At 37.4% G+C, this 102,479-nt stretch overlaps 5 protein-coding genes, 1 long non-coding RNA gene and 1 other non-coding gene across 15 annotated transcripts; 1 reads left to right on the top strand and 6 right to left on the bottom strand.

Moving 5' to 3' along the window:
- Positions 1 to 13,741: 13,741 nt before the first annotated feature.
- LOC132142024 (uncharacterized) lies at positions 13,742 to 15,087 on the bottom strand. Its single transcript, XM_059551664.1, has one exon. It carries the CDS (start codon positions 15,013 to 15,015, stop codon positions 13,960 to 13,962), a length of 1,056 nt encoding a protein of 351 aa, XP_059407647.1. The 5' UTR covers positions 15,016 to 15,087; the 3' UTR covers positions 13,742 to 13,959.
- Positions 15,088 to 21,486: 6,399 nt separating this feature from the next.
- On the bottom strand, positions 21,487 to 22,388 carry LOC132142771 (uncharacterized). The gene is made up of 2 exons (XR_009434110.1): positions 22,298 to 22,388; positions 21,487 to 22,235 (listed from the first exon to the last, which is right to left on the bottom strand). It is a non-coding gene; the product is annotated as an uncharacterized LOC132142771 (long non-coding RNA).
- Positions 22,389 to 22,719: 331 nt separating this feature from the next.
- Positions 22,720 to 38,763, bottom strand: LOC132142770 (oxysterol-binding protein 1-like). 4 transcript variants are annotated; one of them, XM_059552877.1, is made up of 21 exons: positions 38,695 to 38,763; positions 38,426 to 38,595; positions 34,553 to 34,761; positions 34,294 to 34,450; positions 33,630 to 33,741; positions 33,304 to 33,502; positions 32,162 to 32,276; positions 31,926 to 31,989; positions 31,248 to 31,415; positions 30,919 to 31,164; positions 30,721 to 30,841; positions 29,818 to 29,921; positions 29,335 to 29,430; positions 28,990 to 29,177; positions 27,705 to 27,955; positions 27,560 to 27,598; positions 26,766 to 26,813; positions 26,633 to 26,671; positions 26,005 to 26,043; positions 25,614 to 25,643; positions 22,720 to 24,462 (listed from the first exon to the last, which is right to left on the bottom strand). In XM_059552877.1, the coding sequence occupies exons 1-21, from the start codon at positions 38,746 to 38,748 to the stop codon at positions 24,320 to 24,322; spliced, it is 2,592 nt and encodes an 863-aa protein (XP_059408860.1). In that variant the 5' UTR covers positions 38,749 to 38,763; the 3' UTR covers positions 22,720 to 24,319. The 4 variants fall into 4 exon arrangements, with proteins under 4 accessions (XP_059408860.1, XP_059408861.1, XP_059408862.1 ...); XM_059552878.1 differs by having other exon boundaries at positions 27,726 to 27,955; XM_059552879.1 differs by lacking the exon at positions 27,560 to 27,598 and having other exon boundaries at positions 31,926 to 31,986.
- A 2,339-nt stretch (positions 38,764 to 41,102) lies between these two features.
- On the top strand, positions 41,103 to 44,842 carry aptx (aprataxin). 2 transcript variants are annotated; one of them, XM_059552875.1, is made up of 9 exons: positions 41,103 to 41,260; positions 41,358 to 41,491; positions 41,579 to 41,625; positions 41,747 to 41,800; positions 42,267 to 42,530; positions 43,606 to 43,665; positions 43,952 to 44,178; positions 44,270 to 44,373; positions 44,584 to 44,842. In XM_059552875.1, exons 2-9 carry the CDS (start codon positions 41,362 to 41,364, stop codon positions 44,736 to 44,738), a joined length of 1,041 nt encoding a protein of 346 aa, XP_059408858.1. In that variant the 5' UTR covers positions 41,103 to 41,260; positions 41,358 to 41,361; the 3' UTR covers positions 44,739 to 44,842. The 2 variants fall into 2 exon arrangements, with proteins under 2 accessions (XP_059408858.1, XP_059408859.1); XM_059552876.1 differs by lacking the exon at positions 41,103 to 41,260 and having other exon boundaries at positions 41,398 to 41,491; positions 42,215 to 42,530.
- Positions 44,843 to 45,099: 257 nt separating this feature from the next.
- On the bottom strand, positions 45,100 to 55,930 carry LOC132142768 (choline transporter-like protein 1). 3 transcript variants are annotated; one of them, XM_059552873.1, is made up of 16 exons: positions 55,489 to 55,683; positions 54,026 to 54,112; positions 53,527 to 53,669; positions 53,277 to 53,413; positions 53,107 to 53,200; positions 52,276 to 52,445; positions 51,284 to 51,373; positions 51,031 to 51,170; positions 50,765 to 50,951; positions 49,840 to 50,008; positions 49,599 to 49,755; positions 47,578 to 47,661; positions 47,353 to 47,504; positions 46,535 to 46,757; positions 46,346 to 46,423; positions 45,100 to 45,852 (listed from the first exon to the last, which is right to left on the bottom strand). In XM_059552873.1, exons 1-16 carry the CDS (start codon positions 55,510 to 55,512, stop codon positions 45,832 to 45,834), a joined length of 1,956 nt encoding a protein of 651 aa, XP_059408856.1. In that variant the 5' UTR covers positions 55,513 to 55,683; the 3' UTR covers positions 45,100 to 45,831. The 3 variants fall into 3 exon arrangements, with proteins under 3 accessions (XP_059408856.1, XP_059408855.1, XP_059408854.1); XM_059552872.1 differs by lacking the exons at positions 45,100 to 45,852; positions 46,346 to 46,423; positions 46,535 to 46,757 and adding exons at positions 55,690 to 55,816; positions 55,910 to 55,930 and having other exon boundaries at positions 47,232 to 47,504; positions 55,489 to 55,522; XM_059552871.1 differs by lacking the exons at positions 45,100 to 45,852; positions 46,346 to 46,423; positions 46,535 to 46,757 and adding exons at positions 55,690 to 55,816; positions 55,910 to 55,929 and having other exon boundaries at positions 47,232 to 47,504; positions 55,489 to 55,585.
- Positions 55,931 to 56,643: 713 nt separating this feature from the next.
- Positions 56,644 to 56,715, bottom strand: trnaa-ugc (transfer RNA alanine (anticodon UGC)). The gene has a single exon. It is a non-coding gene; the product is annotated as a tRNA-Ala (tRNA).
- Positions 56,716 to 57,165: 450 nt separating this feature from the next.
- On the bottom strand, positions 57,166 to 90,754 carry abca1a (ATP-binding cassette, sub-family A (ABC1), member 1A). Of its 3 annotated transcripts, none has more exons than XM_059552868.1 (50): positions 90,591 to 90,748; positions 88,615 to 88,721; positions 87,788 to 87,881; positions 86,874 to 87,015; positions 86,657 to 86,775; positions 83,232 to 83,353; positions 82,093 to 82,284; positions 80,814 to 80,903; positions 77,257 to 77,500; positions 77,025 to 77,164; positions 76,712 to 76,828; positions 75,468 to 75,662; positions 74,804 to 75,009; positions 74,519 to 74,695; positions 73,380 to 73,602; positions 73,078 to 73,299; positions 72,232 to 72,436; positions 72,037 to 72,150; positions 71,708 to 71,879; positions 71,491 to 71,622; positions 71,268 to 71,407; positions 70,731 to 70,868; positions 70,418 to 70,650; positions 70,231 to 70,303; positions 69,215 to 69,417; positions 69,075 to 69,123; positions 68,883 to 68,996; positions 67,989 to 68,137; positions 67,779 to 67,903; positions 67,596 to 67,694; positions 67,188 to 67,377; positions 66,976 to 67,070; positions 66,838 to 66,870; positions 66,634 to 66,739; positions 66,451 to 66,525; positions 65,299 to 65,468; positions 65,034 to 65,211; positions 64,833 to 64,948; positions 64,111 to 64,255; positions 63,885 to 64,008; positions 63,280 to 63,409; positions 63,060 to 63,180; positions 62,900 to 62,962; positions 62,685 to 62,791; positions 62,364 to 62,505; positions 62,140 to 62,274; positions 60,243 to 60,346; positions 60,074 to 60,166; positions 59,739 to 59,982; positions 57,166 to 58,714 (listed from the first exon to the last, which is right to left on the bottom strand). In XM_059552868.1, the coding sequence occupies exons 2-50, from the start codon at positions 88,678 to 88,680 to the stop codon at positions 58,574 to 58,576; spliced, it is 6,807 nt and encodes a 2,268-aa protein (XP_059408851.1). In that variant the 5' UTR covers positions 88,681 to 88,721; positions 90,591 to 90,748; the 3' UTR covers positions 57,166 to 58,573. The 3 variants fall into 3 exon arrangements, with proteins under 3 accessions (XP_059408851.1, XP_059408852.1, XP_059408853.1); XM_059552869.1 differs by having other exon boundaries at positions 68,892 to 68,996; XM_059552870.1 differs by lacking the exons at positions 57,166 to 58,714; positions 59,739 to 59,982; positions 60,074 to 60,166; ... (5 more) ...; positions 63,060 to 63,180; positions 63,280 to 63,409 and adding an exon at positions 63,572 to 63,626 and having other exon boundaries at positions 63,818 to 64,008; positions 90,591 to 90,754.
- Between the last annotated feature and the right edge of the window lie 11,725 nt (positions 90,755 to 102,479).

The raw sequence follows: 102,479 nt of genomic DNA, 5'->3' as shown, positions 1-102,479 counted from the left end.
ATCCTATGGTATATATTCCACACATGACAAATGAGGTAATAATCAATATTTCAGAATAATTCAAACTCAGATATTGGTGTGTGATATCTGAGTTTTAATTATTTGACTACAAATCTCACCTCATAATTCTTCCCAGTGATTATTTCCAGGATAAACTGACTAAATATTTAAAAGAGCCAAAAGAGCCGTTCTTTTGAACGGCTCTTTGAAAGGAACGGATCGCGAAGATCCGGATCCCCTCAAAGAGCCATAAATCCCATCACTACTCGAGGACGCCAAGCCTCATGCATTTTCTTCTTAACATTTCTTCTTGACAACAGCTGAACAATTATTTCTGAATAATTTAAACTTATTTCATTAGGGAAATAAAAAAAATCTAAATATTACTATTGTACCGATTGTTATAAATAGAGGTTTTTTTTATTAAATTAATGAGTCATATTTAGTTAAATAATATTTTTTAATGTTTTCTTTAAAGTTTCAAGGTAAACTATCCACCTTCAAATGATTTAACATTTAGCCTATTTCAATAAAACAATTTTTAGTTATTGCAGTATTTAATTTTAAGTCTGGAGGAAATTAATAAATAATAACAACAAACATGGTGTGGCCACTGGATGCCTGTTTGCTTGTATATATTCCCTATTGCTGAGAACAGTGTTTCAACATTTTAGTTGGATTTTCTGGCTGTTTAGAAGATTTTTCTATGTGCTTTTGTTATTTTGTTTATTTATGTTTTGACAGAACAAGTGTGAAGATTTGCATAACCATTTTTTTTCTTCACATGGAAAGTGCCACAAAACTCATTGTTCCATCACATTCCTAAAAAGTAAATAATAATAATAATAATAATAAGTCAAATTTCATTTTTGTCACTTCTCTGGGTTCTTCCAGGTGCTGGCTTTTACAAGTGAGATCTTCCAGGAACCACTTTAATGTTAACAGAGCTTACAGTAACACTTTTTTTTAAATGTGAGTTCCTCCAGGAACCTCTGGAGCACTTTGAGGGCTCAGTGTAACGAAAGGGTGACTCCAGAACCTCAGAACTGGGAACAAAGTGCTTCAAGGATCCTATGAGTTCCTGCACGAATTGCAAAGACTATAATGGTTCTTCCAGGAACCCTATTTTGAGAAAAAGAGCTTTGAGGCACTTAAAATACATTTTAAGGTTCCTGGAATACTCAAAAGGATACCTGAGGCACATTTAGTTTTTACAGTGTACCGTGCATAATATCATCCAAAGATTCAAAGAATCTGGAACAATCTCTGTGAGCAGGAGCAGATCGAGAAAAATATTGATGGGGTGGCGAGAAGGGGGCAGGAATTTTTGAGGGGTGGCAACATATGGCAGACGTATATATACTGAATTTAGTCACAGTTTTCACAGTTTGATGATAAATAGTATATGTGCACAATACAAAAGGGCACAGGCTATCATTTACAAACTTAATCTCATGCAATCAATGACTTGCATTTGAAACCGTTCATATAAGGAATAAGTGACCATACCCCATAAGCACCACCACACTCACTAATGCATACAGTATGCATCGACATGTAATTAAGAGCATTATAAAAGGTTCAGTGTTATCAATATGTCAATTTATTATAAGAAACACAAGACTTTAATAGCCAATAACATTTTGTGACGCTAACAATGGAGGACAGGAGGCAGATGCAAGTAAAGATAGTTTATTGACAGGAGGTGTGATGGATGAATGTTGGCGAGTGACGCAGGAACCACGATGGCAGCACAGACAGGTGAGTAGGTGATTTGAGTGCGTTGGTAGCGATGACGGTGGTGGTAGATCGGTGATCGGCGGTGATAATCCGTGAGTGACTGTGATAATCTAATGGAGACCGAAACATTAAACAAGGCAAGGACAGGAACACAGGAGCACGAACAGACATCAACACGAGGACCTCAAACAACGATCTGACAAACAGGAGACGAAAGACAGGGCGTTAAATAGGCGGTTGGAATGAGATGCACCTGCCGCTGATCAGGTGATCAGTGGCAACACCCACATGAACCAATCAACATGACATAACATGGCTACAGCTGGAGACGGTGCATTCACGAACCGTGACAGTACCCCTCCTCCTAAGGATGCCTCCTGGCGTCCCCAGAATCTCTTACCTGTCGATTGTAATCATCGATAAGGGAGTGATCCAGGATGTCCCTAGCAGGTACCCAACTTCTCTCCTCCGGACCGTAACCCCCCCCAGTCCACCAAGTACTGAAATCCGCGTCCCCTCCTTCTAGAGTCCAGAATGCGATTTACCAAATAGGAGGTCTCCCCATCTACGAAACACGGCGGGGGAGGGACCGGAGTAGGCGGATTAATGGGAGAATGAAATACGGGCTTAATCTTGGACACATGAAAGGCGGGATGAATTCTCCTGTACGTAGGAGGGAGTTTAAGGCTGACTGCCACCGGACTAATGATTTTGGTGACAGTAAACGGGCCAATAAATTTGGGAGCCAATTTATTAGATACGGAACGTAGAGGAATATTCTTGGTAGAAAGCCACACCTTTTGACCCACGACGTATACGGGAGGCCTAGACCGTTGGCGATCGGCCTTGGCCTTGGTGCGCGCCCCCACTTGGAGTAGAGTCTCACGGGCTCTGGTCCAAGTGCGGTGGCACCTCTGGACGAAGGCGTGAGCGGAGGGGACCGCAACTTCGGATTCCATACTGGGAAAAATAGGTGGCTGGTAACCTACACTACACTCAAAAGGAGATAGGCCCGTAGCTGATACTGGTAAGGTATTGTGGGCGTACTCCACCATAGACAATTGTTGGCTCCAGGAGGAAGGATTCTTGGAGACCAAACATCGCAACACCCTTTCCAAATCTTGGTTGGCTCTCTCGGTTTGACCATTGCTCTGGGGGTGAAACCCTGAGGACAGACTTACAGTCGCTCCCAGTAGTCTACAGAATTCTCGCCAAAATTTAGACACAAATTGGGGTCCCCTGTCGGAAACCACGTCTATCGGGAGGCCATGTAAACGAAAGACGTGGTCTACGACGGTCAACGCTGTCTCCTTGGCTGAGGGTAATTTGGGCAAAGGAATAAAGTGGGCCGCCTTCGAGAACCGGTCCACCACGGTTAAAACTACCGTGTTGCCCTGGGAGGGCGGTAATAAAATCTAGAGCGATGTGGGACCAGGGTCTCGAAGGGACCGGCAGCGGTTGGAGTAACCCATCAGGGGGCCGATTGGAAGTCTTACCAGTGGCACAAACCGAGCAAGCCAAAACAAAACTGTGAATGTCACGAACCATAAGTGGCTACATTCGAGCAATGTCCCCACTGGATGACGTTGGACCTTAATCCCTACGGCACAAATAAACGGTTCGGTGGGCACCCGGGCGGAGGCGTTACCCTTTCTAAGGCCATTCTGACCTTCGATTCGATCTCCCATGTGAGAGTGGAGACCACTAATGTCTCAGGAAAAATACACTCGGGAGTGGACGGGCGTTCGGAATGGTCAAAAATACGCGACAAAGAATCGGGTTTGATATTTTTGGAACCCGGGCGGTACGAGATAGTAAAGTCAAAACGTCCAAAAAAAAGTGCCCACCGAGCCTGCCTGGAGTTCAACCTCTTGGCGGTGCTAATGTACTCTAAATTCTTGTGGTCAGTCCATACTATAAAAGGAACCCCCGATCCCTCTAACCAGTGTCGCCATTCCTCCAATGCCATCTTAACTGCCAACAATTCTCGGTTACCAATATCGTAATTTCGTTCTGTCGGAGATAAACGATATGAAAAATACACGCAAGGGTGGACCTTGTCGTCTAAGGGAGAACGTTGAGATAACACTGCTCCTACCCCCAACTCTGATGCGTCGACCTCCACCACGAACTGACGTGAAGGGTCAGGGGTAATCAGAATAGGGGCTGAAATGAAACGGCTCTTCAGTTTGGCAAACACAGCCTCAGCTGTGTCTGACCACCTGAACGCAGTCTTGGCGGAGGTCAAGGCGGTCAGAGGTGCGGCTAGTTGGCTGAAGTTGCGAATGAAACGCCGGTAGAAGTTAGCGAACCCCAGAAACCTCTGTAGGGCCTTACGGGAATCTGGGCTTGGCCATTCTACCACAGCCTTAACTTTCTCGGGATCCATGCGTATTCCCTCAGTCGACACGATATACCCCAAAAATGGAATTGACTGTGCATGAAATTCGCATTTCTCCGCCTTGACAAAAAGCCCATTCTCTAGCAACCTCTGAAGCACTCGTTGGACGTGCTGCACATGTTCCTGGAGAGAAGAAGAAAAAATCAATATGTCGTCCAGGTAGACATAAATGAACTGATCGATCATATCTCGCAGCACGTCGTTGACGAGTGCCTGGAAGACCGCTGGGGAGTTGGAGAGCCCAAAGGGCATAACCAAATATTCAAAGTGCCCTCTGGGGGTGTTAAAAGCGGTCTTCCATTCATCCCCCTCCCTGATCCGAACCAAATGATATGCATTGCGTAAGTCCAGTTTTGTGAAAATTGACGCTCCCTGCAACCTCTCGAAGGCCGAAGACATCAACAGCAAAGGATAAGTATTCTTTACCGTGATGTTGTTCAGTCCCCGGTAATCAATGCAAGGTCGCAGTGATCCGTCCTTCTTTCCCACAAAAAAGAACCCCGCCCCCGCAGGAGAAGAGGAAGGGCGGAAGAATTTAGAAGCTAGAGAATCAGAAATATATTTCTCCATAGCCTCCCTCTCTGGAACAGAAAGTGAATAGAGTTTGCCCTTAGGCGGAGACTTACCTGATAGTAAATCTATGGCACAGTCGTAAGGACGATGCGGAGGAAGAGAAGCAGCCCGAGACTTACTGAACACTTCCTTCAGATGGAGGTACTCAGCAGGCACGTTAGACAAATCCACCGCCTCCTCATGCAACACAGACACAGACACAGACGGACAGGCAGACACTAGACAAGACTCATGAAACCCTTTACACCAAGACAAAACGGAGTTAGAGAGCCAGTCAATGCTAGGGTTGTGGAGGAGGAGCCAAGGGTGTCCGAGGACAATGGGTGCCAGGAGAGAGTCAAGGATGTGAAAAGAGATGGTCTCGGAGTGATTGCCAGAGGTGATGAGTGTGATGTCTTCAGTAATGTATGATATGGTGGGAAGTTGCTGACCAGTGAGGGCGTGAACCGTGATGTGGTGCGGAAGGGGTCTGAGGGGAATGTGGAGCTTGTGGGCTAATGTGCTGTCCATGAAGTTACCTTCTGCCCCAGAGTCCAGTAGTGCCTGACAGTGATGTGTCTGTGCTGACCACCGCAGCCATACCGGGAGGAGCGTAGAAGATGATGGTGATGATGATGAGGTCTTCTCGGCGGAGATCCCACCCGATAGTAGCCTCATACGTACTACCGGGCCTGGCCTTTTACCGGACAGGCATGGGCTTGATGTCCGGCTCCCCCGCAGTAAAGGCATAGGCCCAGGGACCTCCGCCTCTCCTTCTCCTCCCCGGAAAGCCGAGCTCGCCCTACCTGCATGGGCTCGTGATCGTAGACGGGGCTGGCCACGTCCCCGCCCCTGAACCGCACGTCTGCCGGTCCCCTGGATGGGGTGTTGAGTAGCCCCCTCCTCTCCATCCGTGACAGACGTGCATCGACCCGAAGGGCCAGCTCAATAAGTCCATTGAGTGACGGGGGAAGGTCCAGGGCGTAGATCTCCCTCTGGACGCGGTCAGCCAGCCCATGCAGGAACATGTCCCACTGCGCCTCCTCGTTCCAATGGCACTCCACCGCCAGGGTCCGGAACTTGATGGAATAGTCCGAGACGGATCTCTCGTGCTGGCGTAACTCCGCCAGCTTCCTGGCCGCCTCCCGTCCTGCGGCGACCCGATCAAAGACTTGTCTCATCTCGGCGGAGAGCGCCTGGAACGAGGCGCAGCATGGGTCCTGGTTCTCCCACACCGCTGTTCCCCACAATGCCGCCCTCCCAGAAAGCAGGGTCAGAACAAAGGCCACCTTGGCCCTCTCACTGGCAAAAGTTCTAGGCTGGAGGGCAAAGTGCATATCACAACGGTTAAGGAAAGCTCTACAATAGTCGGGCTCACCCGAGTACGCCTCCGGAATCGGGAGGCGTGGTTCCGGCTGGGAGGGGGCCTCAGATGGTGCTGGTGGAACAGGCGGTGTGAGTGGCGCAGTGGTAGCTCGTAATAGCTGGAACTGTTGGGTGAGCTCGGACACCTGCATCACTAAAGCCTGAACCGCGCGACCAGTGTCGTTAAGAGTCCTCTCCTGGGAGTCCATCCTCCGAACACTGGCGCTGAGGAAATCTTCGAGGGAGGAAGGTTGATTACTCGCTGCCTCCATGTTGGTCAGATCGTTCTGTGACGCTAACAATGGAGGACAGGAGGCAGATGCAAGTAAAGATAGTTTATTGACAGGAGGTGTGATGGATGAATGCTGGCGAGTGACGCGGGAACCACGATGGCAGCACAGACAGGTGAGTAGGTGATTTGAGTGCGTTGGTAGCGATGACGGTGGTGGTAGATCGGTGATCGGCGGTGATAATCCGTGAGTGACTGTGATAATCCAATGGAGACCGAAACAGGAAACAAGGCAAGGACAGGAACACCGGAGCACGAACAGACATCAGCACGAGGACCTCAAACAACGATCTGACAAACTGGAGACGAAAGACAGGGCGTTGAATAGGCGGTTGGAATGAGATGCACCTGCCGCTGATCAGGCGATCAGTGGCAACACCCACATGAACCAATCAACATGACATAACATGGCTACAGCTGGAGACCGTGCATTCACAAATACAAATGTACTTTTAGAAATTGTTTTTGAAAAATTTGGTGTTATTGTTTTGCCAAGTTCACTTGTGTGATATTCCTTCAAAATAACGTTTTAGTATATCTTTTTTTAAGTATATTTTACTGTGCAATTTCTTACATAATTTCTTTGAGTTAGACCAAACTTTTACTTTGGTGAGTTGTAGACCGAGTTCCTGTGTTTTTTTTTAATAAACTATTATTATTAGCTAATAGGCCTACTTGACATATAGCATACTCTACTGTGCAATAGTACTATATTTCTATTTGAATTTCTTCTAAGTTATACCGAAATTTTATTTTGATATGTTGTCATAAAGACATTGCCATTTCTGTCAGTCTGTGTATACGATACGAATGAATGACGATAGTTTAATCAAATGAAATGGTGAAATCCTCTCATAGCGCGCTTGCATGCACATGTGTAGCCTACATCATGTGTCAATAGAGCTGAAAACACCATGCATGCTTCAGTGTGTGTGTGTGTGTGTAGAGCACACATTCCCAGAGATGTGTATAACAACGCCTTCAGGGCCGCTGCTGGCCAAATGGGTGCCCTAAGCAGGATTGTATTGTTGTGCCCCCCTTCCTCAAATATGATGATGAAAAAAACACCTACTATAGGGGTGAAAAAAGAACTTTAATCAAATAAAAAACTAAATGAATAAATTGTATTATTTACAAATTACAATTGTAGCTCTCGACATTTACCTATGGCTATAACTTTATTATGACTCTAATTTATTCTATAGTCTCAAGTATAAAGAAATCATGCAAAAGGAAATTAAGCAGTTTTACTATGATAAAACCATGGTTTATTTTTGTAAGGGTTGTGATATGCACGTTTTTTGTTGAAGAAATTATAAAGGCTGTGTCATCTATAGCAAAAAATTGGCCAAAAATGAAAGATTAAGTGAATATTTGAATTAAATGTTTGGTCAGTAGCCTAAACAAGGATTTGATTGTCCTGTAAATGTAACAGCAGCAATTACATGGCATTTGGCTCCCTTTGCAGGCATTTGTAATAACGTACATAAATTGATTATTTTGTATTTGCCTAGATTATGTATTTTAACAGTGTTATTATTAACCAATAATTATTGCCTCATTGTTTTTATATAATGCATTTTAAGTCATTTTAAAAGCTATTGATGGCTTAGGTCTGTTTTTATAGCAACAACAACATCAAAAAAATATTAAGGATGATTTGTGGTGTTATTGTTAAAACCATGGGTAATTTTCGTAAGGGAACGTGAAAAAAAAAGACCTTTCACAGGAATGTGCCTGAAAGTGATAAACAGACCTTGTTTTTGCCTAAATTATTTATAATTTATTTTAATATATATTAAAAATGTATAACATGAGCATTGTAGCTGACACATTACAATTGTTTTATGACTGCAAGTCTTTCTCCTCAAATGCTATTGAACTTCAAATTTGCATTTGAGCCCATGTGGAAAAAGTAGCATAATTTACATATGATTTACAGTTTATTTTAATAAATATCAAACATTCAATTCAATTGTGCATTATAGCTGACACCCAAATGAACAATTAGCTATAGTTGTTTTTATGACTGTAAGTCACTCTCCTCAAATGCTACTGACGTTAGAAAAGTGTATACCAATATCGCAAGTAACTTTAGAGACGGTCCCTAAATTTGAGACTCTCGAACGTCCAACGTCAAGCCAACTTTATGCCTGTTTTTTATTTTATTTTTATCTTTTATTTTATTTTTTACTTTCTTTAGTTTTTCTTTTCTCTGCGCCGGATTGCTGATGTCCTTTACCCGGGCATAGATGTTCATCCTTCAATTATGAACATTCAGCCGAAAACATGAGGTGCGAGCGGTCGCGATCGCGGATGGGAGAATGGCGGATGTTTTTTTTTTTTTTTTTTGAGCAACTGGGATGGTGCCCATAGACAGTAGATGGTGCCCCCTCTGGGAGTAGGTGCCCTACGCAGACTGCGTACTCTGCGTGTAAGGAGCGACGGTACTGAACACCTTTAATATTCACAGACACTAGTCCATATCGAGATTTGATTAAATGTATAGCTCTACTTTTGATTTATTCATTCAAAAATGGCCGAATTCCGTGACGTTCTGCTTTATACAGCAAGTTCCATTTGTGACTGAATTCCGCGATTCAATCCCTGTCGCTTTGCAAACACAGACGGGGTGAATTTATGAATGAAAGTGTGAAAGTTCTGACACAAAACGAAGTTGTTACGTATCCTAACACTTTTTAAAAGTGGGTAACGTATTAGGTAGTAGACTACACCGTTAGTTAATTTATCATCTCATAGTCTGTGCTTTCCTTAAAGCTTAATTTCTTGATTGATAGATAATCCATTTTTACCTTTTTCCTCCGGTGTCTCATGGTTCCATCGCTTCCCGCGCACTGAGAAAGTTTTCCAAACAAATCAATCTCTTGCATACTGTCTCTTGGCTCTGGCGTCCTCTCGTTCTGCTGCGTTCACTGCAGTCGGACATTGGAGATTCGCGCTCGTAAATTTTCAAATTGCCCATAACTTTTAATTCGTTGCTGCCAAATGGGGTGGCAGCAGGGGTGGCAAGACTTTCTTTTAGGGTGGCATTTGCCAACCCGGTAGATCCGCCCCTGTCTGTGCGTAAGGGTCAAGGCCGGAAAACCATACTGGATGCCTGCGATCCTCGGGCCCTTAGATGGCACTGCATCACATACAGGAATGCTACTGTAATGGAAATCACAACATGGGCTCAGGAATACTTCCAGAAAACATTGTCGTTGAACACAATCCACCGTGTCATTAGCCATTGCCAGCTAAATCTCTATAGGTCAAAAAAGAAGCCATATCTAAACATGATTCAGAAGCACAGGCATTTTCTCTGGGCCAAGGCACATTTATAATGGACTGTGGCAAAGTGGAAAACTGTTCTGTGGTCAGACGAATCAAAATTTGAAGTTCTTTTTGGAAAACTGGGAAGCCATGTCATCCGGACTAAAGATGACAAGGACAACCCAAGTTGTTATCAGCGCTCAGTTCAGAAGCCTGCATCTCTGATGGTATGGGGTTGCATGAGCGCATGTGGCATGGACAGCTTACACATCTGGAAAGGCACCATCCATGCTGAAAGGTATATCCAAGTTCTAGAACAACATATGCTCCCATCCAGACGTCGTCTCTTTCAGGGATTTTCCAACATGAAAATGCCAGACCACATACTGCATCAATCATCATGGCTGTGTAGAAGAAGGATCCGGGTACTGAAATGGCCAGCCTGTAATCCAGATCTTTCACCCATAGAAAACATTTGGCGCATCATAATGAGGAAGATGCAACAAAGTAGACCTAAGACAGTTGAACAACTAGAAGCCTTTATTAGACAAGAATGGGACAACATTCCTATTCCTAAACTTGAGGAAATTGTCTCCTCAGTCCCCAGACGTTTGCAGACTGTTATAAAAAGAAGAGGGGATGCCACACAGTGATAAACATGGCCTTGTCCCAACTTTGTTGAGATGTGTTGATGCCATGAAATTTAAAATCAACTTATTTTCCCCTTAAAATAATACATTTACTCCGTTTAAACATTTGATATGTGAAAGGTGGGACATTGGCCAAGTATATGGTAACCCATACTCAGAATTGGCGCTCTGCATTTAACCCACACCATGAACACACACCCAGAGCAGTGTGCAGCTATAGATCCAGCACCCGGGGATCAACTGGGTTCAGTGCCTTGCTCAAGGGCACTTCAGCCATGGGTATTGAGGATGGAAAAGAGCACTGTTCATTCACTCCTCCCCACCTACAACTCCTGCCATCACTGAGTCTCGAACCAGGGCCACAGCTGCCCTTGTCATCTATGTTGTATTCTAAATAAAATATTGAAATTTTAAACTTCCACATCATTGCATTCTGTTTTTATACACAATTTGTACAGTGTCCCAACTTTTTGGGAATCAGGCTTGTATTTAAAAAAAACATTTTCTCTTTTTTAGTTGGAATAGTAACTCAAAGCAAGAGTGTGATTACAAATGAACTAGAGAGATAAGTTTATCAGTTTAGTGTGATGACATTCAACCCATTTTAGTAAGCATATATAGGTATATAGTTTGGTATAGGTATAATTAGTTTGGCTCTACAAAATGTATCATCTCTCCTCTATAAGCATGGGATGATCAACATGAACGTGCATGTGACCCAGCTGGTATAACTATTTATAAACCTTAGTTTACTTTTCACAAGGTCATACAATTTAATCTTATTATGTAATATAAAATACTATTTTATTATTAACTATCAATTTAAATCACTCTTTTTACTGCAGTGAAAATTTTCTGGGTTGGCTTGGTTTTGAAAGTCTGTAAATAATGACAGAATTTTCCTTTCTGGGTGAACAGTTCCTTTTTTATTCATTGAAATCAGACAATTAATTAAACGATAAACGATGAAGTAAACAGACAGAACACACAAATCATTTATTATACATGAAGAATCATAAAGCTTCTCATCTGGAGCAAAATGATCACACAAATTAGTCATTTATGGCCCAAGCCAATTTACAATTCAAACAGAGGAATTTGTTATGAAAAGTCCATAAATGCATCTATTCTGGATGGACAGGAATGTTTGATTTAAACTCTGAGTGTCTGTGGATCCAGACCACACAGATGAACGTGTACACACAACACGAGCTCAGCGGCGACCACGCCGGTTACGCCGCTGCTGGATCTTCATCTCCCCGATGAAATCTGACCAGTCCATCCTCTGAATGATCTCAATGAGGCCTTTGCTGATGCGGAAGGTGGAGTTCTCATCGAAACGCCCCTGACCTAATGTGATGTGTCACATAAATCCTGTCAAAATATTTCTCATTCCAGTCTGAATCGACCAGAACAACAATGCGATCCGCGTTGCTTTCACGTACATCACTGTCATAATTCTTAGTAACATAATGAGGCAGCGTGCCCGGATGGCGCAGGTTGCCCATTTCATAGTACGGAAGGTCATTATCAGGAAGAATTCCTTCAGAATTATGGAATGGATGGAAACCGAAATCTCTGTGTTCTGGGTCATATCGTGCAATCATATTGCCGTCGTCATCAATCTCAACACAGTCATCAGCAAACCACCACAGCAGACTGAGACCATGTCTGGGATACGGCTGACCAAACCCGGTCTCTCTCAGATGGGCCAGTTCATTCAGTGTTCTCGGTCGGACCATTCTGTGCCTAGAAAACAGACGGAGGAAAGTAAACAAACAAACAGGACTGGATTGAAGGATAGGAAAAATGGGTTGCACAAAATTCCAGAACTTGTTCAGAAAGAATGAATATCACAAGCATGATTGTGTAATAGGCTATGTAAATTTAACTTATTAACATTTATTAAATAATATAACCTAAAAAATATTATTTATGTATTATGTATTACATGTATAATATAATATATTTTTTTTGTTATTAAATTCCGAAGGGATCATAATAGAGCACTGAAATGATCAGCCATCGTTAATTTCCTCAATAATTCTCCTGTGTGTTACCAAAGAGACACTTCAGTTTCTTTAAGACTGAAACAGTAATGTTTCTTACATATTTGCCTTCAGCTTGGCATATATATAAAAAAAAAAAAAAAAAAAAAAAAAAAAATATATATATATATATATATATATATATATATATATATATATATATATATATATATATATATATATATATATATATATATATATATATATAGTCTGATTTTGAGTTTACATAAATCGATTTCTTTTTTTCAGTTAGTCATTTAGTTAGCCTATTAGTTTTACAGTCATTTTCAGTCTAGTCTCAAATCCAAACTAGTCTTGACAAACAAGTTGGACGCAGTTTCGTTTCTCTGTAAACGCGTCCACAGTTCAGCAGCTGACTACAGACTGCAGGCAGAATATCAGCGCAAAATATTCCCGCCACGGCTGTCTGTCGCTGTTTAAGGCACATTTAAACAGCAACATAATTATAATGTAATTACAGTTGATCTTAGTAACAAAAAGCATGGCAAAAAAGAAAGAAAGAAGAAGAACACAGAATAGGATAATGTACCTTAGTCGTGCGCTGTGGAGGATCTGCGTGTAGCGCACGCGCTCCGTTTACTATATTTCATATCTTGGTCAGTGGGCGGTGACCAGCACAAACACGGGCCTAACATTTCAAAAAGGCTAAACCTCATGAATTAAACTAATAATAATAAAGTCTACTATCTTAAATTACTTATTAAATAAAAAGAATATGTGCAATTATTATAGCTATATTTCGGAGATAACCTAGTTGTTTTTTTTACAGAAGGAGTGTTTACTTTTTACAGCTGCGGAAAAGGGGAATAACCAGAGAAGTGAAACTAAAGAGACGACGAAAACATAAAAAAAAAAAAAAAAACCCACAGACATTAGTATATTTATTATATGGACCTTTGGCGCTGACCGCCTCATTTTTGTGACATTGATAATGCATATTTGCTGATGTCATCAAACTCATGACAAGGACATCTCTATAGTGATAAACAACAAAGCTGTAGTGACACACATTAGTATGTGTGTGTCGTGATGAACAGAAGCTCATCGTTGAGGAAAGAGAAACACATTACAGCAGGACAGTTAATGAATTATATGTCTTCAAATTTCACATTGAATATTTAATAATAGCCTAGTATATATTATTCATATTAAAATGTATTAGAATTTATTCAGATTTATAATGAATGCCATTGAATGAATGTATTGTTAAAACTTATGGCAAAGTTAATAGACAAGTCTGTAGACTACATTGTTAAATTAAAAAAAAAATCACAAAAACACTTTTTTGGATTGTTTTTTTTATTCTACACAAAGTAATGCAAAGAGTATATTTCAAAGAATAAGCACAAAAAGTATGATCACAGAAATGACTATAAATAAAGACAATGATTGGGATGTGGTCATCTTAAAAAATCCTAAAATCCCAAATCTTAAAATGTATTTACATCATTGCAATGAACCATTAAAAAGAATGCTGTGATAAACGTGCAACCCTCAACATTGTATATTATTGCACATAATAAATGTTACATTTAATTTATATAAGCAACTGACTCAAAAGACAAACTGCAATATGCAGTTTTGAAATTAGCTAGAATAACAAACAGCAGCTGATGAAATCTATATAATTTTAAAGAAAACATAGACTGCAGCAGCGAGCAGCATTAGCACAATGAAGCAAATCAGCACAGGGCAGGATATACTCTGACAGGAGTTTGTCTGGTTGTCTTGCACTGACTGAGGTACGTCTGGTACTGATTGAGGTCTGCTTATGGATACACGTCCAGAATCATTGGTGGGTTCTCTGTGGAAGTGTATACGACTTGACTCTTGAATGTTCTTCATGAGTTCATTGCTAGTAGGCCTACTCTGAAAGGTGTTAGTCTGCACTGACTTAGGTATGCTTATGGATACATGTCCAGAACCATTGGTGGGTTCTCTGTGGAAGTGTATACGAGTCGACTCTTGAATGTTCTTCATATGTTCATTGCTAGTAGGCCTACTCTGAAAGGTGTTAGTCTGCACTGACTTAGGTATGCTTATGGATACATGTCCAGAAGCATTGAGTTCTCTGTGGAAGTGTATACGAGTCGACTCTTGAATGTTCTTCATGAGTTTATTGCCAGTAGGCCTACTCTGAAAGGTGTAAGTCTGCACTGACTTAGGTATGCTTATGGATACAGGTCCAGAACCATTGGTGGGTTCTCTGTAGAAGTTTTGGAGGCTCAATGCTTGGATGTTCCTCAGAAGATCAATGCTAATACAGTAAGTGTGATTCTGGTCAAAGCGCACCTGATTTGAGTGCTGTGTCACATAAATCTTCTTAAATCTTTTCCATATTGAGTCAAAGGAAACAATTATGCGATCTTTGTTGCTGCTGTCCAACTGTCCTGTGTAATGTCTTGTGACATAAAGAGGCAGTGATCCAGGGGTGCTCAGGTTGCCCACCTCATAGTATGGCAGATCAATTTCAGGAAGAAGTCTTTCATTATTATAGAATCGATGAAAGCCAAATGCTCCATTTGCAGGGTCACACTTTGCAGTCATGCGATGGTTGGAGTCAATCTGAACACAATCATGAGCAAACCACCACAACAAGTTCAGACCGTGTCTGGGACGGGGCTGACCAAACCTGGTCTCTTTCAGATCAAACACATTATTCAGGATTCTCACCATGTTCCTGACAACCCTGTTGGGGGAAAAGTGCAACTTTAATGCAATAAATGTTATAATATTGTAATTTATATGTACAATTTACAATAAAAAAAATGCAAAATGTAAATCCAAGAAAGGACAAATATATCAGTTCTTCATCAGAGTTTCTCATCTTAGATCTTAACTTAAATTAGGATTTTTCAGAAATTCGTATTACAGAAGCAAATCCTAACTTAATTTTGGGATTCTTATCCAATCTTACAAAATCGTATCTTATCTCTGGAAAAGACTACTATAGAATACCCAAGACCTGTCACTCGTATAGTTTTGAATGGGGAAAAATGCAACACTCAATATGGCCGCTCAATGGCAGGAAGCCCCGCCTTCTGAATGAAAAAAGCCAATAGCCAATCAGTAAATGCAATACCATTGTTGGACAGCGAAGTAAGGTTGAAGTAAGTTGAAGTTGAATTGTTGAAGTAAGGACAGCTGTGGGGGTGTCATAAAGTTAAGGCAGTTTTTAGGATTTTTTTTTTTTTTTGTCAAGTTAGGAGGTTTCTGTAAAACCCACTTCCTATAATTAAGGATTAATGTAAAACCCACTTCCAAATTATTTTGGTCCTAAATGTGGTCCTAACTGGAATTTCCATGGTTACCAAACAGATAAGATTAGGTTTTAGAGTAATACGCCCCCAGGATTTTGTTAAAATCTGTTAATTTTTATCATTAGTTAAGTCTGCAGAATTGGAACACCTGTTATTCATAAAGTTCTAGAAATCCCCTGCTGTATATATACGGTCATTGGTATGAAAAAGGCTAATTTGATGGGGGGTTTCCTCAAAAGCAGCATTTTAAAGTCTGTTTCATCCTTGACTGACCAAAACCAAACAGCAGGCTAAAAATAAATGAGACAAAATACATTTAAAGTATAAACAGAGTTCTGAATCAATAAAAAGCTTATGTTAGTGTGTTTGTGTGTGTGTGTGTGTATGTGTGTGTGTACAGTATATAGAGAAAAATGATACATCTTACCTCGTAGAAGCCAAACAATGTCTGGCACTGACTGCTTCATTAATATGACATGACAGCATGGCATGTTTGCTGATGTCACTACAGTAACTACATTATATAACACACCCTAGTTGTCCTACAAGTTGTAGGTGTGTGTGTGTGTGTGTGTGTGTGTGTATATCTGTTGTTGTTTAGATGAATAGAAACTCATACTATGGAAAATGAAACTTGCAGAAACACATTAGAGCAGGTGAGACAAATATTGAGGAGATATACATCAAAGCTACTTTATCTTAAACTATAATGACTCACTCATATTTACATATGATTTTCATATTAAATATGTATTTTATTATAACTGGGAACAACATGGGATACAATTGATTTTTTATTATATATTAAACAGCTTATGTCTGTTTTTTAAATGACGGAGTCTCAAAGTTTTATCTTCTGTCTCCCTCGGTCGGAAATATTGATCTACATTATTGTACTAAGTCGTTAATAGTTTCTAGAGACAATCAGCTAAGCTCAACATCACATCTTAGACTTACAGATAAACATACATTTATATGTACATCGTAGCTTATACAGTTATTAATTTAGCAGAATATGCCATTTGTCCAAATGAAAAACAAACAGCAAGAAAACTGCAAAATGCAAAACTAAAAAGGAACATAAGTAGCCTACTAAAAGCAGTCAAACTTCCACTAAATCAGCCCATTTCCCAAAGCCCATCAACCCTTTGAATGATCATTTATTAAACATTTAGGCTCGTTTGATGGGGTTTTCAGCTATTAATATGATTGTAGTAATATCAGCTCACTTTTAACATTTTCTCTCAGAATCAGCTAAATGAAGTGACCATTTGCATGCATTGATCATGTACACAGAAATATAATCAGAAAGATTTCTGTAGCAGTAGAAACACTAATCCTCTCAGAATCTTGCGGTAAAATGAAAATGAATTAAATTTTTTAAGTAAATAAATGAACAGCTGGGACAATTCAGTGCTTTTACCATGTCTCTGGTAATGAGCTGCTGTGTCCAGCTGTTCCTTGTATATGTAACTTCCACATTGACTTGTGTGAGGTAACCTGATGTTGCAACTAATAAAGCAATACAAATCAGCTACACGAACACATAAAATGAGTAGTCTACACTTTATCCTAAAGACGTGATGGGAGTGTTCACACTCTGGAAAGTTCTGCAAACAGAGACTGATAATGCTTCTTGGCAGACATGTATAGCAGGAAATAGTGCCTTAAGTGGAATAATTGTTCCTGTTTGTTGCTTACCTTTTTACACTTAAATCTTGTTTCTTCAGAAATACTCAATAAGGAATGAAAACTGTGTGAACCACCCCCAGTCCTCACATTCTTTGTAGGCATAGCTGTTTTCGAAAAGAATGATACTACCCTGATAGCACACGTACATCACTGAGACATCTGCATTTACATCAGCAAGATGTATTTTTTAGAGTGTTTACTCATCTATCTACAGGACGTTTCCTATCAAATATGAAATAGATGTTTAGAAGATGTCTTTAAGGTGCTTATGATTTAGAATGCATGTAAAACTGAGATCTTAAAGACATTTATCAGATGTTTGTACACAGCAAATGCTTTTTTTCCAGATGAGGCGATCTTTAACAGACATCTTTCAGATGTATGCTATCTAGGCTTCTAAAAGAGATTAATTTGCACAAACAAAAAAAAATAACAGTTTGAATGATGAGTTCCCAAAATCATTTTATTTCAAACCAAGCCAGAGAAACCACACATTTAATATAAATCAGGAAACCAGCAAATGAATCAAAATTTGATTATGACAGGAAACATAACATTAATAACAGTGACAGGGAGAAGCGATTCAATCGAACCAGTTGATTCACAAATATAAATCAATGCATGCTGGAGATATCTGCTGGTTAAAGTAGTGTATATGCACGGAAGAATAACCTAAGATCATTTATAACCATACGTTTAAATTAATTTAAACACAACACTATCTTAAAACCACAGACGTTTCAAAACAGTAGCGAAGCCTCATTTGCTGAAATAACTTGAAGGTTCGTGCTCCGATTCATTTCGAAACAAATTTCATATAGGCCTCGAAGCATCATGAAGCAGTTAATCGAACTCGCCCATCACTAACAGATGCTTTAATCAATTCACCATTACATAATCAAATTTATATAATAATCATGGATATAATGAAAGCAGGTTAATGTCAGCAGCCTTTTGATTGACTCAAAGAATGGTACACCAGGAGTTGTTTTCAGGTGGCGTCTCATAATGATTATGTTGTGTGTATCTGAAATGATCTGCTCGAGTGCTGGAGAGCTTAGAGAGATACTGCTCTCGACTCATGTTCTTGATGATCGTGAGAAGGCCCTGGCTCACGCGGTAGGTTCTGCTGCTGTCGAATCGTTTCGGGTCACTGTGTTCAGTCACATACACCCTATTGAAGGTGCCATCGGTGTCCCGCCGCACAATAATACGATCCTTGTTGTTATCTGGTTTTCTGCTGCTGTAATTTGCCCTGACATAATCTGGGAGCTTGTCTGCTCCTTTAGCGTTCAGGTTGCCCACCTCATAGTATGGGAGATTCTGAACAGGCACAATGTGATCATCTTCTTCAATTCTGTTTTGGTATTTGTGAAAGCCAAAGTCTCCATTCTGAGGCTTGAATCTCGGGACAATGTCACCATTTCTAACGTCGATATAGTCATGAGCAAACCAGTACAACAGGTTCAGGCCATGTCTCGGCTCTGGCTGACCGAAGCCTGATTGTTTCAGCTGGTACAGTTCATTCAGGGTGCTCACCATGATGGATGACTGTTTGAGAGAAAAAGACAATGTAGACATATTTAGAATAATAGTAAAACCATACAATGAGGCAGAACAAACCAGTCAGTCAGTTTTATGTTTGAAGGGAAAGTGCATTTTCCATTTGTTTGCCCACTGCTTCGAAATCGCTCTTTTTGCCTACTTAATTTCAATGGTCATGTTTATGGCAAATTACATTTTTAAAAGGATTAAATCTAAATGGCAAACACTCCTAGTTCAAGGCTACAAAGAGCCCAAGTCTAAAACAGAGTAAGCTACCAGGGTCTGGGTAACATCAAATTTATGTGGAAAGGCCCAGCTTGCAGTGGCACAAATGTCCCGTAGGAAACAGAGCCCACGATGCTACTATGCCCCAAATAGAGTGAGCTCTGAGGCATTCTGGAGGCTGCGCTCTTTTTAGATTCGGATGCCAGAGATGGCTTCCCCCAGTCAATGAGAGAGGTATGGTTTAGAAATGGGATTCCCTGTATTCGGGAGGCCCAAGAAATGAAGAGCTGATCATTTCTCCTGAAAGGTCTGGTCATGTCTATAGCCGCTATGCTTCTTATTTATAAACACAAAAATACCTTAAAAATTCCTCCTTACAAATAAGGTTAAAGAAATATCATATAAATTAATTCATAGTTTATCCAACAGAATAATTTCTACATAAATTTAAAATTGATATCGATTTAAAATGCTCTTTTTGTGAATACTGAACTGAAACAATTTCTCATTTGTTTTGGTCCTATGTTTTTGGAATAATGTGGAGGTTTTTATTGCTGATAATATTTTAAAAACATTTTTATAAACATCTTATAAACATGTGATTTTGGGTTATTATATCAAGGATATCTCTTTAAAGGATGCTGGTTTTATTATACATTTTATTTTAATGTAAATTTCACATTAATAAATGCAAGTTTACAAAAGGCAAACCTCTTTTTATGGTGCTTGAAAAAGAGATTAAAATGTATGTAGATGTGGTCAAAATCTAAAAATAGTAAAGCAATAAAAAAAAATTACTATATGTTCCTCCTTTAACATTTTCACATAATTTTAAAGATAAATAATATAAATATTAATAATAATAAATAATGGTGCTGACCTTTAAAGTATACTTTTCTGTATTAAAACTGCATCGTAATATGCTATGGAAATGAGTGTGTGTGTGTGTGTGTATATATATATATATGTTGTAAAAATACACATTGTTCTCTATCATGAAATTATTGGTGAATTTATATTTTATATTTCTGTCCCAGACAATGCATCTTTCTAAACCCGTGTAAGAAAAACACATGATTTTAAGGCATCATAACTGTGTACTATTATTATGGAATACATAAATATCTTAATTTTTTTACCTTGTATGGTGAAAACTGTTCCTCCAAGTTTCTTGCCGTTATTCGATTTGAGTTGAGTCGAGTTCACAGAGTCTCACTGAAAAGCAGCGGGAGTTTTTAAAATGATTCCTTCAAGACACGCCCCTTTCGAAAATCTCACAGCTGGGAAATAGAAACTTAAGCTTAACTGAAGGGAGTAGCCTATAGTTTTATGATTTACTGCATACTAAACACTATATGGATTTATTAGTATGATACGTCACATGACCACACTGCATTGTATGTAAAATGCAGAGTGCGATTCTGAAAATAAAAAGCTATTTTGCTTTTCTAATGCACATTTGAACATTTGTTTATTTCCATATATATATATATATATATATATATATGCTACTGACATAATATGACTATGCTGCTGTGAATGCTCGTGAACATTGTGTGCATAGGTGTTATGAACTTTAACATCAAGTAACTGCAATAATATAAATTATTAGCATTATTTAAATGAAATATAAAGTGCCAAGGCAACATTTGTAATTTGTTTGTTGTACTAAAATGACTAAAACGGACTTGTAAACTAATAAAAAAAGGGGTAAAAGACAACCAAATTACTAAATGAAAATCGCAAAACTAATGTAAGAAAAAATTTATTCCTAAATAGATAAAAAATTAAGTTGAAAAAAGACAAAAATTTTAAACCTAATACAAAATATAAATAAATACAATATCAAAGACTGTTAAAATAAGACTAGTGTGCATCGAGTTAAAAAAAAAAAAAAGTTCCAATAGTAGTTTTTAGGACTTAAAACATTTACAAAAAGAAAACAGTTAAATATAAGTGTACATTTCTTGATTAAAAGAAAGAAAAGGAGAAAAATATGCACCAATTTAAGTGTTTTACCATGGCACATTTCATTGACAAGTATATTTTACTCATTTACTCTTTTTTTGCTCAGATATTATGTTCATGAATAGATTAAATATGTATTTCAGGAGCTTCACTGTTAGAATTTTGAAGACACTTTGACCAATGCATTTCAATACTTTTCCAAACTACAATTATAAATATAAATAAATATATAAATAAATATTAAAAATATAGATTTTTCTGCTCCAAAATCTATCTAAATCTATCTATAGGTTTTCCAGTAAAATGGGTGGTGCTACTTTAGAACAGAAGACAGGAAACCGAAACTTACTGTTTATCAACTGCATTTCAGTGATAATGTGAGAACTGTCACTTGCAAAATATGCAAAACATGTAAAAGGTGAACATTCATAAAGACAGACTGTTGTTTGTTTGATAATTTCCTTTTCAAACCAGCTTTTATTACACTACCATCTGCACCATGACGACAGTCAAGAGCAATTCTGTGCTGTAACACAATGATCAGAGACCAGGGACAACACCAACAGGATAAAACAAAAAGAAGAACGCCAACCAACTTAAAGAAATCAAATGAAGAAGAAAGAACAAGTTCAACAGTTGTACAAATAAAAGACTGCAAACCAAGAAAAGAGATTCTGCAGTTATAACAAACAGCAGTAAAACTGTGCATTCACATTAAAACTGCTGTTTTAACGGAACAGGAGGATGATGGGATAGATATACATATATATAACATTTCCATTAGTTTGAATCCACTCAAGGACAAAGAGCAAACAAGAATGTGTCGTGGCTTCCCATATCAAACAGACAAAAATCTAAATAATTGTGCTGAACCCTCAAACTACATCAAAATTACCATCATAATTATAACTCTAGCTGTCAGTGTCAGCATAAGAAGGATTGGTATTAATAGTAAGAATATTCTACTTCATTATTTGATATATATATATATACACACAAATAGTCACAATGTTTTTGCATTGCTGTATTCTTATTGTTTTTTCCCCACACATGTGTTTAAGTACACTTGAAAATAAAATGTGATTTTTCTTTTTTTGTTTCACTGGAAAATACAACAAACCCCAAATACGTCACTCATGATCACACACACTGGTTTGATACTCCCTTGACCTCACACACACATTCAAGCTCTTCAGTTTGTGGACACTGTCCTTCTATTCACCACTTTCCACACAAGCAAGAGCAGACCATAATGCATCTGTGCCCACGCTGAAGGGGGAACATCAACAAACGGGTAGATCCTTTGGTGTCAAGTACACTACACGTCACAGCGCCTTGTCAGTTTCAAACACTGAAGCATCTTCCTCTGGCTACACTGGTGCTTTTATCTGGCTCTCTTGCTTAAAGCAACACAATCTCTTGTGAGCATCAACAGATATGCTCTTCTGAAGGTTATAAACACGCTCTGGACAATACATTAGTCTTTTAAGTGATTTTAGCGAGTGTTAATAAGAATATCTGAATGATGCTTACATTGTCTCTCATTAGAAGCAGAATGATTGAGAGAACTGTACAGATAAGATGGGATTGAAAGGAATAGTTCATGCAAAAATGAAAATGATGTCACCGTTTACTCTCCTTTGGGTCATTCAAACCCACATTTTTGGTAAAAAGGGTCCAAAATAAATGACTTAAAATCACCATAAAAGTTAGCATGACTTGTGTGTTGTATGTCAAGTAATACAAAAAGACTGAAATAGACATTGTTATTCACTGACAATCTCTCCATCTGCCAAAGCTGTGACAACTCATTTTCAAAAATTGTGTGGTTTCATGGCCAGAATGCTATTGGTTCTTGCATTTTATAATTGGCATGCCATGAAGAATACCTTGCACAAAACGATCATATAAAATCAGATGACTTGTAATATATCGGCACAACTCACAGAAACTACTTTCATGGCATTATATTTTTTCTATAGAACAATTCATAGGCTGTGAAGCTCCAAAAAGACTTATTTCACAAATAGTCATCCCTATGACTTGTGTGTATATTTCAAGTAATACGATGGCTTGTTGTGAGAGCGAAAAGACTGAAATTTACATTGTTATTCAATGATAATCTTTCCATCTGCCAAAGCTCTGAAATCTTATTTGCTAATGGTTTCAAAAAATGATGCGCCTTGACACTGGCTCAACAAAATCCCAACGATTCTTGTGTCGTAATTGTCATACCAGTTTAAAGTGGAGAATTTCATGCACAAATCTACAGTATAGATTCAGAAATAATTTAACATAAATCACATAGACTACTTTCATGATTTTTCTTCTCTTCTATAGAACAGTTTACAGCCTGTCAAGCTCCAAAATGGACCAAAATAATGACTTAAGAGCACCATAAAATGATGCATATGACTTGACTTGTACATTATATTTTAAGTAATACAATGGCTCAGTGTGAAGAAAAGACTGAACTTTACATTGTTATTCAGTGATAATCTTTCCCTTCACTGAAGATCTAACATCTCAAGTTATTGACTAAGACATCACTGGTTCATGTCTCTCGTAATTGCTGTTCCAGTTAGTACAAGTGTTGTGTAAAATTTCCTGCACATAACTAGCATATAGATATGGAAGACTTGGAATATAGCATCACAAATCGCTATTTTTATGGTGTATGACAAGTGGACGTTGTATAGAAAAGAGCTGCATATATTGCAAATAAAAAAATAAGGTGGTGAGTAATCACTGACAGATCTTTCATATTTGTGCAAACCATTCCTTTAAATTCCACAAACTAAGGCGAGCTCTCAAACTACATCTCTCACTCAAACACGCTCAATGAAAAGAGCAATACAGCGCTTCTCTGAACTCACTCACACATGCACGAATTCACACACACGCAATCAAACAGGCCTTCGTATTTCCCGGATGTTTAAGGATGTGCCGTCCACAGCTTGAGGAAGATGAGTGAGCAGGAAAGGGATTCGGAAGGATATGTTTTCCTAACTCTAGCATTTACTGAACCACGAACCCTATGTTTTAATAATTCTGTGAACACGAGGAAAACAGAGAGACACACAGTGGATGGTGGTGGGAGAACGTTCCCGAACCACTTCGGTGTTCCTTATTGTCCACTGAGTAGAGCGCGGCTGGTGAAAGAGAGAACGCGTATCTCAATATACTACGATACGGGAAAAGAGATGGGGGCAGCTGATTGAGCTTTCATTTTTTTGTTTTTCTGGGAAACGGGACAGTGAGGACACGGCGGGGCACGTGCGTGATTGGGATCAGAAGATATCTGGGCAGGAGTCCCAGCTGCCCTGCTCCTTGGCCTCCCAGTATCCTCCTTTGTAGATGTGCGTGGTCTCTCCCGTCATCGGGTCGACGAGCCGCTCAAACCACATCGGCGTGTAGTTTTCCTGATGACCACCTGATCGCACAAAACAAACACGGACATACAAAAGCATACAAACGGTCACTTAATTAAAGAACAGCAGGTACAGGAGTTTGAAGTAACTCAATAGAAGATTTAGTCTTTTCTACAAAACTACTAGAAACTATTTCAGATACAGCCTGGAGCTTACAAGACAAATGCTGACAAAACTATTCAATCTTAACTAAACACAAATCACCTACAATCTCTGATTCAACACACCTCACTCTCTACATTTACACAACAGGCAGATCAACACGAGCTAAGAGAAGCACATGGTCAACTCAGGAGAAAAAATAATGAACAAAAGGAGGAAAAATATATTGGTAACATTTAGAGGTAGGTGGCATGACCAACATTTTATATCACATCATATTGCAATAGAAGGATATAAAAGAATGCAGTTATTTTTTGCTGAAGAATGAACCTATATATTACATGTTCTGCACAAAATCCTTTACAAATAAAACAAACTTCAGCACATTTGACTATTGTGTGTGTGTGTGTGTGTGTGTGTGTATATATACACATACTGTACACACACCAATTTGACATAGATCTGCATATAACCTATTTTACAAATAATTACCTACAAATCGTTTAGGATAGGGTTTATTTGGATTCTAGAATGGTTTACAATTAGTGTGAAAGCCAAAGGCCATCCAAAAAAAATGTATATATACTGTTTGAAATATTGGTAACTTTTTTTTTTTTACGGTGACCTTGTTACACATTACATGCAAGTACTATTATAATAACAATAAAATAAAGTATAGTTGCATGCAAATCCAAACCATCCTAACCATACAGTAAGTACATCACGTAATATAATTACACTGTAAAATAAATTGTAACCTAAATATTATATGAGAATAATTACATGAGAGCATAACATTAATGCCGAACTCAATTATACAAATATCAAAATTTAGTTATGAACTTTTATTATTTTTTTGTTACTTATTAAATGAGCTAAAGTACATTTTATTTGTGCATATATTGGAAACAATCTACTGTTTCACACTGAATGTGAGTGGCATGACGTGTCAGTTAAAGTGTTAAACAGTGATTTTCTGCTTGATCATACCACCTAGCCCTATAAGCTGAGAGATGGAGGTGCTGGAAGGTTTTGGGTGAATGTTACTTGCTTTTGACTTGAGCTCCATAAGGACCCTCCACTAGAGTGACACAGAACAGATAACGAGACAGTGAGGGTCTTTTCCAGTGAGGGGCTCACAAATGCACAATGCAATGTTTGATCCCACGATGTGTGCGTGATTTATAACATAATCCATGTGTGTGGAAGTGTATGATAGTGTGTAATTGTCTGTGATAATCAGTGTACAAGAACATTATGAATTCATTAACATTAATTGTGGATCTTGTGCTGTTATGTTGTATAATGTATAACATGATCCCTTTACATTGTAAAAATGTAGCTCTAACAACTTTGATCCCACAGTTACATAATTCCACTTCATTACAAACACTGTTTTTCTCCATATCTGTGTGTGAAGTGAGCATGTGTGTAGTACTTGCTTGAGTATGCAGGTGGGTGTGAGCCGTGCAGTGTTTCAGCTGCAGAAGCACAGAGATGAAGACGGAGGGATGTAGGCAAGAGAAGAGGATTGAGAGAGACGTTAGCATGCATGGGAGGTGTGAACAGAAGAAATGAAAGATTCACATGGAATGGACTTCAACACTGACTGTAGTTTTGCTTTATGACACTGTCTAATATACAGTCACAATTTATGCATTCACACTGCCCACTAGTGGAAGTAAAATACATGCACAGGCATGTATTTTAAAATGCTTACATTGTAATGATGCATGATGCAAGAATGAATTCAAATAAGAACTAAGTCTAATTATTTGCTTGTTTCTATTTAACAGCGTTTTCACACCTGAATTGCCTCAAAAACGTGATCTAGGATAGGGTTCATAAGAAGTAGTACGACTTATAATTGGTTTGAAAGCAATGCATTCCAAAAAATATATAAAACTGTATCGTTGATGCATCAATTTTGATTATGTGAATGCAGCTAAATCCAATTAGAAAAGAAATCTGTTGAGGTGAAATCAAACTTGGGTTGAGACTAAATCAAACTAAGTGTGAAAACGGCCTAAAACAACTAAACAACACTTCAGTGTTGATTCTGCTACTTGCTTGATAGCGAAAGATCGGAGGAAGTTTCATCTGTGTCAGCTGATGGAGGGACAGACAGATAGAAAATGAAGATGATTGGATGATAAATGTGAGAAACAGATTGATTAGGAGAGAGGGATGGGATGGTACTTGCTTTTGTAAGTGGTCTCAGATGGCTCACTGGCAATCTCCACTTCTTCGGCTGATCAGGTGAGAGACGAGCAGCCAAAAATTAAAAAGGGGGATGCAAATTAAGACAAAAACAAAAAAAGAAAGAATACAATGAGTGAATGGCATAATGAAGGCGGGGAAAGTGCTCCTGGATATTAAAGGGACAGTTCACCTGAAGATAAAAATCCTGTCATTTACTCACCTTTCTGTCAGTCCAAACTTCAACATGACACTTTTTTTTAATACGTGGAACATAAAAGGTAAATTTTCTAAGAAAAATAGCACCCTAGAATTGGAAAACTCATGTATTACTACATTTTGGTAAATAAAAAAGTACAATAAAAATAATATAAAATCTAAACAGATATATTTAAAAAAAACTAATAAAAGTAACAAACACAACAAAATTATTTAAAACGTAAACTAAAATATGTAAAAAAAAAAAAAAAAAAAAACAGACTTATGAAAATATAATTAAAAAAATATATAAAAAAATACTATAATAGTAAATCAATGACATTTAAATAACACTATTTGGAGTGCAACTGTTTCAGTCCCTTTGGTTTATTCTACAAAAAAGCTCCACGGATGAAAGAAAGCCATGTGGATTTGAAACAAAATGACAAGATGTTCCTTTTTAGGAGAACTATTCCTTTAACGTCATGCAAACAAGCACTATTCCAGTGACTGCATATGTGTTTGTGTGAGATGGGAGAAAAAGACGACAACGACAATTAAAAAGAGACAGGAAAAAGGAAGTAGAACAGGAGTACTTGCTTTTTAGAGGCGAATCAGATATGGAGTCCTCAATGAGAGCTTGAGGGAAAGACAGAGACAGAGACACAGGAGTGAACGAGAGACGCCAAGAAGGCAGAAGAGAGGAGGAGAGACGAGTAGAATGATAACTAAAAGGAGACTTTACCCCCGTCCGCTGGCTCCTTACCCTCCTCTGAAGGGCTGGCGGTGCGGTTGGCCTCTCGCTCCCTCTCTCGGCGGACAGTGCGCTGCTTCTCCTCCAGTCTTTGTTTCTCAGCGTTGGCCTCCTCCCAGCGGCCCTGCTCCATCAGACGCTGGTCTGGCCGCCTCCTGCTATCTGTGGGAGCAACGCCCTCCTCCGGCTCATTCAATGTCAACGCCAGGGTCGAGAAGTAGTACATGTTTTCTGCGCCTTCCCTACAAAGCACACACAGAGGAATGGCAGGAAATTATAGAGGGATAAATAAAATGAAACATACATTAATTAAATTAATATTTAATGAGTTTAATACTAGTTAAACAGACAGCATTTGTAGTATAGTGTTATAATAACCACAAAAAATTAAAAATAAATAAAAAATAACTTTTGACTCATCCTTTGTTTCAAGGTTACAGTGGTAATGTTTGAGACCGATTTTTGGAGGATTCTAATGCTGATAATTTAGTAAATTTGAGTATACAATAATAGTAATATAATAACATATTATTATTATTATTATATTTCTATCATCAATTCTCCAAATATCTTTATTATTAAAAAACTAAAGAAATTTAACTAATGCAATACTATTGTACTGTAAAATAAAGAATTAATATTTAAAAAAAATAGTAATTCATTTACAGAACAACAGTAAAATTATTATAATATTTATGTCTGTCTTGATTTCTTTGCATCCAAAAGTGAAATCACAGAACTTTTATTCTGGCATGAAACTGAAAGGAGACCTCAAACCTTTATTTTTCTTGACAACAGATTGATGAAAAATTTCTTATTTCAAATTTGAGAAATATTTCAGAATATTGTGAAGTCAGAAATCAGATTGTTTGTTAAATATATTTGAAAACAGCATTTCTTTTTCTCTCTCTCAGATTTTCACAATTCACATGGATCATACTTTTCAGGTTGGGAAATTACAAAAAATAAAAATAAAATCATAATTTTTTACAGTGGTTTAGGGTTCATGGTGATAATTTGTCATTGCAACAAATGTATAAAATTAGATGCAACTTATAACAGAATTGATTTGATTTTTTTCTAAAATCATGTTCACATCCTGTGGCTGTGTGTTTGAAACTGTGAGTATTTTAATGTTTTGGCCCTCATTGTGTCTGCTTCACTGCAACTCATATTTTTGACTTTTTTTTTTTTAAGAAATGTAAAGACAAATGCTGTCGATTGAGCTTAAATTGAGAAATATTCCTTTAATTGTGAACGTCAGGGAATATCTTACGGCAGCGGAGTCTTCCTCCACAGTTCTTTGGCTTTGAGTGTCTGATAGACGGTTTTCTGTCGTCCGTCAGCGCCGTTCTCTCCCCCTCTGCTGCTCTGCATCACACGAGAGTATTCCATCTTCTCGTCCCACGTCCCAGACAGGACATAGTGCGCTTTCCCATCTTTATCCGTCACCACCCCCGTGACCTAGAGAGAGCCATTGCACAAGAAGGAAGTGAAAACAGACATAAATTCCAGAACGGGCAAAAAGAACCTGAAAAGCAGCAAAGGGTGATTGATGAAAGGGGAAAAAACGAACATGTCTGCATTCTGTGAGAAAGAAGTGGAACGGCTGCTGACTCACCTTTCTGGCCACGTCTCTGGAGAAGTAGCTGTACGGTGCGAATTTGAGATGACAGTGGTCACCTGTTTTGTGGTTCACAACGTCTATTTCGCCTGACTGAATCCAGAGAGAGACACACAATTATCATCTTATAAATTAAATGAAATGTCACACTATAGGTATTGCAATTTAAGGACTACATTTGTTTAATGCAAATGTAACTTGTAAAACCACCAGTAATGCTACTGATTTGGGGGTAAAAAATTTTATGCACTAAAAACTAGGTGTCAATTTTTGTATAAACTGTACATGATATCATTTAAATTATATAAGCAAGTTCATTAGAAAGTGACATGTACCAAAAATTGCTTTAATGAAGTCAGCACATTTTATACACAATATTTAGAGAAATTACTGTACCATTATCCACTGAGAAGTCCATCAGTTCATTTGGTGACAGACACACTGAGATATGAAAATACATGTCTAAATAAGTGTTCTGACCTGATCTATCCAGAGTTTCCCAACAATGATATTGTGCACAGTGGTTGTGACTTTCTTCCAGGTGTAGTGATTGGTACTCTTCTCAAAAATACAATGAATAGAACCTGGAGAAACAAGCAATTCAAAATGAGCTTGAGAACGCTTGCTTAAAAAGACATAAATGTAAGCATAAGACATTCAAATATCCGTTTTTACACATAAACAAAATATACTAATATAATAATGCAGAGATTACTTTTTCTTTTTTTTGGTCAGCCTAAACTTAAAATATTTACATGAATATTTACTTGAACATCTCTGTTGTTGGTTAATAGTCACATGACATCATGAAAATAAATAAAATATTTATTTGTATTTAATATATAAATATTTTTAAGGGTTTTATTTTTAATGTTTTTATTTTCAAAAAATTCTACATTAATTTTTATTTTTTATCATCGATTCACAAATCCTAGTTTAGGCAACCCTGTCTAGTTGCATTTAAATTGTCATATCAAAAAAGTATTGGATATTTAAGTCGCAGTTAAAAATGTCTGAATGTTGTTGCATTAAATTAAATATCAAACCATGTGATACTTACTTTAAGGACAGCACTGGCACACTTTAAGCAAAACATTTAGTTTCAGTTAGGTTTTTTAAATTATAAAACAACTTTTACTGTTGAAACTGCTACAATTCATTGTCAAATGTTAGATGAAAATGTTCCTAGTTAATGTTATTATTCGTCCAACATTTTTTTTATTTCACTCAACATTGTTTCTACCATATTTGTTGCATTAGACTATCAGTTTTATAATACGTTTGTTTTAAAAAAAAATGAAAAACTTCACTGTAAAATGAAAGCTGCATGTCATTTTAAAACTTGAACATTGTGATAAGGCTCAAAATAAGATAAATAGTTACCCAGGGGCATGATGGAGAGATATTTTCCCCTGAACTTGCTGGCCAGGGCGATCTCCTGTCTCAGGGTCCAGCCTCGGTCGGAGATCGCGTGATGGGCTGCAGCCGGAGGGTGATGGCTTACCTGAAGACCACATTGATATCAAACACAATTCGCTTCAGTTCAGCTCTTCCTCTCTCTCAGGATAAACAAAGGCTCACCTGCTCACAGAGGGACCTGTAGCCGCTCTCCTGCACGCGGTCCAGCTCAAATGTCTCGCCCAGCAGAGGGTTGAAGGGTTTGCCCGTGCGGTGAACTGTAGTAGAGTAAGAGGACACGGTGAAAGCTGCCACATAGCACATCTGCTCCAGAGAGTTCTGGCACTTGGCGCCCCGGTCCAGCAGCTCGTAGTACTCCAGATCCTCAGAGAGACGCTGCAGCATGGACAGGGGCTCGTTGAAGTTTACCTGTGAAAAGAAAGGATGTGTTGAAAGCAAATGCAATGAATCTGGGCTGTTTGGGATTCTCGTAAAGACACGGATGAACGTACAGGCATAGGGATTTTGGAGAGTTCTTTTCCGATACAGTTCTTCATGATGCTCCATAGATTGAGAGAGTAATTTGGTTTATCTGGGATTCGGCTCCGCCTCTTTCTCACAGGCACTAGTTCCTGGGACTGTGGCGATTCGGGATTGGATGCCAGAGATTGCTCGTCTAGCTGTGAAAGAATAAAAAACATGAACTTTAGTCATCAATATGGATTTTTTGATATATAGACATCACATGGAGTCGAATTTGAAACGGTGGTCAAAAGTCTGGAATAATTAAAATTTGTAATGTTTTTAATGTTTTTGTAATGTTTTATTAATTTATTAGATTAATAACAGTAAAAACAGCAATATTCTGAAATATTTTTACAATTTAAAATAACTGTTTTTCTACATGAATTCATTTTAAAATGTAATTTATTACTGTAAGGACAAAGCTGAATTTTTTTCAGTCTTCAGTGTCACATGATCCTTCAGAAATCATTCTGATATGCTTACTTGCTGCTCAAGAAATAAAAAAAAAAAAAAAAATCAAATTTTTTAAATTTCAAAACATTGCTGCTATTACTGTATTTTTGGTCAAATTGATGAACCTTGGTGAGCTTAAGAGAATTTTTTCAAAAACATTAAAAATAAGTATTCTGTCAGTGTACATAAACACTAACATCATAATGCCTTACCGACGTCGTCCCATCGTCCATTCCCAGCTCGCTACTGATTCCGCTGACATTGCTGCCAGATCTCCTGAGAGAAATGGAAAGAGCGTATGAGAGAGCCAGAGAGTGAGAGAGAGAAGGAAGGGGAAGGGAAGACAGAGGACACACACACTTAGGTCCAGTAACACTCATATGAGAAGAGAGTTAAGAGACAGCGAGGGATGAGAGTAAACGACAAGAGCACGGCAGTAAATACAGACCTGTGATATTTGGGGTCTGCTGGTACAGTGATGAACTCTTGAACGTCCTCACATGCGTCGAAGAACTCATTCTCGTCATCCTCGTCACTGGCATCACCCTTTACTGGAGCTGGGCCTATAGGGCAGAGAAAGCAGGAAGTCTAAAATATAAACAGGATGTCAGTATGTCATATCCAAATGTATAGCAGGAGTTAGAATGATCAATATTCACAAGGATTTGGCTGAGAATTAAAAATGTCAATATTTATGTCAATATGTTAATATATGCCAATATGTTTATTAAAGAATAGAAAAGGAGTATTTTGAATTCAAACTGTAAATTTTAATCAATTCAAAAACCTGAATTAATGACTTGTCTGCATTAGCAAAACATTTTTTTTAACAATTTAGTTATTAACATGTTGTGAAATACACTACCATGTTGTATTAAAATTATATTTTTCAAAAGAAATAAATAATTTTATTAAGCATGCATTAAATTGATAAAAAGTGTCAGTAAAGACCTGTACTGTTACAAAAGATTTCTATTTCCAATAAATGATGTTCTTTTAAACTTTTCATTCATCAAAGAAACCTGAAAAAATGCATTACAAAAAGTTCCCACCAAAATAGGAAGCAGCACAACTGTTGATAATAATAAGAAATGTTTCTTGAGCAGTATATCAGCATTTTAGAGTGATTTCTGAAGGATCATGTGACACTGAAGAAATTCTGGAGTAATGATGCTGAAAATTCTGTTTGCATCACAGGAATAAAATACATTTTACAATATACTCAAATAGAAAACAGTTATTCTAAATTGTACAATTTCACAATATTACTGTTATTACTGTATTTGTGATCAGATAAATGCAGCCCTAGTGAACATAAGGGACTTAAAACATCCAACACCAAACTTTTTTTTTTTATATTTAGGTACATGTTGCTGTCTATTAACATGTCGTACTGCACTTCTTTGTTTAATGAAAAATCGCTCGAAAAGACTCTGAAATAATCTGCTTATAAAAGTCATACATTAGTGAATCAGACATCACTAGTTGTCACTTCATTGCTGTGTGCAACTAGTGAAGACACCATATTAGAAATCTTAGTCTACATATAATTTTGTGGCACTCAGACTTTTGGTTTCAGTAGTACAGTACCTTTGCTATCTATGGAAGGGTTGCTCTGGCATGAAGGCAGTACGGTCGCTCCTCTGAAGGCTCTCTCCAGATGGTTGTGTTGTTTGGCGAGCTGCTCCAGTGTCTCCTCCAGTCGCACTCTCTGCTCTCTCTCGGACTGCAGGGCTTTCTGCCAGCGCTTACTGTGAGTCTGAGCCAATGCCAGGAAGTCCCGGCAGGCCTGGGTATCAGATCGTTAGAGCATCGTCAAGAATACGTTTAACTGTGGTTTCTGTGTGCTAAACAGGCAGCCACAAGTGAATGAGGCAGTTTTTCCCTAAAGCAGATGCTTTGCTCAGTGGTCTTACGTTGATCATGGCATTGGAGGTGATGCGGAAGAGAGTGGCTCGCTCCGTCACCTGTCGAAACTTTTCACTTGTCTCTCCTCCCAGCCGAACTCCCTCCAGCTCAGACAAGGACCTGAAAGAAAGCATAATAAATAACAAATTTAATGTCACACAGAGACTTTATATGAGCCGCATCTGGTGGAAAATCAAGGGTTATTTATTCAAAATAATAGTAAAATCACCAAAACTATGAAATAAAGAGTGTGTGTGTGTGCATATAGATATACTGATAAACAGACAGAAACCTGAAAAAAAAATGTTGCCTTGGCAAATTACTGAAATAAAATAAGCAGAGGTTGAAGGAATAAATATATCAATAAAATATTAATAACATCTTAAAATATAAATAAAATAATATTTGAGGAAAAAAATAGAAATTTTGCCTTGGCACATAACTGAAATAAAATAGGTTGAAGTACATAAATTAATAAAATTTATTAAAAGCAAAATTATTAAAAGCTAAATCAAGATATTTAATATAAATAATTTAATAATTTGTAAAATAAATATAAATACTAAAATAATGTAAAAATATATTGCTATATGAATGAAATAATAATAATAATAATAATAAATACATTTCAAGCAAAGGTGTGTCCAGTCTGTTGGAGAAAGGTGGACTGACCGTTGGAGAGCAGAGCCGTGTTTGGCGATGAGGTCGTTGCAGGTGCTGAGATCCTCCACCTTGCTGCTCAGCGTCCGGAGGGTGGACTGCACTTCTGAGTTGCGTGAGCATGCACCCTGACCTGATGCAGGAGGAGTGGAGTCATCCCCAGACTCATCTTCAGAAAAAAAGAGGAACGAAAACTGTGAAACAGAAACCTCAAAATGTGTATTTGTGTGCTATTCTTGAAAATGTGGTTTCCCATTCCTATCCAACTGACCTGATTCAGGCTGCATGCGGAAAGCTTTGGCTTTGGCCAGCTCCAGTGCTGTGATCCACCGCTGCCGCTCCACCTCTGAGCTGGCCTTCAGGTGATACGTCTGTGTGCCACCATTAGAGATGACGAAATTGCAGGAGTCCTCCACGGCGATATTGGCTGTTGCCAGGTTTATGGTGCCCCGGCATGTGTGACCCATCTCCGCCTGGGTCCTGGAAGAGCAAAAGCAATGAAGATAAGATGATGCATTTAAGATAAAACACTTTAGTTGGTCATATTTATATCCTACTTTAGATTCAAACAGGGTTTCTAAGTTTACATGACGTTCAGACGGACCCTTCCTCACTAAACTGGTGGCCAGAATAAGACACAATGTGTTTCAGACTTCATAATGACAGTCAAAGTCTGGTTCTGTGAGGCTAGAGCAGCATTCATTAGGCTCTATTTAAACCCCCTGACAGCTGTTTTTCAGCATCTGATGCAATATTCATGAATTAGCACTGAAAGGCAAGCATTCGAGAAATGCCTTCAGGTAGAGTTTCTTTTACTCTTGAGCATTTATGTGACAAATGATACGGCGAGTTACTGCTGCTATCACGGTATCTGTTATCAGAATGAAAACGATCCTCAAGTTCATGATCCTAGCAGATATTCTGCAAAATATTTTACCCAAATAAACAATTCTGAATCGGAGCATGAATCAAAACCAACCAGCTCCAAAACAAATAAATCAAATGTAAGACTTTGACTGCAAATACATTAAAGGTTTATTGCAAAATATTCAATAAACTCAATCCATAAAGAGGAGTACTAAATTTACTCAAACTAAAATAAAAATAAAGCTAAAAAAAACTAATAAAAGTGACTAAAGCACAAAATTTACTAAAACTAAAATTAAAGGGATAGTTCACCCAAAAAAGCTAATTCTGTAATTAATTACTCACCCTCATGTTGTTTCAAACCTGTAAGACCTTTGTTCATCTTCAGAACACAAATTAAGATATTTTTGATGAAATATTTTCTAACCTTGCATAGACAGCAACCTAACTGAAACAATTTATGGCCCAGAAAGGCAGTAAGGACACTGTTAAAATAGTCCGTGTGACATCAGTGGTTCAACCTAAATGTCAGAAAGCTCTCGGATTTCATCAAAAATATCTTAATTTGTGTTCCTAAGTCTTACATGAACTACACGAGGGTGAGATATTAATTACTGCTTTTTCATTTTTGGGTGAACTGTGCCTCCAAAACCTAAAATGATAACAAAAGCTAATTCAAAGTATTACTAAATTCTATAATAGTATACTGTATAAATAATAGTAAAATAACACTGCTGTATTTTATAAGCATGAGCTGTGAAAAGGTGAGCAGCTCATATGTAAACAGTACCAAATTTATAAAATATAAAGTTTCCATTTGTAACCGTAATTTGCCAACACTGATGAATCACCAGTTCCAGGATTCTTCAAAATCAGGAAAGGAAAAAATGAGGCAAACCAGTTTGGACGGGCTGTGTTTGGACATGGCACAAGACTGATACCAGCTGATTTAACAGAGGAAAACAGTCCAGAACCTGTAACCTGTGAAACTGTGAAATCTCTTCCTCAACCTCTACATTTCCTGATGCACCTTTCAAACACACAATGAGAGTGATGAGGAACCACTGAGGTCTGCCTGCAGGAGCAGAGGAAGTGCTGAAATCAAGCCTTAAGTCCAGCGTGTGATCCTCCTGAATAGAGTTGACCTGTTAAGACTGTCATGTGACCCAAACTCATTCAGCCAATCATGTGAGGGTGGAAAAGACAATGTGCACTTCTGTCTTTTATTTACACCATAATGCTAGATTAAGATGCTAGAGGGCCAAGTTATTTTGTGCAAATATTTCATATATTATGACATCACACAACAAATGCAATGCACTTCTGGGTATATTTAATAACAACAAACAGTATATGCAATGCACTTCTGAGTTTATGAGACAAGCATCTGTTCAACTGATATCTCAGTTTCAAATTAAATTCAGTATTTAAAAGTTGCATATGTAACAGACTGTATGTTGAACAATTAATCAAATATTTTCTATGCAGTAATATGAAAGTCATTCTATTTTAGATTTATGTGAAGTTACTATATAAAAAATGAATGCAAATACATTTTTCACAAAATTTCATGTTTGTGTTTTATTTTTATTCACACACAGAGTCCAAATGTTGCAGAAAGACTTTTAAAGATTTTTAAAAGAAGTTTTACCAAGGCTGCATTTATTTGATAAAAAATATACTGAAACAGTTATATTGTGAAATAATACTGCAATATAAAAAACTGTTAGAAAACATTTCCTGTAATATTAAAGCTGCATTTTCAGCATCATTCCTCCAGTCTTTAGTGTTACATGATCCTTCAGAAATCAATCTAATATGCTAATTTGTGATAAAAATAAATTCAGGATTCTGCGACAAATAGAAAGTTCAAAAGAACAGCATTATAAATGTCTTTACTGTCACTTTTGATCAATTTGCATCCTTTCTAAGTGAAACTATTAACTTGATTAACGTAAAACAAAATGTCTTCTGACACTAGCTTTTAAATGTTGGTGTATCCATTCACAAAGTGCCAGAAGGCACTGTCAAATGAAGCACTACAGATATGTTTTATTTGCTTTGGTGTGGCACAAGCACAGAATTTATTTAATGGCATTTACATTTCATTTCTGTATTCAAGAAAAAATTACAACATGAGTAAAGTAGTCAAAAATAAAGCACATGCTCTCACTAGCCGACTGTTGAGGCGTTGGACCTTGCTATTTTTATTGTATATTTAAACATCAGATTATTTAAAGAATGTGTTATCCTCCAAACCTCAAACTGATGAGCAAACAGTGAGGATCGCACGAGCAAACAGACACACACACACACGCGGGCGCTCCTGCACGCTCTCACACGCAACATTAATAATTGACAGAGCACAATGAGATGAATGTGGCTTCAACACCAGATCAACTCAAACTCAAATCTAATTAAGTAAAATGGCATCATCTTACAGACCGACGAACACCAGAAGGAGTTGAGTTTGTTTGCACATTTAGCATCCATCCACCCTAGGGTTATCCTTAACTAAAACTATTAAAACATTTTTGTTGAGAATCAGCTGAAATATACAATAAAGTATAAATATTAGATTAAAAACAAAATTATTTCAGTTAGTAGACAAAGCAGCATTTCTAATTTTTATTTAGTTTAAGTTGAAGCACTAAAGTTACTAACTAGAAATTAAACAAATACAAAATACAAACTAAATAGTAATATTTAAAAAATAACTAATAATAAAAAAATTACTAAAGCACATTACAGAGTTACAAAAAATGTAACCATAATATTTAAAAATAAAAATCTAAAAGTAATAAAAAAAAATAAAAAAATATTACTTAAAGTTTCATTCAATTTAGAACGAAAACTGAAGGTATAAAAATTAAAGTAATTTAAAATATTAATAAAAAATATAAAAGTATAGAAATGATGCTAAAACAACACTGGTCCATTCAGTTCAATGGTTTGAAGTAAGTCATATGATTTGAGGCATCCTCAATAAAGCACACAATATGTGCAAGGTTATGCAAAAGTTTAAGGGGTTTGTATGACTAAAAGCAAAAGTGATGCTTGTCGTACCAGGAAAATGAAGTTATTTCATTATCTAAAGCTTTGCACCTTATCAGATATCGGTGAAAGGCCAAAGAACACTTGACAACATCACAAAGGGTTCATCAGGACATCTGACGTTCCTATCAACATTTAGCAGACCTGTTGTCTGACGGAAACAAAAACTGACAACATTCATTCATTTTATTGTCCCTAGAGGTATAGCATGCCACAAACTCACCTGTAATAAGACAGCAAGCCATTGCTGAGGACGAACCAGCGCCTTTGGTATCCCTTTATGTAATTAGTCCATTTGAAGAGCCAGCCTTTATAGGTGTCCCCAGGGGCCGGGGTGGGCGCTTTGGGCTCCGACATCACGACAGCCCGTGGCTTCACAGTGTCTGACGGGGTCTGGGGGTGAACACAAAGGGTTAAACAAGTTAGTTGACATTCTGCCTGTTTGATCACACCTGGATGGACAACAAGACTTTCTCTTGTAAGCCATGGCACCCGAAATGTTGACCTACACACCCAAGTTTTATCGTTCCCCACACAGCATTTCATGAGCTGTGTATAGGTTACACACAGCACGCTAGGTTTCGAAACACAGCCCAAATCTTTCATATCAAGGCTTAAACGTGTTCTACTCAGTGGATATAACATGTCAACGGGCTCGTTTCGCCTACGTGTCACTCTCTGAACCCACTTCATGACATTTACAGACACGAATAAAAACAAAACTCTTTAAATAGCAGTGTTTACGACCGTAACAAATGAACACAAACACATATCGGGCTATTTAAAACTTTGTTTAGATAAATGAGGCCTGTATGTAGTCATTCACACACAACTACGAGTTCAAATAACGCTGAAATAACAAAGTTTACTCAAACGCCACGAGATACAATATAAACCCTCTTAATGTCTTATATAAAAAAAAATCAAGTTTGCTTACACCAATGCGCATAAACGTGAAATGACTTTGACGGCTAATTCAGCTAACGGCTAATAAAACTGACGCGCTATCGCGAAACATGAACGCTTAAAGTCGAAAACACCAAAATATATCTGTAAATAAAACACTTGTGTGAAGACAAATCAGCTATAAGCCTCTAAAATCCACGTTTATCATCTAAAAGCCCTTTAATAATTTCAGCCTGCGGGGAAATCTGTGTTAAACTGAAGCTAACTAGCCTGTGCTAACCTTCAAGCGGTGTATAATGAAAGAAATCCCGATAATTCACGCAGAACATCAGATGAAACCTCGGGGAAATAATGCAAAGCGACATGACAGGACGGGAACATGTCAAAATGTCCAGTGCTGGAATGATTTAAAGTGTGTTGTGGGTGCTGGCCAGCTCTTACCTGATCTCTCAGTTATCCCGTCTGAAGAAGAAGGAAGTCAGTGACAGATCTCAAGAGTGAGTTACTCCGCACACAACTCGCGTAAAAGTCACATTATTACATTTTCGCCCTTCACACAACACAGACACCTTCCTGATTCTGAGCAGTACATGTTCATGCATGATTAGACTACTACTTCATGAGATTTTAGTAGAAATAGGATTTGTGTTTTAATGTGTAAATGTGGCAAATATGGTGAAATAATAGATCAATAAAGCCGCCCGAGTAACAGTGATTTTAAGAAGTTGATGATCTATGGTAAAATCACTGTCATGCATGACTTCCAGTGGTTTATTGCATTTATAAAATCGTGGAAAATACAAAAGTCCAATGCAATAAATGATCATCTACATGTATTATTCATAATAACCGGAATAAACAGTTCTTCCAAGTAATTAAGTTCATTATCTAATGCAAAGTAGCAACTCAGTACATTATTATTATTAAACATCTTTAATAATAACCATTATCATTATTAAACACAAACAAGAAAAGCAGCAATGAAAGAGAAAACCAATAAGCATAAATAATAGCAATAAATAGTTACATAAAACAAAAATAATTGCTTGCAAATATTTTATAATGCAAAATTGCAATGAGGGTAATCAGCACGAGACATTATAATATTAATCATCAAATAATTTTGAGAGTTTTGAGGCTTTCGTTTTTGTCAACAGCTTTAATAAAATAAAATAAAAATGTTTTAAATGCCACAAAACTTGGAGGAACCTTAACAAGTCAACATTTGTGTAAATAAAACTGGCCTATAATCCAAATATTAACAGATAATATGACTTGACATTGTTATATTTAAAAGCCACTGTTGTTTTTTTATGTAATGTACCATTATTTTAACATTTAATCCCAAAATCACGTAACAATAATACAAAAAATGTTCCTAAGATTGAAATCTTTGCATTGATTTAACAGGTGTAAGAGCTAATGCATTTCATTCATCATTCAGGCCACTGTAAATCGATGAAATTTATAAACAAATAAGTAAATAAAATGAACATTTATGTATAATCTTTCAAATAAAATAAAAGTGCAATTATCTATGCCTATGCCTTGCATTGAATGTAAAAGGTGACAGTAAAAAATACAACAAATAATAAGTAATAAAAGTAAATAATAAAGTACTATAATTATATTAGATTTTTGGTTCTGGTTTATGTAAGGATATGTCCACAAACTTTTTATTTTTTATTTTTATTAAACACTTGCTTAGGGAATACAAAAGGGGAAAAAACATATGCATATAAGAAAAAGTCTCAGGGGTTCAAGGATGGAGAGAGAGAGAGACAGAAATAAATAATAGTAGTAATAATGATAAAATAGCAACTAAAACAATAACATTAAATACATAAATAAATAAAATAGATCAAATACCAATAAACATAACAATATTTCATACAAAGCATAAAATTAAACTTAAAATTTATACAAGAACACCAAAAAAGTGAGCATGCATTCAAAGGTTTAGTTGCTTTTTTGTTCCTGAAGGTAGTTCTTCTGGTCATCCACCGATAGATGGCACCACGCGCGCTTGTTTACTAGTTGACGACGTCCGTGAAGAAGAGTGTGCGTCATGTGCTGCAGTGTTCAGCTCCCAGTGTTTTGTTTTCAACTTCAACACTCTCTGTTCTAGATATACACATATTAGACCTACAGGGTAAGTGATGAATGCACGGTGAGTTTAGATGAGCACTTTAACAGTATTTAGGCTGTTAGTTTCACGTACGAATCAGCCAATATGATTCTGTTTTCAGGGAGATGCCTGTGTGTTTGCTAGTAAGTGAAGATAATTCACATAAACCCATTCAGCTTCATCACCAACAGTCCGTGACTCTGGGTCGAGGACCAGAAACCAAGATCAAAGACAAAAAGTGCTCAAGAGAACAAGGTAGAGATTTTATGCCATCTGAGCAAGTGAGAGATGCAGGCTTCATTAAAGAAACCACAATTAATATGATTGTTTTTCTCCTCACAGTTGAATTGAGAGCTGATTGCAGCAGAGGATTTATCACTGTTAAACAGGTATTCTAGAATATTACACATATTTTTGAAAATATTCTAATAATAGGTAGTAGAATAAATATTAAAGAAGCAGATCTATAAAACATAATAATGCATGTTTGAACCACTTATCTCCTAACAGCTGGGTGTGAATCCTACAAGTGTGGACGATGTGGTTGTGGGCAAAGGCAATCAGGTACAATATCATTAAAATTGCTTTTTGACAATATCCGACATACTGTATCTCAATATTTATCATCGGTCTGAACTTTTTATTTAAATCAGGAACAATCATTTCAGTAAGATAGATATCGTTGTGTAGTAGATTAAAACATTTAATAAAAAAAGAATATAAAGTAAAATTCTGGTTAAAAATATTCAAATCAGGATTTTCATATAGTTTTCATTAAATAAACACAAGGACGAATTATAATTATTTATATGCATAGCACTCAGTAATGAGCAGTAGTATTTATTTACACATTTCATTCAAAAACATTTCAAGAGAATGAAGAGCACGCTCTTGTTAACCATCATTTATGTGTTATTCAGCATCTGGTGAACTTAGTATGTCCTGTTCTTTCATTTTAATTGAGGCTGTATTGCATAGGTTACTGTTCTTAATATCCTACAAACCACATGTCGCCCAACTCTACAATCAGGTGACCATAAAGCCGGGCCAGAGACTTTACATGGTCAATCAGCAGTATCCTTACAGAGTAAAGTTCCCTGAGGACACGTCCACCCCCAGATCAGTTGGAGACTTGAGCAAACCTTCAAAGAGACCCCATCAGATGAGCTCTGAGGGGAACGGAGAGAAGATCAGGAGCCCTGCAAACACATCAACACCCCGTACAGACCAGCAAAGAATGGCAGACGGTTCACCTCCTCCAAAACAGACACCGCCAGCTGAATCAGATAAATCAGTGAGTCTCATTTGGCTCTAGATTCACATGCTAGTCACTGTATACTTTACGAATCATTGGCATTGACATCTTTACACCATAGGAGGAATTTGCATATGTATATGTGACCCTGGAGCACAAAACCAGTCTTAAGTTGCTTGGGTATATTTGTTGCAATAGCCAAAAAACCATTGTGTGGGTCAAAATGATCGATTTTTCTTAAGTAAAGATCATGTTCTATTAAGATATTTTGTAAATTTCCTACTGTAAATATACCACAGCTTCATTTTTGATTAGTAATATGCATTGCTAAGAATTCATATGGACAACTTTTAAAGGCTTTTTTTTTTTTTTTTGCATCCTCAGATTCCAGATTTTCAAATAGTTGTATCTCGGCCAAATATTGTCCGATTCTAATAAACCATACAACAATGGAAAGAGTATTTATTAAGCTTTCAGATGATGTATAAATCTCAATTTTGAAAAATTGACACTTAAGACTAGTTTTGTGGACCAGGGTCACATGTTCATTGCTAAGAGACTTTTAGGCAAGTTGCTTTCTTATATTTCGAATCTCCTAATGTTTCTCTACAAATAGTTACTGTACTAGATCTCTGTTATTCGGTTAAAAGTTTCAAAAGTATGCTCAGAATTTGGTAAATATGCATTTTCTTTTTTTATGCCCCCCGGGGTGAGAATGATCTGCAAACTGTAGTTAAACACTGCCATCCCTGGGTACTTTTAAATGTCTTTTGCTTTTGTTTTAAAGGAGCCTGGTAAGTGTTTTTCTTGATCATACTTTTATTATTTTGTATGACAACAGTTTTCTCACTCTGCTGGCTAAATAAAAGACAAATAGATAAATCAGACTCTATAAATCATGAATTTTCAATAATTTGCAATACAATTGTAACATATGATAATTTATACTTGAAATTAAGGATTTTTAGGGAGTAGGTTTATATTGTGCTGATATTTTTGTCTATTTTTAAAGTTTCTGAGCTGGTCTTTATGAAAACATTTTTAATGTCGACCTCGTTTACTACATTGAGTTTTGACTTTAGACTAAAACACTGAAAAGATTCTTGTTTCCCAGGGATCGGCTGGCCATTGGAGTCAAGGGCTTAAAGTATCCATGCAGGACCCTAAGATGCAGGTATACGCTGCTCTTTTCTGTTGAATCTTATACTGATTAAATAATATATTTAGTTCAAAACGTTGTTTTAAACTTTACATTAATCAGAGAATCTTGAAAAACTGCATGGTTTCCACAAAAATATGATATTGCTAAAACGTGAAGCAGTAAATCAGCACATTAGAACGATTTCTGAAAGATCATGTGTCTCTGAAGACTGGAGGAAAGATGCTGAAAATTCAGCTTTGTCATCACAGGAATTTATTATTTTAAATATATATTTATAGCTACCAATTTTTATCCTCAGGTTTACAAAGATGATCGGGTTGTGGTCATCAAGGACAAGTACCCAAAGGCGCGATACCATTGGCTGGTGCTGCCCTGGGACTCGATCTCCAGTCTGAAGGCTCTGCGCTCGGAGCACATGGAGCTGCTCAAACACATGCAGCGTGTGGGAGACCAGATGGTGCAGCAGTGCCCTGACGCTCACCAACTGAGCTTCCGTCTGGGATATCACGCCATCCCCAGCATGAGGTACTGACATCTGCGTCCTGATTGGCTACTGAAGCGGGGAGGGCGGGGCTTGTCATGAATGAAGTGTTTAGTATGTTTTTTTTCTTCTCAGTCACGTCCACCTGCATGTAATCAGCCAAGACTTTGACTCGCCGTGTTTGAAGAACAAGAAACACTGGAATTCCTTCACCACTGACTACTTTGTAGAGTCTCAAGGTAAATTATACACGAAAACGGACTGTTATTCTAAATTAAACGGAATCTTCATAATCCTGAAATCAGAGTTTAATATATCCATATATATTATCCATATATATATATATATATATGTATACATACATATAAATAAAAGCTATACTTGCTGTTTACAGAAACAAGCATTTCCCTGAATAATAAAGGAAAGCATTCATGCTTCTCTTTTCACAGATGTCATTACGATGCTGGAGCATGATGGGAAAGTGACGGTGAAAGAAGGCACTAATGAACTGCTAAAGCTGCCTCTGCGCTGTCACTTGTGTCATAAAGAGCAGCCGACGATACCTAAACTAAAAGAACATCTCAAAACTCACCTGCCCTCTTAAATACATTACTGGTCCTGTATGGGGCAGTCACAGGTATTTAATCTGTTAAAAGTCTTTTTGTAAACAGCCCATTGAATCCTTTAGTAAAATGAATTTGTTCTGGATATCTGGATACAGTGTTTTCATTCATTCTTTCAGTCTTCACTTGCATTATGAACATCCATACAGTAATGAATCGATAATATTTTGCACGCCTCTTTGGTTTTATTGAATGGAGTGATTAAAGATGGTAGTTTAAAGCAAACTGTTTTCCTTTCACGCAAACACACAACTTTCACACAAATGTACTTGATTGAAGCTGAAGTGTAATTTCAGCACTAAATGAAATTGCACAAATAACATACACAGATGATACACACAGGCCATTACAGTCTTGTTCTTCTTGAACGAACAGATTACAATTCCATGTAGCGTGGTTTGTGATGTATACATTACACACTTCAGCTTATTGGCACGAGGGAAATGACAATCATTATGCTGTTCATTTAGAAGGTTTTGCTGAGGGGATCTAATAATATTGCCCACATAGAAAACCAATGAGAGTTTAAGTCTCTGCAGACAGGAGTGTATTTCACATCTGTTACAGAAAAACATCTTTCAAAATCAAAAGACATAAGATAAATACCAAATACAAAACATAAAGTTAGATAACTAAAACAGGATTTGATAACATTGCTTTTTAACCAGAATATCTAAAATACTAAGGCAGCTAGTCGATAGCTTCTGTATAAAATTTACTATTCTAAAAATGCAGTTAAAAAAACTGATATTAAGGCTCCTACAGTCTTATTTTAAATAACCTGAAATATTCAACCTCTAAAGTCTTTTTTCATGCAAGTTTCAGAAAACCCTACAAGGTTTTTGAAAAAAAATAAAAAATGTAGGAGCAGATACATGAGCTTATAGACATCTATTGCCAGCATATTGTGTTGTGTTATACTTGTGCATGAACTCAGCTCACCGTCCTTGAGCTTTTCCCTGGAGTCTTGATGACAGATGTCTGTCACATTATAATCCCTGAAGAGAAGCTTTTGTGCATCTCAATAGCACTTCTTTTGGAGCTTCAGTTGATGTAATACTACGCTGCTCTCCATCAAGCCAGTGTACCTCCAGTCTGAAATGTAATAAATGATACAAGTAAATAAACAAACAAATGTATTTAATCATGTCCTTGTTTTTCTGGAATTTCCAACTTCCAAAAGTCTAATAGAGTTAGTTCCTCAAAAATGACAATTCTTTTAATTTCTTTCTTCTGCTGAATATAAATGAAGATATTTTAAAAGAATGTTGGTAACCAAACAGTTGACGGTAGCCATTGACTTCCATAGTATGGAGAAAGAAAAAAAATACTATGGGAGTCAATGGCTGCCGTCAACTCTTTGGTTACCAACATTCCTCAGAATATCTTCTTTTGTGCTCAACAGCTGTAAGAAACACATGTAGGTTTGGGACACAACATGAGGCTGAGTAAATGATGACAATTTTCATTTTTGGGTGAACTATCCCTTTAAGATGAGCTTACAACTTGATTGGAATGCAGCATTAAAAATGTGTTTTTAATGGGGGAAAAGAAAACTTTTTTTTTTTTTAATTTTTTTTTTACTTACCATAGATTTCATTTCCTGTCTCTCTCCTTCGGTTTTGCTGTACCGCTCTGTCGCTTTCCTGGTATTTTCTACAAACTCCTACATGAACGATTGCAGAGACACCCAAAAACATTTAATGTGCTGTACAACAAAACAAGGCTAATATAAGGGAGCTTGAGGTCAGAGAATGTGAATGGGAAAACCTCTCACCATGAGGGCCTTGTCCATGTAGTACTCTCTGCCCGGGCTGCCGTCGTTGTACTTGGTGTCGATGGCGAAGCAGAGGAAGAGGACGTCTACTATGATCTCAAAGATGGAGAGGAAGCAGTGGGCCACCAGAAAGGAGAAGACGCACACGATGATGAGCGGCAGCACCCAGACGGTGTATTCACGCTGATAGTTCAATGCAAGGACGCCCGCAAATGCCGATTTTGTTTTAAATTTTGTTGTGTTTTTATAGTCTATATAATTTTTTATTTGTGTTTTAGACATTTTGGTACGTAAAAAATTTGAAATGCTGCCTCGGCAACTAGCAGAAATAAAATCATTTTTATATTTTATTTTATTTCAAGTAATATTTTGTTTTGTATTTTTTGGTTTTGGTTAACAAAAATAACTAATATAGCTTAAGTTATATAGCACATACATTTGTGCTACAGACATGAATGATGCTTCAGATTAAAAATAATTGATTAATAATAATAATAATTAGATTTAGAAAACAGCTTGAAATATAAAAACCTAGAAATAAAGTAACTAAAAAAAAAGTTTCTTAAAACAAAGATTAGACTTGTTGCATTGCCAATTTACTGCAATAAATTATAAAGTTGAAGTACTAAAATTACTAGAAGGCAACATAAAAATATATTAAAAAAACTAATAAATAAAAGAATTAATAAATACATGAATAAAACAAAAATTACTATGTAAATGTAAAAATAAAAGCTAAATAAAAAGTATTAATTACTATAAACTGTATAGAAATATTACTAAATGAAATCTGAACAATATAAAGGGTAATTGCAAATCTGTGAATAAATACCTTTCCTAAAAACAGCACAAAGTCCCCGACACTGTTGATAGCTGCCACACGCAGAGCGTTTTCCGCGAGGATGAAGAAAGCGTCTCGCGCAGACGTGCAGAAGTTGGTGCTGTTAATGGCCGTTGCCGTATATGCGTTCTGAAGAAAAGACACATGATTAATGCATCGGATTAAAATAAATTCATATATTTGTGCCATATAAATAACTCACCATGTTCAGGTAAGCAAGGCACTTTTCTAGACACCACAGACAGCAGATACACGCCTTCAGCATGCAGCGCGCACATGAGTTTTCCTACAGCAACAAAATAGGGCTCAATTTTAAGAGTCTACAGGTGCTGGTCATATAATTGGAATATCATCAAAAAGTTGATTTATTTCACTAATTCCATTCAAAAAGTGAAACTTGTATATTACATTCATTCATTACACACAGACTGATATATTTCAAATGTTTATTTCTTTTAATTTTGAGGATTATAACTGACAACTAAGGAAAATCCCAAATTCAGTATCTCAGAGCATTAGAATATTGTGAAAAGGTTCAATACTGAAGATACATGGTGCCACACTCTAATCAGCTAATTAACTCAAAACACCTGCAAAGCCTTTAAATGGTCTTTCAGACTAGTTCTGTTGGCTACACAATCATGGGGAAGACTGCTGACTTGACAGTTGTCCAAAAGACGACCATTGATACCCTGCATAAAGAGGGCAAGACACAAAAGGTCAAAAGAGGCTGGCTGTTCACAGAGCTCTGTGTCCAAGCACATTAATAGAGAGTGAAGGGAAGGAAAAGATTTGGTAGAATAAAAGTGTACAAGCAATAGGGATAACCGCACCCTGGAGAGGATTGTGAAACAAAACCCATCCAAAAATGTGGGGAAGAGTCACAAAGAGTGGACTGCAGCTGGAGTCAGTGCTTCAAGAACCACTACACACAGACGTATGCAAGACATGGGTTTCAGGTGTAGCATTCCTAGTGTCAAGCCACTCTTGAACAACAGACAGCGTCAGAAGCGTCTCGCTTCAAAAAGGACTGGACTGCTGCTGAGTGGTCCAAAGTTATGTTCTCTGATGAAAGTTTGCATTTCCTTTCGAAATCAGGGTCCCAGAGTCTGGAGTAAGAGAGAAGAGGCACACAATTCATGTTGCTTGAGGTCCAGTGTAAAGTTTCCACAGTCAGTGATGGTTTGGGATGCCATGTCATCTGCTGGTGTTGGTCCACTGTGTTTTCTGAGGTCCAAGGTCAACGCAGCCGTATACCAGGAAGTTTTAGAGCACTTCATGCTTCCTGCTGCTGACCAACTTTATGGAGATGCAGATTTCATTTTCCAACAGGACTTGGCACCTGCACACAGTGCCAAAGCTGCCAGTACCTGGTTTAAGGACCATGGTATCCCTGTTCTTAATTGGCCAGCAAATTTACCTAACCTTAACCCCATAGAAAATCTATGGGGTATTGTGAAGAGGAAGATGTGATATGCCAGAAACAAGAATGCAGAAGAGCTGAAGGCCACTATCAGAGCAACCTGGGCTCTCATAACACCTGAGCAGTGCCACAGACTGATCGACTCCATGCCACGCCACATTTCTGGAGTAATTCAGGCAAAATGAGCCCCAACTAAGTATTGAGTGCTGTATATGCTCATACTTTTCATGTTCATACTTTTCAGTTGGCCAAGATTTCTAAAAATCCTTTCTTTGTATTGGTCTTAGGTAATATTCTAATTTTCTGAGATACTGAATTTGGGATTTTCCTTAGTTGTCAGTTATAATCATCAAAATTAAATGAAATAAACATTTGAAATATATCAGTCTGTGTGTAATGAATGAATAATATATATAAGTTTCACATTTGAATGGAATTAGTGAAATAAATCAACTTGATGATATTCTAATTATATGACCAGCACCTGTATACTGCCGTTTAACGGAACATTCCACTATTTTTGAAAATAGGTTCATTTTCCAACTACCCTAGAGGTAAACAGTTGAGTTTTACTGCTTTCGAATCCATTTTTTGCACTGTAACGCAATGCTTTACCACTGAGCCACAGGAGCACTTTTACTACACAAACTAGCCTGTTATCAAAAATAGTTGAGTGTTTCTTTAAAAGTTTCAGCTCTTTAATTCATCAAGGATGCATTCAATTGATCAAAAGCTAAATTTAAGTTACTTTTTGAAATAATAATCTGTTCAGAGCTGAAGATCAGCTGACAGTGACTGACCTTTCCTTTGAGCTGACTGTGGATGTAGGTGAGGATGAGGCGGGGAATCTCCACTAGAGTGATGATGAAGGCTCCTTTCACCACGGTGCCCAGATGATAGCGCATCAGACGCAGCACAGACGACACGATGGGCGTGAAGGGCATCTGAGACTTATCTCTACAATCAGACAAAGAAAAGAAGTAAAACTCACAACTGTGGTCATTTATAGACAGATAACTTATTTCCTAGATGACCTCTGACCTGGTGAAGTAGTATGTGACGACAGCCCCGGCTACGGTCATCTGCTGACAGGCGAGGATGAACTCACTGATCCAGATGAGGCCGACGGTGTGGTACCACACCATGTACTGCAGCGGCCCGTCCATCCTGAACTCCAGCAGACCCGTCTGGTTATTCTGCACTGGACTTCCTGTGAGGAGACACTGATCTCTGAAACACTGAAACATCTGATTAAGGCTAGGAAATATATTGAATATTGATGATTTGTTTATGACAATATTCCCTATTAAAATAAGCAAATTGTGAATACAGTAATAATTTTTATGTGTGAGAGAGAAAGAGACAGAGGTTTTAAAAGTGTTTAAGATATACATTTTATATGATTCATTTCAGTTCCAATAAATGAAGTTTTATTGATCAATAAGTAAATTATAAAAAATGTGTTTTATATATATATATATATATATATATATATATATATAAACAAACACAATGTAAATATATATTCTTTTACACATTAGTAAATAAAAAATAAATAAAAAAAACTATTATATAAACGTGTTGCATTCTATATATAATTTTTTATGACATTTTATTTTCAAAACAAATATAAATATATATAAATATATTAAAAAGTACAATAAATAATACATTTACTATTTATTAATATATTTATTATAAGATCGGCACATGATATATGATATATTTTATTTTTATATATGTACCTATGTTATAATACGCTGGAGTAAACAACAATATTATAGAGGAAAAATGCTTTAAATATCTAGCACTGACAGCATTTTTTTTTTTAAGTTGTGTCATTTTAAATGTGCTTTACTGGAACAAATACATAATAACTGAGATATGAAGCTATATGGTTCAGTCCTGCAGTTAGCTCCCAGAAATGCGGCCCACCCCAGACCTTCATTGGTTTGCTCTGACAGACCTGCGGATCCGAGGAAGAGGAGCACGGTGATCCAGTAAACCCAGAAGAGCATGAGCGTGAGGAAGGTCCAGAAGGGCTGCAGGACCAGCAGAGGCAGATGGGTGAACACTTTACCAGCCACATGAAACAGAGCGATGGTGAGCGCCACACGCTTCCTCATGAAGAACATCAGCAGCAGCAGAATCACCTGAGGAGCGCCGTTATTCAGGATTACATATCTGCATATTAAAAATACTTTACATAGTAGTATGCAAAACCAAACATACGGTGAAAACAGTGGCAGCGATGGCGTAGATGAGCAGGGCTTTCTGGTTGTCTTTGGCCACCTCCAGTTCCAGAGCCGGCAGACTGGCGTTCACAGATTTACTGTGATCCACATACAGCCACCACAAGATCCCCGTCCCACCTGCCACAAACACAAACACAGCGCTGCCTCACATCACGGCTCTTTATGACTCTCAGCTGGTGACAGTGCCTGCTTGTCCTTTCCTTTATCTCTATGTAATATCAAAGTCTCACCGATGGACCCGACCACCACGACAGCTGTGAGAATCCAGACCAGAACCACGGAGATGTAGCGGATCACAACCATCAGGATCAGAGACAGAACTGCAGCACAGAGCACAGACAGAACGCTCTTCTGACCACTGACGCTTAACTTCTGCCAATCAGTCAGAAACAGGTCACTAAAACCATATCATTTTAATACTTGAAAAAAATAAAAATAGAACACCAACATATTTCAGCTAGTAATTGATAAAATCTATAGACAGTTAATTAAAAAAGAGACGACAAAATTACTCAAATTAAAATAAAATAAAATTAAATTAAACCTTTATCTTGTAGATAAAACTTCAGAAATATTTAGGTAAAAACTAAAACTAATAAAATTATGAAACAACAATGTATAGGTACTAAAAAATAGTTACAAAATATTAAACACTGCATATTCATGTTTAATAACAAAAACTCCTTTTTTTTAAATGTTAAAGCTATTTTTTTTTATCACTTTGGTCAACCATGGTTGTTTTTAAATGTGCTATTCAGTATATTGAATTGATATTATAAATATTAAAAACTATATAGTCATGTTTAATAAAAAACATAAACTAACAGAAATTTTGAAAAACAACATACAAACATACTAAAACTAACTCAAATTAAAATGAAATAAAATAAACAGCAAGTGAAATTAACTTATTTCAGCTAGTTGCCCAGGAAACATTTGCAACATTTTCATTTAGCTTAACATGACGTGCTAAATTGAAATAAAATTTACAATATTTAATATTTTTTAAAAATAAATAAATAAATATATATATTTATATATAAATATAAACCAATTCAAAATATGAATACAAACTATAATAGTATCTTGATATCAAAAATAACACTGATGCAAATCAGGTTTAATATTTATGACTTGAAAGATGGAAGATTTGAGGAATGTAATTTGTATGAATGCTGGTTTCATAGGTTTTGATGAGTACGGTCTCATGTAATGAGCTGACCGAGAGCGAGCAGACACAGGCCCATGATGATCTCTTTGGATGTCATCACTCCAGCGATGACTCGGTGCACCGCCCTGTTGTCACTGACGAAAGTAATGAAGGCCTCGGCAAACTTGGCGTAGCAGGAAATGTCAACGGGAATACAGCGGTGAAACACTGGCAAAGACGCACTGCACGGAACAAATGACAAATGGAAATTGATCAAACCTACAATTAAAATATCTACCTAATGTTTTCTGTATTTAAGACTTATTGAAGTTCTCTTTGCTGTGTTGACATACTTTCTTCAGAGAGAGGATACTTGGGTGGAAATATTGAGGGGTCTATTCTTGTTTTTAATTTACAATAGTTATATTTTAGCAATGAATCATCATGAATGCAATGCATTTATCTCATCCAAGTGCGCACACACACACACACACACACACACACACACACACAGCAGTCGTGGCTTAATTGTTAGAGAAATTCATAAATATATGAATACCACCATTTTACTGTTTCCACAAAAATCTGAAGCAGCACAACCGTTTTCAACATTGATAATAATCAGAAATGTTTCTTGAGCAGCAAATCAGCATATCAGAATGATTTCTGAAGGATCATGTGACACTGAAGACTGGAGGAATGATGCTGAAGATTCAGCTGTGCATCACAGGAATAAACTACACTTTAAAGTATATTCACATAGAAAGCGGTTATTTTAAATTGTAACAACATTCTTTTGTAAAGTAGCACATATCTACATTAGTTTAGTCAGTTTTTAGGATAAAAATGACTTCAAAGCTAACACACATGGACTAAAAGCAACAAAACTTTTTATGTTTTTACCTTGGATGGACAGGAAGTGTTGGACATTTTGTTGTTCGATTAGGGTGAGATGAATACATGCTTGGCTGAACGTCATAGGAGCACAAATCAGATCCTAGAGACAACAATACAGAAAAACAAAACACCATTACGTCAGGACATTCAGCTGTACACCACAGCACGGAGCTCACCGTTAGCTGTTGAGAACTGTGTGAGATCCTCATAAGTCTTCAGATCGGCGTCTGGACACTTTGAGACGCACAGAGCCACAGACTTCATCTTTCTTCTCAGTATGTCGATGTTACAGGGGTCCAGGAAAAACACATACCTGGGACAGAGCCATTGAACAAACTGTCATTCAACACCTGTAAAATCTTCCTGAATCACTCGTCAATCTAATGATCTGCAAAGGAAAGAGCTGTTTCACATGTTCTCACACACTTTCTGGATGTGTGGTCGCGGCCGCTGAGATCTATTCCTGGGATTTTGGCATTCCTCTGACCGCAGGTGTTCCCGTAGCTGTCGTACCCTGATATGAGTCTGGAGGCGGCCCCTGACGCTATGGTGAAGCCACAGATGCAGAGCTGCCATAGAAACAAGATGATGATCAGGACATGGTAGACAGCAGCGGATATTATTAATAGGCAATATTTGTCCCCTGGAACTGATTTCAGCTGCATTGTTTACCTATACGAGAGGGCATTACCATATAAAAACAGACAGCATGAAGTAAATTAAATATACTTCATTTAAACACTGATGAATATAATAACAAAATAACATCAGACAATGATAACAATATTGTTTAAAACTAATAATAGATATTATTCATGCTTAATTTTTTTGGATTGGTAATTGTGTCCAAGTTGCATTTTTTTTTTTTTTTTTTAATATGTGATTCTTATTTCTTTATATTAATTTCACATGTCTGTTTTCCTACCATGCCGACACTGAAGAGGATGAACAGGAGCAGCCATGGGATATCTGTGCACTTCCTCTGCTCTAAGGGTTTCCACTCGCGGCTCTTCTGTAACAGTGAAGTCGACACACACAAACTCTCTTTTAACTTTGTTTTTTTTATTTGTTAAATAAATAAATAACTACATGCATAAATAATTACTGTATATTAATGTCACATCATTTAACTAACTAAACAAACAACAAAAAAGTATGTAATTGAAATAATGAAAACCTACAAAAAGACACGGAGACTAGCTGTATATATATATATATATATATATATATATACACACACACACACACACACACACACACCAAGTTCTGTCATGAAACTCTAGACAGCGCAGGCTGATGGGTCCTTAATGTAACTGATGATATTATTAGCATTAAATGACCTGTCATAAGCTGATTGGTTCATGTTGCATACACAGCCAATGAACTTGTGCCTTACATTTAATTGGCTGATTAGCATTCGCTTGAGCATAGCAGTGCACTTTAGAGTTCCCTTGAAACCCTCCACCTTCCCCAGCTCCACATGTATAGATCTGACATAGGTTATTTTATGTGCTATTTGTGCAGAAAAAAATTTCTCACAGCACCATATCGACTTATGTATTGCCAGTAGCAAATAGGCTTGAGAAAATCCGGGAATTTTCAAGACTGGACATTTTCCATGGAGATTAACGGGAATGAATGGGGAAAAAATTGGAAATTTGCAAAATAGCAGGAACTGAGGACATAAATGTAGTTAAAAAAAAAAAGAATCTTGCAGCATAATCTTGGTTAAATCAACCAGAGGTAATGGTATTTCGGTTTAATTTCTACCCTACACATTGCTCAATCATGCACACATTTCTTTATTTCTATTTTAACCTGTTTAGTACTCATTCAACTTATTTTATTCAGTTAGTTGCAAAGGTAACATTTTATTTACTTATATAGACATTCTAAAGTTTTCCATCGAATATTTATATATTTTATTTAAGCTTTATTTTAATTCACAATAACTATTTTAATAGTTTTAAATAACAATAACAACACTGGTGACCAGTTGTCGTTTCCAAAATTAAAATCTTCTCTTTTTATCCTAAAATGTGATTCTTGGGAGAAGTTGCACAGAGCACGAATAAAACACCGAAATGAATGGGACTTTCTGACTCGTTCTCAGGGTAAACGGAAAATAGCTTTACGCAGCTCACAAACAAAGCTCTGCATTTATTTATCATTATTTGGATGTAATAAAGGCGATTGGCTCAATAGCTCCCGTTACACAACCCTTCCGTTGTATTGATCTGCAAGACCCTTGCTTGCTTGCATATGAGTGAGTGTGATATGATTGTTTGCGCACATAACTTCATGCAGCGCATGTAACGTTAGGTGTTCGAGTCAAGTTCCCAGATGTCAGTCAGCATGCATACACACGGTGTTTGTTGTGTGTCTTACCTGTGTGCTACCGCAGCATCCCATAATTCCTGAGCTGATGAGAATCACAAACACACATACAGTGCTCAATCAGGGAGTCGGCAGCAATGTCAGAAGACTAGAATGTAAAAGTTGCAAATTGGTAATAAATAAGTACAAATGCGTTTAGAAACAAAGACACGTCCGCTATGAAATCGCGCATGAATACACAACTCACTCGACTCGAGTCGCTGTTGTTAGTAAATGGATTAGGATGGTGTTTTTTCAGGATCTGACGTGCTGTAATTGTCCCTCGAGGATTCCGTGACAAGGTGAGGGCGGAGCTGAGCTTTCCTGCGTTTCTGTCCTCCTCCGTTTCATTGGTCACACTGAAAAACATTAAACCTGTGTCACACATCACACATAACTCCAGTTCTGTCGGTGTTACATTTTCGCGAGCTACTCGAGTCTGACTTTCCACAACTGAAGATAGATTAAGATTAAGAAACGTTTCACGTATGTTATGCTTTATGTCATTGAACGAGTCTTAAATGCTCTTTTGTACAGATTCTTTTGTAATGATTTGATGAATTTAAGGAATCAGATAGTAATCTTATTTTTTCTTTAGTAATCGGTAACTGCAATAGACGTTATTGTTTAGGAGAAAACTACCATTTAATGTCAATGGGAATAATTTTTTACATATAATATGTATCGAATAACTTAACATTACAAATCGGAAATTACGTTTTTGACAAAATGTTACAATAATCGACCATGATCTATGAATACCTTTTCGGCAACAGTGGTTAATAAAATAAAACAGTAAACGTAAATGTAAATACCGCAGAGGATACTGCAAACACTTACCTGGAAAGAATCTGTGAAGATGTTCATTGAAACAAACCGTTTGAACGAACCGATTCGTTACAGTGATTCGAACTATTGAGCTCGTTTACTGGGACTTTAGCACCATCTAGCGGAAAGAATGAAGTAGTGCGATCACATAAATCACCCTTGTCACATTATGGAGATCCAGTGGACATGTTTTTTGCGCAGAGATAAAATTGTGAAAATCGTAAAATCATAAGATAAGGTAGTGTTATCTGAAGCTACAGATTATTTTGTTAAAATCCATTATTTTCCTTCGTAGTTAAGAATTCACAAAAAGTTTGCCCGACACACCAAAAATAAAAGTGGAGATGCCGGGGATTGAACCCGGGGCCTCATACATGCAAAGCATGCGCTCTACCACTGAGCTACATCCCCACCGATACAATACTAAGGAAAGAGCGCTCAGGAACATTCACTTGCATGACGTGCTTAACGTTGTAACATGAAATATCATTCTATATATTCTATCTAACGTCGCTTAACATTAAATATGTTAACATTAAACCATTTGTTTTTTTTGGAATAACGACCCCCCCCCCCCCCCCAAAAAAAAGTTTTGTTTACGTGGAAAAAAATTATTCAGAGAGCGGCATGTTTTTTGCATGTTTCTAAACACGTTTTTTTTTCTTCAGTTGTTCATTTATTATTAATGCATATAAAATCAAATTTAACGTTCATATGCAAGTACATCACCAGTAAATTTGTCCTTTTTTATTTTTATAAATCATTTTTATTATTTTTACTTACTGCAATTATTTTTTTCTGTTACTCACAGTTGAGAAATTACACACAACACCTGAATAGAACAGAAAAAGGGCACAAGAGTGACTGAAATAGATTTTTAATATTTCAAATGTAAACACATACATTGTAACAGAAAATAATGGTCACGGTGGGACATCTAAAATGATCTATAAACCTTTTGTTAAACACAAAATGTCCTGTTTGTGAATGTCAAGTCCAGTTTAACATTATAAAGTGCTTCAGTTTTGGACCAAAGACAATACTTGTTTTTTCTTCTTCTTCTTACATGTCATTCAGATGAGCAGCAGGGATTGTTGCTTAATTTTTAAAGGGGGTGTCTGACTAAAAAGCACCTTGTGATAAAAAATTAACTCAATCGGTAGCACCTTGTTGTTTTTGGTCACTTTACACTGTAGGCGAAGAACAACGGTGCCATTGTTTGAGATCATAAAAGTGGTATAATAAACTAAACATAGGCATTTAGTATAAGGAGGCACATCTTGAGATACTACCTCCTGTACCAGAGGCCTGTGAATGTCATAGGAAAAAACTGTAGCTGTCGTCTCTCAAGGCCTCACTGTACGAGGAAAGTCTTTTCAAATTGCACAGTGTAGACAACAACAACAACAACAAAAATGTAACATTTAGTAGCCCGCTGAGATCCACTATAATAAAATCCAACAATGATTTTAAACCACTTGATCTGGTTTGGCACGGAAATTATTTGTTTCTGTACAGTTTCACACAATATAAACTCGCCCACCAACCAACATCTGTTGAAACCCACGCAGAAATACTTCAGGATAACAAAGCTAGAACATGCTTGAGTTTACAATGGCGTCCTAAACATGGCATCCATGTAAAGCATGCAATTAACTTCTAAAGTCATCAGCTCCGTCTTCACAGTAGATGTAAATATCACTGTAGCTTTGATGACGGTGTGTGCTCCACGCTTCGAGTCCATTAGCGGAGTGTTGTTTCAAGGCACATCACTTTCAAACACTTGACAATAACAACCATGAAACATTGCACGTCATTGCATCAAAATATCATTTGAGTATAGTTTTAAAATGCATATCTAAAAAAGTAAAGTAGCTGCTGAAATTCAAAGTTTGAAGCCTGTGCTAAATGAGGAGATGAACTTTGGCCCTGAATTCGACATCACATTGGCAGTATCTGAATTATATTTTCGCAGACGTCTTGTCAATCAAACATTCACCGCTAGTGGAGCGAACAGCTTCAAGTTTCCTCGCGTTCACCATGACGGAGCAACAAGCACCAGGCTCGGCCTCGCTGTCATCGGTGTTTGTTTTCTTTCTTTTTTGCATTGATTTGCATTGTTTGTTTCAGTAGTGTGTTTCAGGTCCAGCACCCTCTTATGGGCACAAAGACACACAGCTGAAAAATTGAACAAAAAACTAAAGAGTAGTACAAAAAAATGACACATTAGTCCCATGAAGGTGGATTGTTGTATCCATTGATTGGCGGATCACACCACCGTCTCTTTGGCCTTCTCATCTACGAGGAAGGCGTTCAGGTGAGAAATGTCCACAACGGCATCGTTTTTATTAATGGAAATGTCTTTTAAGTGGTCCTCGTCACTTTGGTCCTTGGCAAAATTGAAAAATACCTGAAATGAACAGACGAACAAATGTAAGACTCAACCAATGGCGTTTACATAGTTTTGAAATCTTATTTCTAATTTTGCATTTTTGTTTGGCCTTTTCATGCAAAATTCCAGTTTTTGTTTTTGTTCTTTCTTTCATTTGTTTTAGTTTTTTAATTTACACAAACACTTAAAAGTTGGGAGTCAGTAAGATTTTCGTCTTTTATGCTCACCAAGCATTTTATGAGTTTATTTGATCAAAAATACAACAAAAACAGCAATATCTAGAAAGGTTAATGCAATTTACAATTGTATTTTATTGTAGCCTCTTGCTTATTTTTGTTGTTGTTGTTGCTTCATTTAATGTTTGCTTATTATAACAGTAATATTATGAAATACCACAATATTATTAAATGTTGCTTATTGTTGCTTATTATAACAGTAATATAATGAAATATTGAAATATTATTATAATTTAAAATAACTGAAATTTATAACAGCAGTTTTTTCCTTATTTAATTTTTTGCTGATTTATTCTCTGCTTATTATAACAGTAATATTACAAAATATTGAAATATTATTACATTTAAAGAAAACTTGTGACTTGTTTTCTATTTTAATATATTTTTAAATGCAATTTATTCCTGCGAATCAGTCTTCAGTGTCAAATGATTCTTCAGAAATCATTTCTGATTATTATCAATGTTGAAAACAGCTGTGCTGCTTCATATTTTGGTGTAAACCATGATACTTGCTTTATTCAGGATTTTTTGATGAATAGAAAGTTCTAAAGAGCAGCATCTATTTGAAATAGAAAACTTTTTTTGAACATTATAGTTGTCTTTACAGGCACTTTTGATCAATTTAATGTGTGCTTGGGGGAAAAAAAGTTTTGATTTCATAAAAAAATATAAAAATTCAAAGCAGTGTAGTAGATTTTGCTATATTTGTGTGTTTTCTGACTCCAACAATTACTTTTAGCAAACTGTTGCACTTTTAAATCTGAGGGACACTGAATATGACAGAAAACATCTCGATCCGCTCTTACTTGGTCTAAAGTGGTCTGTGAGATGGAGTAGTCCTCGATGTGGAGCTGCTCTTTGTTCTTGGAGAGGATGTTGAAGATGCGGGCGAGGGATGTCAGTGACGAGGGCAGCTGGTACTGCAGCATGTTCCTGTGCTTCTCCTTCAGCGTGCTGCCCGGCAGCTCCTTCTCGATGAACTCCATCACCGGCTCCAGCTGCGGATCGGCCCCCGCCACCCGCAGGATGATGGTGTACCCGTCACCGAACCTGGAACAGCCACAGCAAAAGGGTTCAACGAACTGATTCAAAAGAGTCGATTCTCTGGAATGATTCAAAATCCTGATGTGTAACCTCTTACTTGTTCTTTAAGTGCTGCACACTGCCCAGACAGCGGAACCTGCCGTTCACCATGATGGCCATACGAGTGCAGAGCGCTTCACACTCCTCCATACTGCAGAAAAACCCAGCAAAGTCATGCAAAGAAGTCAAATTACAAGAATAAAGCACACTGACTGAGGCTCTCTCACCTGTGTGAAGTCAGGACGACCGAGCGTCCCTCTTTAATAATGCTGAGGATGCAGTTCCACAGGGCCCGCCGGGCTTTGGGGTCCATCCCAGTGGTGGGTTCGTCCTGTAACCACAACAACAGTCAGGTTAACCGTCGCCCACAAATTCAGCAGGAAACACAAGCAGAACATTATAAAGAGCAGGAAGAGCGTGATCATGTTCCTCCACTCTGACTGACTATGTATATATATATATATATATATATATATATATTAGGGGTGTAACGGTTCACAAAATTCACGGTTCGTTTCGATACAATACACTGGTGTCACGGTTCGGTTCGGTACGGTTCGGTACTTTTTAGATACAGCAAAAAGAAAAAATTGGCAGATAAATTTCCATGATTTTTAAAAAATGTTTTATTTATTAAAACTAACAAAGTATGTTTCTTTTTTTTTACAATGAACAATGATGGAGCTATTCTTTACCCATCTTCTATGGTGTTTTCTTAGCAGCATACTGTATAAAACAAAAACAGCTCTTAAATAAAAAAAAATGAAAATGTTATATTAGTTCTGAACAAATACAAAGATGTAACTTTTTATATGGAACTCAAGAACTCTTTATATTGAGTGTGTTTTTACTCAATTGGTTCTCTATAGGGCTTATGTTTTTTGGAACAAAGCAGGAATTACGGTCTGTCTGAAATGGGCTCGTGAAGGAATATTGTAACGGGGCTCAATTACATTAAGCATGTTCTTAAAACCTACGTTTTCCACTACAGAGTAAGGCGCTCGCTCACTCAGTACGCGCTGAAGGCTCGTTGCAAAATGGCTAATGCATTTAACAGACCAGAAATAGAAGATCATCCAATAACCATCAGGTCTGGTGTTTGGGTTCACTTTGGATTCCCTGTAAGCTATAATGGTGATGATAGAATGAATGGTAAATAGTAAGGTCTCATATCCGCGGCTATAACGTAAATGTAGCCTACCAATCGCCGTGGTGATGTCTTTTGCCCTGTTTGAATCCGTTGGAAATGTCTGTCTAAATGCTGCGGGGATAGTTTGTTGCGTGTATGTTTCTCCTTTTTTCCGTCTTTTCCCAGATACTGACACGCTAAGGTGATGTCGGCGTAAATGAGTTGACATGTTTCAAGTATTCCCGCTGGTGTTTTTTTTTTTGTATTCCCGCTGGTGTACCCTAGATGCGACATATCGTTGTTTTTTTTATCCACCACTTTCTTGCCATCACCATTATAGCTTACAGGGAATCCAAAGTGCACCCAAACACCAGACCTGTTGGTTATTGGAGGATCTTCTATTTCTGGTCTGTTAAACGCATTAGCCATTTTGCAACGGGCCTTCAGCGTGTATTACTGAGTGTGCGAGCGAGCGCCTGACTGAGTAGCCTAACATAAACATATAAGTTGGTGTTTTTTTCTTCTTCGGGGGTGTCAGGGGCATTGCCTGTTACGTCGTTTGGGTTATTGGGCTACCTTGTTGAACGCATATCATTATATTTCACAATTTTTTTTATTTTCCAAATATAATTAATTAGTCCAACGAACCGTTCGGTCCATAATGCGTACCGCGTACCGAACCGAAAGCCTCGTACCGAACGGTTCAATACGAATACGCGTATCGTTACACCCCTAATATATATATATATATATATATATATATTTTTTTTTTTTTTGCTTTTAATATATATATTTTAGTGGATTTCAATTATTTTGCTTGACTTTGATTACTATGTATAATTGTATAGTTGCATTTGTATTTTATAATGCATTTGCAATTTATTATTTACATGTAGCGTTGTTATTCCCTGCTCTCCATACCAATCAATAGAAACCTGCGATGCATTTTTGGATTATGATTGATGAAATGATCATAAAGTTAGATGCACACTCACCAAGAACACCACTGGCGGTCCTCCGATGAGTGCCATAGCGGTGGAGAGCTTCCTCATGTTTCCCCCGCTGTAGCTTCCTGCTGCTTTGTCTACGTACTTCATCAAGCCTAGTTTACGAATGCCCCAATCTGCCACCTGTGACCAACAAGCAACCAATCAGATCCCTCGATAACCAGCTGCGACATTAGTAATCAGACTTTCCCTAAAGGCAGCTAAAAACTGACCTCGCACACTTCCTTCTCTGGGATGCCCCGCAGAATGGCGTAAAACTCCAGATGTTCTCGACCAGTCAGCAGATCACTGATGGCATCAAACTGCGGACAGTAGCCCATATTCTGATGCACTTCACCGATCTCTGTCAGCACACTGCAGTAAACAAGCCAAGAGTTTGGTACTATTATTAAAAGGGTCATGACACACTCAAACACATTTCTGAAATGTTATGTAAGGGCACACAATGTTTTTTAGGGTTGCACTAGCATATCAATGACGTCTAAGTCACAAAAACTCCTGTGTTTAAAGCATTACTGTTTTAATTTGTGTACCTCTTTCCTGCCAAGTAGGCCTCTCCGCTAGTGACAACAGAATCTCCTGTCAGCATTTTGAAGGTGCTTGTCTTTCCAGCTCCGTTCACGCCGAGCAACCCAAAACACTGATGAAAGAACATAATATTATCAAAACCCTAATCAGCATCTGTTTATTCAGATCATATACAAGACCAGACTAAACTAAACAAATAAAATAAATAAACTGATCTCACCTCTCCCGGTGGGATGCCCACACACAGTCTGTCTACTGCTGGCTTCTGCTTTCGCTTATAAACCTGCAGAATAAGAAATATTATTATGTAAATAATTATTATAAAAAATTATTATAAAAAAGAAAATATATATATATATATATATATATAGAACACAGACCTTGGTGAGCTGTTTGAGCTCCAGGATATCAGTATGTCCTCCTCCGCTTAAGATCCTCTGCCTCTCTCTGGCCACATCCTCGTCCTCCTCTCCGATCGCTGTCAGCTTAGTGCTGAACGGCCTGTTATTACCAAAACAGATCATTTATTACATGCATTAAAAACACTTTTTACTTGTATTTAAAAAGGTTTTGAACCGTGAGGCATGAACGTATCATTACCTGGCCTTGATGCAGAAACGGTACTGGATAAGGATGGTGATGCAGAAGAAAATCGCTCCCTCTAAGGCCATAGCAAAGAGATTCTTGCCCACCATGTCCCACGCCAGAGGAGAGCGGAATCGATTCTCACCTGAAAAAAGTCAGACACAGAGATCATGCACAACTGATTTAAATGTCTGACTTAAAGACATAATAATTTAACAAGCATAAAAATACACAGAACACTTAAATATGGGTTAAATATTTTCAGTTTTCAATCAGAATTGAATTAGACTGTACATCACTAGGTTTTGGAAACAACCAAGGTCTACCGACTAAATTTTGCTTCATTCGGACCTGATGTCTTTCTTAGAATGTGATTTTGTTCAGAGGAAAATATGTTTGAGCAGCTACAGTCCTAAGGAAATGATCCAGGACTTGTTATGTCCACAACTAGATGTCACTTTGACCCAGGGTCCCTTACCAAATCAACATCACCAATTATTGAAACAATATCTGGGGAAAAACACTTGAAACTCCCTGTTCGGTTAGAGTGGACATTCTAAATGAACATTCTAAAAAGAACATTTCAATGTAAAAGTTGTATTTGTGAGAATGGTACACACCAAATCTCTCCAGAGCTTCAGCCATAGCTTGGTTCTTCACCATGTCAATCAGACCTCTGCCCAGACAGAAGTGAGGGAAGATCAGGAACACATTCTTCAAGATGTCATTGATGCCACCAATCTCCTGGAAAACAATGAGGAGAAACAGCCACAGTTCATTTAGGGGTTCTTTTTGAGTTAGATTACATTATTTATAATCAAGCACAGCTGTGTAATATGAACTTACGTTGCTGCCGAAAAGCTCCAGGACGAACGTGGATACGCTGCCATTTATTCCAATGAGGATGTTAATGCTGGTCAAAACCACATACGCTGTACTGGGAATCTTAAAGAAGAATGATGCTGGGTACATCAGGGGTGTTATGGACCACCTAGATGGACACAAAGAAATGCACATGGCCAATGCTTTCATATTAGTGACATATTTTTGTAGATATCATACAAGTAGTCTATCAAAATCTGCTGAAGATTGGGGTCGGTTACATTTATTTATGTTTTCATATGAAGTCTCCTAAGCTCAGCAAGAGTAAAAAAAGTAAATATTGCGAAACAGTGTTACTGCGTTAAAAAACTGTTTTCTATTGTAATATAAGTTAAAATGTAACTTATTCCTGTGATGCAAATCTGAATTTTCAGAAAGTGTTACATGATCCTTCTTTTATGCTGATTTGCTGCTGAAAAAACATTGATTATAAAAAAAAAAAAAGGGAAACCATGCTAAATTTTTTCAGGATTTTAATGTTTAGAAAGTTCAAAGGACAATATTTTTGTAACATTATAAATGTCTTTCCTGACACTTGTGATCAATCCAATGCAACCTTGCTGAATAAAAGTAATCATTTCTTCAAAGAAATAGAAAGAAACCTTTCAAAGAAACCTTACTGACACAAACTTTTGAAAAGTAGTACCACATAGTAAGGACCACTAGACAGATTTTTTGCCTCTTACCCATAGAGCAACAGCAGGAGGGCAAGAACAGGAAGATTGGTGGAGGACACATAGGCCTCTTGCTGGAAACAGATGAAGATGATGATGACCAGGGTCGCTGGGACAATGTAGTTGCACTAAAGGACAAACATGCATTCAGTCAAACAGCATTTGAACAGATACTGACACATTTAGAGTAAGAACATTTTACAAAATCCTCACCATGTCCCACACAAAGTTGGCCAGCCAGTAGAGGAAGGGCTGCACTCCACTAATGAACTGCATGTGTTTGGCTTTATTCACTCTCTCCTGGATGAGGAACACCACAAAGCTGGCCGGCACAAAGGACATGGCGAAGATGACACAGATGGACACCAGCACGTCGACTGAGGTCGTCATTCTGGGAAGCAGATGGGGTCAAAGGTCAGAGATGTCAAGACTTGTGTGTAAATGTAGTGGAGCATGATCTGCGCTCCGGGTTACTTACAGTGCCACCTGTGAGAGCTGCTCTTTGGTGAGGTTGAGTGGATGGTTGAATGCTTTGATCCCGAATTTGGACCGATCCAGGCCGGGGGGCAGATTAGCACGCAGGACGGCATTGTTCATGACATTGAGGAACCCTCCGATACTGTGCCAGCCTTTATTATTGAACCAGATCTGCAATAGGACACAGTCATGTCACTCTTCTCGCTCTAATAGACAAAAAAATTCCCTTAAAGCTCCTTGATACTGTAGAATCAGCAATGTTTATGAGCTCTGGCATAATAATTGACTGTCCAATCTGCAAAAATAGATTAATTTAGGCCTCAACTGACTGACAACGTAGCATTGTGTCAGTATCTAACAGCCTCCATCTCTTAACTGCATTGATATAAAAGACATTAAGACCTCTGAATACATGTATTTTCATTTTGCATTTTCACACACGTTTTTTAAATTTATTTTTGACATTTTATTATTTATGTACTTGTGGTTCTTTATTATATATAATGCAAATATAATAACTACAAGTGCATATACAATTTACACTAACAATTATACTGTGTGTGTATGTATATACAGTATATATATATATATATATATATATATATATATATATATATATATATATTTGTAATTAAATATCTATATTATCTAATAACTACAAGTGTATAAATAACTAAAATAATTATATTATATATTTATATTATATATATATATATATATATATATATAATATTTTTATATTTTTAGAAATATAAATATATTTAATATATATATGCTGTACATGTATTTTCTTTTTGCATTTTTACACACGTATTTTTTTCATTTTATTATTTATGTAGTTGTAGTCCTTTATTATATATAATGCAAATATAAATACACGTGCATATGCAACTTACACTAACAATTATTTATATAATGGCATCTTAATTTTAGCAAATTTTTTTATGGACAATAACTAAATCTGTGCATAAAAAGTGTTAACACTGCCAGGAAATCTATTAGATATGTTTACAGAATCAAACACTTGTAAGTCTTGTAAAGTCTTTATTTCACAACTTGTATAAAGCTTTCATCATGACTATGACAAACATGACATGCACTGTATGTCTGTATGGTCAGCCAAATACATCCAGTCAGAATGCAGTGTACTCACCTTCACATTGTTCTTGGTATCGAGACCCCGGATAAAAATCGACAGGCTTGCCAGAAAGCGGTCAGCTGCGGTTCCCTGCGGGTTGCAAAATTAAAATTGAAAACTGGATTAAGGTCAGAAAATCTCAAACATTTTGCCGGTAAATCTTAAACATCAGTCATAAACGTAATGCAGGTGACATACCGCTTGAAGACTGAAGCGTTTACGAATGTGAGAGATGGCATCAGTGATCTCATCACCAGGGGGGAGGGCCTGTGAACTTCTCGCACCCAATGAGAATCCACCATACCTGTAAAACAGCCAATGAGAAAGAGATTTGAGGCCCAGCTCATCCACTAGATTATTATTACTTTCCTCATCATAACAGATCTGAACTGATAGGTATACCTGAATTCGTTGACCCAGAGCTTGTTCTTCAAGCTGAACACAAAACAACACAATACACAATTAAAGTGCTGCCATGAGAATGAAAAAAAAAAAAAGGGTTAACAAGCAAGCCTTTATTTCTGGATTGGCATAACTCACCTTTTCCCAATAATCTGTGCATATGTTTTGACCAAGTAGTCTGAAATGTTTTTGCCTGTCAGATTCTGCAAGGTTTCATTAACGGTGACTTTGATCTTAGGAAAATAAAAAGAGAAGTTCAATGAACACAATGTCGTGCTGACGTTGTAACATAATAATGTAAAATGAAATAATGTTGTTATAGAAGTACAATATTTGGTGAATATGTCTACCTGAGGCGGTGGCAGACCACCTGCTCCTGGCGGACACTCCGGAAGCATCTTTTTCCTTTCTTCACAACTGCACTCACACAGAGGCGATGGGTTTTCCATACTCCAGTTCCCTTTTAGGAATATGTCCCGAATGCTCTCAGGAACCTCTGGAACCATCCACTCTCCATCTTTAATCGCGCATGATTTGCTACTGCTCACACACACACACACACACACACACACATGCACAAAAATAAATTTCAACCTTCCAAACTTATTGGAACTTATTACAACTTATTGGATCCTCAAATATATGGAACCCTGTTTCCACCACAAATAAATAAGCAATTGCAACATTTTATTTTACAATTCAGAATTTTTTTGCATAATATATAAAAATTGCAATTGCAAAAAGCTTTGAGGACTTACCCAGCGTTTTGCTCATCTTTGCATTGTTCGCTGTAAGCCGGACTGTCCATCAGAGCTTCGAGTAAATTGTTTGTGTGTCTGTCCTCAGGCGCATCATTGCTGTAGTGAAAAACCAATCATTAGACTCTCAAAGAATCATGGGAATGAAAGCGCAGGCTCAGGTGGGTGGAGGGTAGCGTGTACCTGACGAAGGAGAACTGCTCCCCATACATGCTGGGCTCCAGAGCGAGACTAGGATACTTTCCGAATGGAGGGACAATGAGACTGAACCCCAGAGCGATGCACACGAACACAGCGGGAAGCACAATCTGGAAATGTACATTTTCAAGGACATTACATTTAAGGAACAGCGAACATAGACATGCTCTGTATAATATAATATGGAGACCATACCTGAGCAAAGAAACCTTTCCGGGAGCGCCGGGCGTACAGGAAGCGTTTCCAGAGCAGAGCTACAAACTGCTGTCTCTTCAGACTCCAGCCCTTCACCTGGTACGACCCTTTACCATCAGCACCACCCAACCAGTCCGTCTCACGAGATTCTGCAGGGGCACGTTACCAAATATGAAACTAGTTTTCCATTTTTCACGTCTTCCGGTAACCAAGTGCAAGGAATAATAATGTATTTTCATTCATATGACATCATATACAAAATAGAAATACATAGTAATAAAACTAATGAACAAATTAACTGATTTGTTTAAACAGACAGTTTGAACTAAATAACAGAATTGAAATACCCCACAAAAATAATCAAAATAACAAAAATAAAATCGGTATTGTTTATATATTGATAATACTGATGTGAAAAAATCTAAATATATTTTTGTATTATTTTATTTTAATAGAAAATTAATGTTTATTTTAATTAAATTCTTGTAATTAAAAAACTTATATATATATATAAACATGATTTTAAATAAAATAAACATTTACTTTAATAAAATAAAATAATAAAAAATAAATATTTTGGTATTTCTGAATTTAGTTCTAATTTGAGTAAAAAATAAAATAAAATAATTAAAAAAAAAAGGTACTAATAAAAACAAACCAGAAAATATACCACAGCATAAACATTTTATTGAAAACGGAACATAAAAAAGTAAAAATGAATTAAAATATTTACAAATACTATAATAGAAGATTTAAGATACTAAAATAACACAGACTCAAATAAAAAAATCTTAATGAACTGACATTAAAACTTCAACACAATGAGATGATGGTTCAGATTTCAGAATATATTTATAGTAAGTGGGATGGATGAAGGATGGGTAAAGTAACTACCTGGATCACCTTCAGAGTCATTGAGATCAAAGTCGTCTTCAGTGAAAGGCTTCAGGCAGCTCTGATGGTCACCAAAAGCATGTCTCCGGTTCCTGCGTGCAGGTATAATCCCATCTGATCCACGACAAAACCAGAGTAAGACACCACTGCTAAATGTTTACATGAAACACTGACAGATGTGTTCGGTTTTACCTGACATCTCTGCATCAACACCATTGTCCTCTGCCACCTTGAGGAAAATCTGCTCAAAATAACCAGAAGCACAAACCAATTATATTGACTTTCTTGAACGAAGTCAGCTGAATTGAAATGATTTCAATGATATATGTTACCTCCTCCAGGGTTGTGTCAGAGATGCCGTAGCTAGAAATGCCGAGGTCAGTGAGCCGGTCGTCGATCTCATGAAAGAGCTCCACAAACGCTCCGTCTTTGGCCGACTCGTAAGGCAGAACGTAAGTGATCTCGTGCCCGAGATCTTCAACCAGTCTGGCTGTAGGAACGTGCTTGAAAATCACATTGGAGATCAGGGAGACATCTGGAACACGGAAAGAGTCGAGAAAACATTCGAAATGTGTGTATGACTAGAGCTTTGCTCCAAAACAAATGGGTTCGGAATAAGATGAGCAAAGGTGGTGAGCAAAGAATCATTTTTGGGTGAAGTTTATCTACTAGTTTTAAGTTTATTTATTTTAAACCAGTTTAAAGTTTATTAACTCTACATACATATCAGTGTTATTTTAGTATTATTTATAATATATATATATATTTAAATATTTTAATTGGACTTTTTACATTTTTCATTTTATTTTTAGATTCATTTTCAAATGTACTTTTATCATTTTTATTAGTTTTTGCTATTTTCTTTATTAAATATTTATAATTATTATAATTTATTTAGTTTTAAATACATTTTATTTATTTTAGTTGGTAATTTTTAGTGCTTTAGCTTAATCTCATTTCCGTTAGTTGCCAACATTTCTAACATTCCTCATCGCAACATTTCTAATATTTACTTTTCCATCTAATATTTGGTCTTAATTTATCTTTATTTCATTTTAGTTTTAGTATTAGTTTTTATTTTAGTAAGCCCAGCGATTCAGCTTAAACTTATTTCAGTTAGCTGCCCATGAACATTACTCATTTTTGCTTTCAGTTATTTCGTTTTAATTTATTATTTCACTTTTAATCTTTGTCCAGATTTTATTTATTTGAGTTTATCATTTTAGTGATTCAACTGGTTTGTTAAATTTTCCACCTAACATCTATATTAATTTTACATTATTTTAGTCCAGCTTTATTTTAATTAATAAAATAGTTCATAGCCAACGATAATAACCCAGCTATATACCTATGGTTGCGGTTTCACTTTCATGGTCGCTGCCCAATCCAGCATCAGAACTGCTCTCAGATACACTTTCCTCCTGCAGAGACAATGAAAATCACTAAATATGGCAGCAAGAAAACGTAAGACTGAGTCAGTAATATAAAGCCAGTAATATAGCCATTCCCTTATAGGCATTATTAAACCTTAGTACCTTCTTGAGACTTCCTTTGGAGTAGGAGACGGTGCTGCTGGAGGTGCGGCAGGAGCTGGCCGAGAGATCGAAGTCCTTCTTCACCAGCGTCAGGTAGTATCCCGTCCCCAGCTGGGTCTTGAGGAACAGAGAGGAACCCACACAGCACAGCTTCCCATGGGAGATGATAGCAATGCGATCGCCCAGGATATCAGCTTCATCCATGTGGTGGGTGGAGAGGATGATGGTGCGTCCTGAAGGTAAAACCTTACGGTTTAATAATCGTTTCAGGAAGACCAACACGACGGTGTGCACTAAAACAGAGTCTGCTTACCTTGACGATACTTCAGCAGTAGGTCCCAGATTCCCCGGCGAGCGTAAGGATCGACTCCAGCTGTGGGCTCATCCAGGATCACGACCTTTGACCCTCCAACAAACGCCAGTGCTACTGATAACTTCCTCTGCATTCCTCCTATAAGGATCATAGAGACTGTTTCATTCTAGTCATTTTATACCACAATATAGTTATTTTTGCTGGAAAATCTGCAAAAAATGGTTCACAGACTGCTGTGCAAAAAACTATTTAGTTAACATTAGGTAAGGATGCATTAAATTGATCAAGAGTAACAGTAAAGGCATTTGTAATTTAACAAAAATATTTCTATTTCAAATAAATGCTGTTTTTTCAAGTTTCTATTCATCAAAGAATCCTGAAAAAAAAAAAATCACAGAGATATTTATCAGCACAGCTGTTTTCATCTATAATAATCAGAAATGTCTCAGCTTATTAGATTGATTTCTGAAGGATCATGTCACACTGCAGATTGGAGGAATGTAAACTGTCATTTTAAATTGTAATAATATTTCATACCTGAGAGCTGGCTGGTTCGAGATTTGCGTTTATGAGGCAGGCCGAGGTCCATCACGATCTGCTCCATCTCTGATTTCACCTTCTCCTCAGACAAACCCTTCAGACGTGCGTAAAACCAGATGTGCTCCTCCACGGTGAGCCTAGAATACATGGACGAGAACATTAGATTCAGAGCATTCACAAAAAACCGAGCTTCTGAAAACTGTTTTTGGTGCCAGCGTACATGCTAAACAGGACGTTATGCTGCGGACACATGCCCAGGTTTTGACGAATAGTGTTCAGATTGGTACGGATGTCTTTGCCCTGGATGTAAGCGGTGCCGGAGGTGGGTGGAAACAGGCCAGTGAGGATAGACCTAAGAAAGCCAGAAATATTGAGCTCATCTTATTAACATCATCACATTATTAACATCAGATATAAAAAGATCTGAGTTGTCTTACATGGTTGTGGTTTTCCCAGCACCGTTGTGACCCAGGAAGGAGGTGATCTGACCCTCATAAAAACCCAGCGTCAAATCGTCCACCGCTAGTTTGCCGTTGCTGTAAACCTTCACCAGGTTCTCGATGTAAACACCTGGATCCAGATGGGCTGGTTCTTCTTCAATGCATACAGCTAAAAAAATCATTCAAAGTCTTTACACTGTCCAGTAGCGTAAAAAAGAGCTTTCTAGGAAATTACGTTTTGCATGGTCAATACAATAAGCTTTAATGTAATAAATATATTAGATTATTTAAATGCTCTTTTTTTTTGTTTCTTAGACGTTCCATACCTTCAGCATTTTCTTTCTTGTTGGTCGGCATTGATGTAATCCAACCACATTTCTCCCCGCACCAGTATGACTTGGTGAATGGGAAATACCAGCGTCTTGGGATGCCATATTGACCTGTGAGAAGTTTTTACACCATGAGAAACTTCTCAAAGCCTTCCAATGTCTTGCAAGTACACCTTTTCAAAAGCCACTTACCTGGAAACACAGCTTCAATGTACCAGGTCATGAGGGCGTACAGTACAGAATCGAAGAGCATGAGCGAGATTGAAGTGGTGAGACTGTAGCTGTCCTCCTGCATGGGGCTGGAGAGCAGGTTACTCCACTGGATGCCCACTCCCTGCTCCTCGAACAGAGCGAAGTACTCGCAGCCGAAGCCGAACGCCACCGGAGACAAGAGGCTCTGAGGAAAGACAGACAGAGGCGTTCAATACATGATGGGAAACATCCAGAAATAGCAAAGGGTAGGGGTGTAAAAGTTTTAAAATGTAAAAAAAAAAAAAAAGATTTGTAAAATAAGATGGAAATAAATAATACGAATAGTAAATAGTAAAAGTAAAAGTAAAACTAAATAGATTAAAATAAATAAATACAAATATTAATTTAACAAAAAAAAAAGATAAATAAATGCATTAAACAAAAAAATAAGATTTAAAAATTAAAATTAAAATAATGAGATTAAAATAATAAATGAATATTACTTTATGATAAATGAATAGAAATTTGGGCAAAATAAAAAATAAAAATTTGATTAAACAATAGCTAGAAAATAAAACAAATTATTACAATAATACAAATAAATGTAAATAAATAGATTTAATTCCAATAAATAGGCAAAAAAGATCAATATAAAAAAATAAAATTTTGATTGAAATAAATCAATCAATAAATAACACACCTACGGTACTACAATTAGTAGTATTGTGCTTCACACAAGGATGAACATATTTGGTAGTACAATGCATCTAAAAGACTGAAGACCCTGGCTCTGAGTCATTGCAAAAGGCAATGCAATTGACCTTTACAGATAACATTCACACTCACCACTACTACTTTGGCGCCAAAGCCGATGTAATCCTGCCAGGCCACGCAAAGCACATAGGGAAGATAGAGGGTGAAGTATATGATGCCCCCGCAGGCCGCGGCGAGGTTAGCGCGGGAGAAGAGCGTGCTGATCAAGAAACACTGCATGATGGTCACGACCGCAAAAGAGGCCAGGAACAAGTAGACTACACCAGGATCACTGTACGGCAAGAGATTCCCCATCTGAACAAAACATGAGAAACAGAACCAGGTTAAATTGTTGTTAGGCTTATATTATAACATCAGTTTGTGGCAATACATACCTTCAGGATGAGCACCAGCAGGGCGGCGCTGATGAGCAGTGGGATCAGACTACTGATGAACCAGCTCAGCCACAAAGTGCCATTATCCAAACCCATAATCCTCATGGTCTCCTTGAGCCGAGCTTCCTTCTCGTACACCACACCCTTAATGATGATGGCCACCGAGTACATCCAGGCCAGAGTCATGAACAGAGGCATGGAACGGCTCATTACCCGCAGGAAACTAGGGCAGAGCAGACAGGATGGGTTAGCATGTCTGTTTCAAAAGATATCTAGATAAGATACCTAGTTTTGACAACATCATGTATATCTCATAATTTCACAATGCACTGAAATAAGCTCAATGTAGTTAATAATTAAGCATTTAAGTGTTTGTATGCTTATTATAATATCACATTCTTAGCTTGGCAACAATCAATCAAATAGCACACCAAATTTACTTCAGCTGATACTAGATAACTTAGCAGAATGTAACTAAATAATAATAATAATAATTAAAAAAAAAAAAAATATATATATATATATATATATATATATATATATTCTAACGTTAAAGTAAAATATAAAATGGACAGACTTGAAATTAAATAAATTAACAAATAAATAACAATTTGAGTAAAATAAATAAATAATACAATACAAATTTGATTAAAGTACAATTAATAAAAATGTATTCAAATTTAAATAAATGAATGAATAATAACACCAGTTTTATAGAAATGTATAAATAAATAAATTCATACATTTTGATTTAAATAGATACATAATACAGCTAACAACACTATAGTGAGCAGGGACAAAAACCATAATTTAATATAACAGGAAATAAATACTTTCCAAATAACATTTTAAACATACTTATAATTAAAAATGTTCACATAATTTGAAAATATACATTAATATATATAGCTAAATTTTTAGGATTTTAGGAAGGGGATTCCTTGTACAAGAATGATCATATTTGGGAATCTGAAAAGATTGGCATTTAAAAGATTGAAAACCCTTGCATAAGACAACAATGCAGCTCAGCACAGAGCTTAATTGTACTGATTTTATTTTGTATGAAACCGTGAATGCGACCTGATCATGAATGTACAGAATTTAATTCAGTTTACAGACTGAAGGATGCTTTTTCTTACATGTCGTCCACATAGCAGGGATAAGGCATCTGCTGGATGTAAACTCCCGTTTTCTCCTTGCTGCCGGTCAGAGCTCGTATGATCCCGTGTTCAATCACGTCCTGCAGGTAGGAGAATCCACCCCAAATATAGCGCAGGTCTTCAAATGGGTCCGCTCGAGGACCGGGATCCCAGTAACTACAGAAAAACACAATCATCAGCTCTCAAAGTCTTCGGCTCAAATTCTGTTCCTTTTCTCTAGAAGCACAAATTTGTAGCGGAATTATAAAAACATATGTCTCCTACCCATCCTTGATCTTGTTGGTGCGCTCCACATTATCAATGTCCATGCGGATCTTGTAGTTGACGTTAGGCGGCAGGTCAGACGTGTTGGCCTGCATGTCAGGAAACACTATCCCAGCCCAAAACTTGCGGTCATCCAGCAGACGCATGGACTTGTTAACCAATCGCTCCTCATTAGCCACAGGCTCCAACTTATCCAAGTTCACACACTTCAGAGGAGGAAAATAAACAGGTTGACTCAATGATGTAATTCTGTTAATTACATCATTAAAAAATCTGGGGCGATTTACACGATTATTTAATGAAATAATCAGTCAGTTCAGCTGACATTGGATTGGCATGACCGGCATTGGTGGTTTGCTTTTTGATTGCAGTATTAACTGATTTAGTTACTGGAGAACATTTAGTGGAGAACTGAGAAGTGTTTTTTTTTTGACCCAGAAAAGTAAGACATGAACTGAAATCAAACTCTGTTTTCTTAGAACCATTTATTTGATTAGCAGATATCATAAGATGCCCAAATAACACTGTTAATTTCAGTTGACTAGACATTATCAATCAAGCCAAATATTATGAACAAGCCAATGAAACCAAGCCAATGTGTTCACCTTAAACTCAACATCAAAACGTCCTGAATGGGTCTTGGTTTGTGTGTATACATGCGTACCTCCATGAACCGAGAGATGGTTTGGATGGCCTGATCTGTCTCATTGAACACTTCCCGCCATGTGTACGCTGACTCATAGGGACGTGTGTCCTCTGGAGACTTGGACAGAAAGCTGGACACATCCTCCACGCGCCAGTCTGTCCCGCTCAGCTTGGCATTAAAGAAGCGAGCACTAGCATTGTTCTGGAGAAGGGTCTGTTTAGGAGAAGTATTGACAAAACTATGTTATCATTAATTAAAAAAAAAAAAGCACATATATATATATATATATATATATATATATATATATATATGTGTGTGTGTGTGTGTGTGTGTGTGTGTATCGCACACTTATACTTCAATAAAAATTTATTAATATTATAAAGATGCCTAAAATATTATTTGAAAAACATTTATTTCCTATTATAAATTTAAATATTCATTTTCTTTCTACTCATTAATGTACTGTACCTTGTATATGTATTGTTTATTCATTTATTTCAATAAAAAAAAAATATTTTTTAAAGAATTCTGGTACAATAAATTAGTGCATCAACAAATGCAAACACACACACACACACACACACACACACACACACACACACACACACACACACACACTTATATAAAGTGTGTGTGAAAGCATTTTGATCATTGGTTGTGAGTTTTGTGTCTTGAGTTGTGAAAAACTACTATTATAAAGATATATAATTAAATATCTAAAATATAATTTGTAAAAAAAAAAAAAAAAATCTATTAAGTTCATTTATTTTTTCTATCCCTGCTAAGTTAAGTGATTAAAAAATGTTTTTTCCTACTCATTATTTTATTTTACTGTTAAATTATTATTCATTTATTTCTATTTTAATGTAATTTTTATTTAGTTTAAAGTTTAGTTTTTATCAGCACGACCTTGCATGAAAGTCAAGCACATAGCAATGTGTCAAGTAGTTTCACATTTTGTGCCCATGACAAGAAAACACCTAACGTAATGCACTTTTTCATAAGAATTCTCCGAGGATATGAAGCTCTCCAGTAATAAGTGTGCATCCTGCAGAGCTCCCCCATGTGAGCTCAGTAGTGAGGTTAGAATGCAGTATGGCTAAGGTCCAAAAGGTGGCAGTGTCAAGTTCACCATTTGAGCTTCTAGTAGCACAAAATCATGTGCTCGGGGGTGACTTACAGGAACAGTGTCTTTTGTTTTAGGAAGGTTATTTGCTTTCAGAAAGAGAGAGTGTGTGTGTGTGTGTGTGTGTGTGACGTACCCGAACGAGGTCCATCTCCTCACTGTTCTCCATAAAGTCCCAGATTTTAGGTCTCATCTCTTCCCACATGCCGCCGAGATCCCTAAGCACACCGAACTCCTGAAACGTCTTATTAACCTGAGAGAAACAGAGAGACAGTTTGAAACTCCTCTAGATCCAGGTCCACTGCTAGAGATGGCTGAACTGATGACTTTTCAATTAAAAACAAAATAATACAGAATGAGTATGTGTGTTCAAATCTTTGGCTCACAGAAACCTGCTCAACACTAGTTTAGCATTATTAGTTTATTATTACTCATTAGCGTCTCCTGACCTCTTGTATGATCCTCTGGGTGGCAGGAGTGTCTGGGGTGTACAGGATCTTCCCCATGAGCAGCGGCTTCAGAGCCCTCCAGATCATGCGGGATATGGGACTCGACTCCAGGCCCTTCATCATGCTGTTGCAGTAGGGCGCTAAAGAAAAAAAGTTCAACAATTTAGCAGGGTATGGGAAATATTTAGCATTTTGAAGTGAGGGAAAAAGAGAAAAATACAGCTTTGCTTACTGGAGGAGTTGTCGTAGACGGAGACGGGGTCGCTATCGCTGTCATTGCCATAGTTTCCGAACAGGGCCTTGTAGTTGTTGTCCTCGTACCAATTGAGGGACTTGATCTTCAGGCCTCCGCCCTCCGGGTGACCGCAGACGATGCGGGACACGGCCTGATACATGTGCTTGGGGGACTGCGTGCTGTTGCCCGTCAGGTACAGGATCTCGTTGCGCATTTCCCGCCAGCTCTTCATACTCACAAGCTGAGAAATAATAGGAGAAATAAAAAAAGAGAGTACAAAAAATTGGTCCTTGATTTTCTATATAAGTCATTCAAAAGTCTGGTGTTGGTAAGATTTTTAGCTGCATTTATTAGATAAAAAAAATTTATATTATGAAATATTATTACCATTTAAAGCTAGCTGTTTTCTATTATAATATATTGTAAAACGTTATTTATTCCTGTAATATTAAAGCTGAATCTTCAGCATCATTACTTCAGTGTCACATGATCCTTCAGAAATCAATCTAATATGCTGATTTGCTGCTCAAGAAACATTTCTCATGCATCATACAACTTATACATTAACAATAAATATCAATTTCTTCATGTAGAAAACATTTACTTCTGAAACCCAGTTGTCTTTTGTATGAAAATGATAGATTTGGAAAAAAAACAACAGCATTGAAAATGTGACAAGGCATGGGACAAGCATGAGCGAAGAACATTTGCTTATGCTAATGAATTGCTTGAAACTGTTTGTCTGACGTTGAGCAAAGCACATTTAAACATCCTAGCACCCTGGATTGTGTTTATTCAGTTCTCTCAATGTACGTCATTCATTGTTAGAGCTGCTTCAGGAAAGAGTGAAACACACCATCCGTTACATGATCTTGTTTGAAAGTAACCTCCATGTCTTGTTTCTTGAGTCTTAAAGTGTGCCTGCCTGCATTTGGACATTATACCTCTATTATGTGTCAGAGGGTGTCATTATTAAGTGCTGTCACTGTCAGCTGAAGGGTGTTAACGATGCTGACTAAACCCAAACATAATAATAATAATACAGAAACATGCTCATTTCTCCTTGATGTCTCAATTGTTCAGTCATTGTTCTTTATTTTTCTTATGTTATTAATTCCTCACACTTGCGTGGTATGATATATACAGTTGTTTTAATGTGAAACACAAAAATAGACACATATTTCACCATTTCTAAAACCATACAACAGCTTTGTGTGAGGAACAGACTAAATAGAAGTGGATAAATCTTCTCATTTGCATTCACTTTCATTGAATTCATTGAATAAAGACTTTCAGTCAGTTCCTCACATGACACTATCTTATGACTTATAGCGCATGGACCACAGTAATGACGTGAGGGTTTGTAAATAATAATGATATAATAATGAATAACCTAGCAAAAGTATAAAAATAGAAGATGAATGTAAGTGTCTTCAGGGTAATCCAGTAAATGGAGGGGAAGGAAGAGGAGTTTATGAAAACTGTATCTTGTAATACTTGCTCGACACCAAGAACAGAGGAGCTGCTGTGACACGCTCACGAGGTTAGTATCGGTCATTCACCTGATGAAAGAGACCTCAAGAGCACAACAGACGCCGATAACCTACTTTCTGATATTAATAGATGCATGTGGAAATAGTGGGCTAAGAGAATAATATTATGATGATAATGAGAGCTTTGAGTTTTCATTATTTGAGATAAATGGATGGCTTTACGTGGTGTTACATAAGCATTTGCGTGAATGGGTTATAGTCGGTCAGGTTTGTAAAAGATGAGTCAATATGATTCACAGGACTGTTAAAAAGTTTGGTCATGTGCAGTTCCCAAAATCCCCATCAACACATCTGAGAAGCAAAACAATGAGTTTTTCTGCCGAGTTAATTTGCTTATACATAACTCTACATTGGCTTCAACAGTAAATGAACACAGCCAAAAGGAATCATTAACAAACATATTATTTATAATTATTATATCTATCATTCATATTCGTATTTATATTTTGTTTAATATATTATTCGAAATAAATGAAATGTTTTTTTTTATACATTTAAAAAAGAATACAAAAGCAAAACAAAAATAATTTTAAAACTTGAACTTAATTTAAAATGAAAACAGAAAATATATATCAAGAAAACGAATTCAAAAAAGTAATAAAAGCTATTACAGTACAATACTAAAATAGCACCATCCTTTAATTCTGCAAAGCTACTGTGTATTTTTATGGGAAGAATGAGATCAGTTACTTCGCCCACATCTTCGAGGGGTCTCATTAGGAAGGATTCGCCTGTACCCGCTCTTGTGCCTGCGATTGCTAGTCACAGAAGAGAGCTATTGTTATAGCTGTCTCCTTGTAAGCTATCGTGAGGTGTCTGAGAAAGCCCTGGATAGACATGCAAACACAGCCGAATAACTGGAGAAATAAAGCATGACCTGGAGTAAACTCTCTGCCGCTGGCTTCAGCGAGGGTTACTGGAGTTCAGCTTACATGTCTGCTACACTTATGTGAGAACAAAGAGGAACTAATGCCGGTCAGGGCAGCGTTGGAGTTCACTCATTTTCTGTTTCGAATGATAACACTGGGAAGAGATTGCTTGTGAGACACATTCTGGTAGCACTTTACCTACATTCTCCATGAACAAAAGTCCAGTGAGATGATGTGCAAACAAAATGCGTGTCCCTGTTTCAATACTAAAAGCAAGCTATCTCACATTTGTTGAGGTCTGTGCTTTTGCCCATTGCTGGCAGGTACCGGGAGTCTTATGAGTGGCCAAACTACTGCTGCTTACTCACTTAACACTCAGGTCTGGTTTGTAAACGCTGGACACCAAAGACATGCGCGTGGTAACTGAGTGTACGTGCTAAAATGTGAAGCGTCAGCTCTGTGGTTTTTCTAAGGGACACAGATGTGTGGGATGCTAACCGAAATAGCTATTTATTAACAGAACTTTCTGTCCCTTTAAGCACATCAAGTGTCTTGTTATATGTAGACATCACTTTTAAAAAAAGGCCTAAAAGGGGATTTCACAGCGATGGTGTCGAAGAACCATTTTGGTTCCCCAGAAAACCTTTCAGTGAAGTTCTTAAATTAGCTTTTTTTTTCTTAAAGTACATTTAAATAATCTATAGAACCTTTTTCTATAACAAAGAACCTTTTGTGTTATTCCATACATTTTTAATGTTCTTCATGGAACCATTGATGCCAGTAAAGAACCTTTATTTTTAAGAGTGTTGTGGCAGAGCAAAAAGCTTAATGACTCTCTTTTGTCCCAAAGCACAAAGTATTAGCATTTTCAGGACTAGCATAATGCAACATTAGACATCTAAAACTAATTATATATCACCATAATGATCATTTAAACACTCATTGATTCTTATTGTATTATACCAACATGTTTTGGACTTGTTTTTAATCTGTTTTTGTGACTAATCTAGATCCACTGGTCTAATACGGGATAAGGACATTTGGGAATCTGGGGGTGGGATTTCAACTCTTCACTCTGGTGTCTAGTTCAGTCCCTAAAAGCGGCGTGAGAGATATTTTCGGGGGCTCTTACCTCCACCGCTAATGCTCCCAAACTCTCCAGGAGACTGTCTGTTGCTATGGACACATCTTGGATAATCTTTGGGTCGGACTTGACATCTTTCTGCACGACCAAAATATAAAAAAGCCATTGTTAGCTTATCAAAGTAATCATATTGAAAACATTTTAATGTCAAAATTACTGTAGAAATAGCAGCTGTGGTTGCCAAAAATGAACTTTCAAAACGTAATACTTTTTCCAGTATTATGGAATGCCTGTACATTATAGAACTTATAGCCATATATTTCATTAAGTGATATAATGTTAATATAAAAAGGCCCTTTAAGTACCAAAATCGTCTTTTTACCCAAAAATGTCATTATGATCATTATAAAAATACTCGTGGTAATACTCGTATACAGTAGACTGTACACACAAAGACAAAACACCATGATTACATGAATAAAATGAAGATATAATTATTTATATATAAAACAACCATATGTGAAATGTCATTCATTGGGACTTCTGAGCCAAGTCATTTTACTGATTTTCACTAAACATGGTAAAGTAACTTACAGTTAACCATTTAGCAGGTTTTTACAGTAGCATTTTTAATTTTCTGTAAAAATGAAATGTTTTACAATGGAGGAAGATACACATTAGTGTTAACATGCATTAAGTCATAAACTATCAGTAGAGCAATATAAATTAGTGTGCAAGCCACATACTCGAACTCTGGACTTTATTCTTGTGATTTAGGAAAAAATGTCAAAGCTCTCATTGTCCACTTGCTTTCATAACTAAATCGCAGTGCAAAGATAGCAGTGACCTGGCATCTTGAAATCTCATTACTCAAAGACAAAGAAAACATTCATTCTAAAGCCAACATACACAAAGACATCAATATGTGAAGACTCTTGGCTGATGGCCATCTCCGTTCCCTTTTCATGCACAAATATGCTGAAATAATCATTCTGATTGGCAAAAACATATTATGTAAAGGTGACCATTATGTGATCACAATGTTGGGCTTTTACACAAAGTTCACTGGGTCTAAAATACAAAAATATACACTTGTCCTAGTTTGTGTGTAATTGGTGGAATCCTTTGTTTATTGTGACATTTATTGTATTATTGTAGTCCAGTAAGCAGCTTTTATGTGAAGTATATTGGACATAAAACACATCTTGACAAGCAATCATTAACATTTGAATGGGCGCTTTTATTCCTGTACTCTAATTCTTGTGATGTTGGTTAATTATAAGATTCTATGGGAGGGATTTATTGTTTAGCAGTTGTATTTGCTTACCCGTATTGGCTTCAGGAAGTCCAAGTTGGACAGGAAGTGGCTCTCGGCATTGTTCAGCCATTCAGCAGACGATTGACAGATGATGTTTTGCGTCAGCTGAGACACATCCTTATCTGCAATGGTCACAAAATCCTCCAGAGATGTGGAATTGCACAGGTCTCTGAGATGAACGCCAAAGCCGTTAATAAGCACCTGTGGATCACAAATAGCAGTTGAAACCAACTTAACAAACTCATATTTTCAAGTTTGGAACCCGCAAGCTGCCATCTTTGTTTCATGGGCACTTTTTAAGCCAATCATCTAAGCAATAAATGTCACGTGACTATTACACACAAGACTTGAATTTCATTTAATGAAAGTTAGCACAAATAAGCTTAACACTTAAAACAAAACAGATATGATGTTCATTATTAAGATCAGGTATTTTAACACTTTCTGGTTGTGAAATGTTAGTGGTTAGTTTCTTAATGCAATAAAGGTGATGCATTTTATATGCAGTTAAAAATACTTTTGGGGCAACTGTTTTGGTTTAAGCAGGGCAACATAAAGAACTAATCTATTTTTAGATGTATGAAATGCAAAGAATGAAACGCTGGGCATATTCTCAATAAACGTAAGTACGGTGTTATCAAGGTTTTCCCTATCAGTCGGCCTTTGTCAGTTTTCCAGGAATAGCCCTGTGGCTGTGGTTCTGCAGGGCAACTGTCATGTGACTTCACCCACCCACCCACCCACCCCCTCCAGCACACAGCAGCCAGTGTACAGCTGCGCAGTACATCCATCATCCACAGCACCAGCCCCTGACTGTCCCATCATGTCATATCCCACCACACCAAGGTCATCTGCACGTGAGAGCGTACGGACGCATCTACCTACGGGCCTTTGAAAAACAGATCGCTTCATATCTGTATGAGACAGCACGTTACGTCTCAAGATAGATAACAGGCTGCAATTTAATGACTCTGCCAGACGGTGTGTGAAATATTTCAAGCACTGTATATACATGTTTGAAGGTAATTTAAGGCAACACCAGCAGGGCAAGCAACATACGTTTGTGAAAAAAACAACAAATTTGAGGCTTTTTAATGATTTGGTCGTTTAAGGGTTTTTAAACAGCTCATGTTGTGCGGTTCATTTACCTTCTCCAAGTTGACGTTAGCCTCCACTATCTGTCTCACAGCATGCTTGGGCAGGGTAACATTTTTCTCAAGAAATGCAGACAGCGTTTCATTATCATGGAGGAAGTCCTTCAGCTTGAACCCTATAGGAGAAAACAAAAACAAAAAAACACTTGAGACTAAAAATATAAGCATTAAATACCATATATATTTATTTAGAAAACAAAATTATAATGTTTTTATAGTAATATAAATACATATTAATATAAATTATATATATGTATATGTGTGTGTGTGTGTGTGTAAGATTCAAGCTATTTACAGATTGTATAGTTTATGTTTTATAATAATGTTAATACATAATAATAAACATAGTATAATTTATTCAAATATATGTAAATTGTGCAAGTAAATCCTAATTTATATACTTGAGTTTGATAACATCACATTAGAATCATGCTGACTAATAAATAAGCTTATTAAAATATTGTTTATATGTGATATAATGTAAATAATAATTTGTATTACTTATAAAATAAATAATATAAATGATTAATAATACAAATTGTATATAAATGGTAAGTTATTTAAATATGTAAACATAAATTATACAAGCTATTTATGTAAACAAATTTGAATAATTTATATACTTGAGTTTAATAACGTCATGTCAGAATAATACTGAGTAGCACAGGTCAAATTGCTGTTTTTAATTGATTTCATTACATAAAGCAGTGATTCATAACTGAATAATATTATTTTTAACAAAGGGTGTCATTTAGAACATTGTGAACAGTGTGTCTCCACTGCAATTCCCAACTCCGTGATAAAGTGAGTGAAGTAATGCAGCTGAACCATTGTGTTTGGTTACTGCTACAGTCATAAGAGAATTGTTCATTTAGCTCTCAGTTACAGGTTCATCATGCAAGATGTCCACAGTAAAGGACAAAGGGGCAACAAAACAAGAAAGCAACTTCAGCAGTGTTCTTCACAGAGCTCATTGTGTTTCATGTCAGAACATTCCAGAAGAGTCATTGGTATGAACTGGTTTGAGTCAGTCTCTTTCCTCTGGGGTTACTAAAGGTCATACATTCCCCGGCCACATCTCTGAAATAACCACAGAACACTTTACATCAGATGTTCTTATTGTTGTTTATCTATTCAGGAAGTTTCTGGGAAATGAGCGACACAAGATTTCAGGGGGTGCAGAATTTGTGTGTAAAAAAAAAAGGGTAAAAATAGCCCACAAATGCAATTGCTCTTAAAAAGCATACGCACTTTAAAAATATTGTTCCAAAACAGTGTCTTCACAGTGATGCCACAAAACAGCAATTTGTGGTTTCACAAAGAAGCTTCTTTAAAAAAATTTAAAACATTTAAATTTGAAGAACATAAAAAAAGGTTTTCCACTATAAACAACCTTTTTGTTTAATGGAAAGATTCCATGGATGTGTCTTTCACTGAACCACAAAGATCCTTTAAGAGCACAGAGCTATAAAATATGAGCTTAACATATACAGTAGCTTAAATAATTTGGTTCATGTCCGAGAAGCAGTTTTGAAACTTATATGAAACATTTTTCCTCAGAGGACAAATCTGACAGATCTTCAAATCAGAGTCAGATCAAATCTCCAATGAATGCAATACTCTTCTAGAAAAAAAACATTTAAGATTTCAAAGACATCTCATTGCGATTTTTCTTTGCTAAACAAAAACAATCTTCTTTTTATCAGCAATGCAATATATTACAAACCTTTTAGTGAACATTTCTTCTCATAACTATTTTTTCTAAGTGTGCAAAACATTTTATATAATAAGAAAAGAAAAAAAATCCACTATAAAGGACCTATTGTGGAATGGAAAGTTTCAATTGATGTTAAAGATTCTTCAAGGAACCATCAATACCAATAAAGAACCTTTACATTTTTAAGTTTAGGCGTCAATTCATACATTTTTAATAACACAAGCTCCTTACATAACCTCAGAGCAATTTTGACTAGATGGAATGAGTTATCATACCTTCTTAAAACATATTACCAGTATGCACACATATGAATCGTTAGCGTCTCTGTGGCATGAAATGATAATGTTTAACCATTGTGACTCTTGAGGCTTTCTAATCCACAGTGGGCAAAGTAAGCATCATATTCCTCGCCCCAGGTGCAAACAGCAGCCCCTCCGGGAACATTAATTAAATGCTGTCAACTCTAAGTAAATGCAACTCCCACAAGCCTCTCTCAACAACCATTATGCTGAGATATCTGCCACTAAGGTCACTAAGATGTCCATTTACAAGCAAGGGCAGTGTACTTTAGCAACTATTATTTCTACAAGTGGTCATACTTGGAGTTATAGAAAAAATTGTGCAAAAATAAATAATTATAAAAACCATTCAATCTAAAGACCAAAATTTAATACAAACTTATGAGGGGCTACAATGCAACCACATGTCAACTGCATAGCAAGTGTGGAAGGCCTGTATAATGCTATAATAACAATATTTTAAGCAAGAGAAAAAGCAAAAAAAAAAAAAAAAAACAAGCAGATACTAATGACCACTTTTGTAGTCTTCATTAGTCAAAAAATGACTAATACAGAACGTTTCCTATTTGAAGTTCAACACTGAATCTCAAATGAGGAATCATGCCTAATCTGGATGTTGGAGAGGAAAAAGAATCTCAAATCCACCTGGTGTTTCAGTGGATTCACTGATGCGACACACTGCTTAAACTTAATTGCACACTGACCCAGCTAGTTATACTGAGACCGTTATGAGAGTAAATAAAGCTATAAAGTGGTAGCCTGACTTTAGAAACTGAAACTTGAAACCAAGAGAAGAACTTACAATGAACTTTCAATGCATTGCAAATCGCTTATAAAAGATGCGTCAAAGACTTAAAGACACTCCAAAAAGATTTCTATTTCAAACAAATGTTTCATCAAATAAATAAATAAATAAATAAAAATATGTATCACGGTTTACAAGCAGTGCTAGAGTTTTTAACATTATAATAAATTTTTTTTTTTGGACATTTCTAACATAATAATCAGAAATGTTTCTTGAGCAGCAAATCAACATAATGATTTCTGTGGGATGATGTGACAATGAAGACTGGAGTAATGATGCTAAAGATTCAGCTGCGCACAGGAATAAATTACATTTTACAATATATTCAAATAGAATCCAGTTTTTAAAATTGTAATAATATCTCATAATACAGTATTACTGACTACAGTATTTTTGATCAAATAAAGTACAGCTTTGGTGATCCTAAAAGACTTCTTTCAAAAAACATAAAAAATGAAAAAAAATCTTATCGACCCCATATTTCTGAATGATAACGTGTCAGATTTGTATAGATTTATACTGTAGACAAAAAAATTAAAAAGCTACAAAACCAAGTGTTATGAATGTTAATCTTTGAAGGTGTTTAAAGGTGACATACCTTCAGTGTTTCTCTGCAGTTTTCGCAAGGCCCGGACGAGTACTTTGAATCCTTCGAAGCTCTTGTCATGTTGGCTGTAGAGGAGAATTTTCTTGGCATCGATGAACAGTCGGGAGATGCTGTAAATTATGACAGTGACACATATATGAGGGAGACTTCTATTAAAGTCTATACAGCCTGTAAAATCTAATGCAGACTCAAAACTCAATATACTTACATGGAGTCATTGAAGTTGCCCACCACCCCGGGGGTCTCTCCAGGCGTAGGGTAGCGAAAGCAGGGGTTATTGGCATTGCAGATGATGCCCTGTACCCAAGGTAAAGTCCCCGCAGAGGGCATGGCTTTATTGGGAAAGTGGCCTGGAAAATGTGTGATATTAAATCTTCAACACATTTGAAGTCAACATGTCATGCCCTTTGCTATATACAGATATCCATATCAGATGTTTTTAATACAATAAAATGAAGTTTATTTTATTTGGAGCAATGTGCACAGAATAATTATGCAACGGTTATGTATATTACACAATCTACGCACATAGACAAAATTACAGTTTGCACAAACAATTCCTGGAAACATCCCTGCAGAAATTCTTTCCCTTCATTAATTTCAGTTTGTTTGAAGAGCGTATGTTTTCTCAAACCACATCTACTGCAATGGATTTTCTTCTTCCTTTTCTTCTGGTTCTCATTTTCTGATTTGTAACTAACTCAAAAATAGTTAACGTTTAGTTATTTCAGTTCAAATGAACTGACGCACAAAAACATCTGTGTTTCAGAGATCTTGTGATATATAAGATGTAATGTTGTTCTTGGAGCTGTTTTGCTGTCCTTAACCTCCCCTGGGGACTGTGTGATTTCCAAAGAGGAGCAAATATTGACCCCTCGAATGAAGTAAGACAGGGCGACACAAGACATTTTGCATTTAAAAAGTAGTTAATACAAATAGGCTTTAAATAAAATAAAATCAAAAATAAAATACTTTTTTTTTCAGATTATTAGACATTATGAAAGACACTATAAACTTGCTTAAATTTCATACAATGCATTTCCAGTTATTTTAGATACTAAACAATCCAAAAAGCAAAATGAATGCTGTTTTGGGCAAATAAAATGATCTTAGGCCACTTACATTCATGTTGCTCATATGGAGGATAGTGGAGTCTGACAGATATCAAGATGAAAAAGATGAAAAGTGGCCATATGATCTCGATCAGCAGCTGAATCTGAAAAGGAAGGGCACAATAGTATCAAATTTACTCAAATTTACTGTAAATAATTCATCCTGAATTGTTCTGGTTCATCCCTAATGAACTTCACTTTGAATTCAGCAACACATATCTGCTATTCAAGTATCCTCAATAAACGATTCTAGTGGAGTCCAGAAAATCCAGTTTTTCATGACGGTTGATGGCTTTCCTGTTCATTTGCTGAACTTCCTGTTCATACATTCAGTGCCAAGTGCAAACATCATCATCATTTAATCAGCTTTTTGAAGTACATCCACTTACAGGACATTATTTCTTTAAGGAAAGGCTGATAAGGAAAGAGATCTATTTGTTTTGCTCGGTTTGCCTGTTTTGTTATCATTTTACATTAAGTATACAAATGATTCAATGACAAATATCTCCCTAAATGATAATTACTTCTCAAGCAACTTAAAAAAAACACTTCACAATAAAACGTGCTGAATGACAAATTCCTAAGTAGTTAGTCTTTTTATTTATGTATTTATTCATTGCTTTGGAGTTGGTGACTCGTTTAATGCAGTATCTGTTGGTGACCTCCAGAACCTCACAGATGTCACCAAACAGAAAAAGAGAGCCAGGGGACTCCATATGTTTCAAAGGGCACTAGTTTTGTTGCGTGTGAAACCTTTTTGTTTCTGTTGAATTTTCATTGGTATATTTGATATCTGATTGATTGCTCAGTTACTCAATGCATGTGGTACGAACTTACAGTCTGTCTCCGTCGGGAAGTGAAGTTCTTCCACAACAGCAAACCCAACTGAGTGGAGACAGCCATCTTGCCACGGATCCGAACTGTCCGTGCCTCCTCTCTGCAACAGTCAGGACAATAAGAAGCAAACAAAAGAGATTAAGCTAATGATGCCAATCTCATTTTGTTCAGTTACTAACTCAGTCAAATAATGGTAAGTATCTCATGCCAACTTTATCCAGATGGGACTTTATAATATACAGTGTTGTATTAAAGTTATTAGGATGAGTATACATTCAACAGATTTAACATTTCAGCTGATTTCTTTTGGATAATTAAGTAGTGTACATAACTATGACTGCAGAATGATTTTAGGTGGTTTACAGACAAAACTGATTCATACACAATTACCTCTAATGTTAGAAAGGTAAAATAACAATTTAAAACACAATGTTTCGGCTTATCTTCGAGTCATTCATCTTATCTTGAATAGGCTACAGAAGTGAGAGGAAAACCATGCACAGTGTCAGCATGTGGGCTGTTACATTGCATAATCAACTGAATCATAAATATCATGATGTCTCACTGGTGTTTTGATTTTCTGTATCTGTTAAGCTATTCAAAAATACTATAATAACAATAATACACTATTACTGATATGTATAGGTTTGATTGATGTTTACAATTTTGTCCACCATATCACAGAATGTGTCATACAATGTTGTTGTTATCATCATGTTGCAAGAATTATTATTATTATTATTTTTTTATGTTTGAAGGCAACCTGAATTTAAAGATGCCATTCTCTAAGAACTTGGTGGACTTGGTGAATGTTTTCCCTTTTTATAATCACCTTTATTTGTCGCTGAACCACTTACAGTCTCTGTACAGAAAGACCTGTATCATTCATTAGCAGCCTATGTGTTTTGCTTCTTTCTTTCTTTCTTTTTTTTGTACAAGATACTGGCACTCTGTAAGGTCATTTGATTCTTATGCTTTTGCTTTTCATACACAACATCATAAAGAGCGTCCCTAGCGTCCATTTTCTTATTTTTGTGTCTTGTTTACCATTTTCTTCATCATATAGCTTCTCTAGCGTCGTGCTCTGCCAAGTCTCTCAATTCTGGCACATATACACCGAATATCAGTTGTTTTAGACTTAGGCTACTTTGCACTTAAAGCATGGAAAATAAACATATCCATCACTACTGACTTAAAACATGTTCAAGCAAGATCAAGATACGATGTAAGAAGAACTGTCCTCCATATTTTTGTTTACCAAACACAATATGCCAGGAATTTCCTCTATAAAGCAAATTATGAAATGACACCGAGCTATAGACCTAAGCTGCTAGTTTAACCAACAAAGGTGTTTAAAATCATGATGTTTTCAAGATGAAAAAGAGTTGGATTGGAGAGCTCAGGGTGCTTTTCATTGTTCCGCAGAGGAGAGGTTACTCTCGGTCATCTCGCGCAGACTCGCTTCCGAACAGATGCTGGAGAGACACGCAGCGCTTATAGCCTACTCTCTTTTTTGTTCATCTGTCTTTTCAAGTTATCAGTTTCTCGATACGAATGCCAACAACAGTCAATAATACACAACTTTTCAACATGCATACCTGCCACGAAGCATCAAAACACCAGAACTCATCAATTGCTTATAAAAGACACGATCGTGTACGCTTTGAAGAAAAACAGCAACAGCGCGTTTCTGCTTGAAGAATTAGCAGGTTGGAATATTAATGTAGCTACTTATATAGCGCAATAACTAATCTATAAAACGTGACAATGTGTAATCGGCATAACACGAAGCTTTCAAAGCGTCGCAGCTCACCAAGTGTTTATAAATCATCAATAACATCAATAACAACTGCGTCGATTGCGTAATTTGTGGAAAGACAACAACAAACGTGTGGAATTATTAAGTGAAATAACTGATTTGTAAATTAGTATAAATATTAAACATGGCATAGACTTATTAACTGACGTTACTCACCGTTATTTCTTGTGATAAAAAGATTATTCCTTATTTCATATAAACTGTAATTCCTTTTGAGAAGAAAAAACAGCTGTCCTATCTCTCTCAAAGCGATACTGTACCGGTGGTGCTTTATGCTCTTATGGACGGACCTTTTTCCTCTCCTCCGAGCTTTTATAGCGATGCGCGAGCGAGGTTACTGTCGGTCAAACGCGCTGCTGTTTGTCTTCGCGCCTCCATATATGGAGAGCACGTGCGGACCCAAAACAGCTCTTAAAAGGGCAACACGGATACACTCAAAATCAGTTATTTTATTTTATTGTTTATTTTTGCATCTTTAATTACATGTGTTGTAAGTTTATACTACAGATGTGATGTGTTTGACTGGCTTCACTAAATGAAATAGAGGTGTGCAATGATTGGTTGGCACAAGGTTAACTGGTTCAGTTGCTACAAAGATACAAATGTTTGGAGTGTTCAGTAACTAATTTTCAGACATGTTTAGATGTAAAAAAAAAATGCCTAAATGAGTGTACATTTTCCAGCAAATGGTGCATTTCATGAAAAAAGCTTAAGCCAGCTTTAGATGGGTTGCTGGTCTTAGCTGGTTTTAGATGGTCTCACAGTCTGGCCAGGCTGGTGAACTGATTGCAAAGTATATTAGGTTTTTTCTTTCCGCATGTATAACAAATCAACTTCTCTTCAAGTCATCAGGACCTCTGAGAAATGAAGGCATGCTGCAACACTTGACACAACCCAGAGCTGGGCCTTGAGTGAACTGAGCTGGACGGATATAGCAGCGTAGACATTTAACTGATAAGGTGCCCCTAGAAATCCACCTATCACTCAAAATATAACACATAGTCTAGTACTAAAACATAGCATAGGTGGCAGATTCAGAAGTATGCATAATGAAGATTTAAAGTCAGCTTCTAAATTTTATTCCGAATCTTTGCAGACAATATTAAGTTGTGTTCGGTTTGTCTATTCTTAAACTTATAGATACAGGAAATGCATTCTGTTTACCAATTCCCTGGATTTTCTGCATCACTGGTCTGGATAACCATGAAGTGTCATCCATTAATGAAATGCATTTGTATAGCTGACACACATATCACATTTCTCTGGACCTTTTTTTCACCTTTATGATTTTAGGATAAACTTTAGGCATAAAGGAAACTGTATATTTGAGGTACTGATAACTAACCCACATTTCTTTAGCACAAGTTTTTTTTTTTTTTTGTAATATGTCTTGCAAAATTACTTGTAGTTTTTTTTCAATATGAGGTCATAAAAGGTAAATTAAATATAAAATAATTGCAAAATGCACTTTAAAATAGTGTTAGATGGAGTATAGCATGTCAACTTCCCAAAGTAGGTCGTATTTCGTGAAATATCATGCATGCATGCCGACTACCAATTTAATAAATTTCCATATATTTAAAATATATTGTTATATGAATTAAAAACATCAAACCTATAGAAATACATTAACATCTGTATGCAGCCCATACAAATATGTTTATATATGTATAATAAATTTTTTTGACATACAGTATATATTGATACTGATACTCAATATATGTCATACATTACATTTCCATATGGGATAGTTTACATTTACCCTTTTAAAGTAGTGAATATATTGATAATTGCTATTCAGTGATACTGTGAATCAAACATCATTAAAAAAAGCATAATCTGGCCTGTCTGTTTCTAACCACACAGTCAAAAGAACACTATGATTCTGATTCGACTGAGAGAGTAGGTAACAGTGTGCCTTTTGTATTTTTGGTCATGTGATCAGCATTTTCATCCTGTTTTTCATGCCGTTCACCTCTGTGTGTTCACACAGGCCATGAGGCTGCCAAGTGAAAAACGCTCCCCTCTTGCCCCAGTGTCCTGTGCCAGTTTTGTGGAGTTGAGCCTCAGGGTCGACACTGTACTGTTGACACAGAGACAAGAGCGAGGAACGAGAGAGAGATAAACAAAGCATCTGAGCGTGACATGAAGACTATTTGCAAAGGAAACCACAATCAGTTCTTGAGAGCTGAGAGAGGAAGTTTGATATTCAAACAGTGGTAAACACACAAGACATGTGATCTGAGTTTGTGGGACCTTTAAAGAGCAGCTCATCCAAAAATGAAAGATTATTATTCACTCACCCTCATCCTAGAGAGAAAGAACAATGGCGCTGCCTTGGGGATTTTCTAAATTATCCTATACACACAAATATGTTCAGAATTACACTATGGTACTACTACAGTGTTTTTTAAAGGTTCAATATTACCTTGTTGTTGTAAAGCAGTTCCACAGCACTTGACAAGAAGTCTGCAGAGTTTAGTGACTTATGAACTGATAAGTAACGAGAAGGTGAATTGTTCCCAGCATGACCTGCGAGAGCTGTTGCCCTTTTAAGAGCACGCGCCTCGGTTCCGATGATTCTTATTTTGCACAGCAGCAAAACGTTACCTTTGATTGCCAATTGCTTATAACTTATAGCAAACGTATCAATTGCTTATAACGTCCTACATAAATATCTGACGATTCTAAAAAGAATACTAATTAAAAATAAATTGAAAATAAAAATCATTGTAAAAAGCGTCTGCACTGCGAGTTTTTTTCACATCCCAAATGTAGCAGTCTAAAATGCCTTAAAATGAGAGAATTATGCGGAGACAAACAATATTTCGCTAGGGGATGAAAATATCATCACTTATTTTCAGCCTCCTGTCAGCAGCTGAGCACAAAGAGTCGGTTTGTCCGATAGTAACCCCGTAAAGTGGGAGGATAAATATAGCTCTCGGGCATCATAACATTTGCTTTTGAATGAATCTGTTCATGCATTTTACGTTTTATTCGACGTTTCTTTGCCGAAATCTGTTCATTCTTCCACTTGCGAACCGACTCTTACCATTATGTACAGTATCTTTCAAGCAAATTAAGTTCATTAAGTGTACAAAACGCACAAGCAATGACATTATTAATCTTAGATCGAGTATAAAGATGCAGGTTAATAGGGAAGAACGGCTCTGCAGTGCTGCAATGACCGATAGTAACCTCGCCTCGGAGCGCGAGCAGCAGAAACTGGGTAAAAGGTGACATGACGTCACACGCGACGAACCTTCTCGACTTTTATACAGTCTATGGTTTTTATACAGTCTATGGCTTACATGTGGTGGTCCTTACAGCTATGCATATACACCAAATACAAGTAGCTAGCTCCTGGAATGCCACTGAATTGATGTCAGCCCAGTTAATACAGCGAGTTGGAGGAAGAGCGCTAATTGGTCAGCTGCAGGTGATGCTGAAAATACTACGTCATGATAGAGGAACAGACATAGTTACACAGAAAAACAGCACTATAGATATTAGAGTCTTTCATCAGTGATCAGTAGGCTATAATTTTGTGGGGCAAAACAGCATTTCTGTCCATGACCTGGTCACAGAGGGAAGATTTCCCGGTAATAATGTTCCACCAGAGGGATTCTCAAAGTTACAGTCTCAGCTGAACTATCTGCCACTTACTGATCCTGTGTAACATTGATCAGCTCTGTCATGATCCATGGCCTTCAGCAGGTCAAGGCAAATTTGTTTAAAATATATTTGTGCATTCTTAAAACACTATACAGCAACACTAAAAAGTAGACACTTTTGGACACTGAAGTTCAGATACACTATTACAGTTTTTGTCAGCATTTTGAAATTCTATTTTATTTTATTATAATTATTGTCTTAATTTTTTGTAATTAAGTTGTGTTTATGTTTATTACTATTTTTAAAATGTCCATAGTTTTCTATTAAGTTTATTATTATTTTTTAGTGCCAAATTTAAATGAAAATGAGAAATATCTGACTAACTAACAGAAATTAAATATTTTTTATACATTTTATTTAAAGTAATGATTAATGTTTTGCTGGGAAAAGTGCTTTTGCTTTCTATAAAATAAAGTAATATAATACAATTAAGCCACCTAAATAATGAGAAAGACAGATGTTTTTTTTTTTTGTAAAGCTAAATATGGCCTTAATGTACTATAACTGTACCATGTGCATATTTTATACCAATACAAATGCAAGTTAAAAGATTACTACTATGCAAAAAGTCTTTGTCAATCATAACAGCACATTTTGGTAAGACTTATGCAATCTGGAAGTGGTTACTTTCATTTTTTTGATACTTGCAAGCCTTCTATTTTTTTTCTAATAAAACCACATTCCCTTTTCAATCTGCATCACATTTCAGCCATATTTCAGATGATAACAGAGAGTGATTTTAAATCAGTGGCTAAACTGTCAAAAGTGAAGTCTGACAGCCTCTATATGGCATGTGTGCTCTCTGTGCTGAAGGCCTAGCAGCTGGTGGCAGACACAGAGGGACATTCATAGGGAAAACAGCTGTCAGGAACACCCTGCTCACGACACATGTGATTGTCCTGCTCTGCTTTTTGCCATCATCATCATCATCAGTGTGGGGTTTGAAGCAGCAGGGCTGGTGTAGGGCCCCACGAAAGGGCTGAAAAGTGCTGATTGCATGCTCACATCAACTGCAGCCTTTCCTGGATTCCAACGTATTGTTTAGAGAGCGATAAAGTAAGGCTCATTAGCAAACCAGACCTACATCGTTGAACATACATTACTGCTTTACCCGTTGATTCCCTCGTGTACGTGTGTTTGTGATGCCACAAAGTTCACCATCTGTTTGTGTGGGTTGGTGTTTTACACTGAAGTCAAAAATGTAGTGGTACTAACATTTAAGATGTGGTAAATATATTCAAAGTTTGCAGATGTTCAAATCCAATAGGTTCATATAAGTACATATACGCATATGTGTGAGTAGATGTAAATTATTACTGTAATATATAATACAATAATTAATCATATTAGTTTATAATTAGTTATTACTCATATTTCATAATGAATGTAATTAATATATATATATAAACAATATATAAACAATATATATGTATATATCTTTTTTTTTCACCATATAGTTTTCAAATAAGCCTGAAATAGTTGATTAGTTGGGTCAGGTGTGTTTATTTAGGGTTTGAATTCTGCAGAGTTTAGATTGGTTTAGATTTGGTTTCCTCCAGGAATAGAATTTGACACACACACACACACACACACACACACACACACACACACACACACACACACACACACAGTACAGTACACTACAGTAAATATAACATATTTACTGCTTACATATTTACCACATTATTAGCACTAATATTAATTATTATTATTATCATAATCATCATCATTGCATAATTTAATAATGTTCAATTATGTATTTTTGTGCTATTTTCTTATAGATTATAAGAACAATAAGAAAAACGATTACATCAAATAGTATTTACAAATATATTTAATATAATTTAAACACAATTTTAAAACCCTCCCAGGAGCTGGTAGGACCACCTTAGCCAGTAGTTATATTTTCCTTGCTCAAATCTCTATCTTTATTGCAAATCTTGACACTGTGGAGTTTTTGTCCATGTCATTCCAGCAGTGCTCAAGCTCCATCAGACTGGATGGGACCTGAATGTGAGCCACATTTTTTACGTCATTCCACAGATGCTCAACTGGATCACAGTCTGGACTTTGGCTGGGTTCTCCAGGACATTCCTCTTTGAGGGTTGAAGCGTTTCTCTGGTCATTGTCCTTTTGAGAGAGGAAACTCAAAACTCATCTTCCCAGTCCCAGTGCTCATGCAGACTGAAGCATATTCTCTTCAGGGAGTTTATTTTTTTCTTTAGTACATTTTGTACACAAACATTTTTGTTAACATCGTTCTCCTTTCCTGAAGCATGATGCTGCCAACACTATTGCATGACAGTGTAGGGATGTTGTTTGTAAAGTCATATGCTCTATTAGATTAGATCTCACAGAAGTGAGGCTCAAAAGTTGGGTTTTCAGATGATCAGATCATAAAATTGAGAGTCTCCCATGGGTTCGGCCAAACTCCAGCTCAGATGTACTGTAATATGAGTTCTCACAAATGCTTTCTGAGATACAGGCCTGCTATTGTATCATTACAGTTTTTCTCAACTCTATCATGGCAGTGGGTCTTGTAGGGCTTAACTTTATCACATATTTCTCAAAAATAAGAATTATTATATAATCAACTCTGAAATACGTGTTGTTGATTAAGAGACAATAGTACAGGGATGAGCTTATGTTTGGTCAGATATGCAGCATCAGTTTAATATATATTGTGCCTAAGTCTGCGTATTTGTTTTTATATTTACCATTTTTGATTATACAGAAGTGACAGTCTTTACTGTCACGATAATATGAAGTTCAAGCTTTTTTCCCTATAAATCATCCCATGAAGTGTCATAGCTTAATACTCATGCCAGGGCTTTAACATGTAAATTAATAAATACCAACAAAATGATGAAGAATTGTTATTTGTTATTAATATTAATTATACTAAGAGCAATTATTATGACTAGCAAATAAATAAATAAATATCATTAACAAAATATGTAATTATTATTATTATACAGTCCCTGAAATATAATAATAATAAAAAAAATGAAATTAAAATAAGCTGAATAAAAGCAAGGGCATAAATAATTAAATATAATTGTTGTTTTTATAGATGATAGTATACTATTCATTATTATTACTCATATTAATAAATAAAAAAAAAATCACATTAAACTGAGTAATTGAGTCTGTAAGAGTCTTGCAATGTAAAGTGTTTTCAGCACATAGACAGAAGGCAGTAAAAGAGTAAAAGACGTTATTATATATTCTTTATAAGGTCTAGAAATTGACTCCGTCTTTAAAAAAAAAAATGTCCTGAGATTACATGATCATCCCTGGCAATAACAACGACTCATCAGAGCATTATATTGACCTTGCAAAGACCTTGAAGGTTAGTGAGAGGAGACTAAAATAACACATAAATCAATTCCCTCCTAGATGGTCTGTGTGAGCAGACACTAGTGTAAAGGGAGTGTTATTATATATTATTATACGATAAAACCTATTACAATTTTAGCACCACCCAATGGATATTTTATTTCTAAACTGCTGTGATGTGTACAACAACCAATACAATAAAATGCTGCCAGATTCATATCCATCTGCATCAGATAACACTAAAACACACTTTTAGTGCCCCTAACCGACGATAGAATTTCCGAACTGCTACAATGCAAAAGTCAATGCAATAAAACCATCAGAATCACATTCTTTTTGGGCCATTTACTGGACATTTCATTTTCGAGTTTATGCAGTACATACACTAGCTAACATAATAAAACGTTGTCGCGAAATGTGCAATTAGGAATGTATTATGATTATTATAATTATTTTATTTTTGCAGAAATGTCATCACAGTAATATATCCCTTTCCTGGTGATGGTATGCCTTTGTTTGGCGAGAACTTCCGTGGTCAGAAGTGACCAGGAACTGGAAGGCAGTGTGTGTTTTGTATGCATGTGTGTTGGGAGGGGTGTTTGGCTGGCTTGTAACTGTGTTTGACCCCTTGCCGGGCCATGGCTAATGCAAGTGTGGGCTAGTGAATGGACCGAGGTCAGTGCCCAGTGACACATGACCTGTCACGGTTAATTCCAGCCGAACAATGGATCCGGCCCTGCCGGGAGATCATACCATTACACCTCGATGCCAAATTAATTGTTTGTTTTCATGGGATGCTCTCGCGCTGACCCTGTGGTCAACTTGCAACTTGGAAATCGTAGAGAGCAATACAGTCCAAACACAGATGGAGCTCAGGTTTGTCAGGACCTTCTCTACTCTGTCGCAAATGGACTCTCGGTGCTCTCTCAAAAACCATCTATTACGTGAGGTAATATCCTTTTTCACAAACAGTACTTGAGAAGTGACCGCAAACACCAGAATGTGCCTAAATATAAGTGCAGGCAGAGGTAAAAGGAAGCAGTGGAAGCTGGTGTAGAGATGCATGTCACAGCACTTTGTGTTGAAATAAAGAGCCTGTTGAATGTGGAGAGCACATTTGGCAGACCAGCTTGGGACTCTTCCATTGGTGAGAAGCTGTATAATCTCAAACAGGGAAAAATGTCTGTCAATGAATATGCCCTTCAGTTTAGGACTCTAGCGGCCTCCAGTGGATGGAACGAACAGGCTTTACTGACTACCTATCGTCAGGGATTGGAACCTCGAGTGCGGTTGCATCTCGCTGCATACAAGGACACCTTGGGGCTTGAACGATTCATCCAGCTGTCCATCCGCTTCGCCACCCGTATGCAGTCGTGCTTAGAAGAGCACCAGGGCCAGGCGTATTCCTCTACGCCACTCTCCCGACCAGAGGCCGTCAGCTCCCCAGAACCAGCCAGCGAACCCATGCTAGTGGACTCATATCGACTCTCTATGGCTGAAAGACAAAGACGGCTGGCCCAGAATCTGCGCCTCTACTGTGCAGCCCCGGGGCATGCCATCGCTGTATGCCCCATCCGTCCTCCTCATCCCATGGTGAGTGCCATTCTCCCTTCAAGATACCAAATGAAACCACTCACCACTGTTGTGACACTTACTGCCACTGACATATCTCTTCCAGTTTCCGCCCTCCTCGATTCTGGGTCAGCCGGCAACATCATCTCCGGCGCCCTCTGCCGTCAGCTCAAGCTCGCTACCACGGCAACGCCGTCAGCCTACCAAGTCCACACTATCACCGGCAAAACGTTAAGTAGAAGATGCGTGCGTCATAGTGTGGGTCCCATTTCCCTCCAAACCGGACTACTCCATCATGAGGAAATCCATCTGCTGGTTCTGGAGGAATCCACCGCTGACGTGATTCTAGGGCGCCCGTGGTTAGAGCAGCACAATCCCGTAATCTCCTGGAAAACGGGCGAAGTCCTGAATGGGGCGACGCCTGTTTCAAGAGCTGCATCTCAGGTTGTCCTGTTCCGGCCACATCTTCCCCTGAACCTCTTCCAGTTTGTTCCACTTCAATAGAGAGCCCAGTGGAAACCCAATCCATCGCCATCCCTACCTGCTACGCCGCCTTCAGTGACGTCTTCTGCCCCAAATGGGCTTCCAAGCTGCCTCCACACCGGCCGTGGGACTGTGCCATCGATCTGCTGCCGGGTGAACCAGTGCCTAAAGGAAGGATATAACCCCTATCCATTCCATAGGAGAAGGCCATGGAGGAATACATAAAGGAGGCGCTGGCCCAGGGTTATATTCGTCCATCTACCTCCCCTGCTGCTTCGAGTTTCTTCTTTGTGGAGAAAAAGGACGGAGGTTTAAGACCATGCATTGATTATCGGGCTTTCAACAATATCACTGTCAAGTTCAGGTACCCACTTCCCCTCGTCCCAGCTGCCTTGGAACATCTCCGTGGTGCCACTGTTTTCACCAAGTTGGACCTGCGCAGCGCCTATAACCTCATCCGGATACGAGAGGGGGACGAGTGAAAAACAACCTTCATAACCCCTACTGGCCACTATGAATACTGCGTGATGCCGTATGGACTTGTTAACACCACCTCCGTCTTCCAGGACTTCATCCATGAGGTGCTTTGGGAGTCCTCGTCTACATAGATGATATCCTCATATACTCCCGGAGCCTGGCAGAACATCAACGCCACGTTGCGGAGGTCCTGCAATGCCTGAGGACCTTTCAACTCTATCTCAAGGCCGAAAAGTGCTCTTTCCATCAGCCCTCAGTGCAGTTCCTTGTATACAACATCAGCAGCAGTGGCATCCGGATGGACGAGGGGAAGGTAAATGCCGTCAGAGATTGGCCCACTCCTACCACCATCAAAGAGTTACAACGGTTCCTTGGCTTTGCCAACTTCGTGGAAGTCGACGCCTCAACCACCGGAGTGGGAGCGGTCCTTTCTCAGCAGCAGGGGAATCCCAGTCGCCTCCACCCATGCGCCGCCTTCTCCCGGAAACTCAACCCGGCAGAGGTCAACTATGATATCGGCAACCAGGAGTTGTTGGCCATCAAGTTGGCCTTAGAAGAATGGAGGCATTGGTTGGATGGAGCCAAACACCCCTTTCTGGTCCTCACAGATCATAAAAACCTTGAGTATCTTCGAGTGGCCAAAAGATTAAATCCAAGACAAGCCCGCTGGGCGTTATTCTTCACCCGCTTCCACTTTACCATCTCATATCGCCCAGGGGTGAAAAACATAATGGCTGACGCCCTGTCCCGGTGTCACGCCCCCGAAGAGAATCTCGAAGAACCAGAAACCATCCTTCCAGAAAAGGTCATCGTCTCTCCTATTACCTGGTCCGCAGAGACCATTCCTCCTACCGATCCTACTACGAACACCCCGCCGGGTTGCCCACCAGGACATCAGTATATTCCCAGGACACGGCGCACTCCACTCATTCACTCCGCTCACACATCTCTTGGCACTGGTCACCCGGGGGTCAGTGAAACCCTCTCGTTGCTTAAGGAATGCTTCTGGTGGCCCAACATGGCCTCGGATGTCAGGAGCTGCGCCATATCCAAGAGCCCTCGCCATCTTCCATCAGGCAAGCTCCATCCTCTGCCCGTTCCCAATCGCCCGTGGTCACACCTAGGGGTGGATTTCATCACCAATATTCCTCCTTCAGACAATAATACCTGCATTCTTGTCATAGTGGATAGATTTTCTAAATCCTGTCGTCTTCTCCCCCTGAAGGGTCTGCCCATGAAACGGCCGAGCTGTTATTTAACCATGTCTTCAGGTACTTTGGCATCCCAGAGGATATAGTCTCGGACCGAGGTCCCCAGTTCATCTCCCGGTTATGGAAGGCTTTCCACTCACTCCTAGGTGTGGCCATCAGCCTGTCCTCCGGATACCATCCCCAGTCAAATGGGCAGACGGAGAGGAAGGTCCAGGAGATTGAACGCTTCCTCCGTACCTTCTGTCACGGCCACCAGAACTCCTGGAACCAGTTCCTTGGGTGGGCCGAGTACGCACAAAATGTCCCTCGGATGTCCCCGCCATCGACTACTGGTTCCGTGAGAGCGAAAGGGTCTGGGACGCGGCACACCACCAACTCCAGTGGGCCTTACGCAGACGCAAGACGACAGCCGACCTTCGCCGATCTGAGGCCCCAACGTACCAACCCGGTCAGAAGGTCTGGCTGTCCACCCGGGACATCCGCCTGCGCCTGCCCTGCCGCAAGCTTAAGTCCCAGATTCATTGGCCCATTCACCATCCTCCAGCAGATCAATCCGGTCACTTACAAACTCCAATTACCCCGAGTACCAGATTCACCCCACCTTCCATGTGTCTCTCCTTAAACCTCACCATCCTTCTGTCTTTCCCTCCACAGAACCTGGCGAAACCGAGGCACCCCCTCCACTCCTCTTAGACGACAGCACGGCCTATGAAGTTAGTGACATCCTGGACTCCTGGCGGCGTGGTGGACAACTGGAATATCTAGTGGACTGGGAAGGATACGGTCCAGAGGAATGTTCCTGGGTCCCACGCAACGATATCCTGGATCCTAACTTACTTGACACCTCCACTCCAATCATCCTGACCGACCAGCTCCCAGGGGAAGAGGACGTCCACCACGTCGTCGGGGTCCTCGACCCTCAGGAGCGGGCCGTGGGGAGGGGGGTAATGTTACAAACACGCCAGGTTCCACCTCCACTCATTCACAACGCACGCCCTCACCTGAGTACTGAACACTTCCACCTGACCCTCATCATTACCCAATCACCTCGGCACCATAAATACCACACACACGAACTCAATCAGCGTCCGGTCTCCTTTGCGACAAGGTCTTACCTGTATGCTAACTCAGAGGACTAACTCTTCCTCTACTTACCTCTCTCCAGCGATTCTCCGAAGATCAAGATCCCCAGTGTGTGTGGTTCACCTCCCTCCTCTGACGTCTTCACCCAGCTCTCACGGATCCATTCATCACTCTACCCAACACTACCTGCTCCTCTGCTTGTGTCT

Source organism: Carassius carassius, chromosome 6 (genome assembly GCF_963082965.1).
Source record: "Carassius carassius chromosome 6, fCarCar2.1, whole genome shotgun sequence".
In the NCBI taxonomy this organism is placed as follows: Eukaryota; Metazoa; Chordata; class Actinopteri; order Cypriniformes; family Cyprinidae; genus Carassius; species Carassius carassius.
Note: the sequence above shows the minus strand (reverse complement) of the source record. Positions and strands in the feature narration are given on the sequence as shown.

Coding starts and splice junctions, on each gene's coding strand:
- LOC132142024 (XM_059551664.1), bottom strand. CDS start 15,015: ATGGTGAGAATCCTGAATAATGTGTTTGATCTGAAAGAGACCAGGTTT.
- LOC132142770 (XM_059552877.1), bottom strand. CDS start 38,748: ATGAAATGCTGTGTGGGGAACGATAAAACTTGGGTGTGTAGGTCAACA. Junction 27,956..28,989: donor TGGAGGAAGACTCCGCTGCC/GTAAGATATTCC, acceptor TGTGCTTTGTAG/GGAAGGCGCAGAAAACATGT. Junction 24,463..25,613: donor TTATGGAGCTCAAGTCAAAA/GCAAGTAACATT, acceptor TTGTGCGATCAG/GTGGTCATCAGGAAAACTAC.
- aptx (XM_059552875.1), top strand. CDS start 41,362: ATGCCTGTGTGTTTGCTAGTAAGTGAAGATAATTCACATAAACCCATT. Junction 41,626..41,746: donor GATTTATCACTGTTAAACAG/GTATTCTAGAAT, acceptor ATCTCCTAACAG/CTGGGTGTGAATCCTACAAG. Junction 44,179..44,269: donor CACGCCATCCCCAGCATGAG/GTACTGACATCT, acceptor TTTTCTTCTCAG/TCACGTCCACCTGCATGTAA.
- LOC132142768 (XM_059552873.1), bottom strand. CDS start 55,512: ATGGGATGCTGCGGTAGCACACAG. Junction 52,446..53,106: donor ACACTTCCTGTCCATCCAAG/GTAAAAACATAA, acceptor TGTTCCGTGCAG/TGCGTCTTTGCCAGTGTTTC. Junction 47,505..47,577: donor GCCTTGCTTACCTGAACATG/GTGAGTTATTTA, acceptor TCTTTTCTTCAG/AACGCATATACGGCAACGGC.
- abca1a (XM_059552868.1), bottom strand. CDS start 88,680: ATGGCTGTCTCCACTCAGTTGGGTTTGCTGTTGTGGAAGAACTTCACT. Junction 82,285..83,231: donor CTAACGTCAACTTGGAGAAG/GTAAATGAACCG, acceptor TGTGATCCACAG/GTGCTTATTAACGGCTTTGG. Junction 64,256..64,832: donor CTCCTGCTGTTGCTCTATGG/GTAAGAGGCAAA, acceptor GTGTCCATCTAG/GTGGTCCATAACACCCCTGA.